We start from the raw sequence: 144,179 nt of genomic DNA, 5'->3' as shown, positions 1-144,179 counted from the left end.
ACCCCTCTGCTGCTAACTTCCTCACTGTGCCTCATTCTCACTTGTCCCACTGTCAACCCCTGGCCCACGTTATACCTCTGGCCTGGAATGCCCTCCCTCCACACATCATCATCATCATCATCATCAATCGTATTTATTGAGCGCTTACTATGTGCAGAGCACTGTACTAAGCACTTGGAAAGTACAAATTGGCAACATATAGGGACAGTCCCTACCCAACAGTGGGCTCACAGTCTAAAAGGGGGAGACAGAGAACAAAACCAAACATACTAACAAAATAAAATAAATAGAATAGATATGTACAAATAAAATAAATAAGTAAATAAATAAATAAATAGAGTAATAAATATGAACAAACATATATACATATATACAGGTGCTGTGGGGAAGGGAAGGAGGTAAGATGGGGGGCATGGAGAGGGGGACGAGGGGGAGAGGAAGGAAGGGGCTCAGTCTGGGAAGGCCTCCTGGAGGAGGTGAGCTCTCAGCAGGGCCTTGAAGGGAGGAAGAGAGCTAGCTTGGCGGATGGGCAGAGGGAGGGCATTCCAGGCCCGGGGGATGACGTGGGCCGGGGGTCGATGGCGGGACAGGCGAGAGCGAGGTACGGTGAGGAGATTAGCGGCGGAGGAGTGGAGGGTGCGGGCTGGGCTGTAGAAGGAGAGAAGGGAGGTGAGGTAGGAGGGGGCAAGGTGATGGAGAGCCTTGAAGCCCAGGGTGAGGAGTTTCTGCCTGATCTGCCAAGCTAGCTCTCTTCCTCCCTTCAAAGCCCTACTGAGAGCTCACCTCCTCCAGGAGGCCTTCCCAGACTGAGGCCCCCTTTTTCCTCTCCTCTTCCACCTCCCCTCCCCATCGCCCCCTCTCCCTCCCTCTGCCCTTCCCCCTTCCCCTCCCCACAGCACTTGTGTATATTTGTACATATTTATTACTCTATTTATTTTATTAATGATATGTATATAGCTATAATTCTATTTATTCTGATAGTATTGACACCTGTGTACTTGGTTTTTTTTTTGTCTGTCTCTACCTTCTAGACTGTGAGCCCCTTGTTGGGTAGGGACCGTCTCTATATGTTGCCGATTTGTACTTCCCAAGCACTTAGTGCAGTGCTCTGCACATAGTAAGCATTCAATAAATATGATTGAATGAATGAATGAATGAATGAATGAATGAACACATCCTTTCCTTTGAATCAGGCCGCCCAGGGCTGGCCCAGGCAGCTCCCCTTGACCCTACTGAAGGTGCTCCCATAGGAGCGAACCCTCATTAGTCCCCCTGCTGTCCGTCAGGTTCCGGGGCTTCTCACTGGTGGTTGAGTAAGAAATTGGCATCCTTCGTTCTCCAATGGTCTCTATTCATTGCTCTTAGTCCCTCCTACAATGGTCCATTGATCTCCGTCTCAAGGCTCGATCCTCCATTTTAGAGCCACGTGTCCTGGGGAGGGGGCCGCACCCCAAACCATCTCTGTGCTGCTGAGCAACCTTGGATCGCGGGGGCAACAAGGTGGCTTGAATCTCCCTCCCCACACTGTGGCAAAGTTCAACCCAGACCTCAGTTTGGAGCCAGGGAGGGGAAGGAGCAATGAGGAAAATCCTCCTTTGGGTGGGGCTCTGAGTTAGAAGTCACCTGAGGATGCCCCGAGGCAACAAAGGCTCTATGCATGGAGCTCCATTTTAGAGACCAAGTGATGCTCACCTCTCTGACCTAGAGCTCAAGCCTGAGGGGAAGGGTAACATTTATCAATAGTTCTTTATAGTGAAAATGAGGCTACAAGATGCTTGGGCCACTAAGCACAGATAGTATCTGCTCTGATGCTTTGTTTCAGTCAGGGGTACAGAAGACACTTGTAGGCCTGATATCATATGTTAGATAGAAAGAGCAGCGTGGCTCAGTGGAAAGAGCCCGGGCTTTGGAGTCAGAGGTCATGGGTTCAAATCCCAGCTCCTCCAACTGTCAGCTGTGTGACTTTGGGCAAGTCACTTAACTTTTCTGGGCCTCAGTTACCTCATCTGTAAAATGGGGATTAAAACTGTGAGCCCCCCGTGGGACAACCTGATCACCTTGTAGCCTCCCCAGCGCTTAGAACAGTGCTCTGCACATAGTAAGCACTTAACAAATGCCATCATTATTATTACTATTATTAAAGAGCTGCAGATATCTGGTCGGGGAGGGGATGGTATCAGTAAATGTGGGTGAGTTGAATTAAAAAATTGTAAACTAAGTAGAAATTTGGGGCCCTGATAATTTAGAACTCTCTTCAGTGGACAGTACCTAAAATAGCCAATGCTACATTGCTTTTTCTTATAAATCTCCACAACTTCTTGATGTAGCTCTTGCCAAGTCTTACAAACTTTTGACTCAGGAACTTCTTAATATCTGAGCAAAATCACTCTTACTGTCAAGTAGTGTCACTTAGTGGATGGAGCAGGGGCCTGGGAGTCAGAAGGACCTGGGTTCTAATCCTGACTCTGCCACATGTCTGCTGTGTGTGAGCTTGGGCAAGTCACTTTGCTCCTCTGGGCCTCAGTTACCTCATTGGTAAAATGGGGATTAAGACTGTGAGCCCCATATAGGACAGGGACTGTGTCCAACCTGATTACCACAGTGCTTAGAACAGTGCTTGGCACATAGTAAGTGCTTAACAATTACCATAATTATTATTGTTATTATTACTTCATTTAGTGTTGCTTTCCATCTGAGGAAATGGAGATTTGTTTCTCTCCAATATCCATTCAGTGTCTTCTAAACTCAACTCCTTTAGCATTTCCACAAGGGGCTTCTTTCCTAGACTTTGATCACCTTGTTGTATTATCGTGAACCCTCTCTGAGTTCCCTACACCCTAATTAAATCATAGGAACCAGAGGCCAAAGCATTTTCAACACAGTTGGACAGGAAAGTACCTAACTAGGATTATCTATCTCTCAAGCTAAATCATTTTTTCACCTCTCAGAACTCAGCAGGAGTGAGAATGGAAAGCCATGGGTAAACTCCCCCATCAACATGGGGGCCTCAGGAGGACAAGGATGGAAGAGGAGGGTCACAGTTAAATCAAGCCATCAGTCAATGTTATTTATTGAGTGATTACCCTGTGCAGAACACTGTGCGAAGTGCTAGAGAAAGTACAATGCAACAGAGTTGGTATATGAAATAATGATAAGAATAATAATGGTATTTATAATGATAAGAATAATAATAATGGTGCTTGTTAAGCACTTACTATGTACCAAGCACTGTTCTAAGCACTGGGGTAGATACAAGGTTATCAGGTTGTCCCACATGGGGTTCACAGTCTTAATCCCCATTTTACAGATGAGGCAACTGAGGCACAGAGAAGTGAAGTGACTTGCCCAAAGTCACACAGCTGCCAAGTGGCGGAGCCAGGATTCAAACCCATGACCTCTGACTCCCAAGCCCGGTCTCTTTCCACTAAGCCACACTGCTTCTTGAGCCTGGGCTTGGGAGTCAGAGGTCATGGGTTCGAATCCCAGCTCTGCCACTTGGCAGCTGTGTGACTTTGGGCAAGTCAATTCACTTCTCTGTGCCTCAGTTGCCTCATCTGTAAAATGGGGATTAAGACTGTGAGCCCCACGTGGGAAAACCTGATAACCTTGTATCTACCCCAGCGCTTAGAATAGTGCTTGACACATAGTAAGCACTTAACAAATACCATTATTATTCTTATCATTATTACATATACCAACACTGTTGCTTGATTACTATATGCTAAGCCCTGTACTAAGTGCTGGGGTAGATACAAGATAATCGTGTTCTGCATGGGTTTCACAGTCAATTCCTGCCCCAAATCCCTGCCTGCAGGAGCTGCAGTTTGAATGGGGGAGACAGATATTGAAATACATCAGGGATAGGGGACATGGTAGAGTATAAGGATATGTACATAAGTGGTGTGGTGCTGAGGTGAGTAGAAAAGGAACTCAAAGGGTACACAGCCAAGCCCATAGTTGACACAGAGGAGACAGTGGATAGGGGCCATAAAGAGTTTAGTCTGGGAAGGCCTCTTGGAGAAGATGTGATTTGGGGAGGGTATTGAAGGCGTGGAGACTGGTGGACTATTGGATAGGAAGGGAGAGGGAGTTCCAGGCCAGAGGGAGAATGTGGGAGGGATAGATGAGGTGGAGACACAGAGAGTAAGTTGATGTTTGCAGAGAGGTGTGTGCCAGTTGGCTTGTAGTAGGATGTCAGTGAGGTTAAGTAGGAAGGAGAGAGCTGAGTTCTTTAAAGTCAATGCTAAGGAATTTCTGTTTGTAGCGGAAGTGGGCGGGCAACCATTGGAGTTTTTGAGGCGTGGGAAAATATGGATGGAATTTTTTTTCAGAAAAATGATCTGGGCAGCAGAGTGAAGTATAGACTGGAGAAGGGAGAGGCAGGAGGCAGGGAGATCAGCACGGAGAGTGATGCACTAATCAAGGCAAGGAATGATAAACATTGAATTATGTTGCCAATTTGTACTTCCCAAGCACTTAGTACAGTGCTCTGCACATAGTAAGCGCTCAATAAATACGATTGATGATGATGATGATGAATCAAGGTGGTAGCAGTTTGGATGGAGAGGAAAGTATGGAATCTAGAGACGTCATGAAGACAGAAGTGACAGGATATTGTGACAGATTGAATGCGTTGGTTGAAGGAGAGAGATGAGTCAAGGATAATGCCAAGGTTATGGGCTTTGTGATGGATCCTCCAAACAGTGTCTGCTTGGGAAACAGGGAAGATGGTAGTGTTGTGTCTACAGTAATGGTAAAGTCAGATGGAGCACTGGGTTTGGGTTGGGATATTAGAAGTTCCGTTTTGGACATGTTAAGTTTGAGGTATCAGTGGGACATCCAAGTAGAGATTTCCTGAAGGCAGGAGGAAAATGTGAGACTGAAGAGGAGAGAGGTCAGAGCTGGAGAGGTAGATTTAAAAATCATCCGGTTAGAGATAGTATTTGAAAACGTGGGAGCAAGTGAGTTCTCCAAGGGAGTGGGTGTAGATGGAAAATAGAAGGGGACCCTGAACTGAGCCTTGAGGGACTCCCACAGTTATGGGGTGGGAGGCAGAGGAGGAGCCTATGAAAGAGACTGAGGAGTGGCCAGGGAGAGATAGGAAGAGAACTAGGAGAGGACAATGTCATTGAAACCAAAGTTAGATAGTGTTTTCAGGAGAAGGGGGTGGTGCACAGTGTTGAAGGCAACTGAGAGATAGAGGAGGATTAGGTTGGATTAGAGACCATTGGATTTGGTTAAAAGGAGATCATTGGTGACCTTTGACGGGTCAGTTTCTGCAGAGTGAAGGGGATGGAAGCCAGAAGGGATGGGGTCCAGGAGAGAGTTGGAGGAGAAAACATGGAGGAAGTGAGTGTGGACAACTCATTCGAGGAGTTTGGAGAGCAATCCCCAAATAGATGGAAGCACCCTCTTGGGAAAGGACCAGGCTTTTCAGGCCCAGCTTGGAGATCAAGTCTTCCATCTGCTCTCTAAGCCATGCCCCACCAATGCTCAGCCAGGGACTCAATGAAAGGGCATATTTCTATTTTCTGGCTTGGGTCTGCCTATCAGACTCAAACACACCAATTGCCCTTTGGATTGGGTTGACGCACTTGAGTTCATTTTTTTGAGTCATCAAGATCATCTCTGGATTTTGGTCATGATTAATCCTCACCCCCCTAATCACCTGGGCACTTTGTTAAATGTGGTAGTGACTAGACTGCACATAACTGCTGCTCTAAAATACACTCACAAAACCTTGCCTTGTACTGAAATGTCTGGCCCAAATCCCTTGTGATTCTTGGGTTCTATTCGGAAAACTCTTTATCACACTTTCTTCTGCTAACAACAACATCGAATTGCTGAGCCATATGACCTCTTTGTCTTCTCCAGGAACTCCTGCAGAAACCAGTTCTTCCTGAATTGGGAATTATAGGGTTTGCTCTGTCTCCTTAAAGGAATTACCCTGCATCCTTCTCTGTGAAACCTCATCCAGTTCTTATCCACCCACTTCTCCAATTTGTCATGACCATTTTGATCTTGGATCCATGCAAATCAATCAATCAATCAATCAATCATATTTATTGAGTGCTTACTGTGTGCAGAGCACTGTACTAAGCACTTGGGAAGTACAAGTTGGCAACATATAGAGACGGTCCCTACCCAACAGTGGGCTCACAGTTTAGAAGGGGGAGACAGAGAACAAAACAAAACATATTAACAAAATAAAATGAATAGAATAGATATGTACAAGTAAAATAGAGTAATAAATACGTACAAATATATATATATATATATATATATATATATATACAAATGAATACAAGCCCATTCCAAAAAACAAGTTGAAAGATAAGCAGCTAGTTGAGCAGATTTAGTGATCATCTAATGACAACAAGCACTGTACGGAAAGGGCCCATTTCTGCACCTTTATGTGTCCACCTAATGTGCTTAATTGATTTAACTCTCTGGAATCAATGATGCAATGCTGCATGCCCCTCAACAGTTTAAGCCACACTTGATGCAGAAAAGCAATTGACAAGCAGCCAGTTGCATGACTATGCTAGACTTGATCATTTTGTAGGTTTTATCTTGGTCAGATCCAGGATTGATCCAGATGCAATGGACAAATTTGGGAAATAAATCGCACATATCCCTTCTGGGATGGCAATGTCAAATGACCCCGGGGAGGAAATTTGAGATATTCTGTTTTGCTAAGAGTATACCGGTCCATATGTATGGGACAGTGGTCATCTGCTGTGAACATTTCTAGAAATGTCAAATCCAGGAAATGAACACTTTCATCCCTTTGTAATTTGAAGTGACCCGAGAAGGGTTAGAGAACAAAAGACCTTTATTCATTATAATTCAGTATCCAAAGTATTTGTTCATTCTTTCGTGCTGCCAAAGCTGAGCTGTTAAACCTTTCACTCTACAGACAACTGTCATCATGGCACAGAGTGAATCGGATGGGCTGTAGATTCCAGAAACATGTGGACCATTCAATGAATTACTCCATTACCTAGCAGCTTTGTGTGCTTCAAATTTGCTATTTCAGCAGAAAACTGAAAGTGATTGGAAAGCTCCCTTTGGCACTAGAGCTGCTCACTCATAAAGGACCTGCTAAACTGCAAACTTTCATTCATTCATTCATTCAATCGTATTTACTGAGTTTTTACTGTGTGCAGAGCACTGTACCAAGCTCTTGGAAAGTACAATTCGGCAACAGAGACAGTCCCTACACAACAACAGGCTCACAGTCTAGAAGGGGGAAACTGTCCTTCCTCTTCCTCTCTCCCTTGCTTTCTCTTCCCCTCTCCTGCACCCCACCTATATCCTCTTGAACGAAAGCTAATTGGCTCCTACCTAGAGAATAGCTGTTGGATTCAGAAATTTCTGGTGAGAATTTGGATACATAGGGCATTTCCATTAATGGGGGCTGGTCGTGGGGGGCACAGTATCGCAACTATATCTCAATGAGTCTTCAATTCCTACTTGGATGAAGGGTGATTAGGGTTGCCTGACTAGAACACTCAAGTCTCTCTCTCTTCCTCCCTCCACTCTTCTTGCCTTCTTCTTTTCTTCCTTCTTCATTGATCCATCCAGGATCATGACCACTAAGTCACCTGTTCACAGACTTTTGCCAGGAGCACGCTTAGCCTGCAGGTCCCCTAGGACTGAATCAAATTGGATAGATCCTCTAAATGACCCTTACCTAGTTGAGATTGCATTCAGTTGGTCTCCTGACTCTCCCAATGCTTCCTGTTTCAGAAAGGGGCCATGATACTGTCATTCTGGGAATGAACCAGATCTTACATCTGGGGGATACTAGGGAACTTAATAGTTTCCCTCTAGGCTGCTAAACTCAAAGCCTGTAAGGTCCATGTGGGCAGAAATCATGTCTACCTACTAGATTGTATTGTACTTTCCCAAGGGCTTAGTAAAGTGCTCTGCACACAGTAAGCACTCAGTTGATTGACTGATGGATTGATGGATGTGTGAAATATCCTTACAGTGAGTTCCAGGCCAAGTCATGATAGGCAAGATTCATTTCGGTTTGGCAGTCTCCAGGACCTGGCCAAGGTATTGGGTCTGTTGTGACTTCAATCAAGCAGTAAATCATGTTTATCGAGTGCTTAAAGTGTGCAGGGCACTGTACTAAGCATTTAGGAGAGTACAGTATAGCAGAGTTGGTAGACACATTCCCTGCCCACAACGAGCTTATAGTTTAGAGGGGGAGACAGACGTTAATATAAACAAATAAATTACGGTTATGGACGTACGTTTCATGGGACTGAAGGAGGGGTGAATAAAGTGTGCAAATCCAAGTGTAAGGGCATCGGGAAGGGAGCAGGAGAAGAGGTAATGAGAGCCTAGTTAGGGAAGGCCTCTTGGAGAACTGTGCCTTCAATAAAGCCTTGAAGGTGGGGAAAGTGATCTTCTGACGAATGGGAAGGGAGAGGGTGTTCCAGGCCAGAGGCAGGAAGTGGGCAAGAGATTGGTGGCGAGATAGGTGAAATCAAGGAGTAGATTGTCATTAGAGGAACGAAGTGTGTGGGCTGCGTTGTAGTAGAAAAGCAGTGAGGTATGTTAGGAAGGGTTAAGGTGATTGACTGCTTTAAAGCCGATGGGAAGGAGTTTCTGTCTGATGTGGAGGTGGATGGGCAAGCACCGGAGATTCTTGTCAAGTGGGGAAACATGGACCTATCATTGTAGAAAAATGATCTGGGAAGCAGAATAAAGTATGGACTGGAGTGGGGAGGTCAGCAAGGAGGCTGATACAATGATCAAGGCGGGATAGGATAAGTGCTTGGATTAATGTGATAACAGATTGGATGGGAGAGGAAAGGCTGGATTTTAGTGATGTCATTTAAGTTGAACAGACAGGATTTTGTAATACATTGAATATGTGGGTTGAGTGAGATGAGTCAAAGATAATGCCGAGGCTTGTATAAGTCCCACAAGTGGCATTACCCTCTCCCTTCTATCCCTGTCCCATACCAATGGGATGGCAAAAGCAGGAGAAGCAGCAACACTTTTTCCCCAATACTGGACCATGCTGGGCAGAGGTAGAAATTGTGCCAGATTGCTAGCTCCTTTAAGTCTCTACCTCCTCTGTTTACAGACTCTGTATATTTCAGGTGTTCCATTAATTAACATGGAAAAGCATGGGATTCTGCCCAAAGGAACTTCAGGTCTCTTCTATTAGTCAATTGTATGCTGCTTCATGTGGACCTGAGAATTTTAAAATATCATATGCAAGTTCAATTTTTTCCAGATGAGAGTTGTACTCATCTTCAAAGATAAAGCTGTTGACCGTGAGGTTGTATCCGTGTGAGCGGAATTGAGAGAAAATCATCTGCACACTTGCCCCCTGGATCGATGAAACCTTTTCATCTGAAAAGGCATGGCACCTTTTCAGGCTCCTTGCCAAGCAGGGTAAGCATTACTTAGTCATCAGTGGTTAATCAATCCCTCATCAGTCAATAGAATTTATTGGGTGCCTGCTTTGTGCAGAGTACTGAACTGAGGGCTTGGGAAAGTACAATAGAAGTAGATGAGATGATCCCTTCCCACAAGGAGCTTAAAAATATATTGGAGGAGACAGACACATAGTACTTGAGAGATAGGAGGAAGAAGTGTTTAAATATCCGGATGTCAATAGATACATATAAAAGTGTAACAGGGGGTTGTGAGTGCGAAAGTTCTGAGATGATAGTTGGAGATACGTAACAAGGTGTGAAGATAAATCCCACTGCTATCAGGACACACACTTGAGTTATTTTTTCAGGAGTGGCGATGGTTTACACTGAGTCATCTACATCCTATCATCCAGTTCCCCTGGTACCAGATGCACACATATTTGAAGGAGTCGTTAGGGATAATGGGTGAGGCCTGTGACTATGTCACAGGGGAATCTCAACATTATCCACACCTCTATGCTGTCACTTATTTCATGAGCCATTGTTGAATAATACTCTTGGAGTGGCTTGGGAAAGGTCAGAGAACTCTTTGCCCCTGTCTTGAGAAAACCAGGGGAAAAGCAAAACAAGAAATGAAAATAAAACAAAAAACAACAGAAGCAACAAAACAAATATACTCTGGCCCTCTATACAACTTGACTGACCAGAATCAGAACAAAGTAGGAACAGTGGAGCAGGGTCTGTGCAGACAAGGACAGTGGTTTCAAGGGACAGTGTATCACTCTCAGACTGTCTCTTCTACCTCTGGAACGATTTGAAAGGCCTGACTCTGAAACTTCCTCCAAGGCAGCATTGTACTTAGTACTCACTGTGTGCAGAGCACTGTACTTAGCACTTGGGGGAGCACAATACAAAAGAGTGGTAACACATTCCCTGCCCACAAGTAGCTTAAAGAGTTTTTATGAATGTATATGTCATAGATAGTGATGTTTGTCCATTTTCATTTTCTAGAAGTGTGTTACTGATTTCTGGTGCCATAGAAAGAAAGGCATAGCTTAGTAACTTCAAATGGATCCTCCAGTTATGCCAGCCATCATAAACGATGGTGAATGTTTCCAGGTTTGTGAGTTGCTTATTTCATATTGCCAAAAATGCTCATCAGAAAAATCTCAGCAATTTCTGACCAGAATTTTCCCCTGTAAGTTTTAGGATTCTTGCCAAACTTGTGATTTCCACTGCATAAGTCCTTTTTGTAAGTGATTTTTCATTATTCATCATACTAACCTTCTTCATGTTCTACAAAAGGTTATTAATTTATTAATACATGCTATAATTATTATATGCAGAATTACTGAAATAAATGGAGAAGGTCATAAGATTTCAAATTGGATGAAGATATTGACAGCAGAAGATGGTAATATTGAGTTGTTAACTTCCCAGACCAAGAGGAAAGGTCATTCAAATGATACCCTGGAGGGAAAATTGATATGACCTTAACTAGGTAGAAGCCAAGAAAAACAAACTTTATGGGCGTGAGTAGTAGTACTGGTGGTAGTAATAATAGTACTAGTCCCCTCTCAAGGTCGCACCTGGAGAGTTTCCAACACTCTACCAGACATGACTAGAGGAGGGAGAGTCAAGCAGAGGCATACCCATTCTATTCCTAGCTAGGTCAGTGGCTAGCAAGGGGAAGGCAATCTGCTACAAATCAAAACTCACCCATGCTGGGCAGCAGCGGCATCCGAGAGAGTTGAGAGCACAGACTCCTTTACCGTGCGAAAGGACGCAATGGTAAATCACTTCTGTATTTTTACCAAGAAAACTCTATGGATACAGTACCAGAACAATTGCAGATGGAAGTGGGGCGTTCTGGGAGAGATGTGTCTATGGCATCACTATGAGTCGGACGTGACTAGACAGCGTAAGGCAATAAGTAGAGTAGTAGTTGTAGGAGTAGTAATAATAGTAGTACTGTTTGTAGTAGTAGGAGTAGGAGTAGTAGTGTCATAGTATTTGTAAAGCATGACTATGAAAAGCACTATACTTGGCACTGGGAAAAGTACACAGGTGAGAATTAGACTTGGGGCTCACAATCTAAGAATCAAAGGAGGGAAGGGAGCTGTGATGGACCCATATGAAAAGATAAAACAATAAAAGCACAAACCAACATAAAAGACAAAGATAAATCCAATAGAAACAATAAGGTACTTTGGCTAGATGAACAGAGTTTCAGTCTCTTCAGGTCTCAGAATCTAGCATTCACAGGTGTGATAGTCATGCACACCCTCCGGCCCTCCCTATTTGGAAGTAGCAACTCAATGTGAAAAATATGCCAGAATGGCTTTTGAAGAATTGTTTCAAAGACTGTCAAGTCCAAAAGCATCATGGCATGGAAGAATATAAAAATTATAAACTCTTTGTGGGCAAGGATCATGTGCTCCAACTCTGTTGTATTGTACCCTCCCAAGCGCTTGATACACAGTAAGTGTTCAACAAATATCACTGATTGATCGATTGGCCAATGTCCAGTGTCCCATATGTGAGGCCAGATACATTTAATTTTTAGGCCAATTTTCAAAATTACAGTTCAGGACTATGTAGAGAAGCAGCGTGGCTCAGTGGAAAGAGCACAGGCTTTGGAGTCAGAGGTTATGGGTTCAAATCCCAGCTCTGCCAATTGTCAGCTGTGTGACTTTGGGCAAGTCACTTCACTTCTCTGTGCCTCAGCTGCCTCATCTGTAAAATGGGGATTAAGACTGTGAGCCCCCCATGGGACAACCTGATCACCTTGTAACCTCCCCAGCACTTAGAACAGTGCTTTGCACATAGTAAGCACTTAATAAATGCCATTATTATTATTATTAATATTTCTGTCTTAGTACAGTGCAGTGTAGTGAACTTTCAGTCAGCAGGGCTGTATGTACCTGGGTAGAAATTGCTTTATGTATATTGACTTTATATATACAGAGAAATAGATAGATAGATAGATAGATAGATAGATAGACAGATAATCATCTTACTCATAAATGCATACCTTCTATGGAGACATTGATAAGTATCAACTATTTATTCCACACTTGTGGATTCTAATTGAATTCTAGTCTGGTGTATGAAGCTGCCAATCGAAAACACACCAGCAAGAGACAACTCCTTGCTCAGAATGAATCACCCTCAGGCCTAATGTCAGTATCAATAACAGCAATTTTTGAGTTCCTACTTGTGCAGAACATGTAAAAGAAGAACAGCTTGAAGAACATGCCAAAGAAGTAAAAGCCTCTAGGCTTTCCCTTTGGAGTGTGTGTGTGTGTGTGTGTGTGTGTGTGTGTTTTGTGTGTGTGTGTGTGTGTGCGTATGCGTGTGTGCATGTGCCTGGGAAAACAGACCGCAAGAGGTTTTACCACAGCACGATACACCCGGCCCAGCCACTGCCAACCCCTGGGAAACTCTGAGTACCCAAAGCTACAGTGGGGCACAGAGTGTCTGGACCCATGAGAAACAGGACCCAGTGTGTGTGTGGGAGCCATCAGGGAGCAGATGGCCCAGCCAATTCCCTGGAAATGTGGCCTGAAGGCAGAGAGAGACTTCCCCACAACCCTATCAAGACCTAGCCCTAAGGAGAAAGGTCCAGGGTGTCTTCCCTGGATGAATCAATCAATCATTCATATTTATTGAGCACTTTACTATGTGGGAAATGCTGTACTAAGTGCTTGGGAGAGTACAATACAGCAGAATTAGCAATTTTCCTGCCCATAGTGAGTTTACAGTCTAAAAGGGGAGACAGACATTAATATGAATAAATGAGTAACATAATATATAATTTGAAGATACATAAGTGCTGTCAGGTTGAGGGTGGGGCAAATATCAAGGTGTCCAAAGAAAATAGGAGCTGAATGGAGAGTGCTGGTGGGCTGCTTAGAGATTATTTAGCTCAAAGAAGCCACCCTGGACCAAGGAGGTACTGCAGAACAAATGGCAGGCTAGGGGTAAGGTTTTGTTGAGTGTGTGAGAGACGGAGCTTGGCTGGCTGTTTGAACTCCATGAGTGAAGCCAGCATCTTCCTAACCAGGAGACACACACATAATAATTACGGTATTTGTTAAGCACTTACTTTGTGCTGACCACTGTGTTAAGCCCTGGGATAGATACAAGATAATCAGATCAGGCACTGTCCCTGTATCCCACATGGGACTCAGAGCCTAAGGGGAGAGAGAACAGGTAGTGAATTTCCATTTGATGATGAAGAAACTGAAGCCCAGAGAAGTTAAGCAAATTGTCCAGGGTTACATAGCAGGTGAGAGGCAGAGCTGAATTTAGAACCCAAGTTCTCTGGCTTCCAGGCCTGTGCTCTTTCACCTGGAAACACTGCTTTAATGAGGCAAACTAACTTTACTGAACTCCATCTAGAACAACTTCCTAGTGAATTAGAGTGTTGGAGATTGCCACAGCCAGGAAGTCCTTCAGACTCTGCCCTCAAGCTTGCAGTTTAATGGGACAAAAGATAGATAGCAATATACCATTGTTAAGAAGGAGAAAGCAGGTAAGAATAGACACAAGTGGATAGATAGATACATATCTTTCTAATATAATAATAATGGCATTTGTTAAGCACTTACTATATGCCAAGCACTGTGCTAAGCGCTGTGGGGGGATACAAGGTAATCAGGTTGTCCCACATGGGGCTCACAGTCTTAATCCCCATTTTAAAGATGAGGTAACTGAGGCACACAGAAGTGAAGTGACTTGCCCCAAGTCACACAGCTGACAAGTGGAAGAGTCGGGATTAGAAGCCATGACCTCTGACTCCCAAGTTCGTGCTCTTTCCACTGAGCAATGCTGCTTCTCAACATATCAACAGCTGCCCCACAGCACTTAGTACATAGCTGTAATTCATTTATTTACATTAATGTTTTCTCCCCCTCTGGACCGTGAGCTTGTTGTGGGAAAGGGAATATGTCTACCATCTCTGTTATATTGTACTCTTTGAAGAGCAAAGTAAGCTCTCAATAAATACTATTTATTTATTGATTGACTGCCTGTGTTTGCATCAACTCAGCCCTCTATTTACTCCTAAACATTGACCTCTTCACTCTCAAGGACCCAAGCACCCACATATAATAATAATAATAATAATAATAATGATAATAATAACGGTATTTGTTAAGTGCTTACTATGTGCCAGGCACTGTACTAAGTCCCTTGTCCCACGTGGGGCTCACTGTCTCAATCACCATTTTACAGATGCGATAAGTGAGGAACAGAAAGGTGAAGTGACTTGCCCAAGGTCACACAGCAGACCTGGGGTGGAGCTGGGTTTAGAACCCATGACCTGACTGGGTTCTAATCCAGGTATCAGACTGACCTCATGTGTCAGGCCGGGCTTGACCGGTCCAATTCCATTGGCAAGCATGTCATGACCACTGGTGCAGTCAGCAGATCGGTAGAGTACCCCTCGACTGGTATTGCTGATAGCAAGTGGAGCGCCCCAGAAGTGGGGGAAGTGGTGTATTGCTGATAGCAAATATGAGGTCTCCAGAAACTGGAAAGTTACATGTCAACACAGTGAGAGTAGAAAACTCTCTCATGGAATTTGGATAGGGATGGCAGGAGGGAGATGGGGTGATTACTGGAAGGAGCTGTGGGGTCAAGGGATGGTTTGGGGTTTTTTTAGGATAAAGGAGACATGGTCATGTTTGAAATCAGTGGGAAAAAGCCACTGGAGAGTGAACAGTTGAAGATGGTGGTCAGAGAGGGAAGAAGGAAGGGGACAAGCACTATGATAAACTGTGAAGAGAGGGGTCAGGGGTACAGGTGAAGGGGGTAGATTTTGAGAGGAGGCAGGTCTCTTTTTGTGGTCCTCCTGGGAAAGATGGGGAGAGTTGAAGAAGGGGCAGGAGAAGGGAGGGACTGGAGAGGAGCAGGGGCAATTTTAGGGAGATTGCACCTGATGGTTTCAATTTTCTCAATAAGGTATGTGGCCAGGTCATTAGGGGCAAGAAAGTTGGGGGAAGCCAATAAATATTGCTGATGGTCTGAGGGTAACTGAGGAGTCAGCAGCACTGTTCACACAGGGTTTACACTTGAGTTGTTTTTCCAGTAGATGAATTGTGTTAATTAACCCATCCGCATTTTCTCACCCCGTTCCTCTTCCTCTAACACAGGGGTCCACATCCTGTGGTTCCTGAGCGACATTTGACTCTTCTTAATATCAACTGTAGTTCTCGAGTCTAGTTACCTTGGGGCCCACCTCTCCCACAGACTCAGCATCATGGTACTGACAGCTTCAATCCCACACCTTTTTTTGGCAGAAGTAGCTGGCCCGGCAGTGCTGAGGTAGCCCTGCCAGGTAAAGCAAGGAACGGGGCCACTCGCCTCACATAGAAATCTGGGTCAAGAGCAACCCTGGTGCTGGGCACCATATGCGCTGGTAGTGCCACCCGGCAGGCAGGGAAAAGTCAGGGCAGGGAGAAGAGCAGCCTTTATACTGGGCACTGCATGCACTTCTCACAGTTTCCATGGGCACTGGAAAAGACGATTCAACCCCTATGAATGCTTGGTCTGGAGCAGCTATGCAGTGGTGTCACAGGAGGGGACAGGGTCTGATTGACATGACAAAAATAGCAGACATAGTACTTTTCAAGTCTGGCACCCACCTGCCGCCTTCCCAAATGAAAAGGACCAGGAATAGATCCATTTATTTTTCTAGACTGTGAGCCCATTTCTAGACTGTGAGCCCATTGTTGGGTAAGGACTGTCTCTATATGTTGCCAACTTGTACTTCCCAAGTGCTTAGTACAGTGCTCTGCACCCAGTAAGCGCTCAATAAATATGATTGATTCTCTTTCTCTTTTTCACTCTCTATTCTCTCACCCTTTACCCCTTTCTTTCCCCTCCTCTTTTTCTTTCTTTTCCTCTCTCCTCTCTCCTTTTTTTCCTACTCTCCCCCTCTTCTTCCTTCTCCTTTCCCTCTTTTCTCTTTCTCCCCTTCTTTTTTCTTGACCTGTTCATCCCTCTCTAGCCGATTAAAAATATCAATGTAAAATCCAACATTATCTTTAAATTCTTCCTTTCATGGTTTCATAATTAAACCTCCACAGTGAAGTAACCTCAGTTAATGGGTGTTTAAATTGCATAGTTGACTCTATGAGCACCAACTGATGATAGGTTTCATTTTGTTTGTCTTTTATGTACAAAAACGGTTCCCAACATCTGCTCTAACAACTTGCCTCGTGGGATGACTGGATGGGGAAGAGATGTAGAGATGCAGTCTGTTGGGCCTTCATGCTCTCCATATGCTGCAGTTGAGGGACACTCACTATGCTGCAGTGGATGGACACTCACTCTTGCTGATCTGCCTTGCTCACTACTTTTGAGTGGATACAAGTAACCCTCAAGTAGTACCTGGAGATCAGATATGGGCAATGAATTTAAATTTACAAGCACTGACCAGCTGACCACTGCTGTCCAGTTAAGTTTTTAATGTCTGAAATTTTATCTCTAGCAGCTTTCATGAATCCTATAATCCTAGAGCCAGAAGGGACATCTAATGATCATCTAGTCCAACCACTCTGCATTCTAGGGAGGTGAATGACTAAATGACCCAAGATAGAGGGTACTAGTAAACCATTTGATAACAATTTGGTGATAACTGATCTAATGAGATCAAATGGAGCTTGTTTCCCAGTATCCTTTCCCACTGAGAGGAATTTATCAGTCTTAATATTGATTTGACATTTATCTGCTCAATCTGTAACTTTGAAAACTAATCATTTGGGTTGTTTCCCTCCAGATGTAATTTATTTGACAGTTACAGATTGAAATATGTAGGGCACTCATGATGGATGAATGTTGATCATTTCTTGTCTCTAGTGCAGGATATTAGAGAATGCTATAGGCTAGTAATGATACCCCACTGTGGCCAGACAAACTGAGTCCATTTTCGTAAAAATCAGTGATGAGCTTGAGCCAATCTTGGCAACGAAACTGCAGATACCTCTCTCCTGAAGGCAGGACTTTACTTAGCTTCTAAATAGAAATTATTCCTGGAGCAGTGGTGCTGGATGGAGGAAGCCAAGGAGAATAATGCAAATGTAAGGTTGTGCATGGTTAGGGCTAACCAGAACATGAAGAAGGAAGCATATCGAGAAGCAGTATGGCGTAGTGGACGGAGCACAGGCCTGGGAGTCAGAAGGACATGGATTCTAATCCAGGCTCCACCACTTGTCTGCTGGGTGACTTTGGGCAAGTCACTTCACTTCTCTGTGCCTCAGTTACCTCATCTGTAAAATGAGGATTGTGACTGCGAGCACCACGTAGGACAGGAATTGTGTCCAACCCAATTTGCTGGTATCCACCCCAGTGCTTAATACAGTGCCTGGCACATAGTAAGCACTTAACAAATACCACAGTTATTGTTAATTTTCTTATCGAGGAATTTGTGAGGTTTGGCTATGATTGTCTCAGGAAGTAATGAGGCCAAAAGATGACCTGGAATAGAGTTCCAGCCTTCTGACTGGGAAGAGTGAAGTTCCATGTGAAGTAGGAAATACATGATCAGCACTGACACTGAACATTGTCCAAAATGATATCACATCAAGATTGGGAGGAAGGAGTGCCAAACTGGAAGGCAACAGTGAACCCACTCTGGGAGAAGGAGCATGGCCTAGTGGATAGAGCACAGGCCTGGGAGTCAGAAGGAACTGGGTTCTAATTCCCGCTCTGCCACTTGTCTGCTGTGTGACCCTGGGCAAGTTACTTAACTTCTCTGTGCCTCAGGTATCTCACGTGTAAAATGGGGATTACGACTGTGAGCCTCATGTGGGACAGGGACTGGGTTCAACCTATTTAGCTGGTAGCTACCCCGGGGCTTAGTACAGCGCTTGGCACATAGTAAGCACCTAACAAGTACCATAAAAAAATTGGGGGAGCAGGTTCTTTCCAGGGATTTCCCTCAGGAGATGCCCACTGTAAGGTTTGCCAGTAAGTGAATCTGGCAATCCAGAATGCAGATCTGTAATTCAGTCATGCTAGTTATACCTTGACCCAAGAGCATATTCAGTTTCCTTCCTTATATCATATCTCTGCCATCCATCCACTCCCGCCATCTAGGACTCTGCCAGTTGGTGATCTTGGGCTCCATATATGTGTCAGTCAGTCAATGGTATTTATTGAGCACTTACTGTGTGCAGGGCACTGTACTAAGTGCTTGGGAGAGTACAATACAACAATGAACAGATACGTTCCCTGTGTCCTTCCTCCTGTCTTTCCTCTAAACTGTAAACTCATTGTGGGCAGCAAATATATCAACCAATTATGTTGTGTTGTTGCTGACATCTCACCCATGTCCTGCTTCTGGCCTGGAATGCCCTCCTTTTTCATAACCGACAGACAATTACTCTTCTCCACTTCAAAACTTTAATGAAGGCAAATCTCCTCCAAAAGGCCTTTCCAACCAAGCCCTCATTTCCTCTTTTCCCACTTCCTTCTACATCAAACTGATTTTCTCCCACCACCCGCTCCACTGATTTTCTCCCACCACCCGCTCCACCCCCATAGTACTTATGTATATATCTGCTATTTATTTATTTGCATTAATATCTGTCTCCCCCTCTAGAATACAAACTCCTTGTGGGCAGGGAATATATCTGTTATACTGTTGTGTTGGACTCTCCCAAGTGCTTAGTACAGTGCCCTGTACACACTAAGTGCTCAATAAATGTGATTGATCGATTGATTAATTGATTGGCATCGTTGATGGCTCAGGTCTCAGGCAATTGCTAAATTAATTTGTCTGCCTTGAGAAATTCTCCAAGATTCTCAGGCTATTCCCCAGTGGAATGGTCAATAGGGTCAGAGTTGGGTTCTAACCCTGAAGTTCAACTAAGTGACTGGGTTCTAATCCTGGCTCTGCCACTTGCCTGCTGTGTGACCCTGTTGCAAGTCACTTAACTTCTCTGGGCTTCAGTTTAATAATTTGTCATATGGGTATTCAACCCCTGTTTTCCCTCCTACTTGGACTCTGAGCCTCGTGTAGGACAGGGACTACGCCTGACCTGATTATCTTTTATCTACCCACTGGCTTAGTACAGTGCTTGGCACATAGTAAGCAGAGCAGTTTTTTCAGGGCATGTGCTACTCTCCCCAGTCTGGAGATGGAGGAGATAAAAATCCCTAAAAAATGTTCACTTTAGTCATATTTTTTGAAAAGCAGTGGACAAGCTGATCATCCACTTTATCAATAGTAAGAAATCAAGGAAGAAACTAAGACTGGGACTAATGTCTTATGTAGGCACTACATAGGAAAAGCTAGCACAGACAACACTCTTCTTCTTGATATCTGAGCGAGTAATCACTGGGTTATCTCAAACACTGTGCTCCAGTTGGCCACAAAAATTAAAACCACATGGAACCACCCCATGCTCCCATCACTGACATCTAATACTAATGTACTAATGTATTTGGCTAGCAAGCACTGAGAGCAAGCCAAGAGAATGGATCAGGCTCTTGACTCACTCTGATATTCTGACACCACAGATCTTGAGACCGCATGTGCAGTTTCAAGGATGCCATATATACAATAAGCCTGCAGATGTCCTTGACTTCACCAAGACAAAATGATAGTGATGCCAAGCAGCTGCATCAACATCCCTCATGGATCATCGACGGGAAGTCTCCTGAGAAAAAAGGGACCTGCCAACACAACAAAATAGATGGCAGATGCCCAACGATGCCAGATTAAAGAGAAGTGGTCGATGGTGAAAGCTAAGAAGGCAAAGACATCGGCTAGCTGCAAAGAGAGTTTTCAAAAAGATCTGTGCAACCGTTGGACCAAAGTCAAGCATTGTCAACCCCATCCTAAACGCTGATGAATCAAAACTGCTGACCGATCATGCTGCAGTCCTGGACAGGTGGGCTGAACATTGAAACAGCATGGCCAAGTAGAAAGAGTACAAGCCTGGGAGGTAGGAGACCGGGGTTCTAATCTCGGCTCCATCGCTTACCTGCTGTGTGACCTTGGGCAAATCACTTAACTTCTCTGTGCCTCAGTTCCCTCATCTGCAAAATGGGGATTCAATACTTGTTCTCCCTCCTACTAAGACTGTAAGCCCCATGTGTGACCCGAAAATCTTGTATCTACCTCAGCTCTTAGTACAGTGTTTGGCACTTAGTAAGTAAGCACTTAGCAAATATCACAATTTGTACACTTATTATATTACCAGTGTTCCCTCAATTGCCAATCAACAGCTTGAGATAGTGCTAAAAGTACAGTATTCATTCATTCATTCAATCAGTTGTATTTATTGAATGTTTGCTGTGTGCAAAGCACTGTACCAAGCACTAGGGAGAGTACAATACAGCAATAAATGGACACATTCCCTGCCCACAATGAGCTTATAGTCTAGAGGGGGAGACAGACATTAATATAAATAAATGAATAAATTACAGATATGTACATAAGTGCTGTGGGGCTTGGCGAGGGGATGAATAAAAGGAGCAAGTCAGGGAGATGCAGAAGGGAGTGGGTTAACGGAGGCCTTAATCTGGAAAATCCTCTTGGAGGATATGTGCCTTCAATAAGGCTTGAAGTGGGGGAGGCTAATTGTCTGTCAGATATGAGGAGGGAGGGCGTTCCAGGACAGAAGCAGGACGTGGGTGAATCATCGGTGGTGAGATAGGTGAGATCGAAGTACACTGAGAAGTTTTGCATTAGAGGAGCAAAGTGCATGAGCTGGGTTGTATTAGGAGAGTGGTGAGGTGAGGTAGGAGTGGGAAAGGTGATTGAGTGATTTAAAGCTAATGGTGAGGAGTTTTTGTTTGATACAGAGGAGGATGGGCAACAACTGGAGTTTCTTGAGGAATGGGGAAACACTGTCTAAACTTTTCTGTAGGAAAATGATCTGGGCAGCAGAGTGAAGTAAGGACTGGAGTGGGGAAAGATAGGAGGCTGGGAGGTCAGCAAGGAGGCTGATGCAGTAATCAAGGTGGCATAGGATAAGTGCTTGGATTAACGTGGCAGCAGTTTGGATGGAGAGGAAAGACAGGATTTTAGCCATGTTGTGAAGGTGGGACCGACAGGATTTAGTGACAGATTGAATATGTGGGTTGAATGAGAGAGAAGAGTCAAAGATAATTCCAAAGCTACATGCTTGTAAAACGGGAAGGATGGTGGTGCTGTCTATAGTGATGGGAAAGTCGGCAGAGGACAGGGTTTGGGTAGGAAGATAAGGGGTTCTGTTTTGGATGTGTTAAACTTGAGGTGACACACAGAGAAGTCAGTTGTCCAAGGTCACACAGCAGACAAGTGGAGTCAATCATATTTATTGAGCACCTAGTGTGTGCAGAGCACCATGCTAAATGCTTGGGACATTACAATATGACAGATTTAGCAGATATGTTCCTTGCTCACAAGGAGTGTACAATCTAGAGGGGGAATCAGACACTGAAGTAAATTATGGACCTGTACATAAGTGCTGTGGAGCTGATGGTGGGGGCAATATCAAATGCTTAAAGGGTACAGGTTCAAATACATAGGTGACACAGGAGGGAGAGGAAGTAGGGGAGATGAGGGCATAGTTGAGGAAGGTCTCTTTGAGATGCGATTTTAATAAGCCTATGAAGTTGGGGAGAGTGGTGGTCTGCTGTATATGAAGCGGGATGTAGTTCCAAGCCAGAGGGACAATGTGGTCAAAGGGTGGGTGGTGAGATGATGAGATCAGTGGATAGGTTCCCATTAGAGGAGCGGGAAATTAGTGACGTAAAGTAGAGGGAAGCAAGCTGATTGAGTGCTTTAAAGTTGATTGTAAGGACCTTCTGTTTGATGAAGAGGTGGGTGAGTAATGACTGGAGGGTCTTGAGCAGTGGGGAGGTGAGGACTGAACATTTTTGTAGAAAAATGATCCAGGCAGCTGAGTGGGACTGGAGGGGGGAGAGACAGTTATCAAGGAGGGATATGATAAGTACTTGAATCAGTGTAGAAGCAGTTTGGATGGAGAGGAAAGGGAAGATTTTAGCTATGACGCCAAGGTAGAACCAACAGGATTTTGTGACAGATTGAATATGTGGATTGAATGTGAGAGCATGGCGCAGTGGATAGAACACTGGCCTGGGAGTCAGTCATGGGTTTTAATCCCGACTCTACCACTTGTCTGCTGTGTGACCTTGGGCAAGTCACTTAACTTCTCTGGGCCTCTGTTACCTCATCCGTAAAAAATGGGGAATGAAGAGTATGAGCCCACTGTGGGACAGGGATGTGTCCAACCTGATTACCTTGAAGCTTAAAACAGTGCTTGGCATGTGGCTCAGAAGCAGCGTGGCTCAGTGGAAAGACCACAGGCTTTGGAGTCAGAGGTCATGGGTTCAAATCCTGGCTCTGCCACTTATCAGCTGTGTGACATTGGGCAAGTCACTTAATTTTTCTGGGCCTCAGTTCCCTCATCTGTAAAATGAGGATAAAGACTGTGAGCCCCATGTGGGACAACCTGATCACCTTGTAACCTCCCCAGCGCTTAGAACAGTGCTTTGCACATAGTAAGCGCTTAATAAATGCCATTATTACTATTATGTAGTAAGTGCTAAACAAGTACCATAAATATTATTAATTATCATTATTATTAGAGATGAGTTGAGGATCATGCCTAGTTTATGGGCTTGTGAGATAGGGAGGATGGTGATGCTCTCTACAGTGCTGGGAATGTCATGGGGAAGAGAGGGTGTGGGTAGCACAATGAAGAGTTCTATTTAGACATGTTAAGTTTGAGGTTAATGTTAATATGTTGAGCAATTGGTATCATGCTAGCAACATTGAAATAAAAAAATCAAATTCTTCCCCAGACTGTCACCTTCATCAAAACAATTATGATTATTAATTTAATGACATTGTTATGGTCAGTTTTAGCTCTTTGTAGAGGTTTTGTTTCCTTTTCCAATAACCAATGTCAGCCAAGCAGTTAGCTACAGTAAGCGGTCAATAAATACGATTGAATGAATGAATGAATATTATCCCTGTTTGTTGTCCTTTTCTTACTCAATATTTTCTGCATTCAATCAATCAATCAATCGTATTTATTGAGCGCTTACTATGTGCAGAGCACTGTACTAAGCGCTTGGGAAGTACAAATTGGCAACACATAGAGACAGTCCCTACCCAACAGTGGGCTCACAGTCTAAAAGGGGGAGACAGAGAACAGAACCAAACATACCAACAAAATAAAATAAATAGGAAAGAAATGTACAAGTAAAATAAATAAATAAATAAATAAATAGAGTAATAAATATGTACAACCATATATACATATATACAGGTGCTGTGGGGAAGGGAAGGAGGTAAGATGGGGGGATGGAGAGGGGGACGAGGGGGAGAGGAAGGAAGGGGCTCAGTCTGGGAAGGCCTCCTGGAGGACGTGAGCTCTCAGCAGGGCCTTGAAGGGAGGAAGAGAGCTAGCTTGGCGGAAGGGCAGAGGGAGGGCATTCCAGGCCCGGGGGATGACGTGGGCCGGGGGTCGACGGCGGGACAGGCGAGAACAAGGTACAGTGAGGAGATTAGCGGTGGAGGAGCGGAGGTTGCGGGCTGGGCAGTAGAAGGAGAGAAGGGAGGTGAGGTAGGAGGGGGCGAGGTGATGGAGAGCCTTGAAGCCCAGGGTGAGGAGTTTCTGCCTGATGCGCAGATTGATTGGTAGCCACTGGAGATGTTTGAGGAGGGGAGTAATATGCCCAGAGCGTTTCTGGACAAAGATAATCCGGGCAGCAGCATGAAGTATGGATTGAAGTGGAGAGAGACACGAGGATGGGAGATCAGAGAGAAGGCTGGTGCAGTAGTCCAGACGGGATAGGATGAGAGCTTGAATGAGCAGGGTAGCAGTTTGGATGGAGAGGAAAGGGCGGATTTTGGCAATGTTGCGGAGCTGAGACCGGCAGGTTTTGGTGACGGCTTGGATGTGAGGGGTGAATGAGAGAGCGGAGTCGAGGATGACACCAAGGTTGCGGGCTTGTGAGACGGGAAGGATGGTAGTGCCATCAACAGAGATGGGAAAGTCAGGGAGAGGACAAGGTTTGGGAGGGAAGACAAGGAGCTCAGTCTTCGACATGTTGAGCTTTAGGTGGCGGGCGGACATCCAGATGGAGATGTCCTGAAGGCAGGAGGAGATGCGAGCCTGGAGGGAGGGGGAGAGAGCAGGGGCAGAGATGTAGATCTGGGTGTCATCAGCGTAGAGATGATAGTTGAAGCCGTGGGAGCGAATGAGGTCACCAAGGGAGTGAGTGTAGATTGAGAACAGAAGGGGACCAAGCACTGAACCTTGGGGAACCCCCACAGTAAGAGGATGGGAGGGGGAGGAGGAGCTTGCAAAAGAGACTGAGAAGGAACGACCGGAGAGATAAGAGGAGAACCAGGAGAGGACGGAGTCTGTGAAGCCAAGGTCAGATAGCGTGTTGAGGAGAAGGGGGTGGTCCACAGTGTCAAAGGCAGCTGAGAGGTCGAGGAGGATTAGGACAGAACATTCAAAACATCTGTAGACATTTAAAGGAGTCAGTACTCCTCTTGAAGAAAAGGAAGTGATGTTTTAGGTAAATTAGAAGATTTTATTTCAACTGGCACAGAAATAATTTTCACATTCACTCACATAGCACATGCCAATCTTCAAATTAGAAAGCTAATTATCATAGTGGTGGTATTTAGTACTTACTAGGTGCTAAGGACTGTGCAAAGCTCTAGATCTCACAGTTGAAGAGACAGATCGTATCCACAAAGAAACTGGGATTCAGAGAAGTGTAGCTCTTGATTTCTGAGTACCCAGTTAATCACGATGCAAGACTTCTAGGTTGCTGGTAGAATAGTAATAGATATGGGGAGCTGCTGGAAGAAGATTCCAAACTTAATTGGCAGTGAGGGTGAGAAAGGAAAAGCAGGTTGAAGGAGGCCACAGGGGAAGATAGTTTTTCTCTGTGGGAAAATGATACATGGAAATGGTTTAGGTCCCAACAAAAGAACCTGCCAAAGACATCAAGTAGGTTTTATAGTCATTACTAGGAAACATCTGGCTGTGACAGGAAGCTGATGGACTCTCTAATGCAGCAACATCTGTAGGGACAGGAGGGTGGGAAACATGCAAAGAACTAAGTGCCTTACAAAAGGAAATGAAATACTCTAATGTCCTATTTTTCTCTAGTGGTAATGGATTTCCTTTTCTTGGCCTAGAATCCAACCTGGTACATTGTACATGCTGGGACAGGGCCTGGGAGCACATGTTCCTAGCGAGAGGCCAATTCCTTTGCTCACATCGGAATCAGTAACATAGAAAGGCTCCATAACAAATCAGCACCCATGAAATGACAACCATCAAAACATCATCAGAGAACATCAGGAGAAGGCCTGGCCATGATGAAAGCAGTCTAGATTTGGATAGGTCAAGAACAGGTGGGAAAAGAATGGGGAAAGCTGCTACCTTACCCACTCATCCTCCTCCTTCTCCTCAACCCATCCAAGCTTCCAGGGGTCAGGGCATTTTATGGCCTGTGTGAAGGGGTGTGGATTTATGGGAGAAAAATTGTTGTTGGATCACCGAGAAGTTAAACCAAAGATCAGATGAGAACATGGAGGATAAACTCTAAGTTGGTTTCTAAAACAAACCCTCAATATTGGGTTTTAGAGAAATTCTATCAGCAGCATACTTGGAACCAAATTAAAAGTGCCATATGAGTACTAATTAACTTATGCCCAAAGATTTGGGATGATGTTTATATACTAGTAGTAAAGAAATTGTTGTATTAAAAATACTACCTATGAAGCCTGGTCACTGAAACCAAGAGAGTGAGAGTATTGGCCATGAAAGTGAAAGGCTAAAATGGAATGAGGTAATGATATAATGGAACCAAGGTAAGATAAGGTGAAGTCCATAAGGAAAAAGAGATCAATATGTTGCTGAATAGGACAACTCAGACATATGTTAGGTCTCAACAACATTAGTCATTGTATCACCTCATCAACCTCATCAATTTTGAAATCTCACACACTGGCCAATCACAAAAATCACACACACCGACACACACATGCTGAGGAAGTGGATAGAGCACAGGACCTGGGTTCTAATCCTGGCTCTTAACACAGAGTAAGGGTTTAAGGAATACTTAATTATTATTACTGTTATATTGATTTGTGGTTGTGTGCAAATTTTGGCAGATACAGGCTGGAACAGGTTGGGGCACCATACTGGAATTCAATCAGTTGTATTTATTGAGCGCTTACTATGTGCAGAGCACTGTACTAAGCACTTGGGAGAGTACAGGATAACAAAGTTGGTAAACATATTCCCTGTCCACAACAAGCTTACACTCTAGAGGGAGAGACAGACATTAATATCAATAAATAAAGTATGGGTATGTTCATAATAATAATAATAATAATAATGGTATTTGTTAAGCGCTTACTATGTGCAAAGCACTGTTCTAAGCGCTGGGGGGGATACAAGGCGATCAGGTTGTCCCACGGGGGGCTCACAGTCTTCATCCTCATTTTACAGATGAGAGAACTTAGGTACAGAGAAGTGAAGTGACTTGCCCAAAGTCACCCAGCTGACAATTGGCGGAGCCGGGATTTGAACCCACAGCCTGTGACTCCAAAGCCTGGGCTCTTTCCAATCAATCAATCAATCAATCAATCGCATCCATTGAGCGCTTACTGTGTGCAGAGCATTGCACCAAGGGCCTGGGAAGTCCAAGTTGGCAACACACAGAGACGGTTTGGGACTGAGGGAGGGGTGAATAAAGGGTGCAAATTCAAGTGCAAGGGCAATAGAGAAGGGAGCAGGAGAAGAGGAAATTGGGGCCTTGTCGGGAAGAACTCTTGGAGGAGATGTGCTTTTTAATAAAGCTTTAAAGGTGGGGAGAGTGATTGTCTGTTGATATGAAAAGGAAGGGCAGTCAAGGCCAGAGGCAGGATGTGGGCCAGGGGCTGTGGCAAGATAAACAAGATTGAGGTACAGTGAATAGGTTGACATTAGTGGAGAGAAGTGTATGGGCTGGATTCTAGTAGGAAAAGGGAGGTAAGGTAGGAGATGAGGTACTAGGCTCTCATCTCTTCTTCTCCCACTCCCTTCTGCATTGCCCTTGCACTTGGATTCGCACCCTTTATTCATCCACCTTCTGCTCCCAGCACTCATGTATATAGCCAGAATGTATTCACTTATCTTAATGTCTGTCTCCCCCTCTAGACTGTAAACTCATTATGGGAAGGGAGTGTGCCTACCAACTCTGTTATATTGTTCTCTCCCATGGGCTTAGTACAGTGTTCTGCACTCAGTAGGTGCTCAATAAATAGAACTGATTAATTGATTGATTGATTGATGGGAGGGGTCAGGGTGATTGAGTGCTTTAAAGCCGATGGTAAGAAGTTTCTGTTTGACACGGAGGCGTATGGGCAACCAATGAAGGCTCTTGAGGAGTGGGGAAACATGACCTGAGTGAAGAATGAACTGGAGTGGGGAGAGACGGGGACAGGGAGGTAAGCAAGGAGGCTGATCAATCAATTAATCAATCGTATTTATTTAGCACTTACTGTGTGCAGAGCGCTGTACTAAGCGCTTGGGAAGTACAAGTTGGCAACATACAGAGACGGTTCCTACCCAACAATGGGCTCACAGTCTAGAAGGGGGAGACAGAGAACAAAACAAAACATATTAACGAAATAAAATAAATAGGATATGTACAAGTAAAATAAATAAATAAATAGAGTATTAAATACGTACAAATATATACATATATACAGGTGCTGTGGGGAAGGGAAGGAGGTAAAGCGGGGGGATGGAGAGGGGGAGGAGGGGGAGAGGAAAAAGGGGGCTCAGTCTGGGAAGGCCTCCTGGAGGAGATGAGCTCTCAGTAGGGCCTTGAAGGGAGGAAGAGAGCTAGCTTGGCGGATGTGGGGAGGAAGGGCAGTAATCAAGGCAGCATAGGATAAGTGCTTGGATTAACATGGTAGAAGTTTGGTTGGAAAGGAAAGAGCAGATTTTAGCAATGCTGTGAAGGTTGAACCGACAGGATTTGGTGGCAGATTGAATACGTAGGTTGAATGAAAGAGATCAGTCGAAGATAATGCCAAGGTTACGGACTTGTACGATGGGGGAATTGGTGATGCTGTCTACCGTGACAGGAAACTCATGGGGAGGGCAGGGTTTGGATAAGAGAATAAGGAGTTCTGTTTTGAACATGTTAAGTTTGAGCTGTCAGTGGGACATTCAAGTAGAGATGTCCTGAAGACAGGAGGAAATGCAAGACTGTCAGCAGGTACTGGCCGGAACTTGGGTCCAGTATAAGAATAAGGACCCAGAGTGAGTGTTCTGGGGCAGTGGGCTGAGGGGGAGGCAGCATTGGTAGCCCTCCTCAACCTAAAAGTGTACTCACCACTGACACACACCCCACACACTCACACCCCCACTGTGCCACTTCCCCATTCTGGAAAGACTGTTCACTACTGAGCATAATACACTTTTTTTTTCACTTCCTGCACCACTGATTCTTAAACTTCACCTTCTTCAGACTAATTATCAGTCCACAGGACTGATTGAGGTAATTTCATAATTACGTGCATATCCTCTGGTGTGTATGCTTCCAAAGCACAATCAACAGTGCATAGGAGCTTCTGTATGAGTGATTCAAGGACTTTTGATGATGGTTTCAGCTTACTGCTTTGAAAGAATTTCTCAGAGGATTGGAATAGTATCCTCTTACACCAGCATCCAAATTCCTTATGGCATCCTTGGGCATAACTAAGTAGAATAAGTTGAAAACATCAGCCATGGCCCTTCAACCCTTACCTTCCCAGAATGAAGAGTACTAATCCTTTCTGTCTACCTATGTATGGCAGCTCTTCTCTGTCTGATCATTTTAGTTTCTCTAAAACTCTTTACCTCCATATTCTTAATATAATGATCCCTTTTCCCAAACAAAAACACAGCACACTGAAGGACTTCCTCCCCACGGGAAATCAACACACAAATTCAGCAGGCAATTGTCATAGATGGAGTTCACCGATGATCTTCTTGGAGAACTGCTTGACGTATATCTCTCCTCTCACTGGGGCCTTGCACATCAAATGAAAACTCTTCACAGTCAGCATCGAGGCTCTCCACCAACTCACCTCATCTTCAACCACTCTTCCCAAATTTCTTCTCTTCATTTCTTCCAACTTAACTACCTGGTTGTACATTGTTCTCAAATTTCCCACCTCCATCTCTCACTCACACTATTCCCCCGTTTGGAACTCCCTCCTTCCCAAACATGTGACAGACCATAGCTCTCTTCATATTCAATGCCCTCCTGAATTCCCACTCCTCCAACATGCCTTCCCTGATTAATTCCCAGCACCCCAAGTCAGATAAATCCATCAGCAACCTCTAAAACATATGTGCTTGTAATAATAATAATACTAATTAATAATAATAATTATGGTATTTGTTAAGCGCTTGCTATGTGCCAGGCACTGTACTAAGCGCTGGGGTGGATACAAGCAAATCGGGTTGGACACAGTCCCTGTCCCACTGGGGCTCACAGTCTCAGTCCCCATTTTACAGATGAGGTAACTGATGCACAGAGAAGTCAAGTAACTTGCCCTAGGCCACACAGCAGACAAGTGGCAGAGCCGAGATTAGAACCCATGACCTTCTGACTCCCAGACCCGTACTCTACTTACTGCACCATGCACAAGTCTACATAAGTTATGAATCTTCCACAGATATATTTATTTTATTGTAAATTAAAATATTTCTTTTGATCACTCCAATTGTACATACGTTTATGTCCATCTTCCCCATAATGATAATAATGTTGGCATTTGTTAAGCGCTTACTATGTGCCAAGCACTGCTCTAAGCGCTGGGCATGTAAGTGCTTCGTGGGCAGGAATTCAATCAATGGCATTTATTGAGCATTTCCTGTACTAGGCGCTTGAAAAAGTACAATACAACAGAGGGGGTAGACATGGTCCCTGCCCACAAGGAGCTTACAGTCTAGAGATGTGCCACTTCCTTACTGTATGCTTCCCAAGCCATTAGTACACTGCAATGCACTGCATTGAAACTGAGGCACAGAGAAGTTGTGAATTGCCTGAGGTCACACAGCAGGCAAGCAGCGGAGCCAGGATTAGAACTCAGGGCCTCTGACTCCCAGCTGTCCTCTTTCCACTAGGCCATGCTGATTCTCTGGCGGGGATGCACTCTAGGTGTAAAAAATGGCATTTCATAGATTATTTCATCATCTGTCAGCGAGAGTTAAATGACAGGTGGACTCTACTGCAGCCAAAACAAGGCCACATGCTAAATTGACCATTGGCCCACATGCTCCAAACTTAAGCTAACAGTTCAGTCAATGCATCAAAAAGTGTCATCCAGTCTGTCAATGAGACTAAATATCAAATCAAGCTCCTGGAAAATAATGAAATCAATGAGGTGATGGATGAAAGCTTCGCAGCATCCCTATTGGAACAAAGGACCTGAACTAAGAATTGACAACACTGAAAGCAAGGGAGACACTTCCGAGAGATGCTACCAGGCTGCCAAAAAGACAACTGGTACATCAACATGACTAAGGGACTAAAAAACTACTTGCAACCAAACAGGAAATGCATCCACAACACCTTGAGGCCCCCAAGATCACTACACAACCTTCTGTCAGGGCATATGGATGAAGTTATGAAATATGCCCAACCAGAGGTAGATTGCCAAAGTGGAAGTGATACAGTGACAATGCTGATCACCACCAAACTAAGGCCTTTGATTCATTACTACCAGAGTTCTATGGCCCCGTACACGCTTCTTTCTAATGCATAGGTTGGGTGTGAGAATGGAACCACCCAGGTCACAGATAGGGAATCCCACAGAGCTGGTAGCAAGAGTACAGTGAAGTTCCAAACCTATCTTATACCATTGAGGAGGAGGCCCTTCTCAAAATAGAAAATCAGCAGGAATTAGGAGATCTTTAGCCCTTGTCTTTGAGGAATTAACCTCCATAGGCAAGTCAAGATAAGCACCCGGATCTGTTGGCACTCCTGCCAAAATCCACAAGCAAAAAGGGGGCCTTAACTGCAGGTATCTGGCTGAGCTTTCCCTCAACGTATGGATCACTGAGGAAGTATACCACAAGACATCAAAGATGCCCCTAAAATCACCATCTCCAAGAAGAAAGAAGAGAGATGACTGTGGAAACTACAGTTAAATTTCTCAGCTTTCCATTTCCTGCCAGAGGGTAGCCAGACTCTTCCGCTCTGTTTACAGAAGTCTATAGTCAATTACATGCTACCTGAATCACAGTGCACTTTCAGGCCCAATTGCCTCCCAGCAGATATTCATTCAATCATGCATTCAGTCGTATTTATTGAGCACTTACATGTGCAGAGCACTCTACTAGAGCTTGGAAAGTACAATTCAGACACAAAGAGAGAAAATCACTGTCCACAACAGGCTAACAGTCTAGAAATGATTGTTTCAGCATAACAATCTATCAGTTGTATTTATTGAGTGAATACTGTGTGCAGAGCACTGTACTCAGCACTTGGGAGAGTACAACACAATACTATAACAGACCCGATCCTTGCCCACAGTGCACTTACAGTCTAGAAGACAAATAGAGGAGAAGCACCAAAACTTCTATTCCATGTTCTCTAATCTTACAAAAAACATCATCAGGAAAGGAGCATGGCCTAGTGGAAAGAGAAAGGGCCTTGGAGTCAAAGGACCTGGGCACTGTGGCCCAGTGGAAAGAGCCCGGGCTTGGGAGTCAGAGGTCATGGGTTCAAATCCCAGTTCAGCTGCTTGTCAGCTGTGTGACTTTGGGCAAGTCACTTAACTTCTCTGTGCCTCAGTTACCTCATATGTAAAATGTGGATTAAGACTGTGAGCCCCACATGGGACAACCTGATCACCTTGTAGCCTCCCCAGCACTTAGAACAGTGCTTTGCACATAGTAAGCGCTTAACAAATAGTAAGCGCTTAACAAATGCCATCATTATTATTACTCTTCCTCCCTTCAAGGCCCTACTGAGAGCTCACCTCCTCCAGGAGGCCTTCCCAGACTGAGCCCCTTCCTTCCTCTCCCCCTCGTCCCCCTCATCATCATCATCATCATCAATCGTATTTATTGAGCGCTTACTGTGTGCAGAGCACTGTACTAAGCGCTTGGGAAGTACAAGTTGGCAACATATAGAGACAGTCCCTACCCAACAGTGGGCTCACAGTCTAAAAGGGGGAGACAGAGAACAAAACCAAACATACTAACAAAATAAAATAGAATAGATATGTACAAGTAAAATAAATAAATAGAGTAACAAATATGTACAAACATATATACATATACACAGGTGCTGTGGGGAAGGGAAGGAGGTAAGATGGGGGGGTGGAGGGGGGACGAGGGGGAGAGGAAGGAAGGGGCTCAGTCTGGGAAGGCCTCCTGGAGTAGGTGAGCTCTCAGTAGGGCCCTCTCCATCCTCCCCATCTTACCTCCTTCCCTTCCCCACAGCACCTGTATATATGTTTGTACATATTTATTACTCTTTATTTATTTATTTATTTATTTGTGCATATCTATTCTATTTATTTTATTTTGTTAGTATGTTTGGTTTTGTTCTCTGTCTCCCCCTTTTAGACTGTGAGCCCACTGTTGGGTAGGGATTGTCTCTATATGTTGCCAACTTGTACTTCCCAAGCGCTTAGTACAGTGCTCTGCACACAGTAAGCGCTCAATAAATACGATTGATTGATTGATTGATTACTATTATTAGTCCCGGCTCTGACACTTTTTTTAATGGTATTTGTTAAGCACTTACTATGTGCTAGGCATTGTACCAAGTGCTGGGATAGTTACAAACTAATCAGGTTGAACACAGTCCCTGTCCCACATGGGGCTCACAGTCTTAATTGAGGCACAGAGAAGTTAAGTGACTTGCCCAGGGTCACATAGCAGACCAGTGGCGTAGCTCGCATTGGAACCCAGGTCCTTTCTTACTCCCAGGACCCTGCTCTATTCACTAGGCCATGCTGCTTTTCATTTAGGTCACTTACTAGTTGTGTGACCTTGGGTAAGTCACTTACTTTCTCTGTGCTTCTGTTTTCTCATCTGTAAAATGGGGATTCCAAACTTGTACTCCCTCCTACTTAGACTGTCAGATCCATGTAAGCCAGGGACTGTGTCGGACCTGATTACCTCACATCTTCCCCAGCACTTAGTACAGGCTTATTATACAGTAAGTGCTTAACAAATACCATTAAAGCAAATTGGACACCACCAGCAGACCAGAGATTTGGAAATAACTAAGCCGATTCAGCTGTCCTGAATTCTCAGGTCACTCCAGGGCAGGATGATTGGTCGAGTTAGAGTTGGAGGATGCCCGTGTGACTTTTTCACAATGAGGCAAGGTTTTATGTTCTAGTGCTACTCAACAAATTCTATGCTACTATGCTTGAAGGTGCTACAAGAGATCAACAAGATGGAACTAGGATATACTAGGACTAGGAAACTCTTCCAGCTCAACAGTTAAGAGCATTATGAAATGTCTTTGAGACACACGTCCCCCAACTCCAGGTCCAGACTCTTTCCCCAAGCCATGCTGTGCCCAAGCCTGGCAGGCAGAAATAAGTAGAAGGATTGCTCTCCTGTAGCAAAAGCGAAGATGTAAGGAGGCAGAGTTGAAAACAGAAACGGACCTGATATGGGACAAGGATCTTGTAAGCAATGGAGGAAAGTATGCTGATACATAGAAATCTAGATAAAAATGCCAACTTTTTGTTCTATCCTCTTTCTGATGAAGTCCAGCATCTTGCTGGCTTTTGGTCTGCCACCATTCATCTGTCCAGTGATTTGAAGTAAGTCTAAAAGGATTCAAAAACCATTTGCCTCTGTCCTGATAACCCAGAGTCCATCTTCCCAGCACTGAGTGCTGTGCCCTGCAAATCGAAAGCACCTAATAAATGTTAATGGAAATGTAATCCACCAACAGTACCGTACCACCTTTCCTGCTCTGTCTAAGGTTCTTGGTTGGCTTTGGGAATTAATCATTTCATGTATATCATCTGGCTCTCCTGTCCAAACCGCAGATTTCATTCCTTACATTCTTACACCAGATCAACCCCATCAGGAAGGGTTTTATAAACACAGATATGTTCAAGGAGATAGGAATGGCCATCAACTGCTTCAACTACATACTAACAAGGACATGTGGTTTTGTAATTTTGGTCCTGAATAGCAGACTGCCCCAGGAACTCAGCTATCAACATGCTTGATTAAAGGCAGGACATTATCAGGAAGGGGATAGAAAAAGAAACCAACCATGGTATGCTCGAACCCGGATTATTGGATACCTGTGAGGGACAGGGACTAGGCCTAATCTGATCATCTGGTATGAACCCCAGATCTTAGTACAGTGTGTGGCCCATTGTGAGTTCTTATTAAATACATCATGTTTGAACCATAACCAATCACTGGGATTCAAAATACTGTGAAGCTCTATTTAAAAAACTACACCATTACTCTAGAAATCTGTTCAGCCTAAGGGTACTAATATGAGTCCATTCTCTGCCCAGTGACGTGTCAACCCAAATGTCATGCTACTTTATTGCTTCTTGGGATCCTTCATAACCAAAAAGCAAAAACCTACTTCAAAGATGACAACAGTGGGGGCCTTCCTTTACAGCCCATAGTTGTCCTTTTTGTTATCAACATGTCCCCTATGTATAGAAAATGTTTTTCATTCACTTTTATAAGCAGTCTGTGATATTTACGAAATAGTGTTTCAATGTTGGAAATGCCATAGGAATTCAATCTTAAGGGTGGTTAGTCCACAGTGATTCACAAAGTCTTGGTTCATTACGAAGATTACAACTAATTCATTGGGGGTGTTGTACGCACTTTCCTCTAAAAGAATTTTATAGAACTAAAAAAGTCAAGTAACCTACCCTATTTACCTTAGAGAAGCAGCATGGCTCAGTGGAAAGAGCCCGGGCTTGGGAGCTAGAGGTCATGGGTTCTAATCCCGCCTCCGCCACTTGTCAGCTGTGGGACTTTGGGCAAGTCACTTAACTAATCTGGGCCTCAGTTCCCTCATCTGTAAAATGGGGATTACGACTGTGAGCCCCACATGGGACAACCATTCATTCTCAGTCTCTTTTGTGGGCTCCTCCTCTCCCTCCCAACCCCTTACTGTAGGGGTTCCTCCAGGGTCAGTTCTTGGTCCCCTTCTCTTCTCTATCTACACTCACTCCCTTGGTGAACTCATTTGCTCCCACGGCTCCCATCTCTACGCTGATGACATTCAAATCTACATCTCTGCCCCTGCTCTCTCTCCCTCCCTTCAGGCTCGGGTCTCCTCCTGCCTTCAAGACATCTCCATCTGGATGTCTGCCCGCCATCTAAAACTCAATATGTCCAAGACTGAACTCCTTATCCACCCTCCCAAACCCTGCGCTCTCCCTGACTTTCCCATCACTGTTGACGGCACTACAATCCTTCCCGTCTCACAAGCCCGCAACCTTGGTGTCATCCTCGACTCTGCTCTCTCGTTCACCCCTCACATCCAATCTGTCACCAAAACCTGCCGGTCTCACCTCCGCAACATCGCCAAGATCCGCCCTTTCCTCTCCATCCAAACTGCTACTCTGCTGGTTCAATCTCTCATCCTATCCTGACTGGATTACTGCATCAGCCTCCTCTCTGATCTCCCATCTTCCTGTATCTCCCCACTTCAATCTATAATTCACGCTGCTGCCCGGATCGTCTTTGTGCAGAAACACTCTGGGCATGTTACTCCCCTCCTCAAAAATCTCCAGTGGCTACCAATCAACCTACGCATCAAGCAAAAACTCCTCACTCTCGGCTTCAAGGCTCTCCATCACCTTGCCCCCTCCTACCTCACCTCCCTTCTTTCCTTCTACAGCCCAGCCCACACCCTCCGCTCCTCTGCTCCTAACCTCCTCACTGTGCCTCGTTCTCGCCTGTCCTGCTGTCGACCCCCAGCCCACGTCCTCCCCCTGGCCTGGAATACCCTCCCTCCGCACATCCGCCAAGCTAGCTCTCTTCCTCCCTTCAAAGCCCTACTGTGAGCTCACCTCCTCCAGGAGGCCTTCCCAGACTGAGCCCCCTCCTTCCTTTGCCCCTCCTCCCCCTCCCCATCCCCCCTGCCCTACCTCCTTTCCCTCCCCACAGCACCTGTATGTTTGTACAGATTTATTACTCTATTTATTTTACTTGTACATATTTACTATTCTATTTATTTTATTTTATTAATACGTTTTGTTTTGTTGTCTGTCTTCCCCTTCTAGACTGTGAGCCCGCTGTTGCATAGGGACCATCTCTATATGTTGCCAACTTGTACTTCCCAAGCGCTTAGTACAATCCTCTGCACACAGTTAGTGCTCAATAAATATGACTGAATGAATGAATGAATGACAACCTGATTACCTTGTATCTACTCAGCGCTTAGAACAGTGCTTGGCACATACTAAGCACTTAACAAATACCAACATTATTATTATTATTATTATTATTTACATGACATGTATATGTGGAAGGTGGCAATGTGCTCCAACGTTCCATCTGATGATGTTCTGGGTTAAGCATGTATTGTCCTTTGTATGACTATTAAAATTTCCATCCCTACATCCTATCTACACCAGGACCTGGGCTAACTTAAATTTTCATTATAAAGTCCCATTTTAATTGTGATCAATACTGGCTAAACTGATGCTCAGCACCTTACTTGTGGAGCGAAGTAATGATTTTTGAAGGCATACACCTGCCCCAGGAACCCGGATAGCAACATGAGTAACAAAATCCTGGACATTATCAGGAAAGGGATAGAAAACAAAGCAAAAGGCACCATTTTATCACTTTGGCAAACCATGGCAGTTCTGTTCATTGTATTTTAGGAAGTATTGAATAAAGCTGGATGATCATAATACTAATGTTGGTAATAACAATAATAATAATTATTATAATGATTGTGGTACTTTTTAAGCACTTACTATTTGCCAAGTACTGTATTAAACACAGAGGTAGATACAAGATAAGCAGTCAGACATAGTTCCTGAAGATGGTATAGAGCCCTGATCGCTCTTCTCAATCAATCATATTTATTGAGCACTTACTGTGTGCAGAGCACTGAACTCAGCACTTGGGAAAGTACAGTATAACAGAGTTGGTAGACACACTCCCTGCCCACAGTGAGATTATAAACTAGATGGGCAACAGACATTAATATAAATAAATACATTATGGATATATACATAAATTCTCTGGAGCTGAGGGAGGGTGAATAAAGGGTGAAAAACCTAGTGCAGGGGGGACACAGAAAGGAGTGGGAGAAGAGGAAATGAGGGCCTATTCAGGGAAGGCTTCTTGGAGGACATGTGCTTTTAAATAGGTTTCAAAGGTTGGGGAGATTGTCTGCCAAAGAGGCAGGGCATTTCACACCAGAGGGGCAAGAGGTTGGCTGCGAGGTAGCTGAAACTGAGGCACAGTGTGTAGGCTGGCATTAGAGGAGCAAATGTGTAGTCTGGGTTGTAGTAGGAGAGCAGTGAAGTGAGGCAGGAGAGGGCAACGTGATTGAGTGCTTTACAGACAATGGTGAGGAGTTTCTGTTTGATGCAGAAGTGGATGAGCTACCACGTTAGTACAATCACTCATCCTAGCCGACTGGATTATCCCTTTTAGACTGTGAGCCCGTTGTTGGGTAGGGACCGTCTCTATATGTTGCCGATTTGTACTTCCCAAGTGCTTAGTACAGTGCTCTGCACACAGTAAGCGCTCAATAAATACGATTGAATGAATGAATGAATGGATTACTGTTATCAGCCTCCTTTCTGACCGCCCAACCTACTCTCTCTCCGCACTTCAGTCCATACTTCACTCAGCTGCCTGGATTATCTTTCTACAGAAATTTTCTGGGCATGTCACCCCCTCCCCCCCTCAAAAATCACCAGTGGGATGCCTATCAACTTCCGTATCAAACAAAAACTTCTCACTATTGGCTTCGAAGCTCTCCATCACCTTACCCCTTCTTACCTCACCTCCCTTCTCTCCTTCTACATCCCAGCCCACATACTCCACTCCTCTGGTGCTAACTTTCTCACTGTGCCTCAATCTCGCCTGTCCCACTGTCGACCCATGGCCCATGTTCTACCTCTGGCCTGGAACGCCCTCTCTCCTCAAATCCGCCAAACAATCACTCTTACTCCTGCTGAAGGCTCACCTTCTCCAAGAGGCCTTCCCAGACTAAGCCCCCTTTTCCTCAGCTCCCCCTCCCTTCCGCGTTGCCTCGACTAGCTCCCGTTGCTCTCCTCCCACTCCACAGCACTTATGTATATATGTATATATCTATAATTCTATTTTATTTATATTGTTGCCTGTATACTTGTTTTGAAGTCTGTCTTCCCCCTTCTAGACTGTAAGCCCGGTGTGGGCAGGGATTGTCTCTCTTTATTGCTGAATTGTACCTTCCAAGTGGCTCAGTGGAAAGAGCATGAGCTTTGGAGTCGGAGGTCATGGGTTCAAATCCCAGCTCTGCCAACTGTCAGCTGTGTGGCTTTGGGCAAGTCACTTAACTTCTCTGTGCCTCAGTTATCTCATCTGTAAAATGGGGATTAAGGCTGCTACATATTCAATGTCATAAAATCCTGTTGGTTCTTCCCTCACGACATTGCTAAAATCCACCCTTTCCTCTCCATCCAAACTGCTACTAAGCTGATTCAAGCACCTCTTCTATTCTGCCTTGACTACTGCATCTGCCTCCTTGCTGAACTCCCTGCCCCTTGTCTCTCCCCATTCCAGTCCGTATTTCCCTCTGCTGCACGGATCATTTTTCTAAAAAAATGTTCAGTCCATGTCTCCATACTCCTCAACAATCTCCAAAGTTTGCTCATCTACCTCTGCATCAAACAGAAACTCCTGACCATTGGCTTTAAAGCACTCAATCTTCTTACCCCCTCCTATTTTACCTCACTCTTCTCCTACTACAGCCTGACTCACACACATCACTCCTCTAGTGCTTGCTTACCCATTGTGCCCTGATCTCATCTATCTTTCAGCTGACCCCTTTCCCACATCCTCCCACTAGCCTGGAACTCCCTCCCCATCCATATATGCCAGACCACCACTCTCCCCGCATTCAAAGCCTCATTAAAGGTCACAGCTCCTCCAGGAGTTCTTTTCCAATTAAGTCCTGCTTTCCTCAGTACCTTCTCCCTTCTGTGTCATCTATGCACTTGGATCCAAGACCTTTGGGTATTTGATATTCACCCCACCATCAATCCCATACCACTTATGTACATGTCTATAAATTATAAATTATTTATTTATATTAATGTCCCTCTCCCCTCTAGAATGTGAGCTCGTACCGATTAGGGAATGTGTCTACCAACTCCATTGTATTGTACTTTTCCGAGCGCTTAGTATGGTGCACTCTGCCCAGTAAGTGCTTAATAAATGCCATTGATGATGATGAGAACAAAGATATTCAGAGGAATGTGAACTTCCTTATGAAGATAGATTAAAAGGATTCTTCAGCCGGGAAAGTGCAGGCTGAGAGAGGATATGATTAATAGTTTATAGAATCATTGAGGGGATGGACAACAAAAACACAGAATTACTGTTCGCCAAATCCCACAAGCCAGGAAAAGAGAAACTTGAGGCTGGTAGGTTCAAACAAACTAAAGCAAACATTTCTTTGCCCAGATGGCAGTAAACATATGGAGTTCACTATTTCAAGAAGCTGTGCAGACTGAAAAACAAATCAGTAGGTTCCAAAGGAGTTTGGATAAATTCATAGATGAGTGGTCTATAGTGGGTTGCTAGATGGAAAGTAAGGGATGTAAAGAGGAAAAATTAAGGGTGCTGGATGGTCCATCCTCAGCCAAACGGATGGATGAACAGAAGGGTAACCATGACTCGGTTCTCCCAAACAACCTGGTGCCACTCTAAGAAACAGTATGAAGAAATGGCTCGACCATTGGTCTGACCTGGTATTGGAACTGCTTATGTTCTAATGCCACTCTGACTGGTAAAGAACAATTCAGACTTTTTCACCCACATCCTTGGTCCCATTATCCCGCTTCAGCCTGGGTCTTTGGAGTAGAGAAACAGCATGGCTTAATGGATAGAGCATGGGCCAGGCAGTCAGAAGGTCATGAGTTCTAATGCTGACTCTGCCATGTCTGCATGTCTGCCTTGGGCAAGTCATTTCACTTCTCTGTGCCTCAGTTACCTCACCTGTAAAATGGGGACTAAGAGTATGAGCCCTATGTGGGACAGGGACTGTGTCTAACCTGATTAGCTCGTATCTACCCCAGCACTTAGAACAGTGTTTGGCACATAGTAAGTGCTTAACAAGTACCATAATTATTATTAATCACTTAAGGGACCAGGCCAGCCATCCCAGAGTAGGGAAAGAGTGGAATGGGAAGAGAAAGGACAGGTAACAGCACCTGGAGACGCCAGCTGTTGATCATCACACACTCTCAGCCACGTCAGGAAGCAAACACAAGCACATTTGATTATGAATGGGCTGACTTCTCTTTGTAAGTCATCATAGTTGGCTTTGCTGAGGGGAACTAATGCAGAGAGCAGCTGAAGCCTGACTGTGGCTCTTCTTTAACAAACTCTAGACTGTTGGGGTAAGCCCCCCATTTACTGGTAGTTGATCTATGGAGCTGGAAGAGAAAAGGAAGTCACTGTCCTGCTCTGATGTTAGGCCCAAATCCAGGCTTCCAGATAGGCAAACCAGTTTGGGTTTTTAGATTTATTCCTCAGTGTTCTTTCTGTTTTTGTTTCTTTCACACAGGAAGGGTGAGAGGACTCCTGGGAAAAGATGGGTGCTAAATGATGAGGTAGCATCTTCTTCTTTGGGTACTAAGGATTATTATATATTCAACTATTTATTTTGACTACTCTAGTTGTAGATATTTTAATGTTTATAATAATAGTCATGGCATTAATTAAGTGCTTACTATGTGCACAGCACTGTTCTAAGCGCTGGGGAGGTTACAAGGTGATCAGGTTGTCCACTGGGGGGTTCACAGTTTTAATCCCCATTTTACAGATGAGGTAACTGAGGCACAGAGAAGTTAAGTGACTTGCCCAAAGTCAAACAGCTGACAATTGGCAGAGCCTGGATTTTAACCCATGACCTCTGACTCCACAGGGCATGCTCTTTCCACTGAGCCATGCTGCTTCTCTGTTTATCTCACCTGTTTGATGGTAAGCTTCATCTTTGCAGGGAATATGTCACTTCTTTGTGTTGGATTTGCCCAAGCAGCTAGTAGAGAGCACTGCATACAGTAGGTGCTCAATAAATAGGATTACTACTGGAACAACTGTTCCTGATTCTTGAATTGAAGCAGATGGAGGCCTTCCTCAATAACAGATGACTGCCTCTACTAGCCCACGCTCCCCAGCAAGGCCCTAGGAGCTCCATCTCGTTGGAGAGTGTGAGTTAGTGCAGTCAGTAGGTGCTCAACAAATAGGATTACTACTAGTATAACTACTCCTGAGCCCCTTAAATAGTAATAGTACTATAATAGTATTAAGCTTTGTAATGATTGGCAGATCAGGAAGCAAGAAACAGCATGACCTTGTGGGAAGAGCTCAGGCCTTGGAGTGAGAGTTCTAATCCTGGCTCTGCCAGTTGCCTGCTAGGTGACCTTGGGCAGGTCACGTAACTTCTCTGAGCCTCAGTTTCCTCATCTGTAAAATAGGGATTAAATACCCAGTCTCCCTCCTACTTAGACCATAGGCCCCATGTGGGACAGGGACTGTGTCTGATTAACTTGTATCTATCCAGTGCTTGGAACAGTGCTTGACACATCTTCTCTTGTCTTATGCTGTCAAGTCGTCTCCGACCCATAGCAACTCCATGGACACATCTTTCCCAGAACGCCCCACCTCCATCTGCAATCTTTCTGGTAGGTGTATCAGTAGAGTTTTCTTGGTAAAAATCCAGAAGTGGTTTACCATCACCTCCTTCCACGCAATAAACTTGAGTCTCCACCCTCGACTTTCTCCCATGCCGCTGCTGCCCAGCACAGGTGAGTTTTGATTTGTAGCAGATTGCCTTCCACTCGTAAGCCACTGCATAAGCTAGGAATGGAATAGGTATGGACTCTCCTTCCGATAGTCAAGACCGGTAGAGCACTGGGAACTCTCCTGGTGCGATCCTGAGAGGGGAGCTTGATGTATAGTAAGTGCTTAATGTGATAGTAATGATGATAAAACATAATAATAACGTGGAAAGAGTGCCAGACACTGCAAACGCCAATCATGACAGCACAGCAATGGGCAGCCTTTTGGCATATATAATATGGCTGGAACTCTGGGTCCCACACTGGCCTTTTCAGTGCCATAGGCACTCAAGTAAATTTCACCATCAGTGACATCTTCAAGTATGAAGCACTGTTCATTGTTTCTGTTTGTCTTCCCCACCTAGATTGGGAGGGACTGCTTCTAATCAAATGTTCTCCATATATCCCCATGCACCTGGCGTACTGTTCTGCCCGATAAAGGCAATCAGTGAATGAATTTGAGAATGATGATGTGGGTGGGGACTAAAAGCAAGCTTCCACAGCACGGTCAACTTCGATATCTGAGTATACCAAACTAGTTTTGCTGAAAAAGTAGGACAGACTGCAAATACTGAGAGAAAATGTATCAAAACTCATGTTAAATAATTATAAATTGACAAATACTGAAAATCAGCAAGTCAAAAAAAATCACCAAAACAGTAAAGGGTTGAAATGTTGTCATAAAGGTTTCTTCATTGAAAGTACATAAAATCTTAGACATTACTATTTAAAATTATCTCTCATGGAGAACTCGAGAGGATTCCTGGATTTCCATCTGTAAGGTGAGGGTAGTGGGGGAGGGAAAGGGCAGCAGCACTTTACATTCCTAAAATTCCTAATTTCTCCCTTTCTACCTCCCTCTGTTAAAGCAGAGACCACTCCCTCCAAACAGAAACATCTCTCCAATCAAAGAGAGATCCCCACATTCAAAAAGAAAGCCCTCTAATTAAACTACGTGGCAATTTCTCTTTCATCTTCTTCTGCAAAGACTGAATTAAATAATTCATTGAGTTTTGCAGCTAGCTTCTTTCCTTTCCATAGTGAACCTTTAACCCAATATTATCAAGCGGTCCCTCTGATTCCCTTGCCTGGTTCTGACCTGATATTTTTAAAGATTATTTTACTGTTATCTTTGGCAACTCTTGCAAGGTGCTTCTCATACTCTGGTTTGGCTTGTCTAATTTACTGCTACTCTTTATGGGCTTTCCTGTTGTCCTCTCAATTATGTTGCCAACGTGTACTTCCCAAGCACTTAATACAGTGCTCTGCACACAGTAAGTGCTCAATAAATACGATTGAATGACTGAATGAATGAATAACATGTTACCCCACACAGCCAATCTAAATTAATATTTGAAAGAATGTTGTCTCAAAATAGGTTGAGGTCATTTTCAGCGTTTCTCCATAATAGAGTATGCTAAAAATAACTGAGTGAGGTAAATAGATATTTTTCTCTGCAGTAATTTTGTAGGAGGCTAGAAACGTTCCTTCTGTCAGTCGATTGAGCACTTACTGTGAGCAGAGCAATGTGCTAAGTTTTTGGGAAAGTACAATACAACAGAGTTGGAAGACAAGCAACCTGCTCACAAGGAGCTTACAGTCTAGAGGAGGAGACAGACATTAATATAAATAAATGAATTACAAATATGTACATAAGTGCTGTGAGGCTGAGGGTGGGATAAATGCAAAGTGCTTAAAGGGGACAGATCCAAGTTTGGAGGTGCCACAGAAGGGAACAGGAGCCAGGGAAGGGTTTAGTAGGGGAAGGTCTCTTGGAGGAGATTTGATTTTAACATGGCTTTGAAAGTGGAGAGCATGGTGGTCTGTCATCTATGAGGAGGGAGGAAGTTCCACACCAAAGGGAAAATATGAGCAAGGGGTTGGCGGTGAGAATGATGAGATAGAGGTACTGTGAGTAGGTTAGTGCCAGAAAGTGAAGTGTGTAGGCTGGGCTGTAGTACAGTGTGTGGACTGGGTTGTACTAGGAAATCAGTGAGGTAAGGAAAGGGGCCAGCTGAATGAGTGCTCTAAAACAAGGAGTTTTTGTTTGATGTGGAGGTGGATGGGCAATCACTGGAGGTTCTTGAGGAGTGGGGTGACTTGGACTTAATTTTTTTTTTTTAGGAAAATTATCCAAGCAGGAGAGTGAAGAATGGACTGAAATGGGGAGAAACAGGAGGTAGAAAGGTCAGCAGAGGCAGATGCAGTCATCAAGGCAGGATATGATAAATGCTTGGATCAACACAGGTTGTTGATCCAGTTTGGATGGAGAGGAAAAGGGCAGATCTAGAAATGTTGGGCAGGTAGAACTGACAGGATTTGGTGACACACTGATTATGAGGATTAAATGAGAGAGATGAGTTGAAGTTAATGCCAAGGTTTTAGGCTTGTGAGACAGGGTGGATAGTGGTGATGTCTACAGTGATTGGAAAGCCTGTAGGGAAAAGACGATTCAGGTGGGAAGATGGGAAGTTCAGTTTTGAACACATCATGTTTGAGTGGTCAACGGGACATCCAAGTAGAGATATCCTGAAAGCAGGAGGAAATGTGAGACTGCGGAGCTGAAGAGCTGGACAGGTAGATTTGGGAATCTTCTGCACAGAGATGGTAATTGAAGCCATGAGAGCTAAGAAGTTCTCCAGGGAATGGGCATTGATGAAGAATAGAAGGGGACCCAGAGCTGTTAGAGGGTGAGAGACAGAGGAGGATCCTGAGAAAGAGACTGAGAATGAGGACCCAGAGAGGTAGAAGGAGAACCAGGAGGGGACCGTGTCAGTGAAACCAAAGTTAGAGAGTACTTCCAGGGAAAGTGTATGGTCAACAGTGTCAAAGACTGCCGAGAGGTCGAGGAGGATTAAATTTATTATCTGTGCTACTATTATGCTGATGACTACTACCGCTATCATTGTGCAATTCCAGGAGGTTCCAGATTACATTCACTACTGCCCCCAGATTTTTCTACCAGCTCTACACTGCTCTCTTCCCATCATTCAGCACCTGTCTGCCAAAATTCAAAAATTAACCCCTTTTTGATTAAGAGTTCTGGAAGAGCAAGGGAGGTTCTTAATCATGGAAATTGTGTTGCCCCAGTGAAGGAGAGAAGAGGGCAAAGACTCAAAGTTCCCCAGGAATAGAATGGACCCTTTTGTCTTCCAAAGTAAATTCACCCTCTTTTGGAACTATTTTTCATATATTCCAAGGTAATTGAAAACGAGACTTCATTGAAGATCACCAAATTCAGTTTCCTGCCCACTTCTACAAATGATTTCAACGATTGTATACATGTTGGATGTTAATGTTGCACGTCTCCTCCAACCCATTTTCCAATGGTCCATGTGAAGATGTTGACTTTTAAATTGTGCAACATTACCCTTGCTTGTTTGTCCTACTAAACTTTGTTAATCTTTTCTTATTATTTTCTGTCAGGATTTAATGGTATACAGCTTGTGAAATCCACAAAGGATTTTTCATCAGCGACGAACTTTAAACATTGGTGTTTTGATTTTCTGAGAACAGATACATTAAGCAATTTCCTAAATAGCCCTCAAAAGAAAGAACAAAAGAAACCGAATGATGTAATCCCTCTGGGAACCCCATTTCTCTTTGCAGAAGGAAGTCTGTCTATTAGATGCTCAGCTGTCAGATTGTTCTCACATTTATTCTGAATGAACACAATCCATCAATCAGTGCTTAAAGAGTTTTCTAACAGTCCATTGACCTTGAATGCGGCACACTGATTTTCGGTAACGCATCACAAATAGGGTTGTTACTGAGTCATACAGCAGTGAATGTGATTGGGAACAGATTTCTGAAATTCCGATACGTTGCCACCTGCCTCTGATGATGGATCATACTACTCTACCCCATCAATCCTCACCTGACTCTAAAAAATGTGACATCTGTATGAAATTTATCATTATAAACAACACAAGACAAAACAAAACGATACAACAGGGGCCTTTCAACTATACCCAGACCTCCATGTAAAGATTCTGGTTTGTTTACAACATCATTTATTTACAAAGATGTTTCTTATAAAGGACCTAGGTGATGGTGGGGACAAAGATGTAAGCACAGTAGGGAATTAATTCTGCAGTAAGAATTGAGTGATAGATAAAAAGACTGGATGTTAAGCTATTAGAGGTTAATATTAGATCAATTCAAATGATTGTTTCTTAGGTTGCCATGGACAAATACACCCCCACAAAGGAGATATTAGTGAAATAGGAGAGAAAGAACATATAGACATGAACTTATGTTAAACCAAAACTCAAACTAGAAAAGGATGTTTTGTTTTACCTAAAATATCTGATAATACTATGGAAGAAAGAGATTTCATCAAAATGAGACTCTGAAATCTTTCCTAGGAGTGAGAGTCTTTCTCCTCTTGGGCTGCATTTGAGTCCAATATTTTAATTTGATTTTAACAAGATCTGGACAGTTTTACAACTTATTAAAATTTGCAATTAGATCACTGGAGGAAATATAATGCAAATTTTTTGTAATTTACTTGAATTTCTGTATTCCTGTAAATATTAGGAAGGCAACTTCCTGCTTCCTCCACCACATTTCAAAGTATAGCAATGAACAACCTGCCCGCCACCCCCCTGCCCAAACCCCCTGGGGTGTCTGTTAATCATGAGATTTCTGACTTTTCAGAATAAAGATCTGATCAGGTGTCAGAAATCCCAGTATTCCTAATGACCTCTTCCTGGATGATGAAGCACAGACCTTTTCAAAAAATGCAGGGATTAATTGTGGGGTGGGTTATGCCATGGTCAATGAGCTACTGCTTTCTGAGATATTTACTGAGTTCTTTGCTCAAAGTGGGCCTATTTCCACCTTGGTTATTATTTGATATACATATTTGATATACATGAGTTGGAATGAGGCGGAATGCATGAACAAGAAACCCTGTGTGGATGGATTTGTGTTTCTGGGCAGACAGTATGGCCTAACTCCACTAGCAGAAACAGCCAGGCAGCAGCAAGCTTAAATCCAATATCCCAAATTTGGAAACAAAATAAAAAATTTTTTAGGGAAAGTCAGTGATCCACTCTGATTTACCATTTCTGTTTCCTGCATTGCCTGTCCCATACCAGTTAAGCTTCTTCTTCCCAGTTTTTGCAGAGTTGAAGTTGACCATTGGTACCCAATGCCCCACGTTCTCCATGCTCTCCCAATCCCTGGTGCTCCCCAATAGAATCCCCAAACCCCATGGGGTCATGGGGAAATAGGCGTCAGAATGGCCTGGAAAAAAAAACCTTAGTTGATTCTGGGTTCTGTCTGGCTGCTCTAAACCTCCACAATGATCCCTAGAATCTCAAAGACACCTAAGGGGTTAGAAGTCCCTCATATTGGAGTGATCTTGGCAGCAAATATCAGGGAGTAGCTAACTGGATTTAGATTTGTGGATTATAATTTTGGCTGAACCCAACTGGCAGTAGATGGTAAGCATCTTCTGGAATATAAAGCCATAAAGATATCACCAAAGCCATTGCCGGTTAGTACAGTGCTCTGCACACAGTAAGCGCTCAGTAAGTATGATTGACTGACTGACTGACTGGTTCAGACCAGTGGTCCATCCTGTCCAGTATTCTCTATCCAACAGTGCCATCAGGATTCTGGGAGGAACCTGCAAATCTGGCATTTTCCTTGACTTTTCTCTCTCTTTCAACCCCCAAATTCAGTCAGTCAACAAATCTTACCCTTTCTTCACAACCCTTCCAGAATCCACCCCTTCCTCTCCATCTGAACTGCCATCATTTTGTGCTTGTCATACCCAGCTATGATAATAATAATAATGATAATGATAATAATAATCTTTGTTGAACACTTACTATGTGCCACTCACTGTTCTTAACACTGGGGTAGATACAAGCTAATCAGCTCAGACACAATTCCCTATCCCACATGGAGCTCACAGTCTCAGTAGGAGGGAGAACAGGCATTTGAATCCTCATTTTACAGATGAGGAAGCTGAAGCACAGAGAAGTTAAGTGACTTGCCTAAAGTCACAGCAGGTAAGTGGCAGAGCTAGGATTATAACCCAGGTCCTCTGATCCCCAGATTCCACTAGGCCATAGAAGCAGCATGGTGTAGTGGATAGAGCATGGTCCCGGGAGTCAGAAGGTCATGGTTTCTAATCCCGGCTCCACCACTTGCCTGCTGTGTGACCTTGGAAAAGTCATTTCACTTCTCTGGGCCTCATTTCCCTCATCTGGAAAATGGGGATTGAGACTGTGAGCCCCACGTGGGAGGCCTTCTCAGACTGAGCCCCAATTTTCCTCTGCTCCTCCTCCCCTCCCCATCGCCTCAACTCCCTCCCTCTGCTCTACCCCCTCCCTGCCCCACAGCACTTGTGTATATAGGTACATATTCATTATTCTATTTATTTTATTAATGATGTGTATATATCTATAATTCTATTTATTTATATTGATGCTATTGATGTTTGTCTACTTGTTTTGTTTTGTTGTCTGTCTCCCCCCTTCTAGTCTGTGAGTCCGTTGTTGGGTAGGGATTGTCTCCATCTGTTGCAGAATTGTACTTTCCAAGCACTTAGTACAGTGCTCTGCACATGGTAAGTGCTCAATAAATACGATTGAATGAATGAATGATAGGGACTGTGTCCAACCCGATCTGTTTGTATCCACCCCAGCACTTAGTACAGTGCCTGGAACATTGTTATGCACTTAACAGTGCTTGGCACATAGTAATCGCTTAACAAATACCATCATTATAATTAATTAATTAATAACATCATGATTATTATTAGGCCACGCTGCTTCCCTGTTTTATCACTGCACCAGCATCCTTGCAGATCTCCTGGCCTCCAATCTCTCCCTTCAACCAGCCCATTTTCACTAGCCTGCAAGGATCATTTTTCTAAAACATGTCTATGCGAATCTCTCCACCCTTCAAGAACCTCTATTGGTTGTCCTGTCCTGTTCTGCACATCAAGCAGAAACTCCTGACTGTTGTCTTCAAGGAATCAATCAGCTCTGTTCCCTCTACTTATCCTTGTTCTGTTCCCGCTACATCCCAGCTCATATGCTTCACTCCTCTAGAGCCAACCTACTCACACTGTGCCTCGTTCTCATCTATCTCTCTACAGACCTCTTGTTCACACCCCTCCTGCAGGGAACTCCTTTCCCCTTCACAGGCAGATCACTGATCTCCACACCTTCAAAGCGCTTTAGAGATCACAGGTCCAGGAGGCCTTTCTTGATTTATCTCTTACCTCCCCAGCCTATGTCCCACTCAGCTACTGCCACTTCAGTACATCCATGTCATCTAGGCATTAGGGTACACACTTCCCACCACCTTGGTAGCATTTTTGTACAGCTTTTACAAATTTGTTGTTTCCCTCTACCTGTAATTTATTAATTACAGGTAGAGGGAATTAGTAATTATAGTAATTTACTCATATTGGACCAACGATATGAGTAAATTAGTAATTTACTGTCTACCTTCCCCATTAGATTTTGAGCTCCTTGAGGGCAGGGATCAGGTTTATAAACTCTTTTGTATTCTTCCCAGAGTAATCACTTAATAAGTACTATTGATTGATAGATTAATTGCCTTCCTAGCTAATAATAATAATTATTATTATGATGGAATTTCTTAAGCGCTTACACTGTGTCAACCACTGTTCTAAGCGCTGGGGTAGATACAAGATAATGAGGTTGTCCCACGTTGAGCTCACAGTCTTCATCCCCATTTAATGGATGAGGGAACTGAGGCCCAGAGAAGGCAAGTAACTTGCCCAAGGTCATGCAGCTGACAAGTGGCAGAGCTGGGATTAGAACCCACGACCTCTGACTCCCAAGCCCGGGCTCTTTCCACTAAGCCATGCTGCTTCTCACAGTAGAATTCTGTGTTCATCTTGTCCCCAACCTTCATGATTTTGTTACTTGGATCATGTCCTCCCTCATCCTGCTTCTTTCCAGACTCAAGAAGCTCAGTCAGTTCAGTCATCCACGATTGGAAGCTGCTCCGTTCCCTTGATAATGTTAATTGCCCTTGTGAATACCTTTTCAATCAATCATGTTCTTCCTAAGGGGCAGCTATTAGAATGACCAGATGAGAGTATGCCATGGTTTGATGTAGTGGCCAAGCCTTGCAATTAGTTTCATTTTATATGTCCTTCCTGGTGATATCTACCCTGTTCTTGGGGTTTTTACCTGCTTGCTCATATCGGACCAACGATTTGAGAGAACAGTTGCCAATGAGTCCAAGACTTATTTTCTCAAGTTGTTACTAGGCGTTACAAAACTCTTTCTTGTGTAATTGGAATTTGGATTACTTTTCCCTATCAATCAGTAGCATTTACTGAGTTCTTGCTGTGTGCAGGGCATAGTACTAAGTGTTTGGGAGGGTCCAATACAACAGAGTTGGTAGACATGTTCCCTGCCTGCAAGGAGAAGCATTTTCGCCTAGTGGAAAGAGCACATCTCCTCCCCCTAAATTTGTAGTATTCCCCCACAGAAACCTTTGCTTTTTAGACCCCATACAATTTTCTCAACTCATCATGTCCCTATTCGCCTGCATATCCAAACTACCTTCCCTTGATGACCAAATTGATGTTCTCAACACCACCCTCTCTACTGAACTCAACTCACTCACTCCCCTATCCCTTCATCGATCTTGAACCACTAGCCCACAGCCCTGGATTACCTTCACAGTCAGCCTTTTTCGCTCTTGTGCTCGAGCCGCAGGACACTGCTGGTGGAAATCTAAATATTAAACCGACTTCGTCCACTTCGAGTTTAAACTTGAATGCTTTAACTCTGCCCTCTCCTTTGCCGGGCAAAATTATTTCTCCACCCTTATTGACATCCATGCTCATCTCCTTTGCCAGTTGTTCCAGATATTTAACTCCCTCCTCAGAACCCCTGTCCCCCTGCCTCCACTATCCCTTGCCCCCAGTGACCTGGCCACCTAATTTATTAAGAAAATTGACACTATCAGGCATGATCGCCCTAAAATGTCCCCTGACCCTCCTCGGCTCCTCTCCCCGCCTGCCTCCTCTTCAACTCTTCCATCTTTCCCGGCAATATCTTTGGAGGAGATCTCCTGCCTCCTCTCAAAATCCACCCTCTCCTCTTGCACATCCGACCCCATTCCTTTGTACCTTATCAAAACACTTGCCCTCCCTCTTCTTTCCTCCCTAACATCCATCTTCAACTGTTTGCTCTCCAGTGGCTTCTTTCCCACTGCTTTCAAAATGCCCATGTCTCCCCCATCATTAAATAACACTCCCTTGTCTCTACGGCTCCCTCCAGTTATTGCCCCATCTCCCAACAACCATTCCTCTACAAACTTCTTGAGCAAGTTGACTACACCCGCTGTCTCAAATTCCTCTCCTCTAATTCTCTCCATGATCTCCTCCAATCTGGCTTCCGTCTCCTTCATGCCACAGAAACTTCCCTCTCTAAGGTCACGAATGATTTCCTTCTTGCCAAACACAATGGCCTCTACTCCATCCTAATAATAATAATGATGATGATGGCATTTATTAAGCGCTTACTATGTGCAAAGCACTGTTCTAAGCACTGGGGAGGATGCAAGGTGATCAGGTTGTCCCACGTGGGGCTCACAGTCTTCATCCCCATTTTCCAGATGAGGTAATTGAGGCACAGAGAAGTTAAGTGACTTGCCCAAAGTCACACAGCTGACAATTGGCAGAGCCGGGATTTGAACCCATGACCTCTGACTCCAAAGCCCGTGCTCTTTTCCATTGAGTCACGATGCTTCTCTAATCCTCCTCGACTTCTCAGTTGCCTCTGACACTGTCAACCACTCCCTTCTCCTGGAAATATTATCCAACCTTGGCTTCACTGACACTGTCCTCTCCTGGTTCTCCTCTTATCTCTCTAGCCGCTCATTCTAAGTTTCCTTCACCGGTTCCCCCTCTGCCTCCCACCCCTGAACTGTGGGGGTCCTTCAAGATTCAGTTCTGGGCCCCCTTGTATTCTCCATCTATACCCATTCCCTTGGAAAACTCATTTGCTCACATGGCTTTAACTACCACCTCTATGTGGACGATATCCAAATCGACAGCTCCAGCCCTGATCTCTCTCCCTCTCTGCAGTCTCACATTTCCTCCTGCCTTCAAGGCATCTCTACTTGGATGTCCTCCCACCATCTCAAGCTTAACATGTCCATAACAGAACTCCTTATCCTATCCTCCCCATGACTTTCTCATCACTGCAGAAGGCACCGCCATCCTTCCTTCCTGTCTCACAAGCCCATAACCTTGGCGTTATCCTTGACTCCTCTCTCTCATTCAACCCACATACTCAATCCATCACTAAATCCTGTTGGTCTCACCTTCACAACATTGCTAAAATCTGCCCTTTCCTCTCCATCCAAACTGCTACCATATAAATACAGTCACTCGAAGCAGTGTGGTTTAATGGCAAGAGCCAGGGCCTGGGAGTCAAAGGCCATGAGTTCTAATCCTGCCTCCTGCACTTGTCAGCTGTGTGACTTTGGGCAAGTCACTTAACTTCTCTGTGCCTCAGTTACCTCATCTGTAAAATGGGGATTAAGACTGTGAGCCCCACATGGGACAACCTGATAACCTTGTGTCTACCCCAGTGTTTAAAACAGTGCTTAAAACACTCATCCTATCCTGCCTTGATTACTACATCAGGCTCCTTGCTGACCTCTTATTGAGCACTTACTATGTACAGAGCCACTGTAATAATGATAGTAATAATAATAATAATGTTGGTATTTGTTAAGTGCTTACTATGTGCCAAGCACTGTTCTAAGTGCTGGGTGGATACAAGGTAATCAAGGTTGTCCCATGTGGGGTTCACAGTCTTAATCCCCATTTTACAGATGAGGGAACTGAGGCACAGAGAAGTTGTGACTTGCCCAAAGTCACACGGCTGAGAAGTGGCAGAGCCAGGATTAGAACCCATGACCTCTGACTCCCAAGCCCGGGCTCTTTCCACTGAGCCACACTGCTTCCCCTATTAAACAGTTGCCTGCTGGGTGGCCTTGGGCAAGTCCTTTCAATTCTCTAGGCCTCAGTTGCCTCATGTCTAACAATGAGGATCAAGTCTCTGAGCTCCATGTGGGACATGGACTGTATTCAACCTAGTTAGCTTATATCTACCCCAATGCTCTGTACAGTGCCTGGCACATAGCAAGTGGTTAACAAATACCATAAAAAACTCCCCACAGTCGGGTTCAAGACTCTCCACCATCTAGCCCCACTTTATCTATCTGCTGTCTTTACCCACTCCTCCCCAACCCGCTGTCTTCACTCTTCACAATCCAACTATCTAGCTCTAAATTGCTCTCATCCCTCCCACCTACATCCCCTCACTCATGATGTTTCTCCAGCTTGGAAAGACTCCTCTCCCTACATCACAGAGATTACCATTCTTCCCACATTCAGATCCCTACTAAAACCCACTTCCTCCAACAAGCCTTCCTAGATTATTGTCCCAGCTCCCTGAGATATCTTCCCTTTAGCAGATATATCATCCTCTGGCCATCTCTAGAACTTATTTACACTCTTCTTACCATTCATGTAAGTAGGCTACTCAATTTATTTTGACAGTATGGTAAATATATTTATGCTTGTCTCACTTCCTATTAGAGCGTAAGCACCTTGTAGGCAGACAACATGCCTATTTGTTATTCTGTATTTCTAGTAACACAGTGCACTGCACCAAGTGAGCTTTCAATAAATGCTACTGTCAAAACTACTACGTTTCATTCAGATCGAAGGTTCTCTGTTACCTTTCTGCCCTACTTTAATTTCTTCTTTCAAAACATCTGCATGATATTTCCTCATCCTTGCTGATCTCTCTGCCTCCTGTCTCTTCCCACTCCAGTCCATACTTCACTCTGCTGCCCAGATTATTTTTCCACAAAAATGTCCAGGTCATGTTTCCCACACCTCAGGAAACTCCAGTGGCTGCCCATCCACCTCCACATCAAACAGAAACTCATCACCCTTGGCTTTAAAGCAAACAATCACCTTGCCCCCTCCTACCTCACCTCATTACTCTCCTATTACATCCCAGCCCTCACATTTAGCTTTTCTAATCCTAACCTTCTCACTGTATCTCGATCTCATGTATCTCGCCACTGAACTCTTGCCCACATCTTGCCTCTGGTCTGAAATGCCCCTTCAAAGCCTTATTGAAGGCTCATCTACTCCAAGAGATCTTCCCTGACTAAGACCTCCTTTCCTACTCTTCAACTTCCGTCTGTGTTGCCCTGACTTTCTCCCTTTTACCTCCCAGCCCCACAGCACTTATATACATACCCATAATGTATTTATTTATTTATATTAATGTCTGTCTCCCCCTCTAGACTGTACGCTCACTGGGGGCAGGGAATGTGCCTGTTATATTGTTATACTGCACTTCCCCAAGAGGTTAGCACAATGCTCTGTATGCAGTAAGTGCTCAATAAATATGATTGACTGACTTAAGAGTTTAGTAACGTCCCCAAACTTGATGATTTTCATGCAAATACCATGCACCAGATCATTTATAAAGCACTAAAAATCCAATCCGAACATTGATAATAACTGCTGTATTGGTTAAGCCTTTACTATGTGCCAAACTGAGTGCTCAGGTAGCTCCAAGATAATCAGTCTTGCCACCTAAGATGGAGGGAGAATGGATACTGAATCCCCATTTTACAGATGAGAAAACTGAGGCCCAGAGAGGCTAAATGCCCTGCCTGGGACCACACAGCTAGCAAATGGTGGAGTCAGGATTAGAACTCAAAGTCTGCTGACTCCCAGGCCTGGCCTCTTTCCACTAGACTGCTCTGCTTCCTGGATACCCCCTAGTTTGCACTTCTCCAACTTGAAAAGTGATCACATATTATTTCTTATCTTTTAGACAGTCTTCAGGCTAATCTGGGTGTGGGACTCTCCTTAATTTCTCCCTCAGTCAAAAATTCATTGTGTTTCTTGGCTTAGTCCCTTTCATCCCCAAGTGCTCCATTTACCCCACCAATTCTCTAGCCAGCTTCCTGCTTGGGATATTTTTGAGGAATCTTTTGTTATTAGGTGTGGCATCTCTTGGAAGGGTCTCTTTTAAACTCCTTTATGATTCACTTTACCCATCAATCAATTTCCTGTTTGCTTAATTTTCTGTTTCCACCTTAATTTTCACTTAATTTCCTGTTTGTACCTGACCTGCCACTCTTTATGCACTTTCCTGTTCTTTTCACTCAGCTAACCCATTCATTTTTTAAATGATGAATTCCTCCCTTTGATGACCTCTTTTGTTTTGCGAGTTGGCCAAACAGGCTCTCTACTTGCCTGTTCTCTTGTTTCTTTGTTACATTTGTTTGATGGCACAACTTCAATTTGGGCCTCTAATACGGCATTTTTTAAACAGGCTTTAGCAATTCACTTGTTTAATGCTTGTTTTTACTTGTTCACTCTGCTACCCGTATCATTTTTCTAGAAAAAATTCAGCCCACGTCTCTCCATTCCTCAAGTACCACCAGTGGCTGCCCAGCCCTCTCCATATCAAACAGAAGCTCCTCACCATTGGCTTTAAAGCACTCACTCCTACCTTACCTTGCTGATTTCCTACTGCAACCCAGCCCACATGCTTTGTTCCTCTAACACCAACCTGTTCACTGTACCTCAATCTCATCTATCTCGCCAACCCTTTGTCCATATCCCCTCTCTGGCCTGGAATTCCCTCCCCCTTCCTATCTGACAGATGATTACTCTCCCCACCTTCAAAGTCTTACTGAAATCACATCTCCTCCAAGAGGCCTTCCACGACTAAGCCCCCTTTTCCCGTCCTCCCTCTCTCTTCTGCACCTATATCCATGGATCTGTCCACTGTAAGCACTTGATATTCACCTCACCCTCAGCCCTGCAGCACTTAGGTACATATCTGCAGTTTATTTTAATGCCTTTGTGCCCCTCTAGACTGTAAGAGCCTTGTGGGCAAGGAACTGGTCTACTCACTCTGTTGTACTCTCCCAGGTGCTGTGGACAGTGCTCTGCACGCTGTAAGTGCTCAATAAATACCATTCATTAGCTCTTAACTACTCTTTTCAGTTTTTTCTCAACTAAGATATGTATGCATACCCTCTCAGGGTCACACCTGGAGAGTTTCCAGTACACTACCAGTCTCGACTACCGGAGGGAGAGTCAATCAGAGGCATACCCATTCCATTCTTAGCTTGGCCAGTGGCTAGCAAGTGGCAGGCAATCTGCTACAAGTCCAGACTCCCTGGTGCTGGGCAGCAGCAGCATGGGAGAGGGTTGAGGGCAGAGACTCAAGTTTACTCCACAGAAGGAGGCAATGGTAAACCGCTTCCATATTTTTACCGAGAAAACTCCGTGGATACACAGAGCAATTGCAGATGGAGGTGGGGCGTTCTGAGAGAGATTTGTCCATAGTGTCACCATGGGTCAGAGAAGACTCGACAGCATAAGACAAGACAAAATATGCATGTCATCATAGCCCATATGTTCCACAAAATCCACCCCTCACCTCACTGTGGTGGAGGGGTGTAGCAGCCAACTGGAGCTATTCAATGGGACTGCTTTTTATGGGGAGAGCCACTTAGGGCATGTCCCATGATGGGCAGACTCATCAGGAATCCTGAAGAAGAGTCTTCTAAGATGGGCAGCCAATGCTGCAGCAGCTGTCTCGGGGCACTCTTGGCAGAGCATTGTCACTGGGCTGGGATCATTTAGGCTGTAAATGAGTCTGAGCTTGTAAATCTCCGGCAGGCACATCTTAATACATTGCATCCCTGCCCCGTAACTCACTTGTACCCTGAACTTCTCTTTGCCTCAGTTGCCTCATCTGTAAAATGAGGATGAAGACTGTGAGACCCACGTGGGGCAACCTGATCTACCCCAGCACTTAGAACAGTGCTTGGCACTTAGTAAGCACTTAAAAAATACCAAAATTATTACTATTATTATAGAGGAAACAGAGCCAGCAGGAATGAGAGAATGTGGGTGGCATAGAGGATGCTGTTGGAAGCCCTTAATCACAAATCTGAATGAAGGAAGTGTAAGAATGACTGATATTCATTCATTCAATCGTATTCATTCAATCATATTTATTGAGTGCTTACTGTGTGCAGAGCACTGTAGTAAGCACTTGGGAAGTACAAGTTGGCAACATATAGGGACCATCTCGGTCCCTACCCAACAACGGGCTCACATTCATAATAATAATGGTGGTATTTGTTAAGCACTTCGTGCCAAGTCCTTGAGTAGATATAAGGTAATCAGATCAGACACAGTCCCTGGCCCTCATAAGGCTCATGGTATTATTACGCTATTTATTTATTATTATTATATTATGCTATTTATATATGTTGTCGGTCTCTCGCTCTAGAATGTAAGCTCATTGTGGGCAGGGAATGTGTCTGTTTATTGTTATATTGTATCCTCCCAAGCACTTAATACAGTACTTTGCACGCAGTAAGTGCTCAATAAGTAAGAATGAATGAATGAATTAGTGGAAAGGAAACCAGGTATTTCATTCCTATTTTATAGACGAGAAAGACGGAAGTTCAGTGACTTGCCCAAGGCTTCCCAGCAGACAAGCAGGAGAGCTGGGATTAGAACCCCAGGCTGCCTGATTCCCAGGGCTGTGGTCTTTTCTCTAGGTGACATGGTTTCCCCACTGCTGATCAGAAGCACCCTTTTCCCATGGTTGAACAGTCCTTTTCAGGGACGACCCCGCTCATCCTAATCTGAGGAACGAAGGATGCCATATACAAAAAGGCTGCAGATGTTCTGGGTTTCATCAAGAGACAACACTAAGCTTGGTTTGACAAAATTGATAGTGAGGCCAAGCAGGTGCTGGAGACCGTGCATAATCAACATTGAACATGGATCAACCACAGGAACTCGGCTGCAAAAAAGCAGCCTGTCAGTGCACCAAACAGCTGGTACTGGCCCACTCACCATACACACAGTCACAAAATGAATATTGTAATGTTGGAAGTGAGAGGGGTTTCTAGCATAATTCCCACTGATGGCATCATTGTCCGCAACCCCAATATCACCCCCTGAGGCGGTCTGTAACCAGGAAATCCGACCCTGGCTGGCATTTGCAGGGCATTAGTTGCTTTCCATCTTAGCCATTCAGTCATGTGTTTTCCACTGAACCCCTCTTCCTTTTCACAGCATCCCAAAATAAGGGCTCCACCCAACCATAACTCCCAACCTCTCCTAGTGAGCAACAAATGGTCATTTTCCAGACATATCTGAGCTGAGGTTTGGGGGTTAGAGTGGGAGTCGCTCAATTCAACAAAGATTCAGCATGCTTCTCAGCAGCATTTAATTTTGAATTAATATATTTTTATATGAAGGATCTCGTAACCGCATCAAACCCCATAATTAATTTATTCTCTCCATACCAGGCTTTAGGGTTTCAGGCTGAGATGGAAGAATAATTCTGCAAGGTGGCATGGTGGCATCCTTAGCTTCTACATCCTTGGCACCCACTAAACACATATCAATAGCCGAGTCCTAGATAGAAAAAGAGACAGAAATAGTTGCTCGCAATGCCTTTGTTTTTAGAGCTCTGACAAATCATTGAAGAACTGCAGAATGTCCTCCTTTTCAGAAATATTCACCATCAGCTCCACAAGTTCAATAGAACACACACCTTTCAGAGCTTTCTGTACCCCACAGCCGAAGGTCAAAGACATCCAGTGGAATATTTCTTTAGACATCGAGGATCCTCTCTGGGGCAATGGAGCTGCCCACCCATATCGGGGCTCAGATGAGAGAGAGTGTGGTCTCCAGGAGAGACTGTTAGAGGCCGCAGGTAAGCCTGGGCCAGTTCAGGGCCAGATATGTTCCCAAGGCACCGGGGAACCCGGAGAGGTGAAAGAGATTGACATATCTCCCAGTGACTGAACTCAGCATTACTTTTCCACAGGGATACCTCCTTGGATGTCTTCAACCCCTCTGGCCCTTGGCCATCATTCTAGAGACCTGTCTGCTGGTGGGGGTGGAGTGGTTTTGAATCAGGCATCAAGGAGGTGTCGAGGCCTGGATGGAACAGGATGAGCTACCCACTTGACATTGGGCTTGAATTCAGGGAGAGAAATTGTGCAGAATTCCCCAAGCATTGGATTATCTGGGACTAGGAAGAGATTAGAGAGGGAGTTGTGTGACCATTACCCGAGCTAATCCCTCACTCAGAGCAACTGTCAAAGAAACTAGCAGATGCTAACCAAAGGAGAAATGGGAATACCTGTTTTAGGAAGGCTGTAGAGACCAATTACATGCCGCCACCTGGAACACAGCCAATCAGAGGGATAGATTGAAAAAAAGGAAGAACAGGGGGTGCTAGAGTGAGGCAGAAGCCCCCTGGCTATTTTGGGAAGAGAGGCTTCTGAAGAGTTATCTTAGAGGGCCAGAGCACACAGAAGGGTTTGGGGAAGAGACAGAGAGCAGGAGAAAGGTTCTCCAAATTGGAATCCTCAAAGAAATAGAATGGCCTAGTGGAAAACTCATGGATCTGGGAGTCAGAGGTTTTAATTCTGCTTCTTCCACTTGTCTGCTGCGTGACCTTGAGGAAGTTACTTAACTTCTTTCTGACTCAGTTACTTCATCTGTAAAATGGGGGTTAAGACTGTGAATGCCACGTGGGATAGGGACTATGTCCGACCTGATTATTTTGTATTTACCCCAGTGCTTAGTACAGTGCCTGACACATAGTAAGTGCTTAATAATACCATCAAAAGAATCCTGAAGAAAAGATCGCTGAGGAGAGAGGCCCCTACCCTGAAGATGGAAAATGTTCATGTGGATAGGTTGCAGGTCTACCCTGGCATCTGAAGATCCTAAGGGAGGCATTCAGAGGGGAGGAAACTAAGCTGGTGGAGAACTGGGTTTGTGTCTACTTATTTTATTGTCCTCTCCAAAATGCTAGGTACAGTGTACCTAGTACACAGAGTACGGGCACAGAGTACGGGCTCAATAAATATTATTGATCGATCGATTGATTCACCTGGGCCAACGGGACGCAGTGGGGTTTACAGCATGATTGGAATTTGAGCAATTAAAGAGGGGGCCAGATCTGGGAGCTCAGTGGGACCTATCTTGACAAATGGGCAGTGTTTGGGAGATGACAATTTTGATCAGAGGCATGTCCTCATTAATAAATTCATTCATTCATTCATTCAATCATTCAATCGTATTTATTGAGCACTTACTGTGTGCAGAGCACTGTACTAAGAGTTTGGGAAGTACAAGTTGGCAACATATAGAGATGGTCCCTACCCAACAGTGGGCTCACAGTCTAGAAGGGGGAGACGGAGAAAAAAACAAAACATATTAACAAAATAAAATAAGTAGAATAAATATGTACAAGTAAAATAAATAAATAGAGTAATAAATACGTACAAACATATATACATATATACAGGTGCTGTGGGGAAGGGAAGAAGGTAAGGCAGGGGGGATGGAGAGGGGGAGAAGGGGGAGAGGAAGGAGGGGGCTCAGTCTGGGAAGGCCTCCTAGAGGAGGTGAGCTCTCAGTAGGGCCTTGAAGGGAGGAAGAGAGCTAGCTTGGCGGATGTGCGGAGGGAGGGCATTCCAGGCCAGGGGGATGATGTGGGCTGGGGGTCAATGGCGGGACAGGCGAGAATGAGGCACGGTGAGGAGATTAGCGGCAGAGGAGCGGAGGGTGCAGGCTGGGCTGTAGAAGAAGAGAAGGGAGGTGAGGTAGGAGGGGGCGAGGTGATGGAGAACCTTGAAGCTGAGGGTGAGGAGTTTCTGCCTGATGCATAGGTTCATTGGTAGCCACTGGAGATTTTTGAGGAGGGGAGTAACATGCCCAGAGCGTTCCTGCACAAAGACAATCTGGGCAGCAGCATGAAATATGGATTGAAGTAGGGAGAGACAGGAGAATGGGAGATTGGAGAGGAGGCTGGTACAGTAATCCAGACGGGATAGGATGAGAGCTTGAACGAGCAGGGTAGCGGTTTGGATGGAGAGAAAAGGGTGGATCTTGGCAATGTTGCGGAGGTGAGACCGGCAGGTTTTGGTGATGGCTTGGATGTGATGGGTGAACGAGAGAGCGGAGTCGAGGATGACACCAAGGTTGCTGGCTTGTGAGACAGGAAGGATGGTAGTGCCATCAACAGTGATGGGAAAGTCAGGGAGAGGGCAGGGTTTGAGAGGGAAGACAAGGAGTTCAGTCTTGGACATGCTGAGTTTTAGGTGGCGGGCAGACATCCAGATGGAGATGTCCTGAAGGCAGGAGGAGATGCAAGCCTGGAGGGAGGGAGAGAGAGCAGGGGCAGAGATGTAGATTTGGGTGTCATGGTGGTGCACCACACCACCATCCAGTTGGTGTGGTGCACTGTACTAAGCACTTGGGTAATATAGAATAAAGTCACACCTTCCCAGTCCTCTAGAAGCTACCACTCAAATGGTAGAGACAAACTTAAAAAGGATTTACAACACAGTCAAAACAAATAAATTGAGGGGGCCCACATACATGAGACCTAAGAAGAGTGTAAATTGGTTCCTAAGTGCTCAAGTTGGCTGAAGGGATGATCTGACTCAGGGTCCTGGGAAATTTATTGGGGAAAGCTTGTTGAAGGAGGACAGCGAGTTTGGAGTTAGTGAGAGAAAAGAACAGATGGATAAGGAGGGGCCAGGTGATGAAGAACCATGAAGCCCATTGTGAGAAGTTTTTGCTTGATGTGAAGAGACACAGAGAGCCAGTGGAGGGTTTTGTGGAGAAGAAAGAAGTGGGCCAAGCAATGCTTCAGGAAGATGATCTGTGCAGCTAGATGGGATATACATTGGAGGGGGGAGATGCTAGAGGCTCGGAGAGCAGCAAGGAGGCTATGGCAATAATCTAGCTGTGGAAACACCAGAGTTTGTACCAGGGTAGTAGCAGTTTGTGTGGAGAGGATGGGGAGGATCCAGGCAATGAATTGCAGGAAAAACCAGCAGGATTTGGCAGTAGACTGAATGTGAGAGTTGAATAATAGCTAAGTGTTGTGGACGACACCATGGTTCTGAGCTTTTGGGCTGGGAAGAATGGTGTTATCCAATGAGATAGGAAAGTTAGTGGGAAGAGTGGGACTGGGGGGAAAGGTGAGGAGTTATGTTTTAGACAATTTTAAGTTTAAGACACCAGCAGGACATCCAAATGGAGATGTCCTGGAGGCAAGAGGAGATGCAGGATTACAGGTCTGATGGAAGGTCAGGATTTGAGAGATATATTTTGGGAGTCATCTGCATAGAGGTGGTAGCTAAAGCCATGTGAGTGGATGAGCTCACCTAGAAAATGAGGCTTAAGAGAGAAGAGTAGAGGACCAAGAATATAGCTGTGGAGAATGCCTGTGGAAAAAAGATAGGAGATGAAGTAGCCAGTGAATGGAACTTATAAAGAGCAGTCACAGTTGTAGGAAGAGAACCAGGCTAGTGCTGGGTCAGCAAAATGGATTCCTGATAGCATTTCAGAGAGATTGGAGAGGATTAGGATGGATAAAGTCCTTTGGACCTGGCTAAAGAAGGTCATGGGTGATCTTGGAGAGAGCAGACATGGAAGAGCATAGGGTTCTAAAGCCAGACTACAGAAGGTCAAGAGGAGATTTGGTGGAGAGGTAATTAAGGCAGAGGGTGTATATGACCCATTCTAGGGATTTAGATAAGAGTAGAAGCAGAAAGATGGAGCGATAGCTGGATGGGACTGTGGGGTCAAGAGAGGGTTTGTTTAAAATTGGGGAGATTTGCGCAAGTTTGAAGTTAGAGGCGAAGGAGGCGTTGGAGAATGAAAAATTCAGGGTGGTAGTGAGGAAAGGGAGGCTAGCAGGAGTAAGTGATATTAGCAGTTTAGGGGGATAGGGTCAGAGACACGGATGGAAGGAGTGGATTTATAGAGCAGGTTGGAGTGTCTCTGGAGACTACTGATGATGACGAAGATGACGGAATTTGTTAAGCCTTACTACATGCAAAGCTCTGTTCTAATCACTGGGGGGGATACAAGGTGATCAGGTTGTCCCACGTGGGGCTCACAGTCTTAATTCCCATTTTTTTTACAGATGAGGAAACTGAGGCACAGAGAAGTGAAGTGACTTGCCCAAAGTCACACAGCTGACAAGTGGCAGAGCCGGGATTAGAACCTATGACCTCTGACTCCCAAGCCCGGGCTCTTTCCATTGAGCCACACTGCTTCATCATCATCATCATCATCAATCGTATTTATTGAGCGCTTACTGTGTGCAGAGCACTGTACTAAGCGCTTGGGAAGTACAAATTGGCAACATATAGAGACAGTCCGTACCCAACAGTGGGCTCACAGTCTAAAAGGGGGAGACAAAACCAAACATACTAACAAAATAAAATAGAATAGATATGTACAAGTAAAATAAATAAATAAATAGAGTAATAAATATGTACAAATATATATATATATATATATATATATATATACTGCTTCTCAAGCAGTATATATATATACTGCTTCTCAAGCAGCTGCTTCTCCTACTGGGAAGGAGGAGAAAGATGAGGAAGCAGTAGCAAAGTGTTGAGGGGATGATGGAGAGATTTTGGGATATGCAACACTCTCTACCAGTTTCAACAGGTAGAAGGGATGTAGAAGGGATGGTAGAAGGGATGTCCCCCTTCTAGACTGTGAGCCCATTGTTGGGTAGGGACCGTCTCTATATGTTGCCGACTTGTACTTCCCAAATGCTTAGGACAGTGCTCTACACACAGTAAGCGCTCAATAAATATGATTGAATGAATGAATGAATGTGCATGCCTGAGGGCTTCTATTTTACCAACAAAATACTTGGTAAGGTCATCAGAGGTGAGGAAGGGAGGTAGTGGGGCATTGGGGACTTCAGGAGGAAGTTGAAGGTTTGGAAGACCTGGTGGGGGTTGTGGGAATCTGAGTCGATGAGGAAGGAATAGTAGAGTTTTCAGGGTGAAAACAGAGCTATGTGAATTTATAATGGGAAAAGTCAGCCCAGAGCCTGAATTTCCATCAGCTGCATCAGTCACACTGGCATGGGAGCTGAGGAAGTGGACTGTAATAATAATAATAATAATAATAATGATAGTGGTATTAAACACTTTCTTTGTGAATGGATACAAGCAAATAAGATTGGGCACAGTCTTGTCCCACATGGGGCTCACAGTCCCAATCTCCATTTTACAGATGAGATAACTTGAGGCACAGAGAAGCGAAGTGACTTGCCCAAGATCGCACAGCAGACAAGTGACAGAGTCAGGTTTAGACCCCAGGTTCTTCTAACTCCCGGGCCTGTGCTCTATCCACTAGGCCATGCTGCTTCTCGCTACAGCAAGACTGCAGCTGTGATCCAGGGCTGGGAGTTGGAGAAGAAAGAGCAATGAAGGGATAAGAGACAAGGTAGTTGAAACTGGTAGAGAGGGTTGAGTTGAGGGCTTGTACCTTTGCCTTTGTGGTTGGGAGGGGAAGGAGGAATTCAGGTGAAATGAGATGCCCTAAGATGCGTAAATTGGGTCTAGAATATGGAGGTTGTGAATGGGGGTGAGGACCAAATCTGAGAGGCAGAGGATGTGGGTGAGGTGCCGGGTGACAGTTGGGATCGGAAAGTACTAAGTCAGACTGGGTGAGGTTAGAGCTGAGGCATCATTTGGAGATGATTCAATCCAGTGCATGTCCATGCTGGTGAGCCGTTGAGGCGGAGTGCAATGAGAGGTCAGAGGAAGAGAGGAAAGAGAGGAAGTGGGTGTCTGGGGAGTCAGTGGGATCAGTTACCTTGGCAGTTGAAGGATTAGAGTGGGAGAGAGGAAGGAGTAGGAAGGCAAGAAAAGCATCAACATCAGCTAGCAATGCTGAGGTGAGACCAGGAGGGCAGTCAATAACAACAGCAAGCACTTGTAGAGGGAGGTAGAAACATGGATGATCTGGGATTCACAGGAAGAGGAGAGAGACAGCGGTGTGAGTGCGAAAGAGACACTGAGAGGTGAGGATCAGGCTGACTCCACTGCCTTTACCCATGAGAGAGGGAAAGTGGGAGAAGATGAGACCCACTGAGAGAAGGCAGTGGGGGAGATGGTTGTCAGGTGAAAGCCAAATCTTGGTGATGATGAGGAGAAATAGGTATGGGAGGATTAGGAACTGGTTGAGGATGAAAGGAGATTTGCCTAGGATGGAGTTGGGGTTTCACAGAGCCCAGCGGTACTGAGTTTTGGGAGTGAGAAATGGGGGTAGGGGAGGGTGGTGAGTGGGGAGGAAAGGGACAGGGGTGAAGTGTTGGAGGGCATCGAGGGGGGGATGAGGGCTAGGGCTTTGTTAGGAAAGGGAAATGGGGATGGGGAGTTGGGGCTGGGGAAAGGAGGAGAGGACATGCTGGGGGAGACCAACCAGAGTTAGGGGTGCAGCTTCTGCTCTCCTCTCAACGTTTTATCCACCCCAGCGCTTAGTAGAGTGCCTGACACATAGTAAATACTTAATAAATACAATAATTATTATTATTATCCTCTGCTCTGCTCTGGGTTTGGGAAGGGCCAAGAGGCTAAGAGCTGTATCACGGAGAGGATAGCCCACATGGCTAAGAGTGAGTAATAAATGGCTTGGAATAGGTCCCAAGTTCCAGACATGTTTGCAACAGGTGTTTTGGTGGTTCAATTTAACACAAACCTCACCCCACTTCTCAGCATGGGTGTTCTTGGGTGTTCCCAGATTTCCTGTTTATGGTTTTCTTCATTCATCCACCCACCAATTTTATCATGACCCTTATTCCCCAGATCTTGCTCCAGAAGAACTCCTGAAACCATACGCCAGGATACAAATGAAAATAATGAATCCCCAAAGTTCTTCCCTGTAGCCCTGAATTAATTCCAGCCCATGGGTCTCCTAGGATTATGGGCAGAAAGGTTTTATTTTTCATTATTACAGTTTTGTGTGATTTTCCTGATTACCCAAGCTGCACTTTATTGATAGTTCTTGCCTGGAAAACGTGGAAGCTTTGAGCCACTCCCTTTACTTCACTCTGTCCATCTGTCTGGACTCTGAGAACAGCTCTGAAATCACTCAGGTCAGCAAAGGTTTGGAGACAGGACAGGAAAGTAGAAAAGCTCAAAACACAGCTTGCCAATCAAACAGATGTTGCTATATTTCTGGCATAGATTTTGAGGTAGGTTCAGGGCTCATTTTTCTGCACAGGATTTGCCATTTAGAGTTAGGCTGACACTTAAAATTAGGTTTTCCACTCAAACAAAACCCACCTGCCCCAGGTAGACAATACTAATGATAATAATAACAGTGGAATTTGTTAAGTATTTATCAATCAGTCCATCAAGGGTAATTTTTGATCATGTACCATGTGCAGACCACTGAACCAAGTGCTTGGGGAACTAATGATAATAATTATTATTATGGTATTTAATAAGCGCTTACTATGTGCCAGGCACTCTACTAAGGGCTGGAGTGGATACAAGCAAATCGGGTTGGACACAGTAGCTGTTCCACGTGGGGCTCACAGTCTTGATCCCCATTTTACAGATGAGGTAACTGAGGCACAGAGAAGTGAATGACTTGCCCAAGGTCACACAGCAGACAGGTGGAGGAGTCAGGATTAGAATCTATGACCTTCTGACTCCCAAGCCCATGCTCTATCCACTATGCCATGCCGCTTCATAAGTAGAAGTTCAGTATAACAGAGTTGGTAGACACATTCCCTGCCCACAAGGAGCTTACAATCTAGAAGGGGAGACAGACAATATAAATAAATTACGGCTATGTACCCAAGGTCTGCGGGGATTAGGGTTGGGATGAATATCAAGTGCTTAAACAATACAGATCCAAGTGCACAGGAGACACAGAAGGGAGGGGAAGTCAGGAAGAGGGTTTAATTGGGGAAGGTCTTTTGGAGGAGATGTGATTTTAATAAGGCTTTGAATGTGGGGGCAATGGTGGACTGTTGGATATAATAATAATAATAATTATTATTATTATTATATTTGTTAAGTGCTTACTATGTGCCAAGCACTGGGGAGATACAAGGTAATCAGGTTGTCTCACATGGGGCTCACTGTCTTAATCCCCATTTTACAGATGAAGTAACTGAGGCACGGAGAAGTTCAGTGACTCGCCCAAAGTCACACAGCTGATAAGTGGCAGAGCAGGGATTAGAACCCATGACCTCTGACTTCTAAACCCATTCTCTTTCCACTAAGCCACGCTGCTTCTCTCAGATATGAAAAGGGGAGGGAGTTCCAGGTCAGAGGGAGGACATGAACGAGGTTGGTGGGAAAACAAATAAAATCGAGGCTCATAAGAAGCAAGTTGGCACTAGAGGAGCGGAGTGTAAGGAGTGGGCGGAGTGTAAGGAGTGTAGCAAATCAACGAGGTAGGGTAGGAGGGGGCAAGCTGATTGAGTGCTTTCAAACTGATGGTAAGGCGTTTCCGTTTGACACAGAGGTGGCTGGGCAACCTTTGGAGGTTCTTGACGAGTGGGGAGACAAGGACTCAATTTTTTTTTAGAAAAATGATCCATGCAGCAGAGTGAACTATGGACTGGAGTGGGGATTGACAAGAGTCAGGGAGTTCAGGAAGGAGGCTGATGCAGTAGTCAAGGAGGGATATGATCATTGCTTGGATTGTAGTAGTTTGGATGGAGGGGAAAGGGTAGAATTTAATAATGCTGTGAAGGTAGAACCACCAGGAATTGGTGACAGATGGAATATGTTCTTATTAAGTGCCAAGCACTGTACTAAGATCTGTGGTAGATGCAAGATAAGCAGGTCTGCAAAAATCTGAACATCTAGATTAGTGGACTGCTTTAGGGAATATGCGTTGGGAATTTAGTCAGCTTCCCCTCATTATGATGTCTTTGCTCACTTCCCTGGTTATGAGGAGCAGAGGGCACGTGTGAGTGTCTAGAATACACCTTGATTCAAGAAGTCATTTGATCCCCTACATTTATCCTCCTATTACAAGCTCTATTCTTTCACTCTTTGACCTCCAAGTGATCAAGACCAGGGCCAGATTAAAAACCCACCAGAGGCCCTGTGGCTGATCCATTTTGTGGGATCTCTTCACCTCACCCTCCTCCCTGCCCCCACTCCCCACCCCCATGACTCTCCTTTGCTCTGCCAGATGTCTGATCCCACCAGGAGATGGATTGGGGGCACCCCTCTGGGCCAGGGAGTGGGCAGGCCCAATCCTAGCCTGGTTTACAAGTCCCTAAATTCTGACCCCACATGACACAGGATCAAGCAGAGTACAATGTGATGATACCATGCAATATGCCCTGTGTAACATCATCACATTGTGCTGCCCATGTAGCAAAGGAGAGGACATTTTCTGGTCACCCATACCCTGGTCCAGAGTCACAACATCCACAGTGCCATGGTTTATATTCATTCATTCATTTATTCAATCACAGTCTAGAAGGGGGAGACAGACAACAAAACAAAACAAATAGACAGGCATCATAGAGCCATAGTTTATAGCCATGGCACCATTGCTAATCATTCATGTGGGCCATTTACTCCAGTTCTGGGTGTCACATGGCTGCCCACTGAATCCTGGGAGGACTGGGTAGGTGCCAGGCCAAGGGGGTTAGGGAGTGGGGGTGGGAACTACCCAGGGCATGGTGATGGTGGTTCCGGGATTGGTGGTGCTGGGTTGGCATCATCCTCTCCCAAACCAGCCACTTCCCTCCTGCTCCCCACCATCACCACCTCCATGACTTAGCTTCCCTGGCTTCACCAGCACTGTGTCCATCAGTGAGTGAGCTGGGAACCTGAAGGAGAAGACCATGAGCCACACTGTTCCTAGACAACCCCCAAGGAGGGCAGGGATGAAGATGATACTAAGGTCGTAGGCTTCTGAGATGGAGGATGGTGGTGACTGAGATAAAGATGACTGAACATTAGATAATTGGATGAAGGGGCTAGTGATGACGATGTGATGGTAATAATGATAATAATGATCGTATGGTAGTGAAGCCCTGGTTTAAGCTGCCAATGAGCCTTAAATTCCTTGTACTGCAATCACTGTTTTCAGAGGGGTAAACTGAGGGCCAGAATATTTAGAGAGAATCTTCCTTCCCTGTACCTCAAAGCACTTCAGATATTTTCATTACTCACTTCATCCTTTAAAGGAAAGACATGGAGGGCAAGAATGGAAAAGGCTCCTGCTCAGATTAAAAGTGGGTTAGCTGTGGAGCCAGGACAGGAACCCAGGCTCTTCACCTCCTGGCAACCACTAGGCAATGCTGCATACAATTAACTCGGTTTCCAATCATGCCTCCTCTGTCCACAAAGCATTAAATGCAGCTCCAGAGATTGCACACAGCTACTTAGCCACTCATCAGCCACTCAGCTTCCTTTGAGCTCTATTCTTCAGGGAGGTGAAGAGCTGAGTCACTGATTGTAGTCTCTGCCATGAATGTTTTGTCCAGTCAGTGGGGGGGAACCAACAACCCCATATGAAGAAAGAAGGCTAATCCTCTCACCAACAGCAGGCATATGTAGGGGATGAATTCAATTTCTGGATTTGTGGACAACAGCACTTGAACATTGATTGGGCTCGATTTGTTTTATTTTAGGCAATTCATCACGGGACTGCACTGCAGCCATACAACTTGCTACCACTCCTTAAGGAGTCATTATTTGTTCAGTTGTCTGACCCCTTGATGTCAGCTTGTTTTCCCCAGTTCTTAGCCAGGCTTGCTAGAAATTTGGGTTCCATTCAGAAAAAAACACGTGCTTCTTCTCAGTACCAAGAGAAGCAATGAACTAATGTATGGACCAGAAATAAAAATGATTCTAGACAAATACAGCCCTCCATAAAGCGATGCATTAGGACCGGCTGGATGAATTTAGAGACAACAGTCATGTAATGAGAAATCAGTTCCAATTAAAATAGACACCATCTTTACAATAGCCTGAATTGAAGGTATTTTTCCCAACAGAGCACGATACAAAATGATCACATTGCTTTAAAGAAATCTAGCTGCTGGAATCCTAAATATGCAGTTTTCCCACTAGAGCTAGTTTACTCCACTCCACTGTTCTGGCTCTATTCAAAAGGGGTGGGGAAGGGTGAGGGGAGAATTTAAACAAAGAGAGTACTAATGTTCACTGAAGTGTTCACATTTTTTACCAATGTTATCTCCAGAGTTTAACATTGCAGAAAAATGAGGACATAGTAGCCAGAAGACTGTGATAGATTATGCCAGCTCAGACCTAGATTGTTTTCAAACTACGAAAAAAATGGAAACACACAAACAGCTGAAAAAATGTCAAAGCTGGTAAACTGCCAGGCCATACTTCCCACAGATGGGAGACACCTTCCCTTTCCCCCTCCTGTTTTTTTTTTTTTCTTCAAATCCCCAGATTAACACTCTCCAGGTTTAGCAGCCAATGTGTGAGCCCACTGAAGGTCACGGGACTATTCCCACTTGTGTTTTCTTTTCCAGAATTTAGTACAGTGATCTGCACATAGGCCTTGCTTACTAAATACTACTGCCACTATTACAGAAGCGGTGTGGCTTCGTGGAAAGAGCACGGGCTTGGGAGTCAGAAGTCGTGGGCTCTAATCCCGGCTCCGCCATTTATAAACTGTGTGACTTTGGACAAGTCACTTCATTTAATGATGGCATTTATTAAGCGCTTACTATGTGCAAAGCACTGTTCCAAGCACTGGGGAGGTTACAAGGTGATCAGGTTGTCCCATGGGGGACTCACAGTCTTAATCCCCATTTTACAGATGAGGTAACTGAGGCACAGAGAAGTTAAGTGACTTGCCCAAAGTCACACAGCTAAGTGGCAGAGCCAGGATTTGAACCCATGACCTCTCACTCCAAAGCCCATGCTCTTTCCACTGAGCCACGCTGTTTCTCTGTGCCTCAATTCCCTCACCTGTAAAATGGGGATTAAGATGTGAGCTCCACGTAGGACAACTTGATCAGCTTGTATCTACCCCAATTCCTAGAACATTGCTTGGCACATATGGCACATCATTATTATTACTAAAGGACCAAAGGAGGGCAGAGCAGAAGCAGAAGCCATAGGGTATTCAGGAAAACTGCTTGGTTGCTTGGTTGAACACAGCTGCCCCCTGCCCTCTCTTCAAGGTCTTCTAGCCATGTCCCCTTTGACGGCTGTGTTCCCTGTACACAGTTTGTCTTTGTGTCAGCCTGTGTTGAGTGATGTTTCCATCATGGAAATTGGCACTACCTACCCTCAGTAGGTTTCCAAGTCCCCATCTTTAGAGATAGGGGAGAAGGGTTAGCCTGAGATTGTTTTTCTATTCCTTAATCTATTTTCCTTGCTTTTTACAGTCAGCCTTGTCAGGAAATTCTCCTACTTGACAACAGAACTTTTGCTCTTTCCTCTTCTTCCTGATCTCAATTTGTATCTGCCAGCTTGGGTATTTCCACACTGTTAAATAAAGAGATCTGAAGAATGGGCAAAGATGGAGCTGTTGGACCCTGAACATTTTGCCCACCAACCTCTCCTACCCTAACCTTCTTCAACACCAAGTGTTTATTGAGTTTCTGTTAGGTAGAAATTGCCCCTTGAGGAATTTTGGGCAAAAATCTATATGTCTTCAGTCTCTTACCTAGGAAATGAGCAGATGGCAACTTTGACCGTATCATCACCATCAAGGAAGTGATCTCTCTCCTGTCATTCCTGAGAAGGGCTTTCGTCTTTTAGTTGCAAGCTTCCAGGGGGCAGGGCGTGTGTCTACCTTCTGCACTGCATTGTACTCTCCCAAGCACTTAGTACAGTGCTCTGCACACAGTAAGCGCTCCTCAAATTACCATTGATTGATTGATCTGGAGATACCAGGGCAACTGAATAGGATTGTTGAATTGTATTTTCCAAGCACTTAGTACAGGGCTCTGCACACAGTAAGCACTCAATAAATATGATTGAATGAATGATTGTGATCTGGTTTGAAAAATACTCTCCCCTTCCACTGCCCCCTCCCAGACTGTGAGCTCGAGGTGGGCAGGGACTGTCTCTATTGCTGAATTGTACTTTCCCAAGTGCTTAGAACAGTGCTCTGCACACAATATGAGCTCAATAAATACGACTGAATGAATTGAATCAACGAATCAAAATGAAAGGAGTTTTTCTTCCTAGCTTGTGGCCCAAGGTGAGAGAAACATCTTTGAGGTTAACTTATGTCTGAAAAATGATCTTTCTCTAGAGAAAGGCTTATTTGTAAGTTCAGTTTTGTTAGACATTATTAGCTTGGTGGAGTCTGCAGTGGAAATGAAACTTTGGCTAATATTCCTAATCTATGCTATATTAGTTGCATAGCTTAGACTAGACTACTAGACCCAAAAAAAAGCTGCAATTGAATTTCATTGCACAGAATAGTTTGGGGATGAAGAAAGTCAAGCAGGAATTACTGGAAGAAAAAGGCCCAGTGCATGGGGCAGTCATGGAGATTTAAGGGGCATTCATTCATTCATTCATTCAATCGTATTTATTGAGCTCTTACTGTGTGCAGAGCACTGTACTAAGTGCTTGGAAAGTACAAGTTAGCAACATATATGCCCCCCAAGGGGGGCAGCAATGCTCCCCTTGGCCTCTTCACCAGATTGCCAAGAAAAGCCAACAGAACCTCATCTGCATCCCCATTGCCACCCCCAGGGCCCCGACAGGCTCTGCATCTGTAGGATTGTGAGGGATTTGTCCATATCTTTAAATTCTATATTATAAATTATTGATTTATATTAATGTCTGTCTCCCTCTGTAGACTCTAAGCTCACTGTGGGCAGGGAACGTGTTTGCCAACTCTCCTAAGTGCTTAGTACAGTGCTTTGCACATAGAAAATGCTCAATAAAAACCACTGATCATTTGATTGATTGATTTAAACAGCATCAGCGTGAGACCTACACAAAATTTTAGAACTTTGGGAAGCTGTGGTTGTTACTAGACTCTTGATATGAGATCCCTGCCGGTCTCATTTCCGACTGAGCTGGTTGGACTTCAAACTTTGTCTTTTATGATACTTTGCATTTATATGATTTCATCTTTCCTATTGTGTCTGTTGCCAAGTCCTTCTTCACCTTATTTTTAGATTTTCAGCCCCTGGAGAGCCAGAAACCGTGTCAAAGTTTCACCTGTGTATTTTTTTCCAGTATCTACTTTGACCGTAAGTACCATGTGGATCGGGGACTGTGCCTGTCCTAATTAACTGGTCTGCTGTGTGACCTTGGGCAAGTCACTTCATTTCTCTGTGCCTCAGTTACCTTATTTGTAAAATGGGGATTGAGACTGTGAGCCCCACGTGGGACAGGAACTGTGTCCAACCCAATTTGCTTGTATCCATCCCAGCACTTAGTACAGTGTCTGACACTTAGTACGCACTTAACAAATACCACTATCATTAAAATGGGGATTAAGACTGTGGGCCCCATGTGGAACAGGGACTGTGCCCAATCTGATTAGCTTATATCTATCCCAGTGCTTAAAACAGGCCCTGACTCATAGTAAGTGCTTAACAAATACCATCATTATTATCTACACCAGTGCTTAGTACAGTGCTTGACACATAGTAAGCACTTCACTGTGCCACAGTTATTATGATCATTAGTACTGTGCTCTGCATAGAAAAAATGCTTAGTAAATACTGAGAAATAAGAAATACTAAGAAATACTAAGAGAATACTAGAATACTAGAGAAACAGCATGGCTCAGTGGAAAGAGCACGGGCTTTGGAGTCAGAGGTCATGGGTTCAAATCCCAGCTCCGCCACTTGTCAGCTGTGTGACTTTGGGCAAGTCACTTTGGGCAACTTCTCTGTGCCTTAGTTACCTCATCTGTAAAATGGGGATTAAGACTGTAAGCCCCCCGTGGGTCAACCTGATCACCTTGTAACCTCCCCAGCGCTCAGAACAGTCAGAGAAGCAGTGTGGCTCAGTGAAAAGACCCCGGGCTTTGGAGTCAGAGGTCATGGGTTCAAATCCCGGCTCCGCCACTTGTCAGCTGTGTGACTTTGGGCAAGTCACTTCACTTCTCTGAGCCTCAGTTACCTCATCTGGAAAATGGGGATTAAGACTGCGAGCCCCCCGTGGGACAACCTGATCACCTTGTAACCTCCCCAGTGCTTAGAACAGTGCTTTGCACATAGTAAGCGCTTAACAAATACCACCATTATTATTATTATTACTTTGCACATAGTAAGTGCTTAATAAATGCCATCATTATTATTATTTTTACTATTCCTACTACTACTACTACTAACTGAATAGTCATTGGCCTCTGTGAGTAGGCTCTTGGCTTTCAACCCCAACAGCCAGACTGAACGTTGAGCTGGCATCTGGATGATTTTAATTCTGACACTGGTGAGGCGCATTCTTAAGGTATATGTCTTGCCCTTTGTTCACATCATGTAACACAACATTTCTCTCCAGTTATTCATTTTCCTGGATGGTTTCATGCATCAAGTGCAAGTAAAACATGATAAAACAAGTTTAAAAAAAGGATGTATTTGTCTGCCTATATGTTACAGAATTCATAGTTCTATATAATGTTCAAAACATTTATCCAACTTTTACTTTTTGGTTCACTGTAAACAGATTTGTCCTTTTTCAGGGTAAGATTATGTCTCTGAGTAAGCTGATTAGTGTTAGACTGATTGTTTTAAAATAACTCAAGCAGCATCTGAATTTATTTACATACATGATATTGCCTTCCATAAACACAGCTGTATGCAGAAAGAAAATCCAACGGTATTTTAGGGAGTTAAACCAATAGTTTAGCTGAAATAGATGTGGCCTCCTGATGAAGACTTCTTTTTTGTTCTGAATCGAGTTGCTTTAGGAGGGCTGGAAATAAATATTGCCCCCAGAAGACCCTCCAGTATACCAGGACTGAAATGATATGGGCTGTTTGGAAAATAGATGGAATTCCAAAATGATTGTGTCTTTCCAAGAGAGTACATGTTGAGATTTAAAATCACTTATGATGCTGGGATTTCATTTCACGGAGTATATTTTAATACGACTCTAATGCGTTCGTATTTGAATACCTCCCATGTGCTGTGGGGTTTGTTACAGAGAGCTCTCTTTGTCAGATTCTCATGGAAACAGTAACAACTTTAAAGACTTCTGAATTGATTTCACTGCTTCAGAATACCAATCAAAAATGCCATTCTTTTGAATGGGGAATATGCCAATGGTGAGCCCTGAAGACATTTGCTAGTTGCATCGCCAGAGTAGGTTGTGAATTTTGTTGTACTCATATTACATTTCAACCATTTGTTCTTTAGAAGAGATTTTGGGGGGACTAAAATACTTCCATTAAACCTGGAAAGAAAAAGTCACAGCATACAATCTTCCAGATCTTCTGTGAAACGAAATGTGGAGGGATTTGTGATGCCCAGGTGCTCTACTCTCTTGCCTGTCAGTTTGACAGTAATAGGCTAGTTCCTGTGATTAGTCAAGCCATTTTCTTTCATGCTTTCTATTTAAGAGATCCAGCATTTGCAGAACTGCATCTCCATAAAGTTGCTTTGCAAAATGGAAGTAACTTTAACCACCATGTAAATGCCATCACACCAGCAATGACCACTTACGGCATGGGTTAGTTTTTTGGATTTTTTTTTAAACAAAATTTATCGAACGAATAATATGATAATGATGGTATTTATTAAGTGCCTATTACATGCAAAGGTTAGCTTCAAGAACTGAGGTAAATTCAAGGTAATCAGGTCTGGTATAGTCCCCGTCTCACATGGGGCTCACAGTCTAAGTGGGAGGGAGAACAGGTATTGAATACCCATTTTACAACTGAAGAAACTGAGGCAAAGAGAAGTTAAGTGACCTGCCCAAAATCGGCCTCCCCACCAGCCAGCCGACCGAATCCATGGGTAACCATGCCACCTCTCCACTGCAACTTCCAGGGCCCCAGCTTCTGCTATGCCCTGTGCACCCTGGCCTGTGGGGATTTAAGCTGCCATAGAGAGGCTTCCTGGTCTCTCTTGCCAAGCAAATCTACTGGGGATCCTCCCATCTTCCCTCTAGACTGTAAACTCATTGGGAGCAGGGAAGGTTTCTACCAACTCTGTTAAATTATATTCTCCCAAGCGCTTAGTACAGTGCTCTGCACACAGTAAGGGGTCAGAAAAGACCATGGATTGATTGATCCTGATCGAACCTCCCGTAGCTGTGGCCTTTCCACTACAACACCAAGGTCCATCAGCATCCCCCTCTACCAGGAATGCCAGGCTGCCTCTGGGAATCCTGCTTTAGCTCTCCTAGGCTTCATGAAGGAACCTCTACCCCAGCCTGCCTTGCACCACCCCAGTGGGCCAAGGCAGAGTAGCTGCAATCAATCAATCAGTGGCATGAGTATGCAGAGAACTGAAATAAGCGCTTGGGACTGTACAATACAACAGGGTGGGTAGATACGTTGCTTGACCACAAGGAGCTTACAGTCTAAAGGGAGAGCTTACAGCCTGGCGTTACCTCTCCAAAACCTTGAGACAACTGTGGCAGCTGCAGTCGGAACTGCAGATGCTCAGGAGTGAGGAGCCTGAAATTCTACTCTTCCAGTCAAAGTACCTTATTGATATTTGTTTGTGTCTTCATGTTGTCTCTGTGTTTTGTTTCATCTCTCCTTGCATGTCGTTCACCAGTCCCCTCTCCCTCCGTATATATAATTTTTGGTTTGTGCACCCCCTGAGGCCCAGGATTATGTGTATCCTTTTCAAGTGCTTAGTATAGGCTCAATGTGTACTGCTACTACTCGTACTACAATTCCCTTCCTTCTTAGATTATGAGCCCCTTTGGAGCCAAGGACCATGCCCTTTACCTCACACATGTATTTCTTTCTAAGCCCTTACTATAGTACACAGCACATAGTAAGAGTTAACTAAATAGCATTACTACTAGATGGACAGCAGTGCCCTGTTGAAGGCTCACCTTTACCTCATCTGGAGCTATGTAAACATGCACAGATGTTGCTGGGTTGGATCCCTGTGGGACTCTAACCTACGCTCTCAAGAGCAGTGGAACCTGGATTCTCTGTTTTTTGTAGCACTGGGGCAGGAATGCTGAGGGCAACACTCAGGCCTCCACAGCAGGAGTACCAGCTGATTTTAGGGCACTGACTCTGACTTGCCCCCACTCAGGGTCGCACCTGTAGAGTTTCCAGTACTCTACCAGTCTTGAATATGTAAGGGAGAGTCAAGCAGAGGCCTACCCATTCCATTCCTAGCTTGGGCAGTGGCTAGCCAGCGGAAGGCAATCTGCTACAAGTCAAAACTCACCCGTGCTGGGCAGCAGCGGCATGGGAGAGAGTCGAGGGCAGAGACTCAAGTTTACTGCGCTAAAGGCAGCAATGGTAAACCATTTCCGTATTTTTACCAAGAAAACTCTATGGATACCCTACCAGAACGATTGCAGATGGAGAGCGGGGTATTCATGTGTCCGTGGTGTCGCTATGGGCCGGAACTGACTCGACAGCATAAGACAAGACTCTGACTTGCAGGGGCCCTTGACAGAATTCACCCTGAGACTATTCCCATCCATCTGGTGGGCAAGGAGGGATCCTCTAGAGAACAGGTCGATCAATCAATCAATGATATTTATTGAGCATTTCCTGTGTGCAGAACACATACTAAGTGCTTGGGCAACTACACCATAATGGAGTTGGGACTTGCAATCCCTGCCCACAAGCACCTTCAGTGTAACAGAGATATGAATGTAGGGCTTCGCTGCCTGGAACAAGTCTCGCTAGACCATCTCACACCTCTATTAGGGATACCAGGGGTCCCCAAAACCAAGGGAGTAGGGACCGACCTTGCAAGCCCTCTACAGATCAAGGTGGTGGAGGAAAGGGGTTGAGAAGGAGAAGTTCCTTCTGTCTTTCATTCACCATCCTCTTCTTTTCAGGCTGTAAGCAGCTACTTGCTTTCTGCAAGCTCGTAGCCAGGAAAGAACTTCACCAAGTTGACAGATTCCAGAGTGGCTCAGTCCACCCTGCATAGGAAATGTCCCCATGGGGCTCACAGTCTTAATCACCATTTTCCAGATGAGGTAACTGAGGCAAAGTGACTTGCCCAAGGTCACACAAGTGGCAGAAGTGGGACTAGAAACCAGGTGTTTCTGACTCCCAGGCCCATGCTCAATCCACTAGGTCAAGCTGATTCTCTAGCAAGTTCTTATCTTATCCTGCCATGACTACTGTATCAGCCTCCTTGCTGACCTCCCTGCCTCCTGTCATTTCCCACTTCGGTCTGTTCTTCACTCTGCTGCCTGTGCCATTTTCCTACCAAACTGTTCAGTTCATGTTTCTCCACTCCTCAAAAACCTCCAGTGGTTGCCCATCCACTTCTGTATCAAACAGGAACTCCTTACTATCACCTTTAAACCCCCCCCTCCTACCTTACCTCTCTGATTTCCTATTACAACCCAGCCCATACACTTCACTCTTCTAGCAAGATCCCACCTATCTTGCTGCTGGCCCCTGGCCCATGTTCTACCTCTGGCCTGGAACTCCTTCCTCCTTCATATCTGACAAATGATCACTCTCCCCACTTCCAAACCCTTATTAAAAGTAATCTCCTTCAAGAGACTTTCTCCAACTAAGCCCTCATTTCCTCTTCTCCCACTTCCTTCAGCAACCACCTTGCACTTGGATTTGCACTCTTTATTCACATTGTCCTCAGCCCCACAACACCCATGTATAGATCTGCAACATTCATTTTCATTAATATGTCTCCCCACTCTAGACTGTAAACTTGTGGCAGGGAATAATAATAATAATAATGATGATGATGGCATTTGTTAAGTGCTTACTATGTGCAAAGCACTGTTCTAAGCGCTGAGGGGGATACAGGGTGATCAGGTTGTCCCACGTGGGGCTCACAGTCTTAATCCCCATTTTACAGATGAGGTAACTGAGCATCAGAGAAGTTAAGTGACTTGCCACAGCAGACATGTGGTAGAGTCAGGATTCGAACCCATGACCTCTGACTCCAAAGCCCGTGCTCTTTCCACTGAGCCACACTGCTTCTCTGCTTCCAGGGAATGTGTCTACCAACTCTGCTATATTGTAGTCTACCAGTCAGATGAGGAGTTCTGTTCTGGGCATCTTTAGTTTTTGGCAGGATATCCAGATAGAGGTGTCTTGAAAGCAGGAGGAAATGCGTGATTGCAGAGAAGGAGAGTGGTCAGGGCTGAAGCCATAGATTTGGGAATCACCTGGCTCAGTGGAAAGAGCACGGGCTTTGGAGTCAGAGGTCATGGGTTCAAATCCCAGCTCCGCCAACTGTCAGCTGTGTGACTTTGGGAAAGTCACTTAACTTCTCTGTGCCTCAGTTACCTCATCTGTAAAATGTGGATTAAAACTGTAAGCACCCCCCCGTGGGACAACCTGATCACCTTGTAACGTCCCTAATGTGCTTTGCACATTTGAACAGTGCTTTGCACATAGTAAGTACTTAACAAATACCATTATTATTATTATTATTATTATTATCTGTGTAAAGATGGTAATTGAAGTGAATATTAGGGGGCGAATAAGCCCATAAAACCTTGGCTTTATCCTCGACTCATCTCTCTCATTCAATCCACATATTCAATCTGTAACCAAATCCTGTCTGTTCTAAATTCACAACATGGCTAAAATCCTTTGACCACTTAGTATTCATCCCACCCTCAGCCCCACCGCACTTATGTATCTATCTGCAACTTATTTATTTTTATTAATGTCTGTCTCCCCTCTATACTGTAAGGTCATTGTGAGCAGGGAATGTGTCTACCGACTCTATTGTATTGTACTCTCCCACGTGCTTAGGACAGTGCTGTGCACACAGTCAATCAATTGATGGATTGAGTTCTCCAAGGGAATGGGTGTAGATGGAGAATAGAAGGGGACCTAGAACTGAAACAGGCATACGATTGCTCTTACGGTACAGCAAGGAGAAGCAGCATGGCCTAGTGGAAATAGCATGGGCCTGAGATTCAGAGGACCTGGGTTCTAATGCCAGCTCTGCCAGTTACTTGTTGTGTGACCTCAGTCAAGTCACTTAACTTCTCTTTGCCTCAGTTTCCTCAACTGTAAAATTGGATTAAATTCCACTCCCTCCTACATAGACCATAAGCCCCAAGGGGACAGGGACTGTGTCCAATCTGATTAACTGGTATTTACCCTAGCACATAGAACAGTGTTTGACACATAGTAAGCACTTAACATATACTATAAAGGAGAAAAGAAGAAGAAAGGGTGTGGAAGCTCTGAGAGTATTCTGAGGCATTAGAATGAAAGACACAAACTCCCCTGGAATCACTTTCCTCCATTTTTCCCCAAGACCAGGTTTTCAAGGGACCCTGGGGAAAATGACCTTTTAGCTACCCACCTATAGATGCAAAATGCAGTTGGCAGAACAGAACTTCAACCAGGAGAAAATGAGAGCTGCTGGGCAGAGAGCAGAATCCCTGGGACATTTGCCCCTAACCTTAGCCTCTCGGCTTTTCAAGCCCCACTTGCCCTCTGTGCTAGGGGCTGGGATGAATGATTTGGTCCAAGTGAGGCTAAAGACAAGAGCAGATGCCAAAGCACTGATGGTTTGGGAAAATCGTTTCAGAAGCCCACGGAGCGGGTATTTACTGTCCAGATTAATGATCTTGTTATCTTCAAGCAGCATAGTCTAATGAAAAGAGCATGAGCCTGGGAGTCAGAGGAGCTGGGTTCTAATCCTGGCTCTGCAGCTTATTTGCTGTGTGACCTAGGGCAAATCCCTTCACCTCTCTGTGCCTTAGTTTCCTCATCTGTAAAATCATCATCAACGGGTATTTATTGAGCACTTACTGTGTGCAAAGCACTGTACTAAGTACTTGGGAGAGTACAGTACAACAGAGCGGTAAATACATTCCCCACCCACAATCAGCTTACAGACAAGAGGAGGAGACAGACATTAATATAAAGAATTTCTAAGATAGAATTTATAGAAATGTACATGAGCTCTGTGGGTTTGAGGGTGGGACAAATATCAAATGCCAAAAGGTCCCAGATCCGAGTGCATAGAAGACACAGAAGAGAGCAGGAGCCGGCTCTTGGAGGAGATGTGACCTTAATAAGGCTTTGAAGGTGGAGAGAATTGTCATCTGGCATATATGGGAAAGATAGATGAGATCTGGCACAGTGAAAAAGCTTGCATTAGAGGAGCCAAGTGTGTGGGCTGGACTGTGGTGGGAGATCAGTGAGGGAAGGTAGGAGGGGGTGAGCTGATCGACTGCTTTAAAGCCAATGCTGAGGAGTTTCTGTCTGATGTGGAGCTGGATGGGCAGCCACTGGAGGTTCTTGAGGAGGGGGGGAGACACAGACTCAATTTTTTTAGAAAAGTGATCCATGCAGCAGAATGAAATATGGACTAGAGTGGGGAGAGACAGGAGGCAGAGAGGTGAGAAAGGAGGCAGATGCAGTAAAGTCTGTAAAATGGGGGTTCAGTACCCTTCTCCCTCTTACTTAGACTGTGAGCCCTCCGTGGGACAGGGACCACATCCAAACTTCTTAACTTGTATCTTCCCCAGTGCACAGAATAGTGCTTGACACATAGTAAGCACTTTACAAATGTCATCATTATTTTCATTATTATCATTCAAAAGCCCAGGGAGAAATTGCAGGTGAGTTTGAAATTATAGGCAGGGGGACAAATTCACACATGTGTTTTCACTTTGTGGGGTTCATATCATTCCTAAAGGAGGCCTATGCATACATTTCTAGTGTGGGAATCAACTATCCCATTAAAGCACACTCACATCCCTTCCCCCTCCTTTCAGAGTTTAGCCTGTCATTAGCTGCTATCTGCAATCGACAGGAGAGTAATTTGAACTCTGGGTCCCAAGGGACTACTCCTTTACTTCCTGCTCTCAGAATAAGGTGTGTATTGATTAGATATCAGACTGTAATTGGGCTCCAATCTCTCTGCCTCAAGATATATGATGGAGATGACAGGAAACAGATACCCTGTTGCTACTTGTAAATAGTCTGGTTGAACAAAATGGTTGGTAACCACTTCAGTGCCATAGTCAATGTAATTCCCCAAAAGGACTCATTAGATCACCTGGTTTAACATGTTATCTTGAGGGATGATAAGCTATTTCCTAACAAAGCTAAAAATGACTTGAACTGAATTCCATCTCCCTTTTACAGCTAAAATGGTGATCCAATACAGGAGTTTATTAGTCAACAATTGTTTGCAAGCCAAGCTATTGAGAGAAAAGTAATTGCCTCCCTAACCTAAATCTGACACCCATTAACACTGCAAGACCATCCCTAATCTCAGCTTGAGCCTGGGAGTCTCCACAATCGACTCTGACTGCTTGGCCCCCCAAACAGGGGAGGAGGTGGCACCCTCCAAGGCTAAGAGAAGCAGCGTGGCTCAGTGGAAAGAGCACGGGCTTTGGAGTCAGAGGTCATGGGTTCAAATCCCGGCTCTGCCAATTGTCGGCTGTGTGACTTTGGGCAAGTCACTTAACTTCTCTGTGTCTCAGTTACCTCATCTGTAAAATGGGGATGAAGACTGTGAGCCCCCCGTGGGATAACCTGATCACTTGATAACCTCCCCAGCGTTTAGTACAGTGCATTGCCCATAGCAAGTGCTTAATAAACGCCATCATCATCATCATCACTCCTCACATGAACTAAGCATGAGCACATTTGCAGTCGGCCCTGGGGACTAATAGGATTCATGTCAGCAGATTATGTTACAGTCCCAGCTACAGTAGCCATTGATGGCATTTAAGAACCCTGGACACCCCCTTCCTGACCCCATCCACCCCTTTCAAATACTGTTCACCTCTCCCCAACACACACACACACACACACACACACACACACACACACACACAGAGAGAGAGAGAGAGAGAGAGAGAGAGAGAGAGAGAGAAAACACACACAATTAGCACCGGAAAAGAGGCAGACTAGTGGGAAACCAAACCATCTGGTATAAAACTACACAAATGGCCACCGTATTCCCTACAGTGTTCAACCGCTACACTCATCTCTCTCCAATCTCAACCCTCGCTGACCTGAATGTGAAAGAGAGAATGTGGAGACACCCTACCCCAGTCTGAGTCCAGCCCGAACACGGTTACATTTTCTTTGGCAAAGTCTATGGCCCTGGGTTGAACCAAGTCTACGCACAGCCCTAATAATAATGAATATGGTGTTTATTAAGCATTTATTAAGTGGCAAGTACTGTGCTAGGTGCTGGAGTAGATACAAAAAAAACTGGACACAGACCCTATCCCACACTGAGCTCACAATTCAGCTTGAAGACATGTTGACATTTTGGGGGAGTGTGGTGTATTTGGATTTTGGTAGAACACAAAAATGGCATCCCACAGAACACCCTACTTTGAACATACTTGAGCTGGTAAATGTTAGGTCAGTTCTAGTTTCAGATTGACCCAAAAGAAGAAAGAAATGTGTTTTTATCCTTTCAGACTTTCTAGTAAGCCAAACTCCTGGTAAAAATGCCTTTCCCTACCCTCAGAACATTAAGGCTTATCTTTTCCTAGGAAAGTACATTCTCCATGCTTTCTTTTTGTCTCGTAAGCCAGGATCCATCTGCGCCTTCCAATCTGGTAGCTCCAGGGCTGAAGTAGAGTGCCATCTTTCCCCCAAGAAGCATTTCAAATGACCAAAAAGGGGCTTTCAGATCCAGTTGGCCTGTCAAAGGCTGTTTAAGTTCCATCAGAGGCTACACGTTCGGCTCCCCCTGGCAATGCTCCTCCCTTTCCTTAAGCTGTTTATCAGCAAGAAAGACCAACAGGATGAAGAGCCATTTTTAAAAGCTTCCAGAGGAAGTTTCTCAACTTGAAAAATAAATCAAAGGTGAATTCATGCATATTTATGATTTGGGGTTTGTAGTCATTGATCACTGGCACTGAAAGAGCCCGGGCTTGGGCGTCAGAGGTCGCGGGTTCTAATCCTGGCTCTGCCACTTGTCAGCTGTGTAACTTTGGGCAAGTCACTTAACTTCTCTGGGCCTCAGTTACCTCATTTGAAAAATGGGGATTAAGACCGTGAGCCCCACGTGGGACAACCTGATAACCTTGTATCTATCCCAGTGCTTAGAACAGTGCTTGGCACATAGTAAGCGCTTAACCAATGCCATCAGTATTTATTATTACGTTGCCCATTTCATGGCTTAGTGGAAAGAGCCCGGGCTTGGGAGTCAGAGGTCATGGGTTCTAATCCCGGCTCCACCACTTGTCTGCTGTGTGACCTTGGGCAAGTCACTTCAATTCTCTGTGCCTCAGTTCCCTCATCTGTAAAATGGGGATTAAGACTGTGAGCCCCATGTGGGACAACCTGATTACCTTGTATTTACCCCAGTACATAGAACAGTGCTTGGCACACAGTAAGCGCTGGGTAGGGACCGTCTCTATATGTTGCCAACTTGTACTTCCCAAGCGCTTAGTACAGTGCTCTGCACACAGTAAGCGCTCAATAAATATGATTGAATGAATGAATGAACAAACAAATACCATCATCGTTTCATTCAATTGAATTGAGCGCTGTGTGCAGAGCACTGTACTGAGCACTTGGGAAAGTACAATACAAAAATAAACAGACACGTTCTTTCCTATAGCCCTATTGCCTTACTGCCCTAGAGCCAAGTTGGTGTTATTTCTTATCCATTTTAAATAAAGACTTTAGAATGGCTGAACAGGAATGTCAACAGGATGCAAGCTGGCAGAGAGCATTTAGGTATTTTTCTGTTGCTGCAGTTCAGTTGGTGGACAGAAAAATCTTATGGGTTAAAGCACAGCTAAAGTTCTCCTGGACTAGAATAAGGTAATCAATAAAACTAACTTTGACAGAGGAAGTGATGAAAGGAAGGAAAAGCTTTTTGCACTGGTATCAAATGATGTCTCTCTGCCGCGTGTGGAAGAGGGCCAGTTTGTAATTCCTGACCCTCCATGAGGATTTTAAAAAACTCCCAAGTTCTGACTAGCTTCATCAGCATTGTTCCCTGAAAAGGTATTGTTCAATTAGCCTAGGAGAGGGCTCCAGAAAGAGAACTATCTCTGCTTTATTCAGTTCGGCGAGATCGGCTGACACGCAGGAAGTTCTGGATGAAGAGGACATCACCCCAGCTGGACTAAGTTGATGGAAGAGACATCTGGGATGAAACAATTGACAAAGAGAAAGCTGCTCTTGTCTGGAATCAGATTTTGGTTGTTGCACTTGGAACTTGGAGATGGGGAGAAGACGTAGGACCCCTTGGCCACGTTTGACGCCCAATTTCCTGGACAAGCCCTTGACACATCACAGGGCAGTCACAGCCTTGGATTTTCCTTGGCTGTTTATTCCCCCAACTCTCACAGAAGTCTCAGGAAATGTGGATACGGTCTCCCCCTAGGCCATTTTAGCAGTATTGCCTAGTGGCAAGAGCACAGGCCGAAGCGTCAGAGGCCGTGGGTGCTAATCCCGGCTCTGACACCTGCCCGCTGTGTGACCTTGGGCAACTCATTTAACTTCTCTGTGCCTCAGTTTTCTCATCTGTAAAATGGGGCTTAGTCCTACTGCTTCCTACTTACACAGTGAGCCCTGTGTGGGACAGGGACTGTGTCCAACCTGGGTGCTTAACAAGTACCAAAATAATAATTACTATTATTATTATTATTACCCTCTGCCTGCCTATTTCTGCCTGCCCCCCATTGCCAGCCTCACGGGTGTGGGTAGCTGCCCAGAGCACCTGCAGGGCCATGCTGTTTGTCTCATTACTTCTGGCCTGACAGCTGACCTCACCTCATGCAAAGCAAGGCAGGCACAAAGCCAAGGAAGATGTAACTGGCAGGAAAAAGTCCCTAGGGAGACATACACAATTGGATGTGGTCAACCTAGGGCAGCTTAATTTTAGTATTGGAATTCTCCAAACTTTTCTAGTCTCACAGTCATTTCCTAGGGTGAATTTCTTTACAAAAATGAGGCCAAAAAGTGATTTGAGTTTCTTGTGTTTTCACTTTTGCCAAGGTATGCAAATTTAAACACCCTTTCCCCAGGCAAGCCTTTCTCTCAGATGATTTTTTTTTTACCAATTTATACACACTTAGTTGTCCTTCATGCTTGAAGTAGATGCCACTGATGGTGGAATTCATCTGTGTGTTTGTGTGTGTGTGTGTGTGTGTGTGTGTGCACGTTTGTGTGTGTACGCACACATGCATGCACACATACATTTATGTGTGGGTGGGTGAGGGGGATGGAATATGGCCTATAAAGCCAAAGCAGAAAAAAGTCCTGACAGCACTGTGGACATAGACTGTCCCTTATGCTGTCACGTTTGTTGAATGTTGTGCAGGGTACTGTTTTCGTTTTGCCTCCATAATGAGCCACTCCTTCTTGATGGCAGCAAACCATGCTGTTACATTGTACTCTCTCAAGTGCTTTGCACAGTGCTCTGCACACAGTAAGTGCTCAGTATATTGTATTGATTGATTGATTGATTGCACCAGTTGAGTTTCAATTGAATGGCATAGGAAGTGATTTCTGGAAGAGGATGCCAAAGATCAGCCAGCCTAGTTACTCATTCTGGAGAGAGGGTTTCTGCTTCTACCAAATTCAATCAACCAGTTAATTTCATTTGATTCCCCGCTGTATGAAGATTACCATACTGTTTGGGAGTTTGCAATTGAGTTAGAAGACATCATCCCTGACCTCAAAGAGCCCACAGTCTAGCGGAGGCAGAGGTCCAGGTAGGAGGGAGGCCTTGAACAAAGGTTCAGTGGTTAGAGAGATGAGGGTGAGGCACAGTGAGTAGTTGGAGCTGCCTTCATCACTGGACCAGCCCTTCTCCTGGTAACAGTCTCTATTCTTGGCTTTACTCACACTGTTCTCTCCTGGTTCTCCTCCTGTCTCTCTGGCTAGTCATTTTCAGTCACTTTCATGGGTTCCTTCTCTGCCACCCAACTCCCTCAAGGCTCAGTTCTGGGTCCCCATTTATTATCCATCTACACCCACTCCCTTGGGGAACTCATTTGTTCCATGGCTTCAAATACCATCTTCATGCAGGGGATTTCCAAATTTACATATCCAGCACCAATCTTTCTCTTTCACTGCGGTCTTGTATTTCCTTCTGCCTTCAGAACATCTCTACCTGGATGCCCTGATGACTCTTCAAGCACAGCATGTCCAAAACAGAGCTCTTCATCTTCTCATCCAAATCCTGTCCTCCCCAAAACTTTATTATCACCTTAGCCAGTACCAGCATCCTCCCTGTTTCACAAGCCTGTAAACTAGGAATTATCCTTGACTCATCTCTCTATTTCAACCCAAATATTCAAATTGTCACCAAAACATACCAGTTCTACCTTCACAACAGAGCCAAAATCCACCCTTTCCTCTCCATCCAAACTGCTACCACATTAATCCAAGCACTTAACTTATCCCATCTTGATTACTGTTTTATCTTCCTTGCTGACGTCCCTGACTCATGTCTCTCCCCACGTCAGCCATATTTCATTTTGCAGCCTGGATCATTTTTCTACAGAACCGTTCAGTCCATGTTTCCCCCACTCTTCAAGAACTTCCATCCACCTCTACATCAAATGGAAACTCCTTACCATTGGCTTGAAATAACCCAATTACCTTACCTCCTTCATTTCCGTACACTTTGCTCCTCTAATGCCAAACTACTCATTGGACCTCAAATTCCTCTATATTGCTGCTGTCCTCACCTACATCCTGACTCTGGCCTGGAACTCCGTTCATCTTTATATCTGATGGACTATCATTCTCCCCACCTTCAAAGCCTTCCCCGATTAACTCCTCATTTCCTCTTCTTCCACTCCCTTCTGCATCACCCTCAGCCCCACAGCACTTATGTACATAGCCATAATTTATTTTTTTAACTAAAGTAATAAGAATAATAATAATGACATTTATTAAGTGCTTACTATGTGCAAAGCACTGTTCTAAGCGCTGGGGAGGTTACAAGGTGATCAGGTTGTCCCACAGTGAGCTCACAGTCTTAATCCCCATTTTAAAGATGAGGTAACTGAGGCACAGAGAAGTGAGGTGACTTGCCCAAAGTCACACAGCTGACATGTGGCGGAGCTGGGATTTGAACCCATGACCTCTGACTCCAAAGCCCGGGCTCTTTCCACTGCGCTACGTTACTTCCCCAACGTCTATCTCTCCTTCTAGGCTGTAAGCTCGTAGTGGTCAGGGAACTTATCTACCAACTCTGTTGTAGTGTTCTCTCACAAACATTTAGTACAGTACTCTTCACGCAGTAAGTGCTCAATAAATATCATTGATTGATATGTTGATACCAGTAAGAAATGCTACTGGTAATTGTGGTTGAATAAGGGCCTAGGTGGTAGTGGGAGGATACGGCCTGGGCAGAAGAAAAATGAACTGGAGAAAGCTTCATGGAAGTGGTGGAACTTCAAAAAGGCCTTTAAAATGGGGAAACTGATCATCTGGTGGACTTGAAGTGGAAGGGCTTCCCAGGCAGGAGGAAGGGCACAAGCAGAAGGTCAGAGGCAGGAAAGACAAGAGTGAGCCAGAGCATCTAGGTTGGCTTGAGAAGAATGAAAAGTGTTTTCTGGGGTGTAGTGAGAGAAGAGAGTGGAAAAGCAGGAAAGAGAGAGTTGATGGAATGCCTTACAGCTAATGGCCAGGAGTTTTTGCTTGATGCAGAGAGAAATAGTTAACTATTTTACATTGCTGTAAAATTTTACAGCAATGGGGAGATGTGTGCAGAATGATGTTTCAGAAAAATGATTTGGGCAGCCAAATGAAGTATGATTTGGAGAGGGGAGAGATTGGAGGCAGGGAGACCAGTGAGATCTGTAGCCTTTAGTTATCCAGCTGACTTGGGCCCAATTTGCAGGGACCATCTACTTTTTGTGGCAGGATGAATGGGAACAATTCCCTCTCCTCTCTCCTTCTTCTTCCTCCCTCACTTAAGGACAGATGAAGGAAGATACTCTTCTATGGGCAATAATTTGCCAGGGATTCTTCTGAGTTTCACCACTTCACCTAATATGTTATCTCAGGTAAAGGAAGGACCCATTTGCCACTAAAATATCTCACTGGCCACTTTTTTGGGTTAAGATACACTAGAATTTGTCAGTCCAACTTGTGAAAAGGATTAAGACATAGCACAGCGAGAAAAACAAATCCAACCTTCTTTTAACAAAAGAACTTAGGGGACTTTGTAATAGAGGTGTTCCCGGCACAGAAATCTTTCACAGATGAATTACACTGTTGTGTCTGCAAATTCAAAGTTAACAGTGATTTGATAACAATTCATAGACTGCATGCATCAACGGCCTTAAAGCTCTTTCTGCATTTGCCAGCTATTGCTTGGAGGACTCTGATCTAGGCCTCTCCTAATTCAGTACAGGAATCCCAAAAGAATTTGGATGAGCAGTTGGAAAGGGGAATTTTATTCCGGGAGACCGCCTCCTCATGAACACACCTGCTTGAGTCAGGAGTCAGTTGAATTGACAGTGGCTGTCAGAGGTTATTTGAAGCTCTAGGCTGCCTTCTGCACCCTCCCTGAGCCTCCCTGAGCCTGTCTATACTTTGGAGATTGCCCCTGGCTCCCAGGGCAGAATCCGTGACAGCGGGGGGCAGTTCCGTTCAAGGGACTGGTGATGACCAAAATGTTATTGAATCAAAGAGGCAGGCATGTTGGTGTTAGGGGCCTGGCCCGAGCTAAAAGGGAGACCTGTGGGCTCCCTGATACTGACCAGGAATCTCACAGAGGGCACCTTCCATGAAGGGGAGACTTCAACATAATCTGGCAACCCCCACCCAGCTGTCAGATGGAGTTCATTCCTAGGGCACACGATGAAGCTATAATGGCCTTCGGGTTCATTCAGAGACAAGGCCAAGGTGGCGCAGGGTGGGGCAACTGTTATACAGGGCTGGTGATGGTGTCATGGATTTCCTCAGGCCCAGAGAAGTTTTGGATACCCTGATATGCCAAGATTTGAAAGGGTTTCTGCATGCTCCAGTCTATGGCACTATCTGGGCAGGCTGGGCTTAAAATCCAGTAGAAGAGAGAGACACAAAGTACTTTACAGATAGGGAGGAGAGTGGAAAGATAGGCATATGAATGAGAAAGTCCTTAAACAGTAGAGTGCATAACTCAGTATTTACAGAGGGCATAAGTGACAAGGAAGGGCAAAGGTGCTGAAGTGATAATTGGGAGACCATGACCTGGAAAGTAGAAAAATTAATCAGGAAAAGCCTCTAGGAGGAGGTGGGATTTCAGGAAGGTTTTGAAGATGTGAAGTACTGCAGTATAGTGGATTCGGAAGGGGAAGGAGTTCCAGGCAGGATGAAGGGTGTGAGCAAAGGGTCCAGTGCTCTGCACACAGTAAGCACTCGGAAATAAATAAACAAAGCACTCATAGAGAAGCAGTGTGGCTCAGTGGAAAGAGCCCTGGTTTGGGAGTCAGAGGACGCGGGTTCTAATCCCGGCCTCGCAGCTTGTCTGCTGTGTGACCCTGGGCAAGCCACTTCACTTCTCTGTGTCTCAGTTACCTCATCTGTCAAATGGGGATTAAGACTGTAAACCCCACGTGGGACAACCTGATTATGTGCAGCATGGCTAAGTGGAAAGAGCCCGGGGTTGGGAGTCAGAAGTCATGGGTGCTAATCCCGGCTCCACCACTTGTCAACTGTGTGACTTTGGCAAGTCACTTAACTTCTCTGTGCCTCAGTTACCTCATCTGGAAAATGGGGATTAAGACTGTGAGCCCCAGGTGGGACAACCTCATTACCTTGTAACTACCCCAGCACTTAGAACAGTGCATGGCACATAGTAAGCACTCAACAAATGCTGTCATTATCATTATTACCCCAGCGCTTAGAACAGTGCTCGGCACATAGTAAGCACTTAAATCCCATAATTATTGTGAATATGATTGAATGAGTGAATGACACAGCACAATCAAGGAAGGACAGTGAGAAGGTGAGTTTAAGAGTGCAGTCAGAGAAGACAGTGGCCAAGCTGGAAGATGAGAGCTAATGGAAATTCTGCTTGATGCAGGGAGGAATGGGCAGCCCTTGAGGGTTTTTAAGAGCATAGGTAATGCAGCAGGGAGTGGAGAGATGATCAATTAGTCAGGGAAGGCTTCCTGAAGGAGATGGGAATTTAATCGGGGTTTGAGGGAGTGAGCAAGGGATCAATGGTAAGAGAGATGAGAGTTAGACACAGTGAATAGGTTGGCATTAGAGTAGTGAAGTGTGTGGGCTGGTTTGTAGTTTGAGAGCCATAAAGATAGGTAATTAATCAATCAGTCAATCAATTGTAGTTGTTGAGGGCTTACTGTATGCAGAGCTCTGTACTAAGTGCTTGAAAGAGTACAAAATACAACAGAGTTGTTTGTCATATTCCCTGATGACTGAATATCTTAAAGCCAATGTTAAGGAGTTTCTGCTTGATGTGGAGATGGATGGGTAATCATTGGAGGTGTTTGAGGAGTGTTGAAATGTGCAGAAAATGATCGTTTAGAAAAATGATCTGGGCAGCAAAGTGAAGTATGGACTGGAGAGGAGAGACCCTAGGGGAAAGGAGGAAAGCAAGAGGGGTGATGGTGGCAAATGACAAGGGCTTGAATCAACACAGAGGTAAATTGGATGAAAAAGAAGAAATAGACTCTGGAGATGTTGTGAAGTTAGAACTGACAGGATCTAATGAAAGACTGAACATGAGGATTGAAGAAGAGAGATGAGTCGAGGACAATGCCAAGGTTACAGGATTGAGAGAAGATGAGTGGTGGTATTGTCGTGTGATTGTAAAGTTAAATGAGGAGTTCAGTTTTGGACATGTTCAATTTGAAGTGTCTATGGCTAATTCAAGTAGAAATGTTCTGAAGGCAGGAAGAAATGTTAGGCTGCGGAGAAGGAGAGAGGTAGGGGCTGGAAAGTTAGACTGCGGAATCATCCCCACAGGGATGGTAGTTGAAACAACTGAATTGAGTTTTCCAAGGGAATGAGTGTAGTGAGAATAGAAGGGGACCCAGAAGTGAGCCTTGAGAGTCCCCCCTCCCCCGATCCAACCCACAAAGTTAGGGGGTGAGAGGCAGAGGGGGTGCTGGCCAAAGGGTTTGAGGAATGGCCAGCATATAAGGAGGAATTTAAGTGCTTACTTTGTTTCAAGCACCGTACTAAGCACTGAGGTAAATACAAGATAATCAGGTCCCATATGGGGCTCAGACTAAAAGGAGGGAGATCAGGTACTGAATCCCCATTTTGCAGATGAGGAAACTGAGGTACCAAGAAGTGAAGTGTCTTGACCAAGATCTAATAGCATATAAGTGGCACAACTGGGATTAGAACACAGGTCCTCTGATTCCCAGGCCCCTGCTCTTTCCACTCGATCATGCTGCTTCTCTACCCATCAACATTTCTGTGCAGCATGATCACAGGAGCTTGGGAAGTATACTGTGGAGGTGATCCAGAGCTGGAGGTTTGATGGAGCAAGAACAACAGAGGGAATAGGGGAGGAAGGGAGTTAGGATTCATGGAGAGGGCAGTGTTGAGGGCATGGATTTGGTCACCAAGAAACAGAAGGATTGATAAGGAATCAAGGAAGGGTATGATGGCTTTGAATAAGTGGTGGGGCTCTAAGTACTGGGAACAGCAATTGCATTTTTTGAGCACCAAACTGCATAGTGCTCTGTACTAAGCACAAGGGGCTACAACAGAAAAATTGGCAGCCTCTGTAGAGGGAGAGAATAGTTTTGCGGAGAGGTGGCAGGTTGTGGTGAGTGATATTCTAGAGTGAGGATAGAAATGGTACAGTGACTTGTGATGATAAGCTCCAGTGTGGGTGATGTGGGGTGGAGGAAGATGTCAGTGGAAATGAGAAGTGAGAGGAAGCAGGTGACAAAAACATGCACATGAATGTTGAACTACCTGGAGTCAGTGTAAGGGAGGAGAAAGAAGGAAGGAATCAAATTCTGCTTTTTCTTAACACCAGGCTTTGGACTAGTCCTAAAAATTGCTTTGACTTTCACTTTTACAGTGGCATATGTTGCTGCAGCCTAAGAGATTCTCTTCTGACTTCCACTTTACATAGTAAAAAAAATCTACTCTTCCTTGTAATATTTCATCCCCATGACCTGCCTATATTGGTAGGACTTTAGTGAACAGAAGAGAAAGCCTTTCATTTTTTTTTCCACAGAAAGCAGGTTTACATTGCAAGATAATCTTAGTCAGAATTAAGTTGACAAATAAATTACTTCATCATCAGTAGCCTATACTATTTTAAGCTTGTATATGGTGTGTGAAAGGATAGCCTGAATCACTGCATTCCACTTCTGAGGATAAGCCTCAACCTTACATATTGTAATCATCCTGGGGTTATCATCGTCCATCCACCTTTGCATCAGAGAAACTCCTTACCAGCAGCTTTAAAGCACTCAATCACCTTGCCCAATCCTACCTTTCCTCACTGATTTCCTACTACAACCCAGAACATTCATTACACTTCTATAATGCCACTCACTGTACCTCAGTCTTGTCTATCTCATCGCCAAATCCTTGCTCATGTCCTGCATTTGGCCTGGCAATTCCTCCCCTCCCTGGACAGGGAACAAGTCTCCCAACTCTGCTACATTATATTCTACCAAGTTCTTAGTCCAGTGCTCTGCATACAGTAGGCGCTCAATAAATATCATTGATTGATTGATTGAAGTGCCGGTTTTCTTTCTGAATAAGTCCCAGATCCAACCTCAATGAGATCCTCTTATTTATGCCGTATTTCCCCATTTTGAGTCATCCTGACTGAGTAGGCACTAACCTGCTTAGGCACTGTTGAAAATTTGTCATTTGAAAACTTAGCCATTCTTTTCCAACAGGTCTAGGTGCTTATAGCTTATAGCTTATAGTTATCGTCCCATATCCCTCCTACCATTCCTTTCCAAACTCCTTGAATGAGTTGTCTACAAGCGCTGCCTAGAATTCCTCAACAACAACTCTCTCCTTGACCCCCTCCAGTCTGGCTTCCGTCCCCTTCATTCCACGGAAACTGCCCTCTCAAAGGTCACCAATGACCTCCTGCTTGCCAAATCCAACGGCTCATACTCTGTCCTAATCCTCCTCGACCTCTCAGCTGCCTTTGACACTGTGGACCACCCCCTTCTCCTCAACACGCTATCTGACCTTGGCTTCACAGACTCCGTCCTCTCCTGGTTCTCCTCTTATCTCTCCGGTCGTTCTTTCTCAGTCTCTTTTGCAGGCTCCTCCTCCCCCTCCCATCCTCTTACTGTGGGGGTTCCCCAAGGTTCAGTGCTTGGTCCCCTTCTGTTCTCAATCTACACGCACTCCCTTGGTGACCTCATTCGCTCCCACGGCTTCAACTATCATCTCTACGCTGATGACACCCAGATCTACATCTCTGCCCCTGCTCTCTCCCCCTCTCTCTAGGCTCACATCTCCTCCTGCCTTCAGGACATCTCCATCTGGATGTCTGCCCGCCACCTAAAGCTCAACATGTCGAAGACTGAACTCCTTGTCTTCACTCCCAAACCTTGCCCTCTCCCTGACTTTCCCATCTCTGTTGACGGCACTACCATCCTTCCTGTCTCACAAGCCCGCAACCTTGGTGTCATCCTCGACTCCGCTCTCTCATTCACCCCTCACATCCAAGCCGTCACCAAAACCTGCCGGTCTCAGCTCCACAACATTGCCAAGATCCACCCTTTCCTCTCCATCCAAACTGCTACCCTGCTCATTCAAGCTCTCATCCTATCCCGTCTGGACTACTGCACCAGCCTTCTCTCTGATCTCCCATCCTCGTGTCTCTCTCCACTTCAGTCCATACTTCATGCTGCTGCCCGGATTATCTTTGTCCAGAAACGCTCTGGGCATATCACTCCCCTCCTCAAAAACCTCCAATGGTTACCAACCAATCTGCGCATCAGGCAGAAACTCCTCACCCTGGGCTTCAAGGCTCTCCATCACCTTGCCCCCTCCTACCTCACCTCCCTTCTCTCCTTCTACTGCCCAGCCCGCACCCTCCGCTCCTCCGCCGCTAATCTCCTCACCGTACCTCGTTCTCGCCTGTCCCGCCATCGGCCCCCGGCCCACGTCATCCCCCGGGCCTGGAATGCCCTCCCTCTGCCCATCCGCCAAGCTAGCTCTCTTCCTCCCTTCAAGGCTCTGCTGAGAGCTCACCTCCTCCAGGAGGCCTTCCCAGACTGAGCCCCTTCCTTCCTCTCCCCCTTGTCCCCCTCTCCATCCCCCCCATCTTACCTCCTTCCCTTCCCCACAGCACCTGTATATATGTATATATGGTTGTACATATTTATTACTCTATTTATTTATTTATTTTATTTGTACATATCTATTCTATTTATTTTATTTTGTTAGTATGTTTGGTTTTGTTCTCTGTCTCCCCCTTTTAGACTGTGAGCCCACTGTTGGGTAGGGACTGTCTCTATATGTTGCCAATTTGTACTTCCCAAGCGCTTAGTACAGTGCTCTGCACATAGTAAGCGCTCAATAAATACGATTGATTGATTGATTGATTATAGCACCATCTTTGTGCTGTGATAGTGATTTGCCAGCATTCTACCAATCGCCTTTATATCAAGGCAACAGGCTGGACGAAATATCAATTTTGGTTGGGTTTTGCTTGAGGATGCAACAAGAGATTTGCAAGAAGGAATTACAGTATGCTTTCCCTCCACTGGGAGACTTTCCCAGCTCAACAGGTTAAGAGCATAAATAAAAGTTTTTGAGACAGGAGGTATGTAGATAACTGTGCTCTGGAGACACAGAAACAAGAAATTTATCTGCACCTCAGTTACCTCATCTGTAAAATGGGAATTAAGACTGTGAGCCCAATGTGGAACAGGGACTGTGTCCAACCCAATTACCTTCTACCTACCCCAACACTAAATATAGTGCCTGGCCCGTAGTAAGCACTTAACAAATACCACAATTATTATTGTTATTATTATTATTATTACAAAAGTCTAACTAGGCCAAGTTTTCTGCATGACTGAAATATCTGAACCAACTAGAGACAGTACATCTACCTCCTAGTAGTAATAGCAGTAGAAACAGTAAGAGTAGTAATAGTATTTTTGAATCAATCAAGGGTATTTGTTGAGCACTTGCTGTGTGCAGAGCACTGTAGTAAGTGCTTGAGGAAGTACAATACAAAGGAGCTCCCATGAGGAACTTACAGCCCACAGGACTAGATGGACATTAAAACAAATTATGGGTAGGGGAAATCACATAGAGTGTAAGGTTATGTACAGAAATACAAAAGGATATGACTGACCAGCACGGCCTAGTGGAAAGAGCACAGGCCTGAAAGCCAGAGGACCAAAGTTCTAACCACATGTCTGCTGTGTGACCTTGGGCAAGTCACTTCACTTTTCTGTGCTTCAGTTCCCTCATCTGTAAAATGAGGATTGAGACTGTGAGCCCCACGTGGGACAGGGACTGTGTCCAACCCGATTTGCTTGTATCTACCCTAGCACTTAGTACAGTGCCCGGCACATAGAAAGCACTTAACAGATACCATAATTATTTAGAATAGGTTGGTTTTGTACGAGAGTAGTGTGCTGACTGGGTTGTAGAAGGAGAGTAGCCAGGTAAGATGCTTATTTATTAAGCCTATTTTGTGTGCAAAGCATCGTGACATAAGCAGCAAGTTTCATGCAGGACAGCTCAGAGTTCAGCAGTCACAACAGCCACAACTTCCCTAACCCCATCATTCTAAAATCTGGCAGATCTCGGGCTGCCACTTCATCTTTGCTCCACTGGAGTAGAGAGAGCAGAATGGGGCTCAATGATGAGGGGGGAACAGCAACGGTGGGGTGTCTTTTTTGCTCCGGTATCAGGGAAGCAACTGGCCCTCCTACTGATACTTCAACCTCATCCTGCCTCTGAGGAGCTGTTTCATCACCCTCACCCCCAAACCATACTAAACATTAAATCACAGGACAGGACTACCCACAACGAAGCCCTGGAGTGCAGTAAGTTAACTAGCAACCCAGCCCCACTGGGCAGAACAGGTAAAGAAAAGGGACAAGAGCAGGAAACCCGAGCAGTTGCTGCATAGGGAACAGAAAGGAACACAAACATGGCCAGAAAGTATAAAAAATGATTTCAAGACATGATAAAGTCCAGTCTCAAAGAATGCAACATAACAGTGGATTTTTGGAAGATTCCCTGAAGCAGACAAACCAGTCTGGCCAGCAAAATTTGGGAACGGGGCTGCTCTCTTTGAGCAAAGGCAAGGAGGCAGATTCAAATCAGATTGCACATTCCGCTTGAGTCAAACTCATTGATACAACAAGAAGTATCAGCCACATATTATGGCCCAAGAATCAGAGTAGTATTTATATGCCTTCAATAAAGGGGTGGTTGGAAATAAAATGGAAGACTATATCTGGTGTTCACATTAGCACGTGACTCGCAAAAACATCGATTATTGTCTAGCTTTTAATCCTGGCTCTGCCACGTGACTGTTGTGTGACCTTGGTCAAGTCAATTAACTTCTCTGTGCCTCAGTTTCTTTATCTGTCACGGGGGATTCAATACCTGTTCTCCCTTCAAGTTAGACTGTGAGCCCCATGCGGGACAGGGATTGTGTCTCACTTGCTTATCTTGTATCTTCCCCCCACAATTAGTGCAGTGCTTGGCACATGGTAAGTGCTTAAACAATACCACAATTATTATCATTATTATTATAATTTTTATGGTCTTTTCAATCAGAGTTGCATTCATGATGGATCAGGGCCCACCCTCAGTAGCTTCATCTTCAAAAATGAGACAGACTTCTCTGTCTTTATATATAGCATTCATTCATTCAATCGTATTTATTGAGCGCTTTCTGTGTGCAGAGCACTGTACTAAGCACTTGGAAAGTACAATTCGGCAACAAATAGAGACAATCCCTACCCAACAAAGGGCCCACAGTCTAGAAAGGGGGAGACAGACAACAAAACAAAACAAGTGAACAGGCATCAATAGCGTCAAAATGGATAAACAGAATTATAGATATATACACGGCATTAGTAAAATAAGTAGAATAAATATATACAAATATACACAAGTGCTGTGGGGCGGGGAGGGGGGTAGAGCAGAGGGAGGGAGAAGGGGTGATGTGGAGGGGAGGAGGAGCAGAGGAAAAGGGGGGCTCAGTCTGGGTAAGCCTCCTGGAGGAAGTGAGCTTTCAGTAGGGCTTTGAAAGGGGAAAGTGAGCTAGTTTGGCAGATGTGAGGAGGGAGGGAATTCCAGGCAAGGGACAGGTTAGAACGAGGTACAGTGAGGAGGTTAGCGGCAGTGGAGAGGAGTGTGCGGGCTGGGATGTAGAAGGAGAGAAGAGAGGTGAGGTAAGAAGGGATGAGGTGATGGAGAGCTTTGAAGCCAATAGTGAGGAGGTTTTGCTTGATACGAAGGGTTGATAGGCAACCACTGGAGATATAGAATCACACAATATGAGAGATATGAGATATGAGCTATGAGATATATGAGAGATATGAGAGATATTTGTTCTCTTTTCAATACTATTGTATTCAGGCCAGGATGTGTTGCAGGACAGTGTGGTGCGATGAATCTTGTCCTGTTATCTTTATCAACATACTCCCCATATTTAAGATGACAGCAGTTACACGCAAAGAAGAACTTCAAGTTTACCCCTACTATCTGCAAAGCCTCTGGTTTCCATCAAGTTGATAGATGCAATGGAAATGTAATCTAGTAGGTGTCTATTGTTATATGAAACAGAATCCTGCTTTCTTTGGCCTATTCTTCAGTTATTTGCTTATGTTCAGCCTGACACATAATTTAAGTATGTATTTGGCTCTCAACTAAAGTTTATTTCTTATTTTACCATGAAAAAAATTCAACCTACATTTGTCTTTTGGAAGCCAAGATTTCAAGGTCTGCATCATCATTACATTGCCTTTTCCTGTTCAATTAAATGCTAATTGCCAATGCCTTGGTAATAATGACATGTAAATGTAAAAATAACAGGCCAGAACCCAAAGAGTAATGAATTTGGATCTCTCTTGCTGCTAAAGAAATTTTAAAATCTTAAAATCAAAACAAAACAACATTTTTGGAACTTGACTCGGAAAGGATTAAACTCCTTTCAAAAATACTTCCAGCTGAGAGGTACATAAGATTTAGACATTTCCCAGGACAAAAATGCCTTTGAAAACCTTTTCAAACTCTAGGTATCTTCTCGAAAACCACCTCTAGCATGTATCTAATTTCCTTGCTCAATAACATCATCATTAAACAGTCACACATCACACACAGCGTGTTTATCATTTTAACATTCTGTCTAAGGATCAGGTTTAAATTATGGATTGTGAAAACACCATAGGTTTTCTTCTTTGAGAAAAAAATCTATTAGTGCTCTATAAAATGAATATTTAATACCATGTGAAAGACAGATTGCAAATGCTCTTCAGAAGTTTTAACCCTCTCAGGTCATTTCAGTGCCTGAAGCAAAATCTGTTTAATCTGGCAGCTAATAGTCCTCGTGTGTGGTACAAAGGGGCCAGAGCAATGTCAAAGAATCACCATTTTTCCAGGAAAGATACAAGATTGAATTTTAGTATTCTCAGTGGAGGTGTCAAACAATTTTTTGTCCCATAGTCCATTAATTTTACCACATAGTCCAGAGTTAACTTATATAAAATACATCAAGCTGTCCCTTGAGTTGAAAGATTACACTTGTGACAGTAACATTTTTATTGGTATATAGCTGATAAGGCAGATACCTGGTGAACAATCTCTTCCACACTGTGTTAAGGAATGCCACTTGCTGCACTGCTGCCAGGCATTGCTTTTATTCCTCATTCTTGGTGTCACGGTCTTTCTAAGAACCCTTCTCCAAAACTTTTGCCCCATCTCTGTCCACCCTATGAAATTCCAGGTGGACCTGGGAAACCATGAGAGGGGGATGGAGGGCTTTCTTAGTGAGTTTCCTGTCACCATCCCTGGTCCCTTATGACCACTTCACCTTTAAGGAGATGCTTGGGCTTCAGTCAAAAGACAGTGGCAGCAATAGGAGTGCAGAAACATGGGGTATACTGAGAAGAACATCCCAAACCTCCATGGGAAGAACAGGAGAACTACAGGGGCTGAGAACCCCAAAGAACATCATAGTGTGTGAGGATTCAATTGCATAGGTGAAACAGAAGTGCTGAAGTGGCAATAGTGAGGGACACTGGGGTGGGAAGATGAGAGATTAGCCAGGGAAGGCCTCCTGGAAGAGATGTGATTTTAGTAGGGCTTTGCAGATGGGAGAGAATGGTGGAATATCGGATATGAACTGCAAGGGGGTTCCAAGTAGTAAAGACGGCAAGTGGTTGACGGCAAGAGAGATGAAAGCGAGGCACAGTGAATATTTTAGTATTAGAAGAGCAAAGCACGCAGGCTGGGTTATAGTGGAAGAGAAACAAGGATAAATAAGGTGGAGTAAGTGAAATCGATGGTCAGGTAGGTTTTTCTTGCCATAGAGAAGAAGAGCCGACAATATTAGGACTTCAAGGAGAGGGACAATGTGGGCAACACAAGGTTCTCAAAAAATCATCTGGGCAGGTGAGCGAAATAATAAATCAATAGTATTCATTGAGCACTTACTCTGTGCAGAGCACCATAGTAAGTCCTTGGGAAAATTAAATAGGATTAGCAAACATGATCCCCGCCCTTAAGGATCTTGAAATCTAGCAAGGGACACAGGCAGTGAAATAAATCAGGGAGGGGAGAGACTGGAGGCAGGGAGATTGGTGAGAAAGATGCAGCAGGATATTCCAAGTGTTTGGACTAATGTGGTGAGTTTGTTAGGATCCCACTGCAGCTCAGCCCCACATCGGCCTTGGACAGAGCCTAGCCCTGAATTGGGGCCACGCCCACTGCTTGGCACTCAAAACTATTCCTCTGAAGGGTAGCCCAGCACCAGTGCCACTATCGACTCCTTGGTACAGGCAGCTCAACTCTTTGGTTTAAAAAAAAAAGAAAGAAGAAATATTTGCTTTGAAATCAGTCAAGCTGGAATAGTTGCAAATAGCTGCACTTTTTTTTTCACTGGTCTCCCATTCTAGCCTGTTCCAACTTCCTTCCATGCATATAATGTAATCATAAACATTACGAATCTATTGTTTAATATTTATTAAAGTAATTCAAAGCATAACATTACAATATTAAACAAATGAGGATTCATAATATAATTATGAGTCTTTGCAAGAGCCTGAAGAAGCAGAAGCTTATTTAAATGACTGCAGTAGTGGTTTTTCATGTTAGTGAATAATTTTTCCAATTTATGTTGAGCGGCAGCCTTTATCTTTTCCTTTTAAAGCATAAAGCAGGAAAACTCTTTCTCACCAGTTCTGTGCACCTTTGAACTCCTCTCCTCATTAGGGTTGTTTTCTTCACAAATATTTGAAAATTCATCCACTTCCTTGCAAACTGATGATTCAAGAGTGCATGCTTAGCGATGTTCTTCAGTAGATGATCCAGGAGGACTCTACTTAGAAACTTCTTAGGACTCTAAGAGAAGCAGCGTGACTAGCGGGTAGAGTCGGGGCCTGGGAGTCAGAGGATCTGGGTTCTAATCTCAGCTATATCATGTGTCTGCTGTGTGACCTTGGGAAAGTCACTTAACTTCTCTGTGCCTCAGTTACCTCACCTATAAAATGGGAGTTGTTAAAAATAATTCTGGTATTTGTTAAGCACTTACTATGTGCAAGGCACTATAATAAGCGCTGGGGTAGATACAAAATAAATGGGATATATACAGTCCCTGTCCCACATGGGGTTCACAGTCTTAGTCCCCATTTTACAGATGAGGTAACTGAGGCCCAGAGAAGTTAAGTGACTTGCCCAAAGTCACACAGCTGACAAGTGGCAGAGCCAGAATTAGAACCCCTGACCTCTGGCTCCCAAACCCATGCTCTTTCCATTGAGCCATGCTGCTAATCATCTTTTATCTATCCTAATGCTTAGTGCAGTGCCTGGCACATAGTAAATGCTTAACAAATACCATTAAAAAAAAGAACTCTGCTTAAACTCTTGCCAGCAATGAAGAAAAGTGAGTGTCCACAAAGAGCTCTCTCCCCTTTCTTCATTTAGATGATGATAATGTTGCATCCTCAAAATCCTGTGGCATTGCCAGCAGTGTGACTTTGGGCTAGTCACTTAACTTCTCTGGGCCTCAGTTACCTCATCTGTAAAATGGAGATTAAGACTGTGAGCCCCACATGGGACCACCTAATAACCTTGTATCTACCCCAGTGCTTAGAACAGCGTTTGGCACATAGTAAGCACTTAACAAATACCATTATTATGATTATGATTATGATTATATCAGGGTTCCATATGTTGAGAACATGCTCTCCCAGCTGACATATTACTTGATCCAAGGCATTAGCTCTTCTTTCTGGTCATGCCTGATTTTGATTTCATTAATAAATATTGGCCAGAAAGTCATGTCTTCTTCTGTTGTCAGAATAATAATAATAATAATAATAACTATATTTGAAGTATTTAATTAAGCACGTACAATGTGCCTAGCACAGCTAAGCACTGAGGTAGAAACCAATAAGATCAGATCGGACAGAGTCCCTGTCCCACACAGAGCTCACATTCTAACAGGGGAGGAAGAGCAGGAATCTTATTTCCATTTTGCAGATGAGAACATTGAGGCACAGAGAAGTTAAATGACTTGTCCAAGAGCACCCAGCATACAAGTGGTGGAGCCAGTATTACAACTCATTCATTCATTCATTCATTCATTCATTCAATCGTATTTATTGAGCACTTACTATGTGCAGAGCATTGTACTAAGCGCTTGGGAAGTACAAGTCAGCAACATATAAAGACGGTCCCTACTCAACAATGGGCTCACAGTCTAGAAGGGGGAGACAGACAACAAAACAAAAGATGTAGACAGGTGTCAAAATCATCAGAACAAATAGAATTAAAGCTATATGCACATCATTAACAAATTAATAGAATAGTAAATATGTACAAGGTTCTTTCCACTAGAACAAGTTGCTTCCCCTACCAAATACTGGGCATTACCAATTAATGGTGCAGAAAATAAAAGAAAGAGGCATAATTCTGCTATTATATGAAACCCTAGTATTCCCTGATGTACGGGGTGCAGCCTTGGCTACTGCATCCCTGGAAGACCAGACCAGGGTTGGAAACTTTCAAAAGAAAGGCAAGTATTTTGATCAGCGGGTTGTGAAATTCTGTATGGGAATATCAATCAATCAATAGTGGTGAGCTTTAAGACAGGGGGAGAGAAGAAGAAAATCATTGAAGTGGTCAACGACCATAGTCCACATAGTGTTCATTTTCATAGAGAATGAAATTTTAGGTTGATTAGACATATTCTTTTGGAGCTATCTGCATCGCTCACTGGCATTCCCCAGCCTGAGGAACCTAGTTCTATACATCACTGCTTCAGACAGAAAAAAACAGCTCTATTTAAACAATCAATCGATCAATCGTATTTTTGTGCACTTACTGTGGGCACAGCATTGTGCCAAGCACTTGGGAGAGTGATAATAATAATAATGATGGTATTTGTTAAGCACTTACTATGTGCCAAGCACTGTTCTAAGCGCTGGGGGAGATACAAGGTAATCAGGTTGTCCCACGTGGGGCTCACAGTCTTAATCCCCATTTTACAGATGAGGTGACTGAGGCACCGAGAAGTTCAGTGGCTTGACCAAGGTCACACAGCAGACAAGTGGTGGAGCCAGGATTAGAAACCATGACCTCTGACTCCCAAGCCCGGGCTCTTTCCGCTGAGCCACGCTGCTTCACTCAATACACAGAGTGAACAGACACGTTCCCTGCCGACAATGAATTTACAGTCTAAAGGGGGAGTCAGACGTTAATATAAACAACTATATTTTGGGTATGTACATAAGTGCTGTGCGACTGAGGGAGGGGTGAATGAAGAATGCAAATCCAGGTGCAAGGGTGATGCAGAAGGGAGTGGGAGAAGAGGAAATAAGGGCTTAATCAGGGAAGGCCTCTTGGAGGAGATGTGCCATCAAAAAGGCTTCAAAGGTGGGGAGAGTGATTGCCTTTCAGTTATGGCAAGGGAGGGCATTCCAGGACAGAGGCAGGGCATGGGCGAGAGGTCAGTGGTGAGATCGACGCGACTGAGTTACAGCGAGTAGGTTGGTATTAGTGGAAAAAGACCGGGCCTGGAAGTCAGAGGTCATGAGTTCTAATCCTGGCTCTCCCACATGTCTCCTGTGTGACCTTGGGCAAGTCACTTAACTTCTCTGTGCCTCAGTTACCTCATCTGGAAAATGGGGATCAAGATTGTGATCCCCATGTGTGACATGGACTGTGTCCAACCAGATCAGCTTGCATCTACCCCAGAGCTTAGTACAGTGCCTGGCACATAATAAGCGCTTAACAAACACCATTAAAAATATAAGGTAGGTGCTTCATCATGGCCTAGTGGATGGAGCTTGGGCCTGGGAGTCAGAAGGATGTGGGTTCTAATCCCGGCTTTGCCACCTGTCTGTTGTGTGACCTTGGGTAAATCCCTTCACTTCTCTGCGCCTGTTACCTCATCTGTAAAAATGGGGATTAAGACGGTGAACCCCTCGTGGGATAGGGACTGTGTCCAACTGGATAACCTTGTAATCACCCTAGCACTTAGAACAGTGCTTGACACATAGTAAGGACTTAACAAATACCTTAATTATTATTATAATTATCCAGCAATTGATTGGGTTTCATGATGTGGCTTATGACCCCCACTGTCCCACAGGGGTTGCACTCCTCTTACTGTGTAAAAGAAAAATGCAAGCAACAAAAAAAATCAGCAGAAGTTGATAAACGAGCAAACCCATGTCAAGGTAGATCCAGTCCAAAGGGGAACGCATGAAAGTTCTTAAAACTGATGGGCTTGATTAAATGTTATGGTATTGATGGCCTTATTGTTTCAGTATTCCTTCTTATTTTGGCAATGTATTACTTTCCCTTATGCTGTTTAATTCTTCAACCTGGGCAAGAACCAAGTAATAGTATAAAACTTCCTGGATATATTGTCACTGGATTTTCCTATTAAGTTTTTGCTGACTTCTGCTTAGTTATCGTTATGTGCTCTAATGCTCTGCAACTCTCCAGAAACAGTCTCTGGTGTTTAGTCTCTGTAGTTTCTGTGCCACTATTGTCTTCATAAAGTAAAAGGGCCTCATTAGTATGACAAGAACAACGGGTCCTGGTATCTTAATAAAACGATATTTACCAAGATATGAAAAGGTTGAGATATCAACCTCCACAATAGCCCCCAAACAAAATCACTTCCTTTCACATTATTAACTTCTGCCTGTGGGAAACAACGGGAGTCTGAGGGAAGCTTTTATCCTCCTTGCTGGAGATTTTTTTCCCCCTGTTCCTGTTGGAAGGCATCTAACCTCTAAAGAAACAGCCTCCTCTGTGTTCTGTCCCCAGCATTCTCTAAATATTCACATTCTTAAAATGCCATCTCCTTCCTTATTTTCTCAATTCCTTATTTGTTTATCCTCAAAAGCGTCTTTGTAGCTACCCACACTGATAGGGGAAAATGTAAAGTCTCGTCCTCCCGACTGAAACCCACAGCAGAGTAATAATGCATTCATTTTAAGCCCCTAGAAAGCTTCATTGAGGACAGATTAAACAGCAGCACAGTTGGGGAATGGGAACATTCTCTCCTTGGAAGAATTGGATTTTACTGAAGATGCTCTCCTTATCATTTGCAATTTTAAACACACAACTTCCAGGAGCGGGAGTGGGAGTTACCCAATTTAATCCCACTCCATCCAAATAGACCCTAACCTCCATTTGGTTTTCAAATAGGATATCTGAAAATAGGCCAGAATCCACCTCACTGTTAAGGTTTAAAAATAATGATTACATTTTCTTCCCACAGATGCAAAGACAACTAGTTCATCAACCCATGACTTCAAAGCATTTTGAGAGCAATATATTCTGTATATAAAGAGATATAAATAATATATGTATCTATCTCTGTATATGTCTGTTTGTGTGTGTGTGTGTGTGTGTGTGTGTCTGCATACATACATACATATATACACAGGCACACCCACACATATCTTCTTTGGCATTAGAAGCAGACACCACTGATGGTGAAGTTCTCTGCTCAGTGCATGTGTTGTTGAAATGACAATACAGTACCCACAGACCCAGCCACATTGAAAAATCTGCCTCTTGTTGTGTTGCCATGTTTGAAGTCTGCAATGCCTGGCCCTGCGGTTTTGTCTTTTTTACTTATCTTCCCAGGCAAACTCTCTCCTCCCCTATACTCTTCCATCACTGTTGACAACACCATCATCCTTCCTAACAAGCCCACAAATGTAGCTCTATCTTCAACTGATCTCTCTCAACCCACATATTCAATCAGTTATAAAGAAGGAAGGAGCTATCTTTAGAGATGGCTGGGAAGGGCAAGAGAGTAGATTTAGGAATGGGAAGGGGGCTGTGGAGGTGAAGGGGGAGATTCTGAATCAATATGATGTGTCTATCCAGACGCTTATAGAATTTTTCTTTCCCTTCATTACTATTTATCAATGCGGGGGTACAAGGGCTATTGATTGTAGTAAAACACTTTTGATTTATAAGTAGATGCAGGGGCATCAGGTGGTCACATGTTCTCCCACAGTGATGAATAGCAATGAAAGGAAAGAAAAATTTTCTAAGGGTCTGAATAGACACATCATCTCAACTTCTAAAATCCACTAACTGATCACCCATCCATCCATCAATCAATCATATTTCCATCAATCATATTTATAGAGCACTTACCATGTGCAGAGAACTGTACTAAACCCCTGGGAAAGTACAAATGAACAATATAACAGATGCATTCCCTGCCCACAACAATAGTGTTTACTGAATGTTTACTGTCTGCAGAGCACTGTACTGAGTGCTTGCGGACAACAGATTTGGTAGATATATTCCCTGCCCATACAGAGCTTACAGTCTAGAAGGAGAGATGGGCATTAAAATAAATTACAGATATGTACATAAGTGCTGCAGGGCACTGTGGGAGATTTCAAGACACGAATGGTTAGGGAAGCCAAAACAAGGAAGGAAATCACTGAACCCCATGGGATTGGGAAAATAGATAGTGATAATTAAATTCTGCAAATGGGTAAACATCAGCTTGTCTTGTCTTACGCTGTCGAGTCGTCTCTGACCTGTAGTGACATCATGGACAACTCTCCCAGAACATCCCACGTCCATCTGCAATCGTTCTGGTAGTGTATCCATAGGGTTTTCTTGGTAAAAATACGGAAGTGGTTTTCCATTGCCTCCTTCCGCGCAGTAAACGTGAGTCTCTGCCTTCGCCTCTCTCCATGCCGCTGCTGCCCAGCATGGGTGAGTTTTGACTTATAGCAGATTGCCTTCCACTCGCTAGCCACTACATAAGCTAGGAAGGGGATGGATATGCCTCTGCTTGACTCTCCCTCCCGTAGTCGAGACTGGTAGAGTACTGGAAATTCCCCAAGTGTGACCCTGAGAAGGGTAAACATCAGCTAGTAATCACCTAAATCTTCTTCTGCCTCCAGCTTGTCCTCTCTTCAGTATACACCATGCTCTGCAGCCAGGATCATCTTTCTAAATCATGGCTCAGCACAGGTCTTCCCATATCTCAAAATGGTTACCCAGTTCCCTTTGGCATCAAATAGAAACTCCTGACTGTTGAACCAGCTCTCTTCTTACCTATCTGCTGTCTTCACCTGCTCCTCTCTAGTTCATGTTCTTTACTCCTTCCAAGTTTGCCCTCTCATTTTCCCTCTCTCTCAACTTTCTAGTGTCCTACCCCTTGCTCATGCCATTGATAAGGTTCAGTGCTTGGTCCCCTTCTGTTCTCGATCTAACACGCACTCCCTTGGTGACCTCATTCGCTCCCACGGCTTCAACTATCATCTCTACGCTGATGACACCCAGATCTACATCTCTGCCCCTGCTCTCTCCCCCTCTCTCCAGGCTCGCATCTCCTCCTGCCTTCAGGACATCTCCATTTGGATGTCTGCCCGACACCTAAAGCTCAACATGTCGAAGACTGAACTCCTTGTCTTCACTCCCAAACCTTGCCCTCTCCCTGACTTTCCCATCTCTGTTGACAGCACTACCATCCTTCCCGTCTCACAAGCCCGCAACCTTGGTGTCATCCTCGACTCCGCTCTCTCATTCACCCCTCACATCCAAGCCGTGACCAGAACCTGCCGGTCTCAGCTCCACAACATTGCCAAGATCCGCCCTTTCCTCTCCATCCCAACCGCTACCCTGCTCATTCAAGCTCTCATCCTATCCCGTCTGGACTACTGCACCAGCCTTCTCTCTGATCTCCCATCCTCGTGTCTCTCTCCACTTCAATCCATACTTCATGCTGCTGCCCGGATTATCTTTGTCCAGAAACGCTCTGGGCATATCACTCCCCTCCTCAAAAATCTCCAGTGGCTACCAATCAATCTGCGCATCAGGCAGAAACTCCTCACCTTGGGCTTCAAGGCTCTCCATCACCTCGCCCCCTCCTACCTCACCTCCCTTCCCTCCTTCTACAGCCCAGTCCGCACCCTCCGCTCCTCCACCGCTGATCTCCTCACCGTACCTCGCTCTCGCCTGTCCCGCCATCGACCCCCGGCCCACGTCATCCCCTGGGCCTGGAATGCCCTCCCTCTGCCCATCCGCCAAGCTAGCTCTCTTCCTCCCTTCAAGGCCCTGCTGAGAGCTCACCTCCTCCAGGAGGCCTTCCCAGACCGAGCCCCTTCCTTCCTCTCCCCCTCGTCCCCCTCTCCATCCCCCCATCTTACCTCCTTCCCTTCCCCACAGCACCTGTATATATGTATATATGTTTGTACATATTTTTTACTCTATTTATTTATTTATTTATTTATTTTATTTGTACATATCTATTCTATTTATTTTATTTTGTTAGTATGTCTGGTTTTGTTCTCTGTCTCCCCCTTTTAGACTGTGAGCCCACTGTTGGGTAGGGACTGTCTCTATATGTTGCCAATTTGTACTTCCCAAGCGCTTAGTACAGTGCTCTGCACATAGTAAGCGCTCAATAAATACGATTGATTGATTGATTGATTGATGCCTACCACTGATTGATGCTCATCTACTCCTCTAGACTGTAAGATCCTTGTCAGCAGGGAACATGTCTGCCAATTCTGCTATATTGTACTCTCCCAAGCACTTCATACAGTGGTCTCTGCACACACTAAGTGCTCAATAAATACCATTGATGATGATGGTGATAGGCTCTTCCCCTGCTACTCCTCAGTTCACACTCTTGTCTCCTCCAGAGCTAATTGATTGGCTGAATTTCCACATCACCTAAGCATTGGGCACTCACTCCCTCCCTGTAACACTTATGTACATACCTTCAAATTCTGTTGCTTCACCTTGCCTGTAATTTATTTTAGTATCTGTCTACCCTGCCAGATTGTAAGGTCCTTGAGGGCAGAAAGTCTACTAACTCTATTTTACTCTCCCAAGCAAAAAGTATAATGCATGGCATAGAGAGGACACTCAATAAATAAATCAAAAAATAAATTACTGATAGAAGGAACAAGAGAACAGACAGATTGATATGTGGAGTAACAATAATAATTATGGTATTTGTTAAGCGCTTACTATGTGCCAAGCACTGTTCTAAGCATTGGGTAGGTACAAGGTAATCAGTTTGTCCCATGTGGGGCTCACAGTCTTAATCCCCATTTTACAGATGAGGTAACTGAGGCACAGAGAAGTTAGGTGGCTTGCCCAAGGTCACACAGGAGACACGTGGCAGAGCCTGGATTAGAAACCATGTCCTCTGGCTCCCAAGCCCGGGCTCTTGCCACTAAGCCACGCTGCTTCTCTAGTACACTAGTGCTTTTGTTTTGTTCTGTTTTTTTCTTTACTTAATGTGTATTTGTTCCTGTCTTATGTGGTTTTCTTCATTGTTTCATCTCGCCTTATGTGTTTGTCATCGGTGCCCTTTTCTCCCTTTTACACTTAGATCATGAGACCCTGGAGGGACAGGGACCATGTCTAATTCCCACCTTTGTATTCTTTCCCAGTACTTAGTGTGGCGTTCGTCACACAGTATGGGCTTCATAAATATAATTACCATTATGACTCAAAATTTTTGAGTGCCTACTCTGCAGAACACTGTACAAAGCATTTGAAAGAGTGCAATAAAGTGAGTAAACATGAGCCTTACACTCAAAAATTTTATAATCTAGTGAGGGAGACATACGTTAAAACCATTTTCAAATGTGAGGGGGAGGGGAAATTGAATATGCACACGAGTTGGTTTCTATGTCACTATGTATATGTACATAACTGCTCTAGGAGGTGTGAATACACAAGTGCTTAGGTGGCACAGAAGTGCTAAAGTGACAGTACGAGATTAGAAATTGGTAAGGGAAGGTCTCCTGGAGAAAATATGACTTCTGAAGATCTTGGAAGATGAGGAGAGCCGAAGTCTGTCAGATTTGAATCAATCAATCAATCAATCGTATTTATTGAGTGCTTACTGTGTGCACAGCACTGTACTAAGCGCTTGGGAAGTACAAGTTGGCAACATATAGAGACAGTCCCTACCCAACAGTGGGCTCACAGTCTAGAAGGGGGAGACAGAGAACAAAACAAAACATATTAACAAAATAAAATAAATAGAATAGATATGTACAAGTAAAATAAATAAATAAATAGAGTAATAAATATGTACAAACACATATACATATATACAGGTGCTGTGGGGAAGGGAAGGAGGTAAGATGGGGGGAATGGAGAGGGGGACGAGGGGGAGAGGAAGGAGGGGGCTCAATCTGGGAAGGCCTCCTGGAGGAGGTGAGCTCTCAGTAGGGCCTTGAAGGGAGGAAGAGAGCTAGCTTGGCGGATGTTGGGAGGGAGGGCATTCCAGGCCAGGGGGATGACGTGGGCCGGGGGTCGACGGAGGGACAGGCGGGAGGAAGTTCCAGGGAGGACGAAGGGTGTGAGAAAGGGGTCAGTGGTAAGAGAGATGAAAATGAGGCCCAGTGTGTAGGTTAGTTTGAGAGGAAGAGAGTGGATAAGTAAAGAGGAAAGAGCTGATTGCAGACCTTTAAGTCAATGGTCAGGATTTTCTGGGTGATAAGGAGAGGAATAGGCAAACCCTGGAGGTTTTTGAGGAGTGGGGAGACATGGATAGAATGATTTCTATACGCTAAGTGTCTCAGCAGTCCTGTTTTGGTAACATTATTAGCACGTCATCAACTGTAGTTTTTTTCAACCATAAGGGAACTTATTCATTCCCCATATTGAGCTTGGGTGGTTTTCATTTCCTTCCTAAGGATGCTATCATTTATCCTGTGGAACTTGTTTCTATTTACTTTTGACCACTTCTCCCATAATGATGAGGAGTATCTGTGAAGCCCTTACTTTGTATCCAGCTCTGCGGTATATATGGTCAGAAGCAGTCCCTGTCCCACATGAGACTGGGAGTCTAAAGGAGAAGGAAAACAGGTGGAGTCCCCATTCCACCCATACCACGTGCATATAAACATGTCTTGGAAATAATTGTCACTGTTTTCAAATCTGCCTTTTGGTCTTCCAATATTCATGAAGCCTCTGCTCCAGGAGGCTTTTACTGCTACATGCCAGGTTGGGCTATCTGCTAGCCACCCCTCCCATACCACATGGTTTGAGATCATGCTTCACTGGGCCTGTAGAATATTTGTTCCATCCTCCCTGCTTGGGTGTGCCTTTCAATTTGCTTTAAAGGTGCTAGTTGGGTATAGTATTATTATTATTATTATTTCTTATATCTGTTGAGGTCTTACAGTGTGCCAAAGACCATACTAAGCACTGGGGAAAAGTACCAGGACACTGAATTAGACACTGTTCCTGACCCACGGAGGTTTAACAGACTAAAATGGGTGAAGTTGAGGAGAGAATATGAAGATGAAATGGCTTTGGATGCCCTAGCACTTGTTCCCTGTGTCACCCTTACACTTAGATTTGTAAAGTTTATTCACCCCACCCTGAACCCCTCAGCACTTGCATACATATCTGTAATTTATTTTAATGTCTGTTTCCCCTCTAGACTGTAAACTCCTTGTGGGGAGGGAATATATCTACCAACTCTGCATATCCAAACTGTGCGAAATCCTGCCAGTCTCACCTTCACAACATTCCCAAGATCAGTGCTTTCCTCTCTATCCAAACTGCTACCATGTTAGTACAATCACATCCTATCCCTACTGACCTCCCAACCTCCTGTCTCTCCCCACTTCAGTCCATACTTCACTCTGCTGTCTGGATTATCCTTCTACAGAAACACTCAGGGCATGTCACCCCCCTCCTCAAAAATCTCCAGTGGTTGCCTTCTTATCAAACAAAATCTCCTCACTATTAGCTACAAAGTTCTCCATCGCCTTGCTCCTTCTTACCTCACCTCCCTCCTCTCCTTCTACATCCCAGCCCACACACTCCACTCCTCTTCTTCTCACTGTGCCTCTCCTGTCCCGCCGTCAACCCCTGGCCCACGTCGTACCTCTGGCCTGGGACACCCTCCCTCCTCAAATCTGCCAATCACACTTCCCCCCTTCAAAGCCCTACAGAAGGCTCACCTCCTCCAAGAGGCCTTCCCAGACTAAGGCCCCCTTTTCCTCAGCATCGCCTCAACTTGCTCCCTTTGCTCTACCCCCCCTCCCCACCCCACAGCACTTGTGTATATATGAACATATCTATGATTCTATTTATATTGATGCCTGTTTACTTGTTTTGTTGTATACATATATATTGTTGTATACAGGAATTGTGAGATCAGGGCTGGAGATGTAGATTTGGGTATCATCCGCATAGAGGTGGTAGTTGAAGCCATGGGAGCGAATGATTTTCCAAGGGCGTGTGAGTAGGTGCGGAATAGAAGGGGACCCAAAACTGAAACTTCAGGGATCCCCACAGTTAGAGGGTGGGAGGCAGAGGAGGAGGCACCCGCAAAAGAGATTGAGAATGAGCAGCCAGAAAGGTAAGAGGGGAACCAGGAGAGGACAGTGTCAGTGAAGTCAAGGTTGGATAGTGTTTCCAGGAGAAAGCGTGGACAACAGTGTCGAAGGCAGCTGAGAGGTCGAGGAAGATTCGCTCCATCACCTCGCCCCCTCCTACCTCACCTCCCTTCTCTCCTTCTACAGCCCAGCCCGCACCTTCCGCTCCTCTGCCACTAATCTCTTCACCGTGCCTCGTTCTTGCCTGTCCTGCCGTCGACCCCCGGCCCACGTCATCCCCCTGGCCTGGAATGCCCTCCCTCCACACATCCTCCAAGCTAGCTCTCTTCCTCCCTTCAAGGCCCTACTGACAGCTTACCTCCTCCAGGAGGCCTTCCCAGACTGAGCCCCCTCCTTCCTCTCCCCCTCCTCCTCCTCCCCATCCCCTCCGCTTAACCTCCTTCCCCTCCCCACAGCACCTGTATATATGTATATATGTTTGTACGTATTTATTATTCTATTTATTTTATTTGTACATGTTTATTCTAATTATTGTATTTTGTCAATATGTTTTGTTTTGTTCTCTGTCTCCCCCTTCTAGACTGTGATCCCACTGTTGGGTAGGGACCATCTTCATATGTTGCCAACTTGTACTTCCCAAGCGCTTAGTACAGTGCTCTGCACACAGTAAGCGCTCAATAAATACGATTGAATGAATGAATGAACTCTGACATACTGTAGTAATAATAATAATAATAATAATGGCATTTGTTAAGTGCTTACTATGTGCGAAGCACTGTTCTAAGCACTGGGGGGATACAAGGTCATCAGGTTGTCCCACATGGGGTTCACAGTCTTAATCCCCATTTAACAGATGAGGTAACTGAGGCCCAGAGAAGTTAAGTGACTTGCCCAAAGTCACACAGCTGACAAGTGGTGGAGCCGGGATTTGAACCAATGACCTCTGATTCCCAAGCCCATGCTCTTTCCATTGAGCCATGCTGCTTCCCTAAAATAATGATGGTATTTGTTAAACGCGTACTATGTGTGAAGCACTGTTCTAAGTGCTGGGGGATACAAGGTGATGCGGTTGTCCCACGTGGGGCTCACAGTCTTAATCCCCATTTTACAGATGAGATAACAGGCACAGAGAAGTTAAGTGTCTTGCCCAAGGTTACACAGCTGACAAGTGGTGGAGCTGGGATTCAAACTAATAACCTCTAACTCCCAAACCCGTGCTCTTTCCACTGAGCCATGCTGCTTCCTAAGCACTTAGTGCAATGCTCTGCAAACAGTAAGTGTTCAGTTAACATGGCTGATTGGTTTATTGGACACTAACGGGCTCCCATTGTGGCCAACCACTTCCTGTCAACCTTCCAAAAGCCATATTGACCTTCTTGATTCATGATTTTTCTTGTTTGCCTAGCTGCACATCTTATTTTAAGTTGGGATGTAGAGGGGAAGGTTGGGAATGTTAAATGGTCTATCCTTAGACATTATAATAAATGTCAAGGAGGGCAACCATCACACACTTCCTCCAGTTACTCTTTTGCTGCTGTTAGAGTCAAAATCCTGTCCTATAAAGACCATTGTTTAGAGTTTTGTGTTCTTTGGATAAGGTGCTGCCTTGGCTGCAGAAATTGGTGACAGCATTAAATTCCCTGTGGCTGATGGAAGTGCTTAGTTTTGAGCAAGAGTTTCACAGGTGTGAGTTAATACTTAACCCTGTTTTTCTTCAGGCATATTGCGCTGACCTTGAGAAGCAATTCATAATTTATTTGATTGTCTTCTTGTCTGTGTGCTTCCAGAATACCATCATCATCATGCAACAGGTCCTGACTGACTAACTCAAAAGACTAGCCCATTGATGAGAAGTACATTATCGCAGGTTCCTTGTTACACCCTCAATAAGAAATACGATTGAATGAATGAATCCTCAAATATGGCAGTACGGAATAGGTTGAACAAGACTGGACCTATGACCCAGGCTTGCTTCGCTCCAGCAGTGATGAGGAATGGGTCCCACAAAGCACCTTCAGATTTGACTTCACCAATCACAGTCATCAGAGATCAGTCAATTATGTGAGGTTGTTGCCAGAGCCTTAATTTGATGATCACATTGGATGTTTTTGTAAACCATATAGAGATACACTATTAATGTTTTGGCATTGTTCCCTATATTATTCCTGTCTCTCTCATGCTGCAGAGGTCATGTATGCAGTTTTGTGCTTTAGTCTGAAGCCATTCAGGGAGTGTGTGGTTACCAGCATTCTTCTGTAGCCTGTCCAGATGGAATCTGACTAGACTCTTGGTAGCAATGGAGAGCAGTGAAATAACCCAGTAGTTTCCACAGTCAGGTCTCTCTTCTTTCTTTTCAAAGGTGGTGATTGATGATGTCTTGGCAGCCCTGTCATGTTTTCCATATATTAACCACGATAATCACAATCATAATAACAATAATAATAGTGATATCTGTTAAGCACTTATTACGTTCCAAGCATTGTACGAAGTTCTGGAGTAGATACAAGTTAATCAGGTTGGACTTGGTCCCTGTCCCACGTGGAGCTCACAGTCCAAATGGGCAGGAGAGCAGGGAATTTATCCCTCTTTTACAGAGGAGGAAACTGAGTCCCAAAGAAGTTGTGTTGCTCAAGGCAAGTGGAAGTGCCGGCATTAGCACCCAGATCTTCTGACTCCCAGGCTCATGGTCTTTCCACTACGCCACATTGTCTCCCCATATGTTGTGGACTAGCCCGTGTATTCATTCATTGATTCATTCATTCATTCATTCATATTTATTGAGCACTTACTGTGTGCACAGCACTGTACTAAGTGCTTGGGAAGTACAAGTTGGCAACATATAGAGATGGTCCCTACCCAACAACAAGCTCACAGTCCATCTAAGTATTATTATTATTATTATTATTATCATCATCATCATCATCATCATTATCATCATCATCATCATTATTGTGCCATCAGGTCATTTCTGATTCATAGCGACTCCATGTATTATTACTATTATCATTATAATCATTAAGTGCTTACTAAGTGCCAAGCACTGATCTATGTGCTGGGGTACATGCAAGATATAATCAGTTCAGATGCAATCCCTGCCCCACATGGGGCTCACGCTCTGAGGAGCAGGGAGAACAGGCACTGAATCCCCCTTTTTCCTCTCCTCCTCCTCCTCCCTCTGCTTTAACCCCTTCCCCTCCCCACAGCACTTGTATATATTTGTACATATTTATTACTCTATTTTATTTGTACATATTTACTATATTTATTTTATTAATGATGTGTATATAGCTATAATTCCATTTATTCTGATTTTATTGACACCTATCTACTTGTTTTGTTTTGTTGTCTGGTTCCCCCTTCTAGACTGTGAGCCCGTTGTTGGGTAGGGACAGTCTCTATATTTTGCCAATTTGTACTTCCCAAGGGCTTAGTACAGTGCTCTGCACACAGTAAGCGCTCAATAAATATGATTGAATGAATGAATGAATGAATGAATTTTTCAGATGAGAAAACTGAGTCCCAGAGGCATTAAGTGACTTGCCAGGCAACCGGCAAAGTGGGAATTAGAATGCAGGCCCTCTGACTCCCAAGCCTGTGGTCTTTCCACTAGGCCAAACTGCTCCCCTTTCTGATTGTTAGATTTCTGCAGAAATGCTATCAGACCTGGGTGCTTTCATTATGATAAGCCCAGAGAGAGCATAGCATTTAGTGGGATGACAAGGTGGACATAAGTTTTAGATCTTCAAGGATCTAGTCCATTTGCTACTCCCATCAATGTTCTACATCTAGTCACTTATCCATAAATGTATTTGACTGCCACATTTTAGAACATAACCCAACTATTAGTGTTGAAGTGATGCTTGTTACAGCAAGCAACACACTCTGCTTGTCATGACCAGTAAGAATGAATTAGAGCAGATGTTAGGCAAAATGGGACGAAGGGGAGCACTTGAAGCCCATGCACAAGAGTTTACATTGGTCCCCTCTATAATAATAATAATGATAATGATAATAATAATGGTATTTGTTAAGTGTTTACTATGTGCCAGGGACTGTTCTAAGCGCTGGTGTAGATACAAGATAATCCAGTTGAACACAGTCCCTGTCCCACATAGGGCTCACAGTCTTAATCCCCATTTTACAGATGAGGGAACTAAGGCACAGAGACATGAAGGGACTTGCCCAAGGTCACATAGCAGACAAATGGTGGAGCAGGGATTAGAAACCATGACCTTCTGACTCCCAGGCTCGTGCTCTATCCACTAGGTCATGCTGTTTCTCATGCAAGCTCCCCTCGAGACTGTAAATTTGCTGTGAGGAGGGAGCATGCCTACCAACTTTGTTATATTCTTCAAGTACAGTGCTCTGTCCACTGGAAGTGCTCAATAAAAATCATTGATTGATGGATGGACTGACATGAAGGGCTGTGTGTATGACTCTGTAGTATGTAGGAAGGATTGTTGGAGAAATGACAGGAGCGGGTTGGAATAGAGTCCCATAAGGAGGAGGCAGTAACATGAGAAACCATGGTGTGAACAAGGGTGAGGAAAGGGCAGAGCTGAGAGATGTTCCCAAGAATAAAATGGCAGGATGATGAAAGCTAATAATATATCTCTCATCGAACAGAAGAGAGATGTTATCTTCAGTGAAGTAGAAACTGCAATGCCTGGGACCAGGCATTCAGAATGTCATAGAGTGGGGAGAGGTGTCTGAGCCAGGGTGGTTTGCACTCCTAAGGTACACGTAGTAGATATACCCGAGGATGGATTGGCAATGAACAGAGGCCATTTGGAAGTCTCCTTGGGCCACCTTATACACTCTTCCTCTAAATCAAAGCCAAAATAATCATTAACGGGTGCTTTGAAGGCTTCAAAAATGCCATCAGGCAGTGGGACTAAGACATTTGTTTCTTGCTTAGGGTAAAACTGACCAATTTGAAACCCAACCTGCACCCTAAATCAACCTGTCTGCTGGATCACAGGCAGTTTACAGTCACAGATGGATGGTCAGGGAGCTACCATTCATTGGCCTGTTGTGATGTTCCCCAGGGTTCTCAGCCCTAAATCCCTGCCACAAGAGCCCCCAGAGTCATGGGAGGAGCAACTGGAACCCTGTCAGCCTCCACTGAATCCTGAAGTCCTCTAGTTTTCCCATTCTTCTCCTCAGGTACCCCAAGCCCCTATCATTGCCACCACTCTTGTACTGATTCCAGATGTCTCCCTGAGGCAAAGAGGTCATCAGGGACAAGCCTACCACCCTGCTCCCATGGCTGGATACAAGAATTCCATGGAGAAAACACTCCCTCTTGTTTCTGAGGCACCCTAGTTCACATGTCTCCCTGGCATCCAGAACTTCTCCTCCAGCTCCTACTGCAGGCAGACAAGAACTGCAATGTCTCCAATATTTAATATGTTCTGAACAAGGTAACAAATGCAAATAAATCTAGCTTAAACCACTTTTCCCTGGCTCTACAACTTCCCCAACCAGGACCTTCTGTACTTCCCTGTAGGTGTTCCAGGGCCCACATTCTTCTAACCATCAGGGGCAGGTGCTTCATTTCTTCAGAGGAGTGGCTGCTGGACTCCGAACCTATTGGTGTCTTCCCTGAACCCTCCCTTGGCCCTTTGTCATCCAGCATCTGCAGCATGAGACCTCTCCATGTCCTGCTCTCCCAGGCACAGAGCTCACTAACCTCCCCTCAAGATCAATCATTCAATCAATTAATCAATCAACCATATTTATTGAGTTCTTCGATGTGCAGAGCAGTGTACTAAGCATTTGAGTAAATACAGTACAATAGAGTTAGCAGAAATGTTCCCTGCCCACAGCGAACTTACAGTCTAGCGGGGGAGACTTCCCCCAAGCTGGAGGAGGGGAAGGGTAACACAAGTCACTTTACTTCTCTGTGGCTCAGTTCCCTCAGCTGTGAAATGGGGATTAAGACTGTAAGCCCTATGTGGGACAAACTGATTATCTTGTTTGTATCCCAATGCTTAGAACAGTACCTAGCATATAATAAGCACTTAACAAATACCATCAGTATTATTATTATTACACCTGCAAATGGAAGGCTGATCCAAGGGGGAGTGTCCCAGGTTTGCAGATTGAGGCAGGATTTCCACTGGCAGTTGGGCTCCACTGCTGTCTTATCAATCAATGGTATTTACGGAGCACTTACTGTAAGCAGAGCACTATACTAAGTGCTTGGGAGATGACAATCCAATAGAGTTGGTAGACATGTCCTCTGCCCACAGTGAGCTTCCAGTCAAGTGGGGAGACAGACATTAATATAAATAAATCATTTAAAATATGTAATTTATAGATATGTACATAAATGCTGTGGGGTTGAGGGTGAGGTGAATAACAGAACCAAGTCCATAGGTGACACGTAAGGGATCCAGGGAAAAGGGCTTAATTGAGGAACTGTACTTCCAAAGCGCTTAGTACAGTGCTCTGCACACAGTAAGCGCTCAATAAATATGATTGATGATGATGATGATGAGGAAGGACTCCTGGAGGAGGTGTGATCTTAATATGGCTTTGAAGGTAGGGTGAGGGTTGGTGTGGTGGATATGGAGGGGGAGTGAGTTCCAGGCTAGAGAGAGGACATTGGAAAGGGGTCAGTGATGATACAGATGAGATCGGGGCACAGCTGGCACTCCAGGAACGAAGTGTATGGGCTTGGCTGAGGTGAGATAGGAGGGGGTGAGCTGATTGAGTGATTTAAAGGCAATGGTAAGGAGTTTCTGTTTGAAACTCTTATCCCATGCATGCTAGATACAGCTGAGCAGGAAGAGGGAGAAAGGGTCAGCCATCCTTATCCTCCAGCCTCATCCCCTGAGATTTCTGGTCTGGCCCAGCTTGGCCACGGGCCCTAAAGAATGGTGGAGTCAGGGTGAGAAAAGGGCCAAGACTGCAGATACTGCAGATACAGTTCTTTGACTCCATATAACATTCCCTTCTTCCACCTGTCCAGATGGCAACAACATCACACTCGTTCACAGCCAACCACTTGGCTTTTTGTCCCAGCCTTGTTTCCAGCCTTGGGATTGTACATGGGCTCCACAGATTGTGACTAGAAAGTATGGTCAATAAGGGTCACTTTAGTAATCACAGCTATCTAATTAATATGTGTTTGTGTCTCTCCTGTCTTATGTGCAAGAGTGAACATCTCAGGCTCTTTCTTTTTAACCCCTCAACATCCTGTATGGGATTCTGCCTCCATGGGCACTTAGTCAACAGCCCTGCCTGCCTGACTTGCTAACCAGTTTACTGGCTAACTAACTGAATTTGCACATCCTGGCCAGACAGGGCTCTTGCATCCCACAGGGTCACACTGTTTCTCCTAAGGGGGTATAACTCTCTCCTGATAAAGAGAACAGTTATATAAGTCCAGATGTGTTAAATTTGAGGGAAGAAAGGCAGTAGGGCTTCAGATGTACAGATTCACCTTCTTCATGTAAACCTGCCACATGTTAAGGCCCCTGGGGTTTCAATGGATATGTATCCTGTACTTCTCAATTGGCTAGTACAGTGCATAGCACCGAGTGAATGTTGTTGCTGCTGCTACTGGCTTGGGAGTCAGAGGTCATGGGTTCAAATCCCGGCTCCTCCACTTGTCAGCTGGGTGACCTTGGGCAAGCCACTTAACTTCTTTGTGCCTCAGTTACCTCATCTGTAAAATGGGGATTAAGACTGTGAGCCCCAAGTGGGACAACCTGATCATCTTGTATGCCCCCCAGCACTTAGAACAGTGCTTTGCACATAGTAAGCGCTTAACAAATACCACCATTATTATTATTATTATTACCACAATTACTACTAGAGCATTTCCTGGGGAAAAATCACCTGTCACCCCTCAAGTTATACCCCCTCCATCTGTGTTTCTGACCCCTTCCCGTCTCACCTCATCAAAACAATTACCCTCTCCCTTCTACCCTCTCTGACTGCCATCTTCACCTAACAATGGTTGATGTCTGTCTCCCCCTGTAGACTGTAAACACCTCACAATCATGGATCATGTTTATACTGTACTTTCTCAAATGCTTAGTACAGTGCTTTGCATACAGTAAGCACTCAATAAATATAATTGATTGATTGACTGAAAGACCTGATCGTGGCCCTTTTCTAAGTTTCAAAATCCAAACCATGGACCTTGGACCAGTTTCGAACCATGGGAATAACTCTGGCTACAGGTTATCTAGGTTGTATATCTAATCTGGAGTCTTTTTTATTGTACTTGTTAAGTGTTTACTTTGTGCCAAGCACTGTACAAGGCCCTAGGGCAGAGATGAGTTAATCAGGTTGGACACAGTCCCTGTCCCACGAGGGCTCACAGCCTAATTTTAATCCCCATTTTAGAGGTGAGGGAGCTGAGACACAGAGAAGTTAAGTGCCTTGCACAAGGTTATACAGCGGACAAGTGGCAGAGTGGGAATTAGAACTCAGGCCCTCTGACTCCCAGGCCTGTACTCTTTCCACTAGGCAACACTGCTTCCTCACCATATGCTTGATGTTCAACATTCTATCGCTTTCTGACTTTGACTAATTCAGACTATCTAACATCAGTTGACAACACCATCTTCCTCCCTGTTGCAGAAGCCCACAACAGTCGTATCATCCTTGACTTTTCACTGTCCTTCAAAACTCAGATTCAGCCTACCAGTTCTCCTTATACTATACCTCCATGTTCCTCCTCTTCAGCTCCACCCAAACTTCTACCACCATGGTACAAGATCTGGTTTTGCCAAACCTAAGCTATTACATCCGTTTCCTTGCTGGTTTTCCATTTTCCAGCCTCTCTCCTCTCCAATCTAAACTATATGCTGCTGCTTGCATAATCTTCAGGAGACAGAAGATACGTTCACTTCTCTATTCTGTACTTCATTCATTCAATTGCATTTATTGAGCACTTACTGTGTGCAGAGCACTGTACTAAGCACTTGGGAAGGACAAGTCGGCAACATATAGAAGACGGTCCCTACCCAACAACGGGTTCACAGTCTAGAAGGGGGAGACAGACAACAAAACAAAACATGTAGACAGGTGTCAAAACCATCAGAATAAATAGAATTATAGCTATATGCAAATCATTAACAAAATAAATAGAATAGTGAATATGCACAAGTAAAATAAATAGAGTAATAAATCTGTACAAATATATACAAGTGCTGTGGGGAGGGGAAGGAGGTAGGGCAGAATGGGGGGATGGGAAGGAGGAGAGGAAAAAGGGGGTTCAGTCTAGGAAGGCTTCCTGGAGGAGGTGAGCTCTCAGTAGGGCATTGAACTTCTGAAGCATCTAGTTCAGTACATACTCCACTATGTGGGTGCTACTTGCCCTCCTCTTCCTTTTTCTCCTCCTCATCCTCTTTCTTCTCCTCCTCATCCTCTTTCTTCTCCTCCTTCTCCTCTTCCTACTCCTAAATGATCCAGTGACAAGAGGGGAGATGTGTGTCCTGGGGAGGTCCATATGGAATTCTGTCAGCTTTGAACTCTGAGGCCCCCTCTGTCAAGTAGTATCTTGTCACTAATCAGCTTATAGGGTAAGGAATGGGTGGGGGCTGATCCCGGGACAGCCCCTGAAAGCCCTCCCCTTTGTCCTTAAACCATCCTAGGTTAGGGATCTAGACAGATTGGGAAGAGCCTGCAGCAGATAGGGGGTCTGCTTTAGAAGCCCACTCCTGGGGCAAGTCGCTGGGGAAGGACTTTTCAAGGCTCTCCATCACCTCACCCCCTCCTACCTCACCTCCCTTCTCTCCTTCTACAGCCCAGCCCACACCCTCCGCTCCTCTGCCACTAATCTCCTCACCGTGCCTCGTTCTCGCCTGTCCCGCTGTCAACCCCCAGCCCACGTCATCCCCCAGGCCTGGAATGCCCTCCCCGCCTCATCCGCCAAGCTAGCTCTCTTTCTCCCTTCAAGGCCCTACTGAGAGCTCACCTCCTCCAGGAGGCCTTCCCAGACTGAGCCCCCTCCTTCCTCTCCCCCTCCTCCACCTCTCCACTCCCCTGCCTTCCCTCCTTCCCTTCCCCACAGCACCTGTATATATGTATATATGTTTGTAGAGTATTTATTACTCTATTTATTTGTTTTACTTGTACATATCTATTCTATTTATTTTATTTTGTTAATATGTTTTGTTTTGTTCTCTGTCTCCCCCTTCTAGACTGTGAGCCCACTGTTGGGTAGGGACCGTCTCTATATGTTGACAACTTGTACTTCCCAAGCACTTAGTACAGTGCTCTGCACACAGTAAGCGCTCAATAAATACGACTGATTGATTGATTGATTAAGGGGATGTGGCCGAGTGCCTGCGGGAATCTCCCTCAAAGCAGAAAAGAGGAGAGTCTCTGGCAACAGAGTGAAGCTGCTGGGCTAAAAGCAGCAGGTGGTAGAGATGGAAGGGTGGCTATACCCCCTACTGCTCCCCTTCTTGACCCCCATCTAACTCACAGTGTACTTTTAAGTACATTATCTTATTCTTTTTTTTTCTTTTGCCCATTCTTTTGTTCTTTAGGGGACTGTGAGTGGAAGAAGGTGAGGGTGGGTGGCTATGCCTTATGGCACTTAAAAAGCAAGTAAAAAGCAGTCAGGTGGAAACCAAAGTTGAATGGTGTGAATTAGAGAATTGGAACTTAAGAACCATTCTCTCCCTTGAAAGGAAGGCTAAACAAGGGAGATTCGCAGAGCCCTGGGGGATCTATTCCAGGTGGGAGAAACAATGGAAGGATGTCAGTAAAATGTTCGTAATGACTTGGGGTCAAGAGAGTCATGGTTAAGAGAGTGGTGAGCAGGCTTGCTTAAGACAAGCAGAGAACAAGAGCTGGAGTGCGGAAGAAGAGGGCAGCTAGGTCACAGGACCAATTGGTGGGAAACCACTTGCTGCACCTGAGATGAATGACAGGATCCAATAGACATTACAGCAAGGTCATTTGTTTTGCAAGGAGTGAAGGGCAATTACGGATTAAATCAGGGCTGAGGCGTGAGGAGTGGAGAGGGAAGAGACAGAGGAAAACAGAATACGTTGCTGAGGAAGAAATGCTAAGATTTCATGCTACACTAGATGTGAGGGTAAGAGAGAGGTCACCTGTCTCCACTCTCCTTTTTAGAGTATGAGAATGTTATTGCCACTGATGAGACAGTTTGGAGGAAGTGAAGTTTGAGGAAGGTGGAGAAGCTCAATTTTGACAGGCTTAGTTGGTGGTGGTGGCAATCTAAGTGCAGATGTTCCAGAGGCAGGAAGACACTCCACATACAGTTCAGGTGTGAGAACAAGTTTTACAGTCCATCCTAAATACTACAGGCCAGTTCATCCATCTGAAACACCAGTCTGATACCATCAGTCCCCTCTTTGTAAGCCTATCATGGCTCCAAAATTCTACTGTTACCCAACTTCCATGCCTAACCATCCATTTCAATACACTTCATCCTTGGACTCCCTCCTAGACCAATTCAACCTCCTTTCCTTTGACTGGATTAATGAATTAGGGTCATGTTTTCCCAGAGGTCCTTCTATCTTCTACTCACCTTCACTTCTCATGACTCCCTGAACTCTACTCTTCCTTTTCCAACCCACTGGTTCATGTCTTTGGCCTCTTGTGGAATGTATTCTCCACTCAGCCTATCCAAACTGTGTCCCTTCCCAACATCATCATCATTATCAGTATGCAGAATGTAGTATTCAGTGATGTGCAGAGTACTCTACAAGGGCTTGGAAGTATGCATCAGAAGGAAAAAAACAGAGTCCTTGCCCTCGAAAATTTCACAGTCTAATGGGGAGGCAGGCAGATATCAAATACAAGCACACTGAAGGAGGAGGGCAAGAACATAGGTACAGTGGATAAAATCAAAAGCATGCCATTACACAGATGAATGAATGCAAAACCAGAAAAGAATTAGAATGCTACGGTGGGTGATGGGGTGACATGAGCAGGAGAAGTAGGGTTTAGTGGAAGAGGTGGCTTTATTACAGACCTTCGAAGGTGGGGGCCAGCACCTAAGATCCCCTTTAAGGCCTTAACTAAGAAGGCACCTCTTCTCTGAATCTTTCTCTGACTGACCTCCCTCAGACCTGGTTGTGTTATCAACTTCAACCATTTCAGCTCTCAAGGGCATCTTCGTTTCTTACTGTGGGTTTTCATTGCTTTGGATCTTGCACTTGAATTGTATGTTTATTTTTATGAGGATGATCTTCCCCAATAAACTTGTAATACTCTCTTCTTTTCCTTCTATTTGAAAATCTCCCCCCCATCCCCATGCCTGGTACAGTGCTCTGCACCAAGTCAGCACTTAGTCAATTATGATAATGGCGATGATGGTGATGATGTGGAAGAGATGTACATTTGGGAATAATCCACTTAGAAGTAGTAATTGAAACTGCGTGAGAGAATGAGCTAGAGGGAATTATCCTTGTCAACAGCCACCTGGAACACAGTCAGACTAGCATTTTACCCATCAGCTGCCCAACTCCTGGCGACATTCCAGGTTGGTCCCTTAATGACAATGGCCCATGTCGCCCTGGGTCCTGGGTTGTGGGTCTGGGCTAACCTGGCTTAGTCCAGCCTGCACAGTTTTTGCCCTGCCCTAGAAGCAGACCAGTTCAGAAGAAAAGTGAAATTTACAATTGCTGCCTTGCAGAATCTGATAGCAGGTAGGTATTAAAAAAAATAGGTCTTAGCTCCCTGTCATCCTGGTGAAGAGGTCTTAGATGCCACCCAAGGGTGTCAGGCAGAAATGCTTCAGAACAAGCGCCCTGCAGTGCTAGAAATTGCCCCACATGGACAACTTGGCCAGTCACAGCAGGAAAGCGGGATTAGAGATAATAATAATAATAATAATAATGATGGCATGTATTAAGCACTTGCTATGTGCAAAACACTGTTCTAAGTGCTGTGGAGGTTACAAGGTGATCAGGTTGTCACAGTCTTAATCTCCATTTTACAGATGAGGGAACTGAGGCACAAAGAAGTGAAGTGACTTGCCCAAAGTCACACAGCTGATAATTGGCAGAGCCAGGATTTGAACCCATGACCTCTGACTCCAAAGCCCGTACTCTTTCCACTGAGCCACGCTGCTCCTCGAGATGGAGATGGAATCACCTAGGGCTACCTTTCCTCTTCCCTGCTTCAGCAGGAAACCTGGTTCCTGCTTTGTATTGGATAAGCAATTAGTAGTAGTAGTACTACTTTTTTTGTTATTATTTTGTTAGTATGTTTGGTTTTGTTTGGTTTTGTTCTCTGTCTCCCCCTTTTAGACTGTGAGCCCACTGTTGGGTAGGGACTGTCTCTATATGTTGCCAACTTGTACTTCCCAAGTGCTTAGTACAGTGCTCTGCACACAGTAAGCGCTCAATAAATACGATTGATTGATTGATTACTAGTGGGACAGTATTTGTTAAGTGCTTATGGTGTGCAAAGCCCTGTACTAAGCCTTGGGAAAGGACACATGGGTGAGCATTAGACAAGGTCCCTAACCCTCAAGGGATGCACAATCTAAGAATAAAGGGGACTGACGATGGACCCGTAAGGAAAAAGATAAAGCAATAAGTACTCGAAAGACAAGGCCTGGGATAAATAGAAAAATGAAATTAAATAAAAGCTGTGGGTTACTATGGCTCAGAGTCCAACAGTCACAGCTGCAGCCACAGTAACCACCACAGTGGTTAGGACCTTTCCAAGGTTCTACATTTTTTGGAGGCAGCACATGCTGCTGCTTCTGTCCTAACTTACAAGGTTGGAGCAGTGAGGTCAGGGTAGAGGACCCAGGGTCAATTTGTCTCTGTGGCTGCGGTCGTGACTGCACACTCAGAGCAGAGAGGAGCCTGAAATCGGCTCCTCTGGTAACAGCACCATACTGATTTTCGTTTCTGCTTTTATGTTGCCTGAGTGCTCTCTTTCAACCCTCCTTATGTATCTGCTGCCATTTTAATTGTAGATTATGAGCTCCCCCCTAGAGACAGGGACCATGTCTAATTCTCCCGTGTATTCTCTCCCAGTACTCAGTACAATCAGAGAAGCAGTGTGCCCTGGTGGATAGAGAACAGGTCGGGGAGTCAGAAGGACCTGGGTTCTAATCCCTGCTCTGTCACTTGCCTGCTGTGTGACCTTGGGCAAGTCACTTAACTTCTCTGTGCCTCAATTACCTCATCTGTAAAATGGTGATTAAGATTGTGAGCCCCATGTGAGACCTGTGCTTTGTCCAACATAATTAGCTTGTATCTACCCCAGCACTTAGAACAGTGCTTGACATGTAGTAAGCACTTAACAAATGCCATTATTTTTATTATTATTAATATCAATCAATTGTATTTACTGAGCGCTTACTATGTGCAGAACATTGTACTAAACGCTTGGGAGAGTACAATCCAACAGAATCAGTAGACACATTACCTGCCCATAACGAGCTTACAGTCTACCTCTCCCTTCCCTGACTAATGCCACCAGGTCCTGGGGTGGGGAGAGGGTGGCCCAGGGGTTCCCACAGCCCCTACTGACCTGATAGATCCAGAGAACATTCAGGCTCTTTTCAATTAATCAATCAATCACTCAATCAATCTCATAGGACTTTTATCATTAGCTCCCAGTTGGGGGCTGAGCAATTTAAAGGGGAGGTGTCCCCTTTAAAAATCAACTACATGCCAGTCACCAGGGCTTGGGCAGACAGTAGGGAGTAACCTTTTCCCTGGGACTGTCCTTGGTGGGGAGGATGTGGGACAGGGGCAGCACCTGGAGCTGAATTCTGAGTGTACAGGCCCACAAGGTTTCCCCCTACTCCCTGTTCCTTCATCAGCCATCATCTTCTTCACAGAGAAGAAATTAAAGGTGGCTGTCACACATGCCCAATGTCTGAGGGGGTGTTCCATGGTAAGGACTGCATGTCAGCTCAAGTCAGTCAATCAGTGGTATTTACTGAGTGCTTACTGCATGCAGGGCACTATACTATGCACTTGGAAAAGTACAATACAACAGGGTTGGCAGGGGGAATCCCTGACCACAAGGGACTTACTGCCTATAGAAGAGCTTCCAGTCTGCAGGGGCTACTGGTGCAGGACTTAGTGACTTCAGAGTGAAAGGATGAGTTTTAAATAATGATTAAGTCTCTATATATACAAAGAGACAGAAGGGAGAACCAGAAAAAAAAATCCAGAAAGCAGAGGCTCACTCCCCCAATACCTCTGGCCTTTCTTGACTTCCATGGGCCCGCAGTGAGACTGTACTTTCCCAAGCAGATATGCTTCCACAATTCCTAAGAATGGAAATGCTCATCAAGTCTGAAAAACAGCTCCAACATCTCCTTGCCCCTTTGACTTTGCACACTTTTTTATAGCATTTGTTAAGCGCTTACTATGTGCGAAGCACTGTTCTATGCGCTGGGGGGGTCACCCTGGGCTTCAAGGCTCTCCATCACCTCGCCCCCTCCTACCTCACCTCCCTTCTCTCCTTCTACTGCCCAGCCCGCAACCTCCGCTCCTCCACCGCTAATCTCCTCACTGTACCTCGTTCTCGCCTGTCCCGCCGTCGACCCCCGGCCCACGTCATCCCCCGGGCCTGGAATGCCCTCCCTCTGCCCCTCCGCCAAGCTAGCTCTCTTCCTCCCTTCAAGGCCCTGCTGAGAGCTCACCTCCTCCAGGAGGCCTTCCCAGACTGAGCCCCTTCCTTCCTCTCCCCCTCGTCCCCCTCTCCATCCCCCCATCTTACCTCCTTCCCTTCCCCATAGCACCTGTATATATGTATATATGGTTGTACATATTTATTACTCTATTTATTTATTTATTTATTTATTTTACTTGTACATTTCTATCCTATTTTATTTTGTTGGTATGTTTGGTTCTGTTCTCTGTCTCCCCCTTTTAGACTGTGAGCCCACTGTTGGGTAGGGACTGTCTCTATGTGTTGCCAATTTGTACTTCCCAAGCGCTTAGTACAGTGCTCTGCACATAGTAAGCGCTCAATAAATACGATTGATTGATTGATTGATTGATTGGGGGGGGGGATACAAGGTGATCAGGTTGTCCCACGGGGCTCACAGTCTTCATTCCCATTTTCCAGATAAGGTAACTGAGGCAAAGAGAAGTGAAGTGACTTGCCCAAAGTCACAGAGCTGACAAGTGGTGGAGCTGGAATTAGAACTCATGACCTCTGACTCCAAAGGTCGGGCCCTTGCCACTGAGCCATGCTGCTTCCCATAAAGTGCTTACTATGTGCCAAGCACTGTTCTAAGTGCTGGGGGAGATACAAAGTAATGAGGGTGTCCCACGTGGGGCTCACAGTCTTCACCCCCATTTTACAAATGAGGGAACTGAGGCACAAAGAAGATATGTGACTTGCCCAAAGTCACACAGCTGACAGGAGGCGGAGCCAGGATTAGAACCCATGACCTCTGACTCCCAAGCCTGGGCTCTTTCCACTGAGCCACGCTGCTCTCTTAAGCTTAGAGTGGCGATCTTAGAGAAGCGGTGTTCAATCCAATTTGAGTGAAACAGCATGGTGTAGTGGACACAGCACTTGCCTGGGAGTCAGAAGATCATGGGTTCCATCCCAGCTCTGCCACTTGTCTGCTGTGTGACCTTGGGCAAGTCACTTCACTTCTCTGGGCCTCAGTTACCTCATCTGGAAAATAGGGATTGAGACTGTGAGACCCACGTGGGAGGGGGACTGTGTCCAACCCGATTTGCTTTAGTACAGTGCCTGGCACATAGTAAGCGCTTAACAAATACCATTTTTAAAAAAACCTTTAGAGTTGGCCCCCTTTCAGGATTGCAGTCCAGACAGGATGGAAAGTGTCTGCCGTCCAGCTAGCCAGTTCTGCTTCCTGTGTGGGGACTCGAAGTTTCCCTTCCTCTCTTGTAGCTCTGCCCAGCAGTAAAACTTTTCTCCAACAGATGTGAGTTCCACACAACTCTCCTCACACACACTCTAGAGGTTTACTAATAGTAAGTGGTTTTTAATTAGTTAAATCTTAACAATAACATTCTCATTGAGTTAGACAGCAGCTGTAAATACCCGCTTGGATTCCAAGCACTTCTCTCTCCAGAGCTGATAGCTCTGCAGCAGGGCTAACTTTCCCCAGGGCCCCCAGGACCGGTGCACTTAGTCGCTATGGTCTCAGGAGGGTCTTCTGATGCATCCTGGTCTGCCCCCTGATGAACACAGAGCTTCCTGGAGAACTCTGGTGTTAAAACTCAAAAACACTCTCTCCAGGTTCTTCTCTCACGACTTCTGTTGCTGATCGTCCCGACTGCTGGGTCTCAACTAGCTGGAATACATTAGAAGAAGCTGGGGGCTTCTTTTCCGACAGGCTAGCTCCCTCCTCATTTTCCCTAATCCCTTTTTCTAACTGGCTGATTTCCAGGCAGTGCCACCAGGTAAGTGATGGCATCTCAAGTACATTAACTTTTTCTTTGGGCAGGGATGCTAAGGAATGATTGTCCCAGAAAATTCTGAGTTTCCAGTTGGGGGGTTATTGAGCTGAACTGTCACAGTGGCAACATGAACAAGCCTTGGGCAACTCTTTAGGGACATAATAATGATAATAATAATAATGGCATTTGTTAAGCGCTTACTATGTGCAAAGCACTATTCTAAGCACTGGGGAGGTGATCGGGTTGTCCCACGTGGGGCTCACAGTCTTAATCCCCATTTTACAAATGAGGTAACTGAGGCACAGAGAAGTTAAGTGACTTGCCCAAAGTCACACAGCTGACAACTGGTGGAGTCAGAATTTGAACCCATGACCTCTGATCCCAAGCCCGTGCTCTTTCTACTGAGCCATGCTGCTTCTGCCTATTTGAAAAGGATTGAGGAAGCACAGGCAAAGCTCACTTTAAACCAGGAGAAAGGAATTGGGGAAAACAATCCCCACATCTAAAGGATGGAACCCAGTACCCTCAATTCATCCCCCAAAGTGCAGAGACAGGAGGCCCACCTATTGCAAGACCCCCAAGAGAGTTCCCAAGTGTTCCCAAGAAGCCTATAGAGCTCACAACTTCACCCAAAATGTGGCCAGCTTCACATTCGAAACCCCAAAGCACCAGGATGTTGGGGCATCGGAGTAGGGGTGCACAGCTGGCCAAATTTGGCGATCCATGATTGGTGGGTGCCTGAATGACCCATCCAGATGTTTTTGGTAGGCAGGAGGTCAGGGTTAAATTTGGTCATGAGCAAAAAAAGGAGAAGGAGAAAGAGAAAACTTGGGCAGATAATGGAGACAGGGGAACAGGGCATATTAGAAATGTGAGTTTTTGAACTGGAGGACACTGGAACTCCAGGCGAATCAAGGAAGTACACTGAATCCGAGTGAGAAACAGCATGGCCTATTCATTCATTCATTCATTCAATCGTATTTATGGAGCGCTTACTGTGTGCAGAGCACTGTACTAAGCGCTTGGGAAGTACAAGTCGGCAACATATGGGGATGGTCCCTACCAAACAACAGGCTCACAGTCTAGAAGGGGGAGACAGACAACAGAACATGTAGACAGGTGTCAAAACTGTGAGAATAAATAGAATTATAGCTATATGCACATCATTAACAAAATAAATAGAATAGTAAATATGTACAAGTAAAATAAATGGAACAATAAATCTGTACAAATATATACAAGTGCTGTGGGGAGGGGAAGGAGGTAGGGCAGAGTGGGGGGATGGAGAGGAGGAGAGGAAAAAGGGGGCTCAGTCTGGGAAAGCCTAATGGAGGAGGTGAACTCTCAGCAGGGCTTTGAAGGGAGGAAGAGAGCTAGCTTGGCAGATGTGTGGAGGGAGGGCAGTCCAGGCCAGGGGAAGGACATGAGCTGGTGGTCGACGGCAGGATAGGGGAGCATGAGGCACAATGAGGAGGTTAGCAGCCGAGGAGCAGTGGGTGCGGGCTGGCCTGTAGAAGGAGAGAAGGGAGGTGAGGTAGGAGGGGGCGAGGTGATGGAGAGCCTTGAAGCTGAGAGTGAGGAGTTTTTGCCTAATGCATAGGTTGATTGGTAGCCACTGAAGATTTTTGAGGAGGGGAGTAACATGTCCAGAGCGTTTCTGCACAAAGATGATCCGGGCAGCAGCGTGAAGTATAGATTGAAGTGGGGAGAGACAGGAGGATGGGAGATCAGAGAGGAGGCTGATGCAGTAATCCAGTTGAGATAGGATGAGATATTGAACCAGCAAGGTAGCGGTTTGGATGGAGAGGAAAGGGCAGATCTTGGTGATGTTATGGAGGTAAGACCAGCAGATTTTGGTGATGGATTGGATTTGTGGGGTGAATGAGAGACAGGACTTGAGGATGACACCAAGGTTGCGGGCTTGTGAGATGGGAAGGATGGTAGTGCCATCTACAGTGACAGGAAAGTCAGGGAGAGGACAGGGTATAGATGGCGGGCAGACATCCAGATGGAGATGTCTTGAAGGCAGGAGGAGACACGAGCCTGAAGGGAGGGAGAGAGAGCAGGGGCAGAGATGTAGATTTGGGTGTCATCAGCGTAGAGATGATGACAGTGGCTTCTTTATGCAGCATGAAGTTTGAATATATGTATGGCACTGAACAACACAGTGGTTACCCTGACCCCAGAAGTAGCCACTTTGCCAGAATTGATTGGCAAGATGCCCTCCCTCACAGGTTAATAGTAATAATGATGGCATTTGTTAGGGCTTACTATGTGCAAAACACTGTTCTAAGCACTGGGGGGGATACAAGGTGATCAGGTTGTCCCACGTGGGGCTCACAGTCTTAGTCCCCATTTTACAGATGAGGTAACTGAGGCTCAGAGAAGTTAAGTAACTTGCCCAAGGTCACACAGCAGACATGTGGCGGAGCCGGGATTAGAACCCATGACCTCTGACTCCCAAGCCCGGGCTCTTTCCACTGAGCCACTCAGAGCTAGCTGAAGGTGTTGGATTTTGGAGTGGAGCAATCTATCAATCAATGGTATTCATTGGGTGCTTCTTTTGTGTGCAGTCCACTGTACTAAGTGCTTGAGAGACCACAATACAACAGAGTAGGTAGAGACCATCCCTGCCCACAAGGAGCTTACCGACAGACATTAAAATACATTACAGATGAATAGGAACAGAAGTGCTATGGGGCTAGGGGAGGGGTGGATGAGAGATTCCAACCCAAAATGGCATCTGCATGGCTAGCCTTTCATTTGTGGACAGGGAACGTGTCTACCAACTTTGTTGTACTGTAGTTTCCTGAAAACTCAGTACAGTGTTCTGCACACAGTAAACATTCAATACATACAATTGATTGACTGATTGATTATCACGGGACATGAGCTCCCTGTCTCAGAAGCCTGCCACCTTGAAGTCATCAATGACTACTCATCATTAATATTCAGCCTGTCACTTAGCCATAACAGTTCTTTGTCCACAATATTTCTAGCATCACTCCATCCAAAATGATCCTCACTTTGGTCATTCTCTTGTCATCCCCTAAATAGACTACTATATCAGCATCCCCACTAATAATAATAATAATTATGGTATTTGTCAAGCACTTACTACGTGCCAAGCACTGTTCTAAGCATTGGGGTAGATACAGGGTAATCAGGTTGTCCCACATGGGGCTCACACTTTTAATTGCCATTTTACGGATGAGGTAACTGAGGCCCAGAGAAGTTAAGTGACTTGCCCAAGGTCACACAGCAGACATGTGGTAGAGCCGGGATTGGAACCCACGTCCTCTGACTCCCAAGCCTGTGCTCTTTCCACTAGCCATGCTGTCCTGCCTCCAACTTCTACCCACTTCTGTCTTCACTATGCTCTGGAGCCTGATCATCCTTCTAGAATATCATTCCTGTCACATCTCTCCCCTCCTCAAAAACCACAAATGGCTACTTCCTTCCCTCCTATTACAAGCAAAACTTCTGACTATTGTAATGACATTTATTACGTGCTATTTGCCAAGTACTGTGCTAATCACTGGGGTAGACCCGAGACAGATTAGACCCAGCGACTTCCCCATATGGGGAGGGAGAGCAGGTAATTTATACCCATTTTACAGATGAGGAAACAGATAGATTTAAGCCACTCACACCAACTTTCTCCTTATGTACCTGCCCAGTGTGGGCTGGATTTCTATGCTCCAGCCTGCACTCCTCCTTCGCACTGTCCCTTCCTTTCACCTCTCCTATCCCCTTGCTCCTGCCTTCCCCCTTGCATGGAATTCCACCTCCTTCAAATCCACCCAGCCTCAATTTTCTCCAGCTTTAAAGTCCTACTGTTGCCGATTTGTACTTCCAAAGCGCTTAGTACAGTGCTCTGCACATAGTAAGCACTCAATAAATACAATTGAATGAATGAATGAAATCCTACTTCCTTCAAGGGGCATTCCTCAATTAATTTTCCTCTCCTCGGATCTTATCCTCCTAACTACCACCTCAGCACTTACACATTAACAGCGATAGCATTTATGGACATATTGATTCATGTACCCTACCCTTTAAGCACTTATTGATTCACTTATCCATCTTTCCATTATCTTGTTATATTTTCCTTGTATCATTTGTATTTTTCTCTTTCCTCCTAACTGTAAATAACTTTGTGTCTATGTGGCCTAGTAGAAAGCACAAAGGCCTGAGATCCAGGAGACCGCTGGTTGTAACCCTGGCTCCATGCTGGTCTGCTGTGTGACCTCGGTCAAGAATTCCTCTGTGCCTCAGTTTCCTCATCCATAGAAAGGGGATAAAATACTTGTTCTCCTTCCATCTTAGACTTTTGTGTGGTTCAAGGACTGTGTTGGATCTGATTATCTTGTGTCTACCCCAGTTCTGTGTCCATAGCAAAGGCTTACTAAATATTGTCATCATTCCGTGAGGCCAGGAATGGTTTTCCCCCAAGCATTTATTAAAATGCTCTGCGCATCATAGGGACTCCATCAAATAAGACTGATTGATTTATGTTCATGGCCAACCAAATAAGCACCATCACTGATCCATTCCCACAAGCCTCCCTTCTCCTTTCTTCTCTCTCCTCCCAAACTAGCTTTGGCCAAAAGGCAGGCACACAGTCCATCCTAGGAGAGCATGTCCTCTTTAGTGAGACACTCAACTCTGCCTGGCTCAAAGGGAGACTGGGCAGGGCTATGGTGGGGATTCCTGGGGCTCTGCTGCTCGGGAGGTCTGGTGGACATGCACAGAGATAATAATAATAATAATAATAATAATGGCATTTATTAAGCGCTTACTATGTGCAAAGCACTGTTCTAAGCGCTGGGGAGGTTACAAGGTGATCAGGTTGTCCCACGGGGAGCTCACAGTCATTATTCCCATTTTACAGATGAGGTAACTGAGGCCCAGAGAAGTTAAGTGACTTGCCCAATGTCACACAGATGACAATTGGTGGAGTTGGGATTTGAACCCATGACCTCTAACTCCAAAGCCTGTGCTCTTTCCACTGAGCCACTCTGTTTCTCTAAGATGAGCTGTTAGCAGGTACCTGAGAATAGGGGTCAGAATGTGGACAACAGCTGCAGCACCTCTGGGCAGAGTTAATCTCTGCTCATTCGCACACCACCAGATTGTGGACCCCCACTGCCTTGCTCTCCTCCCACCCTGGCTGGCATGAAAGATGGGACAAACTCTGGAATGTCAGTAAATCCTGCTGTTGGGGATTATAGAGGAAGGAGAGTGGCTTAGTGGAAAGAGCATGAGCTTGGGAGTCAGAGGTCATGGGTTCCAATCCTGGCTCCTCCACTTGTCAGCTGTGTAACTTTGGGCAAGTCACTTAACGTCTCTGTGCCTCAGTTACCTAATCTGTAAAATGGGGATTAAGACTGTGAGCCCCACATGGGGCAACCTGATAACCTTGTATCTACCCCAGCACTTAGAACAGTTCTTGGCATATCAATCAATCAATCAATCATATTTATTGAGCGCTTACTGTGTGCAGAGCACTGTACTAAGCACTTGGGAAGTACAAGTTGGCAACATATAGAGACAGTCCCTACCCAACAGTGATCTCACAGTCTCACAGTCTAGAAGGGGGAGACAGAGAACAAAACAAAACATATTAACAAAATAAAATAAATAGAATAGATATGTACAAGTAAAATAAATAAATAGAGTAATAAACATGTACAAACATATATACATATATACAGGTGCTGTGGGGAAGGGAAGGAGGTAAGATGGGGGGATGGAGAAGGGGACAAGGGGGTGAGGAAGGAGGGGGCTCAGTCTGGGAAGCCCTCCTGGAGGAGGTGAGCTCTCAGTAGGGCCTTGAAGGAAGAGAGCTAGCTTGGCGGATGTGGGGAGGGAGGGCATTCCAGGCCAGGGGGATGACGTGGGCTGGGGGTCGATGGCGGGACAGGCGAGAACGAGGCACGGTGAGGAGATTAGTGACAGAGGAGCGGAGGGTGCGGGCTGGGCTGTAGAAGGAGAGAAGGGAGGTGAGGTAGGAGGGGGCGAGGTGATGGAGAGCCTTGAAGTCGAGGGTGAGGAGTTTCTGCCTGATGCGCAGATTGATTGGTAGCCACTGGAGATTTTTGAGGAGGGGAGTAACATGCCCATTGCGTTTCTGGACAAAGACAATCCGGGCAGCGGTGTGAAGTATGGATTGAAGTGGGGAGAGACACGAGGATGGGAGATCAGAGAGGAGGCTGATGCAGTAGTCCAGATGGGATAGAATGAGAGCTTGAACGAGCAGGGTAGCGGTTTGCATGGAGAGGAAAGGGTGGATCTTGGCAATGTTGCGGAGCTGAGATCGGCAGGTTTTGGTGATGGCTTGGATGTGAGGGGTGAATGAGAGAGCGGAGTCAAGGATGACACTATGTGCCAAGCACTGTTCTAAACGCTGGGGGGGGGGGGGTACAAGGTAATCAGGTTGTCCCACATGGGACTCACACTTTTAATCCCCATTTTACAGATGAGATAACTGAGTCACAGATAAATTAAGTGACTTGCCCAAAGTCACACAGCTGTTAAGTGGCAGAACCGGGATTAGAACCCATCCTCTGATTCCCAAGCCCGTGCTCTTCTCACTGAGCCACGCTGCTTCTCTGCATGTAGTAAATATTCAACAAATGCTATTGACTGACTGACTGATTGACGTTGTCTGAGTGACCAACAGACTGACTGCCTTCTGCTTCCCTGGAAATGGGAGAGTTGAGCTCAACCAGAATAATGTTGAATTCTTTGCTTTCTAAATTCTAAATAAAAATCATATTCCCTAAACCGAGCATTTTTAGAGAAGCAGCATGGCTTAGTGGAAATAGCACGGGCTTCGGAGTCAGACGTCGTGGGTTCTAATCCCGGCTCTGCCACTTATCAGCTGTGTGACTTTGGCAAGTCACTTAACTTCTCTGTGCCTCAGTTACCTCATCTGTAAAATGGGGATTACAACTGTGAGCTCCACATGGGACAACCTGATTACCTTGCACCTACTCCAGCGCTTAGAACAGTGCAAGGCACATCATAAGCACTTAATAAATACCATCATTATTATTATTATTCCCTTTTCCCTCTGTGACACCTTCAGTTTACATCTCCCATGGAACCAGAAGGGAACATTGCAGCTCGTAGTGGGCAGGGAATGTGTCTGTTATATTGTGTTGTACTTTCCCAAGCACTTAGCACAGTGCCCTGCACACAGTAAGATCTCAATAAATGTGATCCATTGGTTTATAAGCTACGATTGATTGACAGCACTTAGAACAGTGCTTGGAACATAGCACTTAACAAATACCATTATTACTATTATTATTACTAATCATCCCTTATGTCTGTGGGGGCCAAGAGCAGTCCTGTGTAAGGCTGCAGATGGGTTAAAAGCTGGGCAGAAAAACAGTGGGGTCAGCAGCACATTTGCTGTACCAGGTGCAACAAATGCTATTCATAGGCTCCTATGGGCACCAGGTCCAGGAGCAGCCTGGGTAAGCGGAATTGCCAGTGTTGGCAGCTGCAGCAGAGGACAAAGATGAGGAGCAAGAAAACCATCAAATGTACTGTCAATTCTCTGTCTCTCTTTTGCTCTTTCTTTCTGCCCCCCCCCCCCCCCCATCCCTCTAATCTCCTTGTCTTTCTTCCCCTTCATTACCCTTTCTCCAAATTGGTCCCACAGGCCAGGAAGGAGCTGGAGGAGGGGTGGGAGCAGGGGAAGGGAGCAGAAGGTGAGCTTTATGGAGCCTTCGAGGGTGGGAGGTTGGAAATTGGAGGTCTGCGGGCAGGGGTGGGTGGAGGGGTAGGGTCAAAGGTGGACCGAAATACTGAGTGAATGGATTCTCCTCATTTGAGCTGATGCCAGGGGTGGGAATTCCCCCGCTGGGTGAATCTGGCCACGGATTCCCTGGGCAGAGTGGTATGAGCCTCTCTGATTCCCAAGGCAGAGGACTGGGTCATGGTCTTCTTGGCTCAGCCATTTGTCTGCTGTGTGTCCTTGGGCAAGCACTTCACTTCCCTGGGCCTCAGTTACTTCATCTGTAAAATGGAGATTGTTAACTGTGAGCCCTGCATGGGACAGGGACTGTGTCCAACCCGATTTGCTTGTATCCACCCCAGTGCTTAGTACAATGCCTGTCACATAGTAAGCGCTTAACAAATACCACAATTATTATTATTACTGGGGATCAGTGCTCACCCGCCCTGCCTGTAGGAGGCCCCTAGACATTATGTCTGTTGCTGCCGAGTGCTCTGGGGTTGGGGAGCAACCTATTGCGGTCTCCGTCCCCAACCACTGCCTCCTTCCCTCATCCTTCTCTTTCCTTCCTCCCTTTCCCTTCTCTCCCCTCTCCCAAAGGATGTCATAGAGGAGCCATAAATCGTATGTCTCTTTGCACACAAACTGCTCCTAGGTTTCACTTTATTTGGCTCTTCTTTAAAAAAGACATTACTAACCCCTGGTCTCGACCCCTATTTTCTTGGCCTATACATTCCCAGAAAACATTAACAAGGTAGCAAATGAGTCTACCCAGCCAATGGGGCAGTGTAGAGTCAGATAATAACAGGAAGCAAAGGAGGAGAAGAGATGGGCCTGAACCCATCTTATGCAGGAGGTCTTAAAGGATTCAGCAATGCAGTACCTGCCTCAGAAGCAGCCCCTTGGCTCTCTGGAAACTGTAACCCAACACTACCAGAAACGAGTCCATTTGTTTGCTGCAAAATGTAGTCCATCACTTTCCCTTCTAGTCTTTTCAGCCAGAGGCCTCAGTGGATGTTTAAAAAAGGATATTGCTGCCCAACATTTGTCGATGTCTTTTTTATAAAGAAAAGGTGTGGGGGTTTGGGCAGAGTCACAGACTGGGGTGAAAGCTGAGGGTTTGAGCTGTTGAATCCTCAGAGTTAGGGTTAGCAGGTGGTGAGGTGGGAGAGGGAACAGGGGAGCAGCCAATTTCCCAGAAGATGTTTGGACCTCTTGGGGGTGATTCAAGTCTGAGAAGCTACTGGCACCTAACTACCCCGGGAACTTCAATGCACACGAACTAGAGACATTTTGGACTGGATTGGGGAATTAAGGCAGCCTGAGTGACTCCCTTTACTTGGGGACTGTTCTGATCAGGGAGGATGCCCTAGCAGGCATTTTCCAGCCAGACTCAGGCCAGGAAATACAATCCAAGGAGTCTTGCAGTTGAAGCCCCTGACCATGCCCTAATAATAATGATGTTATTTATTAGGCTCTTCATATGTGCCAAGCACTCTATCAGACTGGACACAGTCCCTGTTTCAGTCTAAAAGGGAGGGTGAACAGGTATTTTTTCCGCCTTTTCTGGGTCACACAGCAAGTGATGGAGCTGGGACTAGAATAATAATAATAATGATGGCATTTATTAAACACTTACTATGTGCAAAGCACTGTTCTAAGCGCTGGGGAGGTTACAAGGTGATCAGGTTGTCCCACGGGGGGGCTCAGAGTCAGATCGCCTATGCTTTTTCCACTAAGCCACAAGCCCCACATTGCCACAAGGTTGGGAGCAGCTTTGGCCCAACCAACCCCCTGCAACAGCCATAAAATGTCAGCCACAGGACCCCCGGAGTCGAACCTCAGCCAAATTTCACCTTAAAGGGATGGGCTGTAAGATCAATAAAAAACACCAGTAGGAAGGATTTGTGGAGTGACATTATTCAGTGACAATTTCCTTCCAAAAGGGTTGAGTTTTCATGCAGAAGAAAATACATCATTTTCCAATAAGAACCCATGCGTCTAAAGAGATGCATATACTGATGTCATCCCACTGCACTGCAAAGTTCTTTAGAAACATAAAAGAGATTGAAATGTAACCAATGCTGGCAGGAAGAACAGAAATATCTCTCTCAAGGAGGACCAGACGTGCCAAATTCCATAACCAAGAGAGAGAATGCAACTACCCAGTGGAGCATTGAGATTATCAATCAATTAATAGCATTCATTGAGTTTTTACTGTGTACAGACTACTGTATTAAGAGCTTAGGAGAATACAATACATTAGAGTTGGTAGACGCAATCCCTGCCCACAAGGAACTTACAGACTGATAATAATAATGATAAATGAATAATAATAACAGTACGCATTAAGTGCTTACTATGTGTCAAGCTCTGTCCTAAGCTCTGGAGTGGGCACAGTCTCTGTTCCACATTGGGCTCCCAGTCTAAGTAGGAGGGAGTAGGATTTAATCCCCATTTTACAGACAAGGAATCTGAAGCACAGAGAAGTTGTGAATTGGCAAAGGTCGCACAGCAGATAAGTGGCGGAGCCAGAATTAGAATCCAGGTCCTCTGACTCCCAGCCTGCACTCTATCTTCTAGGCTGTGCTACTTCCCCAGCATGGACTACAGGGGGAGACAGCTGTTAAAATACATTACAGATAAATATGTACATAAGAGCTGTTGGATAGGGGGAGGGATGAGTAACAAAGTGCTTTAAAGGAACAGACCCAAATGTAAAGCTGTATTGTACTTTCCAAGCACTTAGTACAATGCTCTGCACACAGTAAGCACTTAATAAATATGATTGAATGAATGAAGGAAAGAAAGTATAGGTGACAGAGAAGGGGTCCTGAGGAGTTAGGGAGGGCTAAGACAAGGAAGCGAGGGCTTAGTTAAGGAAGGATTTTTGGAGGACATAAGATTTTGGTAGAGCTTTGAAGATGGGGAGAGTGGAGGTCTGTTAGATATTGATGGGGACCTACCTCCTTCCCCACCCCACAGCACCTGTATATATGTTTGTACAGATTTATTACTCTATTTATTTTACTTGTACATATTTACTATTCTATTTATTTTGTTAATGATGTGCATCTAGCTTTATCTTTATTTATTCTGATGACTTGACACCCGTCCACAAGTTTTGTTTTGTTGTCTGTCTCCCCCTTCTAGACTGTGAGCCCATTGATGGGTAGGGACCGTCTCTATATGTTGCCAACTTGTACTTCCCAAGCGCTTAGTACAGTGCTCTGCACACAGTAAGCGCTCAATAAATATGATTGAATGAATGAATGAATGAACGGGGAGGATGTTCCTAGGACAGAGGAAGGACATGGGCAAGATGTGGGTGGCAAGACAAACAGGACTGAGGTACAGCAAGTAGACTGGCATTAGATGAATGAACCGTGTGGGTTGGGTTGGAGTAGAAGATCAGCCAGGCAAGGAAGCAAGGGGTGAGCTGACTGAGTGCCATAAAGGCTGATAAGGAGTGTCTATTCGATGCAGAGATGGATGGGCAATCATTAGAAGATTCTGAGGAGAGGGGAAATGTGAACTGAGTGGGTTTTTAGAAAAATGATCCGGGCAGAAGAGTAAATCAACCAATCAATCAATCAATCAGCAGTATTTACTGACTGCTTACTGTTTGCAGAGTGCTGTATTAAGCACTTGAGTATATGACAGTTGTAATTTATTCACTCAATCATTTTTATTGAGTGCTTACTGTGTGCAGAGCACTGCACTAAGTGCTTAGGCAGTAGTCAAGATGGGATAGGATAAGTGCTTGGATTAACATAGTAGCAGTTTGGATGGTGAGGAAAGGGCATATTTTAGGGATATTGTGAAGGTGGGTTGAATGAGAGAGGGGAGTCAAGGATAATGCCAAGGTTAAGGGCTTGTGAGACAGGAAGGATGGTGGTGCCATCTACAGTGATGAGAAAATTATGGGGAGGACAGGATAAAGAGTTCTGTTATGGACATGTTAAGCTTGAGATGATGGGAGGACATCCAAGTAGAGATGCCTTGAAGGCAGGAGGAAATGCGAGACTGCAGAGAGGGAGAGAGATCAGGGCAGGAGATGTAGATTTGGGTATCATCCACACAGAGGTGGTAATTGAAGCCATGGGAGTGAATGAGTTCTCCAAGGGCCTGAGTGTAGATGGAGAATAGAAGGGGACCCAGAACTGAACCTTGTGGAACCCCCACAGTTAGGGGTGGGAGGCAGAGGAGGAGCCCACGAGGGGATTGATAATGAATGGCCAGAGAGAAAAGAGGAGAACCAGGAGAGGACATTGTCACTGAAGCTGAGGTTGGATAATGTTTCCAGGAGAAGGGGATGGTCACCAGTGTCAAAGGCAGCTGAAAGGTTGAGGAGGATTAGGATGGAGTAGAGGTCGTTGGATTTGGAAAGGAGATCATCGGTGACCTTTGAGAGGGCAGTTTCTGTGGAGTGAAGGGGACAGAAGCCAGATTAAAGGGGGTCAAGGAGAGAATTGGAGGAGAGGAATTTGAGACAGCAAGTGTAGACAACTCCCTCAAGGAGTTTGGAGAGGAATGGTAGGAGGGAGATGGGGCCATAACTAGACAGTGAGCTTACAGTCTAGAGGGGGAGATAAGATAATGATATAAATAGATGAATTACAAATATGTACATAAGTGTCATAGGGTTGAGGGAAGGGTGAATAAAGGATACAAATCCGAGTGCAAGGGTGATACAGAAGGGAGTGGAGAAGAGGAAATGAGGGCTCAGTCAGGGAAGGTGTCTTGGAGGAGATATGCTTTTAATAGGGCTTTGAAGGTAGGGAGAGTGATGGTCTCTCGGCTATGAATGGGAGAGAATGTCAGGCCAGAGGCAGAAAGTGGATGAGCGGTTGATGGCAAGACTGACGAGATCAGGGTACATTAAAGTAGGTTGGTGTTAAAGGAACGAAGTGTGTGGGTAGGGTTGTAGTAGGAAATTAAGGTGTAAGGTAGTGAGGTATGAACTGGGAAGGAGAGAGACAAGGGGGCAGGGAGGTGAGTGAGAATGCTGATGCAAGTGTCAAGGAGGGAATAAGTGCTTGGATCAGCATGATAGAAATTTGGGTGGAGAGGAAGGGGCGGATTTTAGAGATACTGTGAAGGAATAACCAGCAAAATTTAGCGGCAGAAAGATTATGCGGTTGAATGAGAGATTAGTTGAGGATAATACCACAGTTTCAGGCTTGTGAGACATGCAGGATAGTGGTGGTATTTACAGTTATGGGAAAGTCTGGGGGAGGGCAAGGTTTGGGTGGGAAGATGAGAAGCTCTGTTTTGGACATGTTCAGTTTGAGGTGGTGGGACATTCACTCAATCGTATTTACTGAGCGCTTACTGTGTGCAGAGCACTGTACTAAGCACTCCTGAAGGCATGTAACACTGCACAGAAGGAAAGAGGTCTGGGTTGGCAGGGTAGATTTGGGAATCATCTGCATGGGGTGGTAGTTGAAGCTGTGGGAGTTAATGAGTACTCCAAGGGAGTTTGTGCTGATGGAGGATAGAAGGGAACCCAGAAGGAGCCTTGAGGGACTCCTAGAGTTAGAGGGTGGTAGGCAGAGGAGGAGCTGGAGAAAGACACTGAAAAGGAGTGGCCAGAGAGACAGGAGGAGAACTAGCAGAGGACAAATTAGTTCAGTCACTTT

General features: G+C 44.9%; 1 non-coding gene across 1 annotated transcript; it reads left to right on the top strand.

The window, feature by feature from the left end:
* Positions 1-10,975: 10,975 nt before the first annotated feature.
* Positions 10,976-11,113, top strand: LOC119949712. The gene has a single exon (XR_005457254.1). It is a non-coding gene; the product is annotated as a small nucleolar RNA SNORA7 (small nucleolar RNA).
* Positions 11,114-144,179: the final 133,066 nt, after the last annotated feature.

Source organism: Tachyglossus aculeatus, chromosome X2 (assembly GCF_015852505.1).
Source record: "Tachyglossus aculeatus isolate mTacAcu1 chromosome X2, mTacAcu1.pri, whole genome shotgun sequence".
Taxonomy (NCBI): Eukaryota; Metazoa; Chordata; class Mammalia; order Monotremata; family Tachyglossidae; genus Tachyglossus; species Tachyglossus aculeatus.
This window is presented reverse-complemented; position numbering and strand designations above follow the sequence as displayed.